Source organism: Solanum stenotomum, chromosome 6, assembly GCF_019186545.1.
Source record: "Solanum stenotomum isolate F172 chromosome 6, ASM1918654v1, whole genome shotgun sequence".
Classification (NCBI taxonomy): Eukaryota; Viridiplantae; Streptophyta; class Magnoliopsida; order Solanales; family Solanaceae; genus Solanum; species Solanum stenotomum.
This window is the reverse complement of record NC_064287.1, coordinates 39,001,092-39,142,517: the sequence shown is the minus strand read 5'-3', so window position 1 is coordinate 39,142,517 and position 141,426 is coordinate 39,001,092. Positions and strand designations below refer to the sequence as shown.

At 35.2% G+C, this 141,426-nt stretch overlaps 5 protein-coding genes and 2 pseudogenes across 5 annotated transcripts; 6 read left to right on the top strand and 1 right to left on the bottom strand.

Moving 5' to 3' along the window:
• The first annotated feature begins 12,590 nt into the window (after nucleotides 1-12,590).
• Nucleotides 12,591-13,781, top strand: LOC125868721 (F-box/kelch-repeat protein At3g23880-like). The gene has a single exon (XM_049549307.1). The coding sequence runs from the start codon at nucleotides 12,591-12,593 to the stop codon at nucleotides 13,779-13,781; it is 1,191 nt and encodes a 396-aa protein (XP_049405264.1).
• Nucleotides 13,782-60,632: 46,851 nt separating this feature from the next.
• On the top strand, nucleotides 60,633-61,662 carry LOC125866842 (L10-interacting MYB domain-containing protein-like; annotated as a pseudogene).
• Nucleotides 61,663-75,868: 14,206 nt separating this feature from the next.
• On the top strand, nucleotides 75,869-89,496 carry LOC125866838 (probable pre-mRNA-splicing factor ATP-dependent RNA helicase DEAH4). Its single transcript, XM_049547204.1, has 16 exons — nucleotides 75,869-76,155; nucleotides 77,996-78,088; nucleotides 78,205-78,309; nucleotides 78,470-78,687; nucleotides 78,851-78,903; nucleotides 79,036-79,152; nucleotides 80,337-80,428; nucleotides 82,614-82,700; nucleotides 83,202-83,416; nucleotides 83,531-83,623; nucleotides 83,897-84,020; nucleotides 87,166-87,313; nucleotides 87,445-87,514; nucleotides 87,788-87,948; nucleotides 88,409-88,584; nucleotides 88,668-89,496. Exons 1-16 carry the CDS (start codon nucleotides 75,956-75,958, stop codon nucleotides 88,816-88,818), a joined length of 2,103 nt encoding a protein of 700 aa, XP_049403161.1. The 5' UTR covers nucleotides 75,869-75,955; the 3' UTR covers nucleotides 88,819-89,496.
• Nucleotides 89,030-89,158, top strand: LOC125869475 (U2 spliceosomal RNA; annotated as a pseudogene).
• A 9,487-nt stretch (nucleotides 89,497-98,983) lies between the features above and the next one.
• Nucleotides 98,984-105,650, top strand: LOC125866831 (uncharacterized). The gene is made up of 8 exons (XM_049547194.1): nucleotides 98,984-100,095; nucleotides 100,698-101,854; nucleotides 102,576-102,861; nucleotides 102,974-103,198; nucleotides 103,553-103,726; nucleotides 104,393-104,569; nucleotides 104,649-104,762; nucleotides 105,144-105,650. Exons 1-8 carry the CDS (start codon nucleotides 99,439-99,441, stop codon nucleotides 105,477-105,479), a joined length of 3,126 nt encoding a protein of 1,041 aa, XP_049403151.1. The 5' UTR covers nucleotides 98,984-99,438; the 3' UTR covers nucleotides 105,480-105,650.
• A 3,691-nt stretch (nucleotides 105,651-109,341) lies between these two features.
• LOC125866840 (AAA-ATPase At3g50940-like) lies at nucleotides 109,342-111,306 on the top strand. The gene is made up of 2 exons (XM_049547206.1): nucleotides 109,342-110,353; nucleotides 110,433-111,306. Exons 1-2 carry the CDS (start codon nucleotides 109,364-109,366, stop codon nucleotides 110,922-110,924), a joined length of 1,482 nt encoding a protein of 493 aa, XP_049403163.1. The 5' UTR covers nucleotides 109,342-109,363; the 3' UTR covers nucleotides 110,925-111,306.
• On the bottom strand, nucleotides 111,170-116,354 carry LOC125866836 (U-box domain-containing protein 45-like). Its single transcript, XM_049547202.1, has 6 exons — nucleotides 116,135-116,354; nucleotides 115,124-115,212; nucleotides 114,608-114,793; nucleotides 114,024-114,131; nucleotides 112,600-113,777; nucleotides 111,170-112,166 (listed from the first exon to the last, which is right to left on the bottom strand). Exons 2-6 carry the CDS (start codon nucleotides 115,181-115,183, stop codon nucleotides 111,380-111,382), a joined length of 2,319 nt encoding a protein of 772 aa, XP_049403159.1. The 5' UTR covers nucleotides 115,184-115,212; nucleotides 116,135-116,354; the 3' UTR covers nucleotides 111,170-111,379.
• Nucleotides 116,355-141,426: the final 25,072 nt, after the last annotated feature.

Sequence of the window (141,426 nt, the reverse complement as noted above, 5' to 3'; positions counted from 1 at the left end):
TTCGAGACAGTCCAGTCTCTGTTGTCCAGTTTTGGGACTTGTACTCATTTAGTAGTAGCTCTGTACTAGTGACTTCCAGGTTCTGGGAGGGATCTTTATTTGTAGATATGTTTTTGGTTTGCGTCTGCCTATTTATATTGTTATTTGCCTACTCTTGTTTAATTTCTACCCTCAGACCCATTACTTGTTGTTCCGGGTTACGGGTTGGCTTACCTGCTGGCGGGTTATAGTAGGTGCCATCATGACTTGATAAATCGGGTCGTGACACCTAGGGAGTCTATGAAGTTGTGTCTGTAGAGTCCTAGTTATTAGTGTGAAGCACGCCACATCTATAATTAGGAAGCTGCAACATTTAGGAAAATTTCTCACTTCTTTCACACTGATTTCGTGCATTAGAGTTTGATCTCTAAAAGGTTTTCCTCTAATTCGTGCATGCGCGTGTTTTAGATAATCATGCCTCCACGAAGTGCAATCAGTGGTCGTCCACCTAGGAGAAATGTTGAGGAGCAGGAGTTACCTAATGCACCTGAAGTACAACCTCAAGGGGAAGTTTACCATGCTGAATTCCGTGAGACTATCCGGATGTTAAGCCAAGTTGCGACTCATCAAGCTGGATAGAGAAGTAATTGACAGGAAGTGGCTGATACTTCAAGAATCCTTGAGTTTTTAGGGATGAATCCACCAAGCTTCACAAGTTCAAGTGTCACAGAGGATCCAAAGAACTTTGTTGAAGTACTTCAGAATTTTTTTGATATATTGCATGTTGTTGATGCTGAGAGGGTGGAACTAGTTGCATACTAACTAAAGGGTATCGCTAGGGTCTGGTTCGACCAATGGAAAAAGAATAGGGCTGAGGATGTGCGAATAATGAGTTGAGTTGTGTTTGAGAGTGCTCTCATAGGACGTTTCTTTCCCCGTGAGTTACGAGAGGCAAAGATAAGAGAGTTTCTCACCCTAAATCCGGAGTCTATGAGTGCTCATGAGTACAGTCTAAAGTTCACACAACTTTCCTGCTATGCTCCGGATATGGTTGCTGACATGAGGAGCAAGATATGTTTATTTGTTGTTGGGTTGTCTCGTTAGTCAAGCAAGGAAGGCAAGGCAAGTATGTTGATAGGGGATATGGACCTAGCAAGGCTTATGATCCATGTGCAACAAGTTCAGAAGGATAAGCTGAAAGATAGAGAAGAGTTTAAGAATAAGAGGGCTAAGTCATCAGGGAGCGAATTTGGGCAGCAAAAGAGTAATGTGAATTGGTCTTCTTTCGAACATACACAGAAGGGACCTGCCCTATCATCTGCACCTAAGAACAAAAGTGATACAATAGTCAGAATTCCCAGAGTTTCAGGGTAAAACATGTCTATTCTCAAGGCAATATAGCACAAAGGGATAGTAAGCCTCTTGCATGTGCTAAGTGTGGCAGAAACCACTTAGGTATTTTTCGTGAAGGCTCTACTGGTTGTTTCAAGTGTGGTCAGAACGGTCATTTTATGAAGGAGTGTCCTGAGAACATGCAAGGAAATGGTAATAGGGGCAATAGGGGCAATAGGGCCCACCTTTCTTCAGTTGCTCCACCAGAAAGAGCTGCACCTCGAGGAGCTACTTCAGGTACTGGCAGGGAAACAAACCGTTTGTAAGCTATCAATAGTCGTCAAAAGCAAGAGAACTCTCCAGATGTTGTCACTGGTATGATCAAAGTCTTTACTTTTGATGTTTATGCTTTGCTAGACCCAGGAGCAAGTTTATCTTTTGTAACCCTTTATGTTGCAAATAAGTGTGATGTTATTCCTGAGAAACTTTGTGAACCCTTCTGTGTTTCTGCACCTGTTGGGGATTCTATTCTAGCTGAGCAAGTTTATCGTGATTGTGTCATTTCCATCAATCACAAAGACACCATGGTTGATTTAGTTGAGTTAGACATGGTAGATTTTGATGTCATTCTTGGTATGGACTAGCTTCATGCCTGTTATGCCTCAGTTGATTGTAGAACTCGAGTAGTCAAGTTTCAGTTTCCAAATGAGACAGTCTTAGAGTGGAAAAGTAGTTCTGTAGTGCCTAAGGGTCATTTCATTTCGTACCTTAAGGCAAGGAAATCAGTTTCTAAGGGGTGTGTCTATCACTTAGTCCAAATTAATGACTCTAGTGTTAAGATACCTCATATTTAGTCAGTTTCAGTAGTATGAGAGTTTCCAGAAGTCTTTCCAGATGATCTTCCCGGAGTCCCTCCTGAGTGAGAGATAGACTTCAGTACAGATATTCTTCCAGATACTCGTCTGATATCTTTTCCGCCATACAGAATGGCACCAGCAGAGTTGAAAGACTTGAAAGAGCAGTTAAATAATCTATTAAAAAAAGGATAAGGGCTTCATTCGACCAAGTCTCTCACCTTGGGGAGCTTCGGTCTTGTTTGCGAGAAATAAAGATGGTTCCCTTAGGATGTGTATAGATTACCGTCAGTTGAACAAGGTTACCATCAAGAATAAGTATCCTCTTCCTAGAATTAATGATCTTTTCGATCAGCTTCAGGGTGCTTTCTATTTCTCGAAAATTGACCTCAGATCAGGATATCATCAGTTAAGAGTAAGGGGATGTGACATTCCAAAGAAATCTTTCAGAACCAGATATGGTCATTATGAGTTTTTGGCCATGTCCTTTGGTTTGACTAATGCACCCGCAGCGTTCATGAACCTTATGAATAGAGTTTTTAAACCTTATTTAGATATGTTTGTTATCTTCCTCATTAATGACATACTAATCATTTCAATAAATGAAGAAGATCATGCTAGTCATCTCAGAGTAGTTCTCCAAACTTTAAAGGATAGACAGTTGTATGCCAAGTTCTCTAAGTGTAAGTTTTGGCTTGAATCTGTGGCATTACTAGGCCACATTGTGTCTGGAGAGGGAATTAGAGTTGATACTCAGAAAATAGAGGCAGTGCAAAATTGGGCCTCCAACTGATATTAGGAGTTTCTATGGGTTGGTTGACTATTATAGAAGGTTCATTGAAAAGTTCTCGTCTATTTGTCTCCTTTGACCAAGTTGACTCAGAAGACAGTGAAGTTTCAATGGTCTGAAGCTTGAGAGAAAAGCTTTCAGGAATCGAGAAAGAGGTTGGCTACTGCCCCAAATTTAACCTTACCAGAAGGTACTCAAGGTTTTGTGGTGTACTGTAATGAATCTAGAGTTGGTTTGAGTTGTGTTTTAATGCAGAATGGCAAAGTTATAGCTTATGCCTCCAGACAATTGAAAGTTCATGAGAAGAACTACTCAACCCATGATTTAGAGTTGGTTGTTGTTGTATTTGCTTTGAAAATATAGAGCCATTATCTTTATGATGTTCATGTGGATGTGTTCACCGATCACAAGAGTCTTCAGTATGTGTTCACTCAGAAAGAGCTTAATCTCGGGCAAAGAAGGTTGTCTATGGGTAGTACCGCCCATTTCTGAGGAAGGTAAGAAGGAGTTAGCACAAGAGGTGCACAAACTTGCATGATTAGGAGTTCGATTAATAGGTTCCACAGAAGGAGGAGTAGTGGTCATGAAAGGGTCTGAATCATCATTAATGCTAGAAATAAAAGGCGAGAAAGACCAAGACCCTATCTTGCTTGAATTAAAGGCAAATGTTCATAAGAAAAAAGTAATGGCTTTTGAACAAGGGGGAGATGGTGTATTGAGATATCAATGTAGGTTGTGTGTACCAATGGTAGATGATTGAGTTACTTGAAAGTTTCACCCATGAAAAGGTGTTATGAGATTTGGTAAGAATGGGAAGCTCAGTCCCCGGTATATTGGTCCTTGTAGAATACCCAAGAGGATTGGCAATGTAGCGTATGAGTTAGAGCTACCACCACAGTTAGCAGCAGCCCATTCGGTGTTCCACATCTCCATGTTGAAAAAGTGCATGAGAGATACTTCACTTATCATATCAACTGAGGATATTGGTATCAAGGATAAATTATCTTATGAGGAGGTTCCAGTTCAGATTCTAAATCGCCAAGTTCGCAAGTTGAGGACTAAGGAAGTAGCATCAAGTCAAAGTTCTGTGGAGGAATCAGTTTGTAGAGAAGCTACTTGAGAAGCTAAAGAGGATAGGAAGAAGAGATACACACCTCTCTTCGAAGTCGGAGAAGTTCCAAATTAAGGTACTAACCCTTTTCTTGGCATTGATATTAAGTTGGCATGTCGAAATTGCATGGTGCTTGTTGGGTGTTTAAACTGTATGTTTGATGTGACACCATTAGCCTAGTAAGAGTAATCTCTTTCGAGGACGAATGTTCCCAAGAGGGAGATATTGTAACATCTCGCAACTAGAAAGAACTAGAAGGAAGTTTAAAATCTGGAAATAGTTATTTTTGAAAAGTATAAGGAATTCTGGAAAATTTTAAGTAAGTTAAAGTGAGTTTTTAGTCAACTTCAAACAAACATAACTCCCAGATCAGGATGAGTTAGATGTATATTCAGGTATGATTGGAAATCTTTTGGAACGATCTTTCCAACGCCGCCAAGATTGCGCGAATCTGAGTTCGTATAAGTGAGATACGCCCTTTGGAAATTGGGCTATTCGAATAAAGAAATGCCCAATCCGGATTTTTTTTAAGGGTATTTCAGTCTTTTCCTTATCCAATTAATTAAATTCATTTGAGTGAATTAATTAAAGATCTAAAATGAACCTTGTCAGTTTTACGCTTTTGGAAAAGATTTAGGGTTTTAGAGAAGAGGAAATAAGAGGAGAAACGAGAAGGAGAAGCAAGGAAATCGTCAAGTTCGTCGAGTTTAGCTTGTGGATTTCGTCGGGGGTGATACCTACAAGGTATGTGAGTCTCTCATAACGTTGGGTTCATACACCCACGCGCCAAACATGTTTAGTTCAGTAATTCGTCCTAAAAGAGTTTGAAAGTCGATGCTCTTGACATGAATTCTTGAATTTGAATGTTGTTCTTGAATTGGGATGGATTGAGAAGTTTCTAAGTTTGTTACGTCGCATTATAGAGTCATTTTGAGTTAGGTTCTTAAGTACTTTTTCTGGGTATCTGTATCTAAAAGTAATTTGAGAAAAAGAACCGAGTTTGGGTGAATTGGGGCTGGAAAACGAAGAAGAGATTTCGTCGGACGAAATCAGAGGATGGTCGCACGTCGCGCGCCTAGTGCCCAGATTTGAAGTTTCAGCTTCATATCGCGGAGCTAACACGAGGTGTTCTGACTCAAAAGACGTTTTCAGAACCAAAATTTAATTATGCCTCCGCATCGCGGACCCACTTTTAAATCTTGATTTTTGGTTTTTTCTCATGTTTAGCTATTTAAAATCATTCCTAAATAACATGAGATCTTTCCAATCACAAATCTTAATCCTTGAATCCATAATTCAATTCAAAGATTAGTTAAGAGTCAAGTCAAGAACAGTTAAGATCAAAGTCAAGAGAAGTCAAGAGTCAAGTAAGAGAAGTTCATTTCAACTTTTCATAAGTCTTTTACAAACGTTTTAACTTTGTTTTAAGACTTACGTTTTGAGTTCAGTAAAGAGTAAAGATTGAAGTTCATTTCTTCAAAAGTATATGGGGACTATGTATTCCCAAAGAGTTTAAAATGTTTTCACATTTAAAAAAGAAAGTAAACCTTGATTTTCAAAGAGCCTTCGGGCTAGTTTTCAGAAAAGAGTAAATGCTTTCATAATTAAGCAAAAGGGGAAACTTTAATTTCAAAGATAGCCTTTGAGCTAAGTTTTTGAGCGCTAATCTCAAATCATAAAAGAAGTATTTATTTAAACATAAGAGCTAATATTATATTTTTGGGAGTAGTATTGAGCACCGATATGGGGATACGAGTTCATATTAACTCAAGTCTCCATAAACCATGTAGGCATCATGGGTAGAAAAGGGTCATACTTTTTAGATGAGTCATTTTCGCATAGACTAGTGGATCCACTTAGTAGTTCAGGTCCTATACCACGACAAAGTATAGGATGGCCCGGGCAGTGTGGGGCTAATAACGTTGTATTATCACTATAGTTCTTAAGTGTTGGTTTTAGGTTAGAAAAACTCCCACAACAGTAATTGCATGGTTCCTCAAGGGGTTCTGGTTAGTATGGACGGGGGTATAGGACTTCATTCATGCATTGCACAAGTAGACTTTGAGAGGGATCATGATATGTTTTTTTATGATTTTATGATTATGAGTTGACAACATGTTTTAAACAGTTTTATTTTTCTTTATATTGCACTTGTTTTAAATTGCTTTATAATGAAATGAGTTCAGTTAAGTATTCATGAGTTGAGAAAAGCCAAGGTAAGTGTTTCTTTCAGAATCTCTTTCTAGCCTATGCTGTTTTAGCATTCCAACTCTCATACTCGTACATTCAATGTACTGATGCCAGTTGGTCTGCATCGTTTTATGATGCAGACACATGTTACTAGGATCGGCATTTTGGCACTTTGTTGATCCAGCGAGCAGTTCAGAGTCTGTTGGTGATCCTCCTTGCATTCTAGAAGATCCATTTCATTGTTTTCTAGTTTAGTTCATTAGAATGTTATGGGGTTTGTCCCAACATCCATCTCAGTTGTTATTAGAGGCTTCATAGACAGTCAGATGTTAGTTCTTTAGTCTTTTCATTGTCATTATTCCATGTTGAGACTTGAGTTTGCCTTAATGGCCAGTTGAATGTTCTTTTATAACATTCCAGTTTATTATATGAACTTATCTTTGTTGAGTTTAAGTCTTCCGCTGAGTTAAGTAAGCCAGGCCAAGGGTTCACTTGGTGCCAGCAATGATCTTTGAGTGCCGGCTACGTCTAGGGTATAGGCTCGGGGCGTGACACAATGCCTTACATAATTATCATATATACCTAATTCTTAAGGTAACCTAACCACATATTTCATTCTTGATCAATTTTAGTCATATAGGAAACATATAACTCAATCTCAACACTACACAACCATGATCCATCATATAGGTCATAATCAAGTCAATTCATATTTAGAAGCTTTACCATAAATCAATTCATGTCTAGGTGATCTAATCTAAGGCATTACATAAAGAAGTTCATCATTCTTAGAGGATCACATTTAAACCCTCAATTTGCCTCTTCCATGACGCAACCCTAGACTATATCAATTTCATCATAGTATCTTAGGATAATCAATTATATATATAGAATCATACTTAGATAATGCAATTACATCATAATTAACTCACATCCAATCAATTTGACCAACTTGCAAAATCATCACATAATGTAAAGAAAAGCCATAGCTAGGGTTGGGGGTCTCATGAATTCTTGAAGGAGATGAGTTAAAATCTTATAAAATCAGTCATACATTCATAAACAAACATCATTCAACCTTTAAAAGAAACTTTAAAAGGAATTCATGGAGTTGAGTTGAAACCCTAGCTAATTGAGTTTTCTAGAATTGAGTTAGAAGCTTTTGAAATGGCTCCTTGGTGATAGCTTCCCAAGGATGAAGAACTCTCATACCTTAGGTGTAGAATCCTATCAAATTCATATTGAAAAGCTCCTTCCTTCAAGCTTTCCTTGATCTCCTTCTTTGTTCTTCAATGGGGGTTTTAGAGAGAAATATTTGAGAGGGAGAAGAACTTTTGATTTGATTTGGGTTTTGGAGAATAGAGGAATAAAATGAAGTGTTTCAAGGCTTAAAACTATTTATATATATGATAGAAACTAATTAAAAATGACCCCACACCATAATTAATTAAAAGTAAATTACCTAATAACCCTTAATTTGGGCAGCCCCCGTCAGGGACCACGCCCACCTAGATGATCCGTCAAGTGGACCACGTCCCGTAGTGGTGCCCGTGGTCCCTTGACCAGTAGCACCCTCAACCTGTCAAGGCTCCCAAGTGGTGAAGGAAATCCCATGAGCCGTGAAGTCGCTCGTGAAGGAGAGCCTTCCTTGGGCAGCTTTGTGAGCACATTGTCTTGCCAACCACGGGTGGCACCACAACTTGTGGTAGCCACCACAGGTCGTGAAGACCCTCGTGGTGATTCTAGGCAGTGGCTAGATGGAGTTTTATGCAACCTTGGCCCCCAAAATGCCAAGGCAAGACCATGAGACCTCCCACAATTTGTGGTCAAGACCACGAGTTGTGGTGGAGGTCGTGGTTCGTAGGCAGTGGCTAGGCCTCAATGCCAAGTCTCACACATGCCTAAGGGACCTTCATGAGCCCTTTCACGGACCATGGTCAAGACCACTGGTCGTTGTCTTTGGGCAGTGTTTGGCCAAGCTTGGGGCAGTTTTGGCCTTTGGCTTAGGCATGCCCTTTTTAGCTTGGCTCTTGACCTTGCAACCCCAACCAAACCTTAGAAGGTCTTCTAAACTACGGGGTCTAGTACGTACTTGGACGTTTAACTAATAAACACATTAACCTTTGATGTTAACCCCCACATTTAGGCTCTAGTTTAACTTATCATTTTCTGAGTCGTTACATCACTTTAGCAGTCAGGGCTTCACGTTAGCGAGCCTAGCCAGCTCAGGCCATGTTTCTTAAGTGGCCTTGACATTGTTTAAGCTACTTCTATTTATGAAGCCAGTGGCTCACTTAAGAGAGGCCCTCCTTTCTTGCCCAATCATTTTAGCGGCATTAGTGGCTGATTTTACGACACATGCATTAGTCTTAAGAGTGGACTTAGCCAGCTCACACTCCAAGTTTGTAAATTCAATTGTGAGAGTAGTGGGACTCTGATTCTGGTGATTCAAAGATTGGTCTGATTAGGCAGCCTGGGCTACGCGTTAGAGTGTTTAGGAAGCCTTCGTTTGTGATTATTTTAATCCTAAAGGGGTTGTCCAACCCTTGCCTTAAGATTTTATGGTGTTCTTTTTGCATGTTGTTTGCTTCATTTTTTAGCCTCATATTATGTTCCATTTTGGGACACAAGTTTGGGGAGGATATTAGGACCTTTTGACGGTATCAATTTCAGAATTTCTAGTGCGGATCCCATATTTCTTATTTTTACTCCAATTTTGGTCCATCTTTATTTTATGTTATTTTAGTGCCTTAAGGATTATATTAACAAAATAATTATGTAATTTATAGTGTGGCAGCATTCGGAGGTTGTTTGGAGGGGAAAAGCTCTAGAGACGTGATTTGGAGCACGCGCATTCAACCTAAAGGTAGAGGCTAAGGTTTTCCATTCCTTAGATTGAATTTGATTATGTGAAAGCATGTTGGTTTGTGTGAATTTGGGGCGGGTACCTATTTTATCATTCTATATTACTTTGAAACCATGCTTTAGACTTTATCAGGCATTTCGGGACTAGAAACATGTTGATGGATAATTGTAATTATACTTACCTTGTGGTGTGCCTTAGTTGTTGTTATTATTGATTGATTTGAGAATGTTTGGCCTTAGTCTAGCTTTAGAATAGTTATTGTCATAGACTTGTGATATTGGAGTCGTTTGGCCTTAATTTTGCTCAGATGTTATTTCGGATGGCTTAGCTCCATGTAGACTAGTGTAGTTGACTTGGGTCTGATAGAATGAGCTTTAGATTAGGCGTTAACTCATCCTTGTCAAACTTCTATCCATTCTCCCTCTTCCTATGTCCCCATGATTATGATTGTGATATCGGGCTTTGCTTGGTCTCTTAGGATTGGAGTTGGTTCAAGCTTGAAGTATTGTACTGATCATTTGGGACTGGACGTCTTTCCATAGAGGTTTTTTTATGACGAGTTGATATTGGATCCTTCGGAAGACATTATAGTCGCAGAATTAAAGATTTGGTCATACTGCTCTTTATCCTCTACTGAGTTGATTTATACTTAATCGCAGATTAAATGTATGGATATTTGATCTTCAACCACAGTCCATGATTTGGGCTCATTATCCTCTACGGAGTTGATATCTATCTATTTGTTCTTGGTTACTTGGAGGATATACATGATTACAGGTCCGAGCTATGTCCTCTATGGTCGTTTTTCGGAGATCTATTCGCAGATCGAGCTCTAGGCTACGCATCATTTGGTTCTAGACTCACCATGACTTGTTCTTAGTAGTTATAGCTATTATGTGTAACCATTGGGCTTATAAAGGCCCATTCAAGTTTTTACTTAAATTTGTGCACGAGTATACCTTCTGGTTTTATGGGTCCCAGTTAGATTTAACTAGATCTACTTACTTCATTTCTGTTATTAGTACACTCGTGTGCTTTCTTTTAGCTTTCCATTCTTTTGACCTCTATTTGTGTTTTATTCTCGCATTTCATATTTCTTTTATCCTCTTGCTTAATCAGTCTATGATGCCTACTGAGTACATGTTCTTTTGGTACTCATGCGACACTATGCATTTGTTCTATGATGTAGGTTCGAGCACCTGCTACCAGCATTGATATTCGATTATGTTGTAGCTTCAGTTCAGAGATGAGGGTTAGCACATGGCGTCCTGGACTTACTTATCTCTATCTATACTTTGTTGGCTCGTCTTTTCTATTTTTAGACAAGCCTTATAGATTGGGTCCACTTTTGGGGCTTGCACTTTTTTTAATATTAGAAGCTCTTACTTGTGGCTTCCAGGTTACAAGAGGGATCTTATTGTATTTATGTTTTGGTTTGCTTCTGCCCGTTCTTCTATTTTTGTTGTTATATTATCGTTTCCACTTTGTTTCTACCCTATTATCCATTACTTGATTTTCTGGGTTATGAATTGACTTAACTACTGGTGTGGTTATAGTAGGTGTCATCATTACTTATGAAATCCGATCATGACACTTCAATTAAAACTACTGATTGTAAGCTTACCATAGTTGGGAAGTTCATAAAGGGGAGACCAACTATCAAAGAGTTAAGAAAGTTATTTATTAGCCAATTTCAGCTACAGGGATCGGTTTAAATATCTTATTTGATTAGACAACAGAATCATCACTATGCAACTACTTGTGAAAGTAGAATCGCAACAATCAAAATTCATCTCCCTCTACAACTGCTATTTTTCTCTTAACTTCAACACTAAGAAGCTCTCTTTCACCGTAAATGCCATGTTTTCCCTTTCCATGGTTATTGACTAACTCGTCATCACATAAATATTACCAGTCTTTGTTCTATGTCAATAAGTTAGTGAATTAGACGCATACCACAAATCTCTTCCATCTGTTTAAAGATTGATTCAATGTGCCCCTATTAATGTAATCAATACAGTCTTGTTCTAGATTTTACGATTATGGCAGGTTGTTGGGATGTTGTGGTCGAATAGAAAGGAATAGTTGGAAAAGATTCATATAACTGTCCTCAACTTTATTGTTGATTGATATGTCTACCATATTGCGAATAAGTAAAGGGTTGTGCTCCATAGCTAATATTAATAATAGTCTAGGAGTGACATAGTAAATGATTTGTAAGAAGTGTGTCAAGTCAAACATGGACAAATAAATAGAGATGAAGATTCAGTAGAACTAATTAAAGAATTTCATTGAAAGTTTTTACCTACCACCCCTTTTAACACCTATTAAGGGGAGGATTCTATATATATAAAGTAATCCATTGAGGACGTGAATGTAGATAGTAGGGTATGAAGGTCATGAATAAAGATGGACGATTAGTATTTAGTAGGTAGGCAAGCATTGTCGTTGGGATAGACTTGGCAGTAGTTTAAAGCATCGCATATCATAATACTTCCTATGTCCCTAATTACTTGTCCACTTTTCATTTTTTTACTTGTCCATTTTGACAAATCAAAGAAAGGACAATTATACATCCATATAATTCATCTTCGCATTGAGCCAACAATAATAACAAACTCAGTGTAGTACCACAACGAGGTATGAGGAGGATAGAGTGTACTTAGATCTTACTCCTACCTCGTGGAGGTAGAAAGACCATTTTTGAAAGATCTTCGACTCAAGTAATGCACATCAAAGTTGCTAAAAAGAAAACACAAAAGTAAAGAGGACATAGCAAAGAACAGGGAATGCATAACATAGAATATCGGAAACATAAAAAAGCATTCCGAAAATAGGAACGATAACAATAACTAAATAATGTGATGTTTAGTAGGAGTAACAATAATTGTACGGCATGCAACTATGAGAAAAATGCTACTACTATTGGCATATCTAAAACTATGTTTGGAAACAAGTGAATAGAAGTATATAATTGGATATATGTCTACTTTATACAAGTTTAAGTGTCTACTTGTGCATAGCTAAAGTTGGAGGGCATAAATGTGAAATGAGGCCAAGTTAAAAGTTATATTTATGTATTATGCTAATTTGAATTGATTCATAAATAGTAAATTAATAAAATTGTCCTATTTATGATTTTTTAGGAAAAACAATTAATGTACTCCCTCTATTTCATACTCATATATATCATACATTCAAATATAGAAATACATTAAAGCTATTGGTGGAATTATCCAAAGAGGATGAACCCCTTTAATAGAAAAATACTAATACAATTTATACATGATTAAAATTATTCTAAATATATATATAATACATATTGGATCATGTTGAATCTCTTTAAATTCTTCCTTTTCTTATTTTTTGCATAAATACATGAGTCAGACAAAGTCATTTTAAGAGAACACAATTTTAGTGAAAAACTTCATAGAAGAAATTCCTCACTTCAGTGAAAAACATTCGACCATGTTTTTGTTTCTTGCTTTTCGGGATTGGATTCATCAGACTTTTCTATTTAAATTTCTTCTCTCGTGGTATCATTTCATTTTCACTATAAATCATGATTCGATACTTCCAAATGAAATCATAACAAACATTCTCTTAAGGCTTCCCACAAAGTCTCTATTGAAATGTATGTCTGTTTCGAAATCATGGCATCAACTAATATCTAGCCCTTATTTTGTCAACACTCATCTCAAATTAAACGGAAATCATAGAGTTGTATTTCCAGGCAGTGAAAAATACAAATTTTGTTCACTCCCTCACCTCTTTAACGAAGAACAACTCACTCAGGAGCTACTTCACATAGATCCACCCATTTTATCATCTTTTTTTGTGGGTTCTGCCAATGGGCTGATTTTTATTTGCAATCACGAAAGGGAGATGTGTATATGGAATCCCACCATTAGCAAGTCAATGAAATTACTTAATTCTCCTTGGGGTACCTCTTTCAATACTAAATATGGTTTTGGATACGATGACTCATGTGACGATTATAAAGCTTTATTTATTGATCATTATCATGATTTTAACAATGGTGAGGTGTACAGTGTGAGGATTGTCGTCACTATTTATAGTTTGAGGAGTGATTCTTGGAAAACACTCCATGACCAGCTTCAGGGGATATTTCTAATAAATCATTCGGGTAAATTTGTCAATGGGATGATTTATTGGATTGCATCCACGGGTATTGATGATGATGATGCACGCAACATCATTTCTTTTGATGTAGCAAATGAGACATGGGGAAGCTTGGAGATTCCCATTCGTGGAGAAGACCATTCTAATATCAAACTGGGAGTAGTGGGAAGTGACCTTGCTGTGCTTTATACTTGTCATATATGTGCTACTACTTCTGATGTTTGGATTTTGAAAGACTGTAGAGGTAATATGTCATGGACGAAACGGTTCACCATCGAATACCCTCAATATGTTGTGCTATATATGTTTTCTTCACCAAATTTCACATTTTCTATACACCTTCGCCAGTCAAATAAGGGGGACATTATACTTTCGATTCGAGGATTCATCATATTATTTGATGGTTCAACTAAAAAACTAGAACACATTGCTGCTGTTGGGGGATACAATCCTGCAGAAACCAATGCAGAAAGCATAGTTAATCCCCTAACGATATCCGGTAAGAATTCTACTTAGTTTTGTTGGTATGCTCCTTTGCACTTCTTTTTCTGTCAAATAGAGGATGAGACATTGAATATGTTTTTCTTGTAAGCATTTCTCCTTATTATTATATTAGTTTACAGTTATGTGTGTTGCGCGTAGTCCTCTATCGTCAATTATTATAGTACTGTTTGTATTCTAAAGCAATAAATCATTAACAATATACATGTTTCCAAAGCATTTTTTTTTGAATTATTGATGGATAAAAAATGTACAAAGATAATTTTTCATCAGAGATAAATCTCGACTTAAAAATAAGTTGATGTGGTCTGCTACATCTTTCACCAATTTAGTGTGAGTGTGAGTATATATCCTTCAATCCTCGTGTAGGGAGAAGGATTGTTCCGAATGATACTCGACTCAAGGAATGCACATTAAAGAAGTTAAAAGGAAAACATAGAAGTAAAGAAGACATCAAATAACAAGGAAAGCATAACATAGAAGCAAGAAAACAAGAGCAATAACAAATATTTTCTTTATTTTCTCTTGAATTTCGGCCTCATCTCACTACAAATATGCTTATTGTGAATCCACACATGGAGACACAATAACAAGAATATAGTATGCTAAAATTACTGAATTCTGATGAACTCGTAGGTGAAGTATAGTTCCACCCTTACCTCTACAACTACATCATGTTATATATGATAAGAAGATCCACTTCTTGTTGATTATAATAAATGAGATTATTTTCTCAGTTTGCAATTTAATTTAATAAATGATATTTACACAACAATGTCAAATATGGGTCAGTTCAAGTTCTTTTCTTTTGTGCATATGCATACACTGCAGTTTTGTTTCTACTCGCGTTCTCATTCAAATTGTTAGTACTTTCATCACAATGTTTGTCAGAGTAAAAAAAGATTCGACAATTAATTCACCAAAGAAGTAAAAACAAAGAAAAATATTGTTTCAAAAAGAAATTATCAGTTTAAGACAACAATTTACATCATCTAGCTTGACCTTTGAAAAAATAATATAAAACTCCATGACTTTTGTTACATGTAAAAAGTGACAACATAAAAGGAGGAATGCTTATAAGGCTACACACAATACAAGAAAATATGATTAGAGATTCATAGATATTCGCCGGTTACTTCAATGGTTGTTGTGGCATCATTATAAACGACGTTAGTTAATGCTCCAGACAACTGAAATAAAGTAGGAACCAATACCAATTTGTGTACAAAAGTAGAAAATAATTATCGTTTGACAATATATAGATCATGCACTTCACTTACAAAAATGGCACGTGACTTCAAAAAAAATGAAACAAGGTCAAATATACCTATGTATTATTAGAAATAGTTCCAATATGTTCTTTGTTATAACTTCATCCAAATATATCTCTCTCATTATACTTTGACATAAATTTGTCCTTAATTTTGATGGAAGGACACATATCAAGTTTAAAATCAATTGATACGTCCCCAATTATAAATACCTGGTTTTTTAAAATACTCACCCATTTAACCCGGTCTGATAATAATATTTTCATCCCCTTTTCTTTTCAATAGACAAAGCTTTAAAGCTTGTTCTTCCACATTAATTTTTGCTTTGTCTATGTCAATTTCAATCCAATAATTCCAAAACATAATAGTCCACGGAAAAACATAGGAGGAATATATTGACCCCATTTTTTAAGAAATACAAGATGCTCATTGAATGACCTGGATCGAACTAATCCATTGATCCCGATAGCATAAATCCTTCCCTTCGTTCACTACAGAAAAACAGGGGTTATTACGACGGGTTTTTATGCATATTACGGCGGTTTTCAACCGTCACAATGCAATATAAAGACGTTTCCTGAAAATGTTGTAATCCCGTCTGTCACAAACATATTATGACGGTTTTTCGAAAACTGTCGTAATTTATATATACAACCGTCATAATAAATTTATAAAACCTCCGTAGTATTCCTTTGTTAATGCGATATTTTTTGTTGTATAGAGCAACATTTTACAACCGTCGTAATTGTAGAAAAATAAATCATTTATCTATTACAGTGGTTTAAAAACGCCGTAATATTTAGTTCATGACACCGTAAATTATTACATTTTCTAATTTTGTCAATCCATATTTACAGCCTCTTTATTTCACCCTATATATTTAAATTTCTATAATTAATAGCTTTAACAAAACATTAAAATCATATGAGCAAAAGATTCATCACATTAAACAAAAAGCACTCCAAAATTACATAAAAAATACTAATGTTTTGAACTGTTATTCAAAGATCCAACTTATATCAAAATACTAAAGCTTTGAAGTGTTTTCCAAAACTCCAAAATTACATCATCAAAATAGTAATTTCAAGTGTCATTCAACAAAAATATTCAAAACAAGATCCGAAAAATGATTTCCTTAGTCCATCATCATTGTTACTTTCATATGAAGATTTCTAATCGATAGTTGCTCTGATTGATGATTGACGAGCGCCACTTTCTATATCTGATGCCTGAAAAAAAATAATTAACAGGCAAGTTGATGATCATACTCCAAGAAAGAAATACCTATTTGCTAGAGAAATTGGTATGTAACAGTTAATGCTAACATCCTTGATACAATTCAAGGTGACTTTGGAATTGGTATGTAGCAGTTAATGCTAACAGCCTTACTCATCTTATATTTATTCTCAAGAAGACCAGTAACAACTCACATGAGGTGTTATGACCATATACATATATAATGATTATCTTCTCAATTGCAAGTACCACATCAAAGTAATTTATGATAGATATTTACGATGGTCATACCTGTGGAGGAGGTGGAAATAAGTGAGCAAACTCTTTAGGGACATTCCCTATGTACTTTTGATATAAGCTAAGTAGTGCATTCAATTGTGATTTCATACTCGTCATCTCTTGCTGCCAATTTGGAGGTGGAGCTCTAGCGCTAGATGAACTCACATCAACATGCCAGGGGCGGCTCAACGTTATCGGAGGCCTAAAGCGAAATCTTAATTAGAGGCCTAAAATATAAATAAACTTCACATGCATTTATTTAAAATTTATTTTTCTAACATTTTTAAATACAAATTATTACTTAATATATTTTTATATATAAATGATTTATTTGATTTCTTTTTCAATTATTAGTTTTAAATAAGATTTTATCAATTCAACGTTGAAAAATATTATTTTACTCGGACAATCATTATATGAATTGTTAACATAGTTCTACAAGTAATAAGTTGACAAATTTCAAATAAATATAAGAGTTAGAACCATAGCTTTGATGAAGTTGATAATTTGTTTACCCCACATTTTACTATGGTTGTTGTAATGCTTGAAAATCTAAGAAGAAATGGAAAAATAATTTACAATTCACTTTGTTCAACACTTTTCAACTATTAATTGATATTTTTGATAGAATATTACTCTAACTTATCAACAATTTAAAGAAGAGAGTGTAAAAGGAGTTAAAAAGAATAAAATAATGTGAGTATTAGTGGAGAGTGTAAGAAAATAAAACAATATTTTCTTGATTTCTTCTATTGAATGGGGTTTAAGAGAATAATTTTAAATATATACTTTTTATCATAAATAATTAATGTTTTTGTATACAAAATTAACACATAATTTATTCTTGGTAAAAAATTGAGGCCCCCTAAAATTGGGAGCCTAAGGCCAATGCCTTATTTAAGTATGCATAGAGCCGGCCCTGCAACATGCTTAAATCTCCTAGATGTCTGTTTGAATGCTATAGTTGGAACAACACCCAAGCCTAACCCTTGAACACGGCCCGGGTGTTCGGGAACGAGTACTATACCAAGTGCATCATTTGGTGAAACTTCGACAATACTTTCTGGCCTTTGACGATGAATATCTTCAATTTTCTCCTGTGCAAAAGAAAAACAAGCATAATACTGTTGTCATATACCAGTTGATGACTCTATATTTAAATATGTAGATCTAACCAACTTCTTCCCTCTCAGATTACAAACTTTAGACTTAAATGTGTGAAGTTTGAAGACTGAACTGCTTTCACTGTACGTTAAATCTTACTACATTGCATTTCATCTCTTAGGATCACTCATCCAGCCCCAGGGATACCTAACGAGCTAATTCAACATATTCCATTACAGTCAGAACATATCAAGGGAATGTCTTGGCCTATACATCAGTAGAAGCTTGTTAAAATCATGGCTCTTCATAGCTTACCTAGGCTTATGCAATGAAGCATTTCCTATGCTGATATCTTTGTTCCATCAGCAGAGGAACACTCATTCATAAAATATCCATACAACAACATCAACTAAGCCTCAACCCCAAGCAGATGGTATCAGCTACTATCTATTTAGACTCATCACAATGATGAACCAAAACATATACAGAAAATGCAAACGATAACATTAAGACTCTGTCACCATAACCAGAAACCTAATTAAATAGCTACTAGAGAATACTTACCCCAATCTCTCTAGCCGCCTCACTTACATAACTTCCATCTTTTCTCTTATGAGTCTCGGTCCACATTTTTCCTCGATCAACATCTTTCCCCTTGGCCATCTGAAATTTTCAAATAGATACTAGAGTAATCGTATATAAGAAGAAGCAAACATTTGCTTCTTCTTTTCAAGAGTGGTAGAGATACATCATTAAAAGACTAAACATCCGAGCTTGTAATTCGATAACAAAACTATTATGTTGATGATTAGAAAAGAGAAATATATATGCAATATGAAAATTTTATATGAGTACTCAAAGAACAGACAAAATAAGAATATATACATTATAACTTTTAAGTTGGTCCAAATTCAGTAAGAAAAAAATTTAGATTCTTGAATACCTTTAAATTACTAAATGAATATTGAAAAGCAAAGGGCATGAAGAATGCAGTACAATTGCATTACCTTTTCATATTGTGAAGAAGACTTTATAAGTTACGAGTGATTTTTTTGTTCTATACACGTCTAGATAGGGAAGAAGAAAACAATAATGTGTAAAAAAAAAAATACATTTAAATAAATTAATGAATTCCTTCAATGGTATTACTTTTAATGTGCACTGATAATGTATACTAGTTAATTTCTTTTATACATATAAATAAATTAATGAATTCCTTCACATGACAGAACGTTTTAGTGTTGCATGCAATAAAGTGAATCAAGAATTAATTTAAATTGGAGGTTTGAATTACAATTGTGATATTCTTGAATTTCGTTGTTAGAAATCATATATATCTCTGAATGAACTCATCTCCCCACAAATATGCTTACTGCAAATTGATAGAAAAATAACAAGAAGAACGATGAAGAAAGCAGATTGAAATATGCAAAAGAAGAAAAATTATTACTGCACAACTCTCTTATCTTCAATAGCAATCAGAATAAGTCAATATATAGACTTTTATAGAAAGTTTTTTGCTACGCATAAGACCCACAAACCCACGACTACGAGGACTCCTAAGAGTCTCTACTAACTCACTAAAAATCTGCCCACTTCCTAATAATTAGGAGTTGAACATTTCAACAAAATAAAAAGGCCAACAAACATTAAATAAATGATTCCTAAACAAAATAACACTTCCAACACAAATCACCGTATAAAGAAAAAATAATAAATATAGGGTTTCCTCGTATGAGTGAATAGCCAAATTACAATTGAAATGAAATCTTAAAGAAAAATTAATGCAATTACGAAGGAATCACAAAAAGTTGGAAAATAGTACATCAGGTTCACTTTTGTTGATAAAGTATATATATATACACACAAAAGAGCCTTTTTATTAAAGGCAAGGAGTGAGGGAGACAATTACAAATTTTCAAGTACAACACATTAGTTTCAAGTATAAAGGCGATGAGGGGCTGCTAACTCAACAATTCAACCGTATACATCATACATTAAAAGAGCTTTAAGTTTTATGTTCTAAAACTACAGAAAATAACTATAAAAAATATTTACTCAAGGTAGGTTACTTAGTAGGTCATCATAGGTATTTATGATAGGTACTAATTGGTAATCTAGTGCAAATGTTAACTAACATTTCACCATAGATTAAATTACGTTAACAGTGTAAGAAATGTGTTTACATTGTTGATATATATAAATTAAAACAGTTTCAAAATCACCAAGACAACGAAGTGCGGTACGACCACTATTGAATCTCGAGCAGAGGGATTGGGTGGCTACATGTATTTTAACCATTTAAATAAAGAAAAGGATTAAGGTTTATAGAAAATCGTTTAAACTATAATAAAATTGTAACACTTCGGTCTTAGAAAGAGCTAATTTTAGAAAGAACTAAATTAGAAAGAGACAATTTGAGATTTGTTCAAGTTAGTCTTAAATTGTGAGTTTTGGGTCAACTTCAAACGACCATAACTTTCAGCACGGATGAGTTAGGTGGCCCATAGGTATCAAATGAAAGCTCTCTGAGTCCTCTTTCCAACGCCACTGAGTTTGCTAAATTTCGAGTTCGGATGAGGGAGATATGCCCGATTGAGTTCAGCCTGTCCGATTAAGGAAATTCATCCGTTTTAAGGAGTGGTATTTTGGTCTTTTCCTTACCCCTACTAGCCTAGCTCATTTTTGTTTATCTTTTAAGGGTCTAAATTGATTGGAATCAGTTTTAGTCATTCCTAAACGCGCTTAGGGTTTTAGAGAGAGGTTCAAGAGGAGAGAAAGGAGAAGTTCAAGCGTTCGTTCAAGATTCTTGCGATCTTCGAGGAATTTCGCCAAGGATTTGATCCTTACAAGGTATGTAAGCTTTCAGAGTTATGGATTCGTTCATCCTCACACCAATCATGAGTTCCTTGATTTAATTTCGTCCATGAAATTTGTGTATTGAAGTTCTTGATGAGTTTTCTTGAAAGTTCCATTCTTCAATCTTTATTATTGGAGTTTGATGAGTTCTTGAGGCGAGGGTTTGAGTTTGAGAGTTGTTCTTGAGGAGATTTGAGTAAGTTTTTATTTACTCATGTTGAGTAAATCTTCCGCTCATGGGTATTGAGTCAGGCCAAGGGTTCACTTGGGGACCAACAATGGTTCTCGAGTGTCAGTTACGTCCAGAGTATAGGCTCGGAGCATGACAAAAATAGAAGAACAACATTTAGTCAATGATTAATATCATTTTGATACTAAATATAACATATACAATAAGCAAAACAATGCATTGTTCATTCTAGTAAACATGAAACAAGAAATGACAACTGTAATTAGCATCGGTGGAGACATCCAGTCATACTTATACATAGATAAAAATAGGATACAAAGGTCATTCAATAAATATCAAAATCAGAGATGTCAATGCTTCATTGTTTCGATCCATTGAATCTGAGCTCAGATTAGTCATACACATTAGCTTTGACTTACTAAAAGTTCAAGAATACCCAATAAGTTAATAAACCACACCAATTATTTTTCACGACTATTAATTACTTTTTCTTTTGCGCAGATGCATACATAGTAAAGAACATAAGTTTGCAGATCTACTTCTTGTTGATTGTAATAAATATGAGATTATTTACTCATTTTGTAATTTAATTTAATAGAGCCCCAATCAAACATGGGTTAGTCCAAGTCCTTTTCTTTAATTTTGTGCATATGCATACATTGCAATTTTGTTTTTCCTTAATCTCATGTTCTCGTTCAAGTTGCTAGTGTTTCATCACAATGTTTGTTAGAGTGAATCAAAATTCGATAATTAATTCACAAAAGAAGTAAAAAAATAAAGAAAAAGATTGTGACAAAGAGAAATTAGCAATCTAAGACAAAATTTTACAACATCTAGCTTGAACTTCTAAAAAATAATATACTACAACATAGTATTCCATAACTTTTGTTACATGTAAATAGTGACAACATAAAAAGGAGGAATGCTTATAAGGATACATACAATACAAGAAAATGTGATTAGAGATTCATAGATATTCATCGTTTACTTCAATGGTTGTTGTGGCATCCTATGTAGACAGTTGCAGGAACACCAACGCTTCAACAACAACAACATACCATTGTAGTCCCAAAAACAGAGTCTAAAAAGTGTTAACATTCTGTTTTTTGAAGACCCCTCCGAAGAAGAGTATATCAACATAAAATTTCACTCTCTAGAGACTTACCGGCATTGAATTTGAGGTGGATATTGTAGTTTGGCATGATGTTGGTTGTGGCTTCTTTAGGGTTTTATATTTGAAACAATTGCATATAAGGGTCACTTTTTGAGAGTTTTTAACCAAAATTGTCCCTTATTTATTGTAATTGGTTTATTATTACATTTTACATATTACTTTACGCATCTTTAGTCCATAGTGGAACATTTCTTTTCAATCTAATAGAATTAACCTAATAACTTCAAAACATAATATTTAAAACAAGCTAAAACCAACTGACTCGGCCGATTTGATCCAAAAAAAAAGAAACTAAAGATGCTCAAGATAATATTTAAAGGACAAGATATTGTGCATTTTTTCTTCACCTGCTCACCATAAAAAAAATTACCATCAGAAAGAAAGAAAATTTAGTATTAGAAAAATTAGTGTAATGACATTAATTTTGACGTTATTAGGTGCATACATCAATTTGCTTGTTTATAATTCAATACTTCCTTATAAACAACTTTATTTATGTTCCACTATAAAATAAAGTAGGAACCAATACCAATTTATGTAAAAAGGTTAAAATAATTAGCGTTTGACAATATATAGATCATGCACTTCACTTCCAAAAATGACACATGGCTTGAAAAAACTATGCCACTTCCACCATGTTATCTATTGGATCGGTGGACAAAGTATGCGGCCAAAGAAAAAGCTGATGACCTTTCAAATACAAGATCACATGCTAATGATTTGAACTCTTCCACCGTATGGCTCAATAACATTATGATACACTCTCTTGGGCTCTCCAAATGAGTTACTTGGTCTGAGAATCATTATAAATTTGTGTATCAAAGATTGTTGCAACTATGTGAAGATTTTGATGAACTTTATACGAGGTTGATAATGATAATATATGTGACCGTCAAGTTAATGAGTCAAATTTACATTTGAACTTAAGAGAATAAAATATTACTTTACTTGACCCTCCATGTATGGCTACTAAAGGACGTAGCTAGTTCTTTAAGAATGAAAGGTGGTCTAGAAAGTTATCGGAAGGTTAATAGAAGCTCTTCTTAGAAACAAAAAAAGGAAAATCAAAATTACAAAAAAGAGCAAAAGAGTAAGGTAATTTTATACTTGGTCTTTAATTATCAATTGGATTCAGTAATAGAAGCTCTTCTTAGAAACAAAAAAAACGAAAATCAAAATTACAAAAAAGAGCAAAGGAGTAAGGTAATTTTGTACTTGGTCTTTAATTATCAATTGGATTCAGTAAATTTAGAATTTTGAGGCATATTCATTGACTCATTCACCTATTTCGACTATTTGATTGATGTGCAGTTTAAGCACTAATGTTGAAGCGAAATCTAAAAGCATAGAAACATCCATGAATATGCTTTTCCAGGATTTGATGAGAGAAGCTTCTTATTGCAGTTTAAGCACTAATGTTGAAGCGAAATCTAAAAGCATAGAAACATCCATGAATATGCTTTTCCAGGATTTGATGAGAGAAGCTTCTTATCAATTCCAACGAGGTTTCTAATTAACGAGTTGGCTTGAAGTTTTAGAGTTTTAAATTATAAAAGATGCATGGAGACAGAATTATGAGTGTAGCTTTTTTTTTTGGAAGAAAATAATTCAATCCATAGTTTTATAGCATAATCTTTTGTTCAAAGATATTTGGTTTTCTTTTAGTTCTACTTGCAATCTTTATCACAGTTTAAACTCGAAATTTTAGATTTATATTGTTGGTTGTGTTTATTTTCGCCATTAGTTAGTTACTCTTCATGAATTGTCTTAGAATGGAGAGTGGTGCAATAAGTCCCATATAATATTTATTGAATGCATAGATATAATTTCTGATGGAGGTGTATAATCATGGTATAAATGGAAGTTTTGTTTCATTAATCTCATGTTCTAGTTCAAATAGTTAGTGATTTCATCAAAATGTTTGTTAGAGTGAAAAAAAAATCGACAATTAATTCACCAAAGAAGTAAAAAGAAAGAAAAAAAATTGTCACAAAGAGAAATTAACAGTTTAAGATAACAATTTACGTCATCTAGCTTGAACTTTGAAAAACAATATACTGCAATATAGTACTCCATAACTTTTATTACATGTAAATAGTGACAACATAAAAGGAGGAATAACTTTTATTACATGTAAATAGTGACAACATAAAAAGGAGGAATGCTTATAAGATTACATATAATACAAGCAAATATGATTAGAGATTCATATAGATATTCATCGTTTACTTTAATGGTTGTTGTGGCATCCTGTGTAGATGGTTGCACGACCGCCAACACTTCAACAATAACAACATATCCAGTATAGTTCCAAAAGCAGGGGTCTGAGAAGTGTAGAATGTACACAGACCTTATCTGAGATTTTGTTATTGATATACCCCTCAGTAGAAATGCATGTCGACATAATATTTCATCCTCTAGAGACTTATATCAACTAAATTAGACTGCTGAGTACTCATACAACTTCTCACTATTAGAGTAAACTATAACTGCTACATTCACATCGCCTAAAATAGCTCAATATTGAACTTGAGCTACAATACTTGTACAACTTTCCACTATGGCAGTTGTATTCTTTGTTATTACGTGATAAATTGAAATTATTATTTACGAATTTTCAGAATTTGTGATTTAAAGAGAGCCGTGATTTTTGAAACAAACATGAATTGCGCGCAACCATGAATTCACATGAGTATCTCCATTATGATTTCTTCGAAAGGTTGTTTTCTCATTTTTTTAAAGCTCTAGGTTCCACCATGGTGGTGGATTTTGCAGTTTGGGATAATGATGTTGGTTGCGACTTCTTTAGGGTTTATATTTGAATCAATTGCATATGAGGGTCACTTTTCAAGAGTTTTTAACTAGTTAAAGTTGTCCCTTATTTATTGGAATAAGTTTATTTTTGTCTTTTAAATATTAATTTAAGGGTTTTTAGTTAATAGTAAAACATATTTGAAGATGGGATTAAAATCAGTAGTTGCTGATCAATAAAAGTTCATGGCTGTCAACAGAGCATAAAACTTCACGAAAGGAAAGTTACGGATATATAATCTTCGGCCAATAAGTTTACCAACATGGCCGAATATTTCGATCTCTTTAAAGTGATTCAGGCTCGATTCTTCATAATTTGCATCAATTCAATAGTGTAACTCTTGAATTGTCCCCACCATGATAAAACAGTCCAACAACGTCAAATAACTCAAAAAATTCCGAATAAGTTGAAGAGCCCAAAGCTCTACCAAAAGAACAACTTCATTCAATATAAAATTACTCTCTTTTATAGTGAATTAGTTGAAAATTTAGAATATTTTTCTATCTCAACACTCTCTTTCACTACCCAACCCATGGACTCAAAGAAGACAAGAACGTCTTCTTAAGGGTCGTGATATATAGACAATTTGCTTGTATGATAAAAGAATAAGATCATCAAACAAATTGTAGCTCTGGGGTGTTGGCTTCAAGAGAGATATCACAACAGTACCATTCAAGATTTACACAAATAGAGATCTCATCACACAACTTACAAGATATGTATGTTGAGGTCGAATACATAGTTAGTCCGTCAAATTTATCATAATTTATTTTTACATTTAGACACCTTGATTGTGACCACGGCCTTTTGGCCAGATATTCTCTATAAAAAAATGTAGAAAAACCTTCGCATAAAAAATAACAAATTTTTAGGCAAATTATAAAAGGAAATTACGATGCATAAATTGAGATCTACTATTCCCTCCATCTCAATTTATGCATCTTACTTTCCTTTTATAACCGGTCTAAAAAGGAATGCTACACAAAAGTTGTATTTAATATTTTGTTGTTGTTGATATCTCTATTAAAATATTAAGAGTGTAAAGTAAATTACTTCTACTAGTTAATAGATGTGGTTACCATTATTTTTCCCCTCTTTTACACCTAATTTCAGGAGGGATTCCAATTGAATTTCTTTTGTGAAAAATCATGTTGTACAAATAAGGTAAGACTTATTTTTCTACACATGTAAATAAACTAATGAATCCATTCATATGAGTGAAGTTTTTAGTGCACATGAGTGATAAAGGGTGCTAACCCAACCATCCAAACTAGTACGTTAAATACCTAAGAAAGTTTTAAGTTTTATATACTAAAACTGTTTTAAAAATTGTTGAATAAGTAGGTCGTCACTTATAAGGACTAGTTCTGGGAACGTGCATTGCATGTTTATCCCAAGATACTTCATATAAATTTTGATTGCAAATAACATATTTTATGTCCTTCAAATCAACTGATATTTACTAAAATAAATCCATAATTTTTACAATAGAAAAGTGTATCTTTTCCTAATAAAAAGGATACATCCTTCATCATAAAATTGACTAAAAGTACATAAATTAAAATGACTCACTACTATATAAATACAATATTCAAATATAAATTCCCAATAATAGCAATGACAAAACAATAGAGAATTGTACATAACAGCAAACAAGAAACATAAACATTAAACAAAACTAATAAAAAGAGATAAGAGAAGAGACATAGAATTTTTCTCATTTTTTAAAATTATTTTAAGTGTATATAATATTGTGTCAAATGTCACTATTTATAGGATAGGATTGAGGAACACAAAGAGTTGTCATGAATATGACCAGTATTTTAAAATGCAGGGGCGTGAGGCGGGGCATTTTACTTAGCATAAGGCGAGACGTAAGCCTCGAGACATGGGGTGTAAGCCCTATGGATCTTTTAAGGTTTTAATTTTACAATATAGTATAATAATATAATAACACAAAATTATAAAAATACATTAATAGTTTGAAATAATTACAAACATGATTAAGGAAACTGATAGAAAATAAAACCTCTAACATTATTATACAAGTATAAATAATTTAATATCTTAATTTTCTACTAATAAAAGAATAATTATTTCTAAAAATGTATTTTATCATACTATACAATTTACCCCAGCCCCCCCCCCCCCCCAAAAAAAAAAAATTAATAATATTTACTAGTATTATATCAAAAACAATAAAAATATGATAATTTTGAGACATATGACAAAAACATGAAGACCAATGATAAGTGAAAAAGTAAAATTCCGCTATGTATTTTTAAAGGAAATGTTACGTAGTATATAATCATTCTCACAGTGTTATCAACTAGTAAAGATGTGATACTACAACTTGTTATTTGAATTACTCTCAATATTCTTATCTCTATAGATTTAAAAACTATTAAGTATCATTCATTTATTCAAGATTTATGAGGGTCAACAATGTTAACTAAAAAAATTATCACATAATTTGTGTAAGATCTGTTAGGCGAGCACTGAGTGTTGGGCGTGCTTAAGGCGTATAGTCGGGCGCTTAGAGCGTAAGTCTTACAAAACTATGCCCCATACTTGAGTCTTGAGGCGATATGTTGGAGCCCACCCCAGGGCGAGTCCCAATAGTCTTTTAAAATACTGAATATGACGTTAATCCATTTAATATTATGGATGAGGGGTGGGAGTAGAAAACCATAATGAATATAATTAGTGGGAGTTACATATATTTACATCATAGAGAGTTAGTGGTTATAAAATTTATGTAAATGTAATTCTCATTGACACATATATTTATATATATATATAAAAGAATATGATATAGATCTGTATGATTTTTTATTTATGAAGGGCAAATTTAACCATTCATATTCCCAATTGAAAGAAGAACAAAACAAAAAATTCATAATTCTACTCCAGTATGAAATTAATACAGAGAATACATATTCAAGAGACTTTATGATGGTTGATTCATGTACTAATATGATGATTTACTATTTAATATTTAATTTATTAAATAACTTATAAGATTTAACTAAACTAACATATCATCATTGATTAACCTGCCTTAATAGTGTAAACAGTATTTATACTACTAGTATATATATGTTAAATCAGTTTCAAAATCACTAATAGAGCAAAATGTGAAAGGATTCATGTTTGTAGAAAATCAGTTAAAATGTGATAAAGCAATATAGCAAAATCTCAACATTTAGTCTAGTTTTATCACTCTTATACTAAAATATGACATACAATGAGAAAAACACAACATTGTTTATTTTCGGTTAACAACAAAAAAGAAATGACAACTGCCATTAGCACCGGTGGAGACGTCTGAGACATGCTTCTGCATGTTATACAAATTTTATCCAATAAACATCCAAAACAGATGTCAAGATTCATCTTCGATCCATGCATTCCGAGTTCAGAAAGTTGAAGAATAGCAAACAAGTTAAGAAAGCATACCAATGATATTTCACATGATTATTAAATATTTGTAAACAATGCATAAAGGAAAATCAACCAATAGATATAATACAGTGATGATTTCACAGAATATTTGAGAGTATCGTCATTATGATTTTATCGGGAAGCTGGGATGGAAATTGGGCATCAAGTTTTGAAGCTTTAGTTTCTGTCATTGTTGCTCTGCAGATTTTGCAAATGGAAGGATGACGGCCGCTAATGGTTATTTAGGGTTTTATATTTTGAGAGGTTTTACCCAAAATTATCCCTGTAGGAGGTATTTTTTCTTTTAGTCCCTAGTAAAACACCTTTAATCCAATTACTAACGGTGGCTATTAAAAAATGTAAGAATCGATCATTTTTGGATTGATCGATTCAATCAATTTGATCTAAGCTTAAAATGCTTAGGATAATATATGTTAGTGAAAACTTACAAGATAACAAAAATACAAGATTACAATTGAAAATAAATATGAAGAAAATAAATCTCTTCAGGCTGAGGCACGGATATCTCGCTCTCTTTAAGGAGATTCAAGCTCACTGCAACAAATGTTTTCACCGGTCCAACAGAAGTCCTTCTTGACTTGTCCCCTCCAAGATACAATAACTTAATCACAAAATATAACTCAACAACTCTGGACAAGAGTTGAGTCCAAAGCTCCACAAAAAGAACACCTCCTTTCAACTAATAAGAACTCTCTTTTTGACAAACTTTATGCACTCTATATTTTTTTCTTGTATGTTGTATTATGTGTATCAAACCAAATGAAGACCACCACTGTTTATACTAGAAGAAGTCTTCCTAGCAATGAATAGGAAGATAATGGTATAGTAAATAGTGAAGATAAATGACCTAGAGGTTACATATGTTACATAGGTTACAAAGAATAATGGAGGAATAAAGAGTGAGATAATGGAGAAGTAATGGTCATAGTTGACCAGTACTCATTCTGCCTAGAAACCCAACGGACAAGTACCATTACACATTCACTATACGTTTGACACATGATAATAAAGATGACATCAAATGTCATCAACTGCCAAACGGTAGTAACGCAACTAATGTGTTATTAGGCAGAAAGCAAATGGCATTTGCAAAGTATAATAATATTAAAAGATATAATACTATTAAAATGCCACAACAATATGTAAAGGAAAAAATAGGTCTTTGGAACAATTTGTCCACATATGGCAAGGAACTTCCCAAAACGGGCAAAGTTTGTCACTAGGTGACACAGAGGAGGCACAACAACAGGAAGACAAGTGGTTATCTTAATCAACTATGTGTTTTGAACAAACAACAAGTTGATGCACTTCAAATTGATTCGTGGAGGGCGACGTCTCAAACTAGTGGGGGTGGTCTCAAACGAGCTTTGTTTTACCTGGAAAATAATTGAGTCACATAAGTATGAACGGCGTGACTTTAGTTTCAAGAACTTCTCACATACTATCATGGCCTTTCCAAAATCTAAACACATTTGGATTTAATTCATCTCGCTGATTAAAAGCGATGTTATCATAAATACTAAGTCAATGCTTGAATGACTTGATGATATTATAAACAACACCTGGCAACCCTCTTATAGTGCTAATTTCATAATTTCTAACATTTCTATATATTATATGGCATATATGTAAAGAATGAAGTAGAAATTCAATTGAGGGAAAATGCTTACTTTTAAATCTTATATCTTAACACATTAGAAATAATGCTAACAAGATTGATAAGTATATTCTAGGCAAATCTCTAACTTCAAAGAATCCAAACTAATAACTTGGTGTTCTCCTTGGGTACGAAAGCATAAATTGAATACGATGTAATGTCAAGACTCAAACTGGTGATGCTGCTTTTGGAGGAATCTTTATAGATGATCAAGACAAGTGGTTCTTGGGATACTCAAGTAATATCAAACCTACTTCAAATCTCACAACAAATTTATGGATTCTCAAACAAGGGTTGAAATTAGTAAAATAAATAGAATATAAAGATCTAGAAATGGAGAAAGATTCTCTACTTGTTGTCAAACTTATCTACGAGGAGGACATACAATCTCATCCTCTTGAGGTTTTTTTAGGATTATAAATATCTATTGAAGATCAATAAAGCACCATTTCTCATATTTGGAGGGAGGTAATCTAATGTACAGATCTTTTTTTTAGAAAATGAAGACACAAGCATGAGGAAGATATGATAGTTTGGGAAACACGGCTAAAAAAATGGAATTCTTTCTCCTTTCTGATTTCAATCATGTAGAATTTGAAAGATTTTAAATAGTTTTTAGTTTTTCCACTGTACCCAAAAAAGAAGGAAACATCGACCAATTCTTTTTTTTTGCTTATATCACACAGTTTTCGGGGTGATGTTATGTACTTATAAAAGGTTTCTGTTTATGTAAATAAATTAATGATTCCCTTTACATGAGAGAAATTTTTTAGTGCAGCAACAAAATTGGATAAAAAAATAATTTAAGTTGAAACTTCAAAATTTCAAGTGTGATATTCTTGAATTTGATTGTTAGAATTCATATCATGACCACCATAAATATGGTTATGATGCTAAGTGCAAATCAACATATGGACACACATGTGAAGTATCCTCGTATGGTTCAATATCCATATTGCAATTGAAATGAAATTTTTAAGATAAATTAATATAATTTAAAAGGAATCACAAAAAGTTGGTAATATCAGTTAGGTTCACTACCGATAACAAAATATATACACATGAGAAAATATTATAAGTCAGGGAGTCTTCTTAAAGTCAAGGAGCAAGGATGACAAAGTTAGGTGCCGGGTAGCACAACACATCTGCTTCGAGTACATAGGCGAGTAGGGGTTCTAACCTGGCCACCCAACGATGTACATTACACATAAAAAAAAGGAACTATAAAATAGGTTTATACAAGTAAGTTACTCATAAGGTAATTATAGATATTTATGAAGAGTATCTATTCTTTTTAAGATCTCCTTTCTTGCTTGGAGGCTATACAAAGGAAAACTACCTTTTGATGAAATCATTAAAATGTTTAATGTTATTGTTGCAGTGACCTAATAGATTCCATTCAACACACATTTACACAAGGGAAGGCTGCAACTCATATGTGGAATTACATTGGTACCTCCTTCGACATTATTCATCGGCCTGGTCCTATCAGAAGAATTTTCAATAATTGATGGAGTGTTAGGACCAAAGGCAATGTTCATGATCTGATCATTCAAAATGCTCCCATATTTATTAGTTGGGATATCTTGAAATAGTGGACAGGTTCAGTCCTAGTTGATGTGTGGAGAAGGAAATCAACAGTTTCATGATTGAAATGAATTCCTTGGTACTAACATGTTGAAAAACATGAACACTACTAATATAAAGCTGAAAAAAATCATATATGATACTAACAGAAGTGTTAGCAATGTCAAGGTCAACTTCACTCATTGTTATCGAGAAGCTAATATGGTGGTTGATTACTTTGTCAATATGTCCTCTACTAATGAAAATGAAACCTATTTCTCCTCTTGGCACTCTCTTCCTGAAGAGGTCAAATGTTTAATTTGACTAAATAAGTGGCAAGTACCTTCCATGAGGAAAATATATGAAAATGTAATATTTGTTTTGTAGACTAAGAATTGATTTGATTTTTTTAATAGAGAAGGAGATTGTATAGGCTACTCCTTCCCCACTCTTTTTCTGAAACTTTTTATGATGTAATCTGTTGGTTAGAGGTATGGTCCATGTCCCCCTAACAACTATAACTATTTGGATTAATCGACATGGTTGGGGTCAAGACTAACTCCCCCACACCAAAGGAATCACAACCTGAGATCATGGCTTAAAAATAATAATATGTTACAAATATTATCTAACATGTCATCATAGACATTAATAGCATAAACAACCTAAAAGGAGGATTCAGATTTATATAAGATCTTTTAAAATGTAATAAAACAAATCAATATTTATTCACGCTTAATATCACTCTTATACTAAAATACAACAAATACAATGAGAATAATACAACATTGTATGTCTCCTATAAACACCAAAAATGAATGGCAACTACAATTAGCACCTATATATGGAGACATCTCAGATATGCTCCTGCATTTTATAACAAATTCATTCAATATATATCCATAACCGATATATCAAGCTTCATCGTCGATCTATGTAGTACGAGTTTAGATTACTCATATATACATAAGCTTCGACTTTCTAAAAGCTTACGAATACCAAACAAGTTAATGAAGTACATCAATGATTTTTCACATGACTAGTTAAATTTATAACACTAAAATGTGTCACTTGCTCTGGCCTCCATTAGCATGTAACAAACATCAAATCTAATTGAATGAAAATTATTTTCTTGGGCATATGCATATATAGTGAAGTAAAAAAGTTTGTTGACATTGCAAGCTTCAACAAACTTTAATAATTAGTAAAGTAGATCTGCGTCTCAGTAAAAATAATAAATATCATACTAATTGAGCATTCTTCAATTAAAATTAATAATAAATATCATATTCTTTACACATTGTCCATTCAAATTAATAGAGTCCTATCTAACAGGATTCAGTCCAAGTCCTTTTCTCCCCATCAGACATGGTAATTCTCTTCATCATAATGACTATTGCAGTTTTGTTTCTCAATCTTGTGTGTCATTCAAACTTTTGTGCTTGTATCATAATATTTGTCAGAGTGAAACAAGAATTGACCATTAATTCACCAAAGAAGTGAAAGAAAGAAATGATTGTCAAAAAGAGAATTAGCATATACAAACACATTGAAAATAATGATAATTGTATATTCATCATGTAACTCATCAAACTCATTGAAAGTAATGATGATTTTATATTCATCGTGTAACGCATTGAGTGCATTGAAAATAACGACAATTTTATTACTATTCATCATGTAACTCATCAAACACATTGAAAACAGTGACAATTTTATATTTATCATGTAACTCATCCAGCACATTGAAAATAACGATAATTTTGTATAATATTCATCATGTAATCCATCAACCACATTGATAATAACAATACTTTTATATTCATCATGTAATTCATCAAGCATATTGAAAATAATGACAATTTTATATATATCATGTAACTCATCAAGCACATAAAAAATAACGATTATTGTATATTCATCAGGCAACTTATCAAATACAGTGAAAATAAAGATAATTTTGCATTCATCATGCAATTCATTGTACACATTGAAAATAATGGAATTTCATATTCATCATGTAACTCATCAAGCACATTGAAAATAACAAAATTTTATATTCATCATGTAACTCATCAAGCACATTGAAAATAACGATAATTTTATATTTATCATGTAATCATCAAGCACATTGAAATTAATGATAATTATATATTCATTATTAACTGACTAAGCACATTAAAAATAACGACAATTTTATATTCATCATGAAACTCAGCAAACCCATAAAAAATAATGATATTTTTTTATAGCAAATCAGACTCCAAGTAATTTATGTCAATATTTAACATTTTCTAATCCAAATACATAATGAACTCCAATCTACGGCAAAAGAACATTTGACTACTATAATGAAATATTTTTACAAAAAACATATCAAATAATACAATAGAAATAATTTTCTCCATAGAACATTTGGTCGTCATAGAGAAATGCTGATATAGAAGAGGCAGAACGAGCCCGAACTTTCAGCCTTATTACTTGTCGTATCTTCAGCCAGTTGCATCAAATCCATGGATCCCGAAATAGAAGCTTTAGCACCTCAAAAGAAAAGCTTGGTCTCCTAAATCCTTGATTGGTGTATTTGCAACTAGCTAAAATGATCTGGAAAACTAGAAAAGTTTTTGTGCGAGATATGCACATCTTCTCTTCATCATCATCTTCCACTCGCTTGTGGAATCCAATCATCCTCATGGTAGCCATGTATCCCTAGGGAAGTTACTGTTTAAACTTTCCCTAGTGACCACAAAGGGCCAGAATTTGAAAACGGGATTGAAATTAAGATAGACTTAAATCAGATCTATGCGTCTAACTAGTAGAACCAATAGATCATGTTGAAGCTCCGATCAATCAGCCCTTTTTTTCAATATCAAGCCCTAGCTAACAGAAGGATTAAATCGAATCTTCGTTTTGAAACATACCTGAATTGCAAATGAGCAACTTCAATAGTATCAAGGTGACAAGACCAGTCACTAATTGAACTCCTTGGTAGGCCCCTAATAAGCTAGAGAAAAGAGGTCCTACTTGTTTTTCAAATAAATCAAGGGATTCATTAGCAAACTGGCTTATTTGGGAAGGGAGATTTTCCTTTTCTTCCATGGAAGATGTGCAAATGGCACAGATAAATGAGGCAGATGAATGGTTCCTTAGGGTTTTATAATTGAAACAATTACTAGGATGGTCCCTTTTCAAGATTTTTAGTCAAAATTAACCTGTATTTAAAGGATATGTTCATTTTAATCTTTTAAATATAATCATATGCATATTTGCTCCCCCATCTTTGATAAACGAATATAAAGGACCTAAAACCAATAATGACTACAAAAAAACAAGACAAAACCAACCAACTCAGTCGATTTGATCCAAAACTGGGAACTAAAGATGCTCAAGATATTTTTTGAAGGTCAAGTAGATTAATGAGACATTTTTGGCTTAATACTCTAACTTTTGACATAGCAATCAAAGTTTAGTCACAAAAATATATATAATTACAAAATAGCCAATCCTATTGTAAAACTTAAAAGGAATATCTCGCTTACACTTAAATCTACTGAGGTAAATTATTGTACAAGTAGAGAAATTCCACACCCTGATATAAAAAGTTATTAAAGAAAACTAAACAAATGAAAAATGACTTTTAACGGACGGATTAAGTTATTAAATTAGAGAGAGTATATTACATGTATTTTGTTGTGTAGGATATGATTTCGATAAAAAGAGCAGTTTTGGTGCTAAAATAAATAGTTTGATGTCTGAGAAGAAATCTAAGAAATTTAATCTAGATTGTGTTTAGAGGTTGAGGACCAAGTATGTATTGAAAAATTGATGCTGAGAAAAATAATTTGGAGCCTACAGCGACAAGAAAAAATGAGGTAGTATGGTTTCTTGTAAAATCAGTCTACCGCTATGTGAAGCCCGTAGCAATAGGTTTATTTCGAATCCATTCCCTACCTCACCTTATTAAGAGTAGCTTGGTCCAAAAATACTTTTAAATAGTATAAACATCACAAATATTATTTTGAGGGGACTTTGGATGCTTAGAAGATTGAGAGGGCGGCTAAAAGATGAGGACACTAGAGATTCATTACTTTCCATCATCAAGAATCAATTCAATGCACGAGTTTGTATCGATAGTTGGTCACAGTAATTTCCTGTTTCCAATTTTTCTTTACATGTGTTTTCATTCAATTATAAATTAGTTTTTCCTTAGGGTTTTTACATATATGATGTTTTTAGTTTTACCCTTCTGGAGCAACTTCAAAAAATAATAGTTAAGAAAATCTCTCAACTGAGAGCAACATTAATTATATTATTTTTTCTTTAAAAAGAGTTAATCAAATTGTTCAATTTGGAGTGACTGATAACACTCAAATTACTCAAAAAACAATTAAATGAATAAGTGATCGCTAGAAATATAAATACTCAATAATAGAGTCGGGGTCGAATCTCAGAGGGAGTGATCTAAATTGAATAATTCAATGAGGAAATTAAAGATGCAAACCAATTCATTCTAGCAATTATGACAAATGGGTGGATCATTCCACCAAATTTAAGAAAAGAATTTTGGAATTAATTATCACAATTCAACTAAAAACAACAGGGTTTAAGCAAGTAAAAGACAGTCTAGGGGTGTGGGAGTTGGTATCAACATCAAATAGGGGTACAAGTGCTTGCTCAATAATCCTAGATAAACATGGATAAGTTGGGTAATCGTCAATGACACAAATCGTCTTTCGATCTCAATGCATCATATCATAGAATCTCCTTTCAGGTTCATTCACGTAAAATACAAACCAACTCAATACATTACTAAAATCTCTCTTTCGGGTAGAATTTGCAATTAGAATCAAAACTACAACTTCTCTTTTGAGAAAACTACAACAATCAAATCCAATTGCAAGTACTAAGTTATTACCTACTTCAATTAATCCTTTTTGAGCATCAATCGAAGATCTAAGCTAGGATTAAGTTTGCAATCTTAACCCATAAATTCACCACATGTTAAATAGCTTAAATCCATGAATAAATAATTGAAAAATAGAGCAAGACAATAGATGTACTAAATTAAATTAACACCCAACTCCATAATCACAACCCTAGAATTGGGGTTTTAACGAAACATCATAAAAGGGAAAGAAATTATAGCAATTATATTTTCAGCCATCAAAGTGTTAATAATTAGCAATGATCTTCAACACTCACTTTGAATTGAACCTTCAATTGTCAACTACAAAAAATTTCAAAACCCCAAAACTCTAGAGAGTAAAGTTTCTAAGCTAATATTCAAAAGCAATGTTTTAAAAGACTCTGTTGGGACTCGCCTTGGGGCTCACCCTGGTGCAGGGATCTAGCAAAATGTCTTGACACTCAAGTGTGGGGATTAGTTTTGTAAGACTTACGCCCTAATCTATTACGACCCAAGTCTACACCCTGGATGTGGTCAACACTCGAGAACCATTGTTGGTCCCCAAGAGAAGCCTCATCCTGACTGACTACAAGCGAAAGACCAACTCAATCATAAAAGAGCTCAAAAACTAGATTAAATTCAAATACTCAATTTTAAAATAATCTGAACAATACTCAATAAATAAACTCAGAGTTTTTAAAACAACTCAAAGAAGATACATACTGAAAACTACTCAACTTTGTCTATCTATGAAGCCTATACTATTACAGAGATGGAAGTCAGGACAACATGCATGACATCCTAACAAATCTGAAAAGTAAATGGAATCCTCCAGAAGCAAGGAGGCTCACCAAAGCTAACTCGAATTGCAAGTGGTATCAATGAAGCACCTGTTTATGACCCTAACTACCTGTATTTGCATCATTGTCACGCCCCGAGCCTACACCCTGGATGTGGCCGGCACTCGAGAACAATTGCTTGGCCCAAGTGAACTGTTGGTCTGGCTTACTTACTTAGCGAAAGACTTTAAGCATTAAGAAAAGAACTCAAATGCAAGATAACTCAACTGTCTCAAACTTAACTCATAATGTTTTAAAAATAAACATTTAACTTAGCCAAAATGGCAACTCAAATCTGAACATAAGCCAATAACAAAATGACGACGAATGAACTAACATCTGGCTGACTATCTATGAAGCCTTTAAAACAACTGAGATGTCAGGACAGGCCCACGACATCCTAATGAACTAAAACGATAAAGTAATGAAAAAAGGGGATCCTCCGGAATGCAAGGAGGCTCACAAACAACTCTGAAGCTCAACTGGATCAACGATGCACTGTATATTGATCCTGGTTACCTGCGTCTGCATCATAAGACGATGCAAGCCAACTGGCATCAGTACATTGAATGTACGAGTATGCGAGTTGGAATGCTAAACACAACTTAAGATTGAAAAGAATCCGAAAGGAACTGAAGAACTTACCTGGTTCAACTCAACTCAACATAATTGAACTCATTTCAATATAAAGCATTTTAAAAACAAGTGCAATATAAGGAAAAGTTGTTTAAAACATTATGTCAACTCTGTGTATTTAGAAAAACAATAATAACTATGTATGTATGCAAAGATACAATATGAACTATGTTTGTATATAAAAATACAAAATATTGCTATGGGAGTTTCTCTAACCGACAACCATCACTTAAGAGCTATAGTGATGATACAACGTTTTACCTCACGCTGCCAAGGACCGTCCTATACCTTGCCAGGGGTATATAACCTAACTCACTAAGTGGATCCACTAGTCTATGTTAAAAAAACACTAAATGAATCATCTAAAAAGTATGACCCTTTTCTACCCATGGTGGCTACATGCACTACAAGAAAAATGATTTTCTGTGATGACTTTTTGTGGTGACGTAGTGAGTTGCAAAAAAATATAAGGTTTTTGTGGGGACTTATAAAAATTGCCACAAGAGATGAAAGTTTTAGTGGCGACCTTTGTTGTAGCCACTGTAAACAATATATATTGTGGCGACATGGCTATGATCGCTACAATATGTACTATTTTTTTCTAATTAACAGTAGCAGAAAATGTATTTGTGGCGACTTATTAGTAGTCGCTACAAAAGACATATTTTGTGGCGACATAGTCGCCATTTAAAGGGTATTTTTGCAACAACTTTTTTGGTCGCCACTAATTTTTTTTCCTTGATATTCATTTTAATTTAATATTTAAATTAAAATTCTTATTAATAGTTTTAAAGATGTAAATTGTGCTATTTAAATATTTACACTTGCCTCGGCACTATTGTCGCCACTAAAAAACTTTTAGTTATGGAAGTACTTGCCACGACGTTGTTGTCGCCACTAAATATATTCAGTTGCGACTTATTGGGATATTGTGGCTAGATTTGTCGTCGCTAAAAGATTGGTTTCTTGTAGTGATGGTTTATGGGGGTTGTGAGTTGTCTGAACTCTCTCCCATATCGGTGCTCAACACTACTCCCAAAAATGTAATATTAGCTCTTATGCTTAAAAACATACTTCTTTCTGTGATTTGAGATTAGTGCTCAAAAACTTAGCTCAAAGGCTATCTTGAAAATCAAAGTTTCCTCTCTTGCTTCATTTAGAAAGCGATTACTCTTTTCTGAAAACTAGCCCGAAGGCTCCTTGGAAATCAAGGTTTCCTTTCTTGCTTAAATGCGAAAACATTTTAAACCCTTTGGGAATACATAGGCCCCATATACTTTTGAAGAAATGAACTTCAACTTTACTCTTTACTGAACTCAAAACTTAAGTCTTAAAACAAAGTTAAAACATTTGCAAAAGACTTTTGGAAAACTTTATGAACTTCTCTTAACTTCTCTTGACTTGACTCTTAACTTTTCTTCAATTGAATTTATGGATTCAAGGATCGTGATTTGTGATAGGAAAGATTTCATGACGTTTAGGGATGAAATTAGATAGTTAAACATGAGAAAAGACAAAAAATCAATATATGAGGGTGGGTCCGCGATGCGGAGAAGCATTTAAATTTTGGTTTCGAAAATAACTTTTGAGGCAGAATGGTCTGTGACCGCTCCGCGACGCAAAACTACTTTTCCCAAATCCAGGGACTAGCTCCACGATGCGGAGGCACTATCAAATTTCTACCACCGAAATTTCTTCTTTGTTTTCCGACTCTAAACCCTCTAAACTCTATTGGTTCTTTTCCCAAACACTTAGAATCGTCTATACCCTCAATATACATCAAATTCTACTCGAAAACACAACTTAAAACGTGAATCAATCCCAAGCAACTTCAACAACTCAACCCACAAGGATTCAAACGAACTTTATCAAGAATTCCAGGGATTTACTTTAAAATCAATATACTTTGCTGAAATTGAATCAAGTTTGGCGCGTAGGTGAACTAACCCAATGCTAGGTTATCTCACATACCTTGTAGGGATCACCCTCGACGAAATCCACAAGCTAATCTCGACGAATCTTGAATGAATCTTCTCCTTTCTCCTCTTTTCTCCTTTCTCCAAGCCCGAGCGTGAAATTCACTTTTCTAAAACTGTCTAAAATCAGACTTTACCTCAATTAAACTCCTAAAATGAATTAGAATAATTATGTAGGGAAAAGACTAAATTACCCTTCTAAAATCCGCATTTGGACTTTCTTAATTCCAACAGCCCAACTTTCAAAGGGCATAACTCACTCATATGAACTCGGAATCACGCAAATTCAGTGGCGTTGGAAAGATCATTCCAAGATCTTTCCTACCATATTTGGAAGTATCTCTAACTCATCTTGAGATAGAAGTTATGGCCGTTTGGAGTTAGCCAAAACTCAACCTTTCCTAACTTAAACAAATTTCCAGATTTTCATTATTTCCAAAAATGACTATTTCCAGTTCTTAGCTTCTTCCTAGCTATTTCAAATTGTGAGATGTTACAATCATCTTATGATGCAGGCCAAATGGTGTTTATACATGGAATGTATGAGAATGTAAGGGGAATTCTAAAGCATAACATAAGCTTGAACTTGTAACACCTCATAACTTAGCTTAGGCAAAACAACAGAAAATTGGTAAACCACGGAGGGGTTCACGAACTGTGAAAGAAACCACAGTCCATCGACCTAATCGTGGTTCATATCTCCCCATAAGTGGATGGAGCCCTTCATAGGCCGTGGAGCACCACACTGGCCATAAGAAGCCTCGTGAAAGCGAGGTAGAACCACCCAAGGCTCAGGCATCCGACCACAAAGCCCTCCACGGGTTGTGGTCTTAATGACGGACTGTGGTGAGGCTCGTAAAGCTGAACCAGTAGACGCCTGCCTCAAGTGAAGAACCACGGTGGCCTGCATGGTTCGTGTCCTTTATATGATCCATGAAGTGGACTGTAGAGGGGAATGCCAAAAACCAGTAGACCCTGGCCAGCAAAAACGACCCACTTGACGGTATGTGGTCCCTTTGACAGTCCGTCAGTGGCTCCGTGGTAGGCCTCCATTGGCTTTTAAGTCTGGGTCGTTTTGGTCTTCCCATATGGTTCAAACATTTAAACTACATAGTTTTACTCAGTTTAGGCCTAATATTCTAGTCAGAACCTACCCTAAATGATTAATCACCAAAACTTAGAGCAAAAAAAAAAAAAAAAGAGGCGCTAGTTTTCCCAAGAATAATCACTAGGTTTGCTTCAAGTTTCGAACCCGAAATCGAAGGATTTCTCCGAGAATTGTCACCAGGTATGTGGGATTTCACTAGTGGGTTCCTTTCACCCATTAGGTCCCTAGAATTCAGTCAAATTCTTGATTCTCCATGTCTTGCTTAGACCAGAGTTCCTAAAACCTTAGATATTGGTTGTGATTTAGCTATTATTGTAACACCCCAGAAATTTTTTGAACTAAGACTCGAACCATCCTTCGTTGTGAGTAGTATTTTACCGATGAATTTAAAATTTCTTGAGTGTTAAGATCAGGTCTCTAGATGTTGCACCTTGAGTTCCAAAAAGAACTAAATTGGAAATAGGAAAATCTGAAAGTTTGCAAGTTATGCTTAAGTTATGAGTTTTTGGTAAACTTCAAATGACAATAACTCTTTGTACAGGATGAGTTAGGTGGACTACAAGATATCTAATGAAATTTTCTTGAATTATCTTTCCAACGCCACTAAGTTTACTAAGTTTCAAGGTCGGATAAGTGAGATATGCCCTTTTGAAGTCAAGCTGTCCAGTTAAGGAAAGTTACCCGAAAATAGTAAGGGGTATTTTGGTCTTTTCCTTACCCAATAATGATTTAATTCATTTTTAGTATGGTTTTAGGGGTCTAATCTGATTAGGTTCAGTTTTATAATCCTAATATACGCCTAGGGATTTAGTTGAGATTTCAAGAAGAGAAAAGAAGAGAAAAGAGGAGAAAAGAGGAAAGTATCAAGGCGTTCATCGAAGTTCTTGAGTTTTGTTGCGGATTTTCACCATGAGTTTTATCCCTAAGAGGTATGTAAGTTTACATAGTATTGGGTTCGTTCACCCACACGCCAAACATAATTTTCATAATCGAATTCGTCCATAAAGATTGAAAGATTTAAGTTCTTGTTAAGTGTTCTTGAAGTTCATTCTAAATCTTATTTTGTTGGTGTTTTGATGATTTATTGAGATGAAATTTAGTGATTTGATTGTTGTTTTGAGTAGATTAGAGTGTACTTATGTTAAGTAATCGAATCCAAAAGATTGGGGAAGAATCTGTTCTATTCTAGGCGAGTTAGGGTGAGAAAACGAGCAAAGAAAGTGGTCGGGGTTTTCTGGGTTGGGGACTGGCACCCCATGCCAGCCGGAGTGCCCCAACCACTCCTCTGTAGGTAGAGGGCTGGCACCCTGCGCCACTCAGTGCGCTCGGGTCATCTACCCCCACCCCTTCTCCGTCGTTTCGCCTGTTTGAGTCCTTTAAAAGGGTACCTTCAAGCCCTATCAATTCTAAACACTCTAAACTACTTCTAAACACCAAGAAATCATTACTAACATGATCATAACCTTGAATTCATAATTCAAATTCAAGGGAGAGTTAAGAGTTAAGTCTTGAGAGTTCTTTTGAACATTTCAAGAAAGTCCATTTGAGTCTTTTTGAGGAGTCTTCTACAATTTCTAATAACTTGTTTCAAGACTCGAGCAAGTGAGTGTGAGGATGAGGAGAATGTATTCATGAACCATAACTCTTGAATTCATAATTCACATTTCAAGAGAGAGTTAAGAGTAGAGTTCAAGAAAGCTTTTGAGTTCAATTGTGAATCCTTTGAGATCAACTATCGATTTGAACTAAGTTTTGAGAAACTAAGTATGAGAATGGGAAGAGTTGTATACATGATTTCCATGTTGTTATGTAGACTCTCGAGTCGAGTCATTCATGTCCATAAATTCTGCATGAACTCCATAAATTGAGTATCTTTGAGAGGAGAAGTATCTTCAAGTTCTATGTATTGAGTATTGAGTTCATAATCCTTTCGAGATATATTCCTAATCATTGGACTATTACATGTTACCCATGAGGTCCTTGATTTGAGTAGTTCATACCCATTACTCCACATGAACCCTATAAGAAGAGCAGTCTAAAGATGAGAACTATCTTTGAGTCCTTGAGTTCAGTGGTTCATGCTCATAATTCCGCATGAACCCTCTGAGTTTAACGTTCTTGAAATGAGTAGTATCATTGAAGCTCTTGAGTGTTGCGTCCAAAAGCATACGCAAGTGCACGTGGTCACTCAAGTAGTACAGCGACTCTTTCGAGCCGAATTATCGAACCCAAGGGACTTCAAATAACCAAATAACAATTTTGCTATGTCTAAAATAAATTTACTTATGTGACAAACAATTTTAGAAATTTTTTTGTATCTACTAAGTTGAACAATCTCAAAAATTAATTACTACAATCAAACAGTTTCAAACAAGAGAATTTCACAATATGGGAAAGTAATCTAGGGTTGTAGCATAACCTGATTTCCTGCATAATATTAATTTATCCTAGCATTCGACAGGCTAACCTCATTATTGATTTGCAAGGTTCATTTTACTATCATAATCTTTCGACCTCTAATCGCCTACCACCATCAACAGCCTAACTGCATCGTTGAGCGGGGATAGGCATGAACCAATGGCGGAGCATTAAGCTATCATCTTGCATATTAATCAAGCGTGGTATATAGGTATAAGACTATCATATATACAAAACACTCTAACTTTACTCTAGAATGAACACGCTTCTCACATTCTTTGGTCTATCCCTCTAATCATCTTCCAAATTCAAGAGTGGACAATGAGTTTATTTTAATGTAGATCAGTCATTAAAATAGTTAAACAAGCATGTAATCATAAATCACAAGAAAATTCATCTCATGCTAGAAACAAATACTAATATGCCATTAATCGTAGCTACAACCCTAGAATAAGGGAATTTTAGCTACACATAGAACAAAAGATCATCAAACAACGTTTATGGATCATAAAAGGGTTTACCAAAATGAAGGAGTAGAAGAAAAACCCTAGAAAGTGTCAACCAAATCGCCCAAATCAATGTTGTCTCGTCTTTTAAAAACTGGATAGTAATAACAATAACACACTTAAACTATTTATAGTCTAAAATAAAACACGTGGCCAATTTCTAGTGTTCAGGTCGGCAACACGGACCTGTTCCCTCTCCTATAGTTCCACACAGGTGAAACCTCTCTGCGACGCGCTCCCATCGTGCACTCCACTCTTTTCTGCAACAGAAATCAACTCCGCGACACGGAGATGCTCCCTCGTAGTGCATTCTCCAGCTTCTCGGCCCTTTTTCTCCGTAACTTCGTCTTCTATTTTCCGACCTCTGACCAGGTGCCCTATTTTGGCTCGTTTTTCTTTGCTTTTCACCCTGAATTATCTAATCATATTGGTTAGAAGAAGTGACATCAAAAGACTCTCAAAACTTAATTCCGACAACGAAAAATGATCTCAACTTAGCTATATATATGGGATAAATTGGTTATTAGGCGCATAAATACGTCCAAGATCACCAACCCACACTTACAACTTTATTCGTCCTCGAACACTTCCACACTTTTGAACATACGACGACTCCACTACACTTCCCCTAATGGCATTTCTGCTTTGGTCACAACAACTATCATAGTTTCACACAACATGACAAATATTATGTATTCATTAGGACGACTCAAGCAAGACAATCTAGCCTCAAGAATAGACTTTTATAATGCAACAAACTCATGCACAACTTTTGGATCCACAGATATATCAGTTGTCAGACCTCATTAAACATGTGCCCTCACCACAAATGAACACCCTGATTTACTCACACATAACATTTTCATACAAAAAAAGGTGCGGGAACCAATTTCGCTCACACTCTCGAAAGAATTCACATGCCACAACCAATGAACCATAGGCTTGCCCTTAGTGTACTACCTCACTACTTTTGAGAATACGGAAGTTCAAGATCAATTAGGTCTTTTAAGGGTTGTAATGCAGGCTAGGGGATCGGTAGGAACCATTTTTCAGATATAAATAGTGGTTGCCTTCCCAAGCGCTATAATGCACAACAAACTTCATTTTTGGACCTTCTTTCAACAACCTCCTCCTTAAGCTCCTTTTGTTGAAACCATAGGCCCCTTATTGCAAAGCATTTACATTCACCTCTTCCCACCATTTTCATTCTAACTTCATTCATCAATGTTTATTTATTTATTGAATTTATCTTTTTTTAAAAGCCTTTTTTTTTACGAGCCAAACTTATTCATGGGGCTTGCCACTGAACTTCTGCTTCCTTCATTCTTGTTCACACAAAGCGCTTAGGGTCTTTTGGATCAAATTTATAGGCCAGAGAAGGAATGGATATTAGCTTCAAAATAGGCTACCAAAGAATAAGTTCAAGGCTCGAAGGGGAAAACTAGGGATATACATCAAGGTGAGTACAAGAAGGCACACTCAGGGCTATCAAAGAATTGCCTATATCACTTCCCAAATTCCTTATCCTCTTTTTTCGCTATGCAGACACAGCAGGAAAGTTCTGGACCTCAATTAATAGCAAGGAATGCACGAATCTTATACACTTGGCACACATTCAACTCAGAACTGGTTACTATATACTATTTCCCAGTCACTGACACAAATCACACGCTAATTAGAGTCACATAAAAGAGCCTAGATGTCTCAGCACAAAGTCATCCAATGTTTTCAACTTTCAATATAATTCAGAGCAATTGTGCAACCTTAGCCAAAAGCCAACCCTACAGACCCAAAAGTCGAAAACTGCCCTTAAGTCGGTCGCCATCTATCTATCATAGGGCAGCTTGACTCAACTATGATACTGACTCAACACTAAGAAACAAAATCCTTTTTTTATACGGTTCAACGGGACTGTCCTTGGCCAAAGAATCGAAAACAACTTCCAAGGAACCCAAAAAAGAAAATAGCAACAACAAAACAAAACTATTTACATCAATATAGTACTCCCACCCCACACTTAAAAAGTCAACACTGTCCCGAGTGTGACACAACCCAAAATGACAACAAAGTAGGGTGGGTGTACTTCCCTGATCATTCATCTATGTCGGCATCACCACCGGTGCCCTCAAGAGCCAAAAGGTCACCCTCATCTGCATCAGAATCGGATTCACTATCCGACATGGTTCGCCGCTTGTCCTCATCAGTTGGAACATCATCCCATACGGGCTCCAGCAATGTAGGTTCGAGTCCTAGCAATGCCTCAGCATGTTCATTTAGGGGGTACTTTGTTGCAATTTCGTCCAGCTACTGCTGACTCGAAGCTCGGCATCCATTTCTATGACGCAATATTTTCAGTCCAAACATTCATGTCGTGATCATATCATCCCTCCTATTTCGCTCAGCGGTAGTGAGGGTGGGTTCATGCATGTTCTCCGGCCCCTTTATCTTTGTGGCATCTAGGGGCATGGTGAACAAAGGTGCCATGCAGTCCACGCTCTCCTCTGGAACTCCAGCTCGCCTGCACAAATTAGTGATTAATCTCCCAAAATCATACCTTTGACCTCGATGTACCCTAGCCTTGCGCATGGACGATTTTAGCACCGCTCCTACACTGATGGGTAGGTCCTTCATTAGAGCATAGACCAAGCATACTCAATCTCTCGTCACCTCGGTAAAATGCATCCCTGGTATCAGACAATTCATGACAATTTTTAACCACACCCAAGCTTCCTGATTAATATGAGCATAAGGATATGGCTGGTGATAACCACGGTGCCCATGCTGAATCCATTTCGCAGTGGACTGCACCCCACACAAGGCATGTCGGATCTGCTGATATTGATCCCCGTGAGGACATCAGAAGGGGCATCTGCAGTCCCCAGTATTTGATTTATGGCTGAAGGTGTCAGAGAGACCTCCACGCCTCGCACTATTACAAAGTGAGAACGGGCATCGGGCTTCCAATTTGCGTAGAATTCCTGCACCACACTAACATTGCACTCTGATTGATCTTGAAAGATGAAACCCATGTGCAGCTCTTGCAGACGACGCATAATGTGTGGGAACTCCCTCTCTAAGTGGACATCATCAAGTATCACATCCAAGAAGTACTTAGCTTCCGTGTGTGATTTGTACCACTTCTTGCCCTCTGATGTGACAACCTTGGCCCCATAGAGCTGAGTTTGTCCTCTTAGGACTGCGAGTGCCGGGGAAATGGTGGTACCTGTTCTTATACTCTTACGGCTGCTAGATGCCACCGCTTTGCCCGACCTTTGTGTGCTAGACATGGTAACCTGCAATCAGACAAAACTCATATCAGTTAGTGAGACTTAAATGGAGGGCCACCCCACACCTACTCTCGAGCACAACTTCACAAACAACATGGTACTCAGACTTCCCAATGTCATTTTCAGCATATGATTCACACAATTCACCTTAGCCTAAACATACAAACCCAAACATCTCATATTCTACTCCAGAATTTGAACCAACACATATTCTTCTATTTCAATCACTTCCTCCATTACCAAGTTGCTACTCAAGAATTCACAACCCCCCAATTATTAATTTCCCCATAAAAATTTTCCTCATTATAATCATCCCAATGAACTCCAACAGATTTTTGCATCAACCGTAGCCATTAAGAAGCAGAAAACCACAAATAGGCAACAATTTGAATATATCACAATAACTCATCTATCACTCGCATAAATACTAGCCCTAACTTTCGTGAATCATCCCAAAGAAAGAAATAAAAGAGTAGGGCACAAACCTTGCGTGCTTAGACCCACCAAAAAGTGATGAACTTGGGAAGAAACTTCCACTTCGCGACACGGATTTGTTCTTGGAAGCAGTTAGGGTTGAAAGGGAAAGGAGGAGAAAGCAATTTAAAAATGGAAAATGGGGTTAAAGAGATGGATTTGGGGAATAAAAGGGAATGGGGGTCGGGTTTTTACCCAATTAGCCGGGTAAAACCCAACTTTTTAATAGAAAATACCCAAATAAATTACCAGGTCCGCGACACGGAGTTGTCGCGGACATGCCTTGCATTTTTTCGCAGATTTGCCTAGGTATCCATCACATGGAGGAAACAAGTCCGCGACACGCTCCTGTCGCGGACTCCACTGGTTTACACACCCCATTTTCACTTGAGGCTCTCCTCTTGCAAAAATAAGTCCGCGACGCGGTGAGGTCACGGACTCCACTGTTAAACTCATGAACCCTCTGAGTTTAATGTTCTTGAAATGAGTAGTATCATTGAAGTTCTTGAGTGTTGCGTCCAAAAGCACACGCAAGTGCACATGGTCACTCAAGTAGTACAGCGACTCTTTCGAGCCGGATTATCGAACCCAAGGGACTTCAAATCAACAAATAAAAATTTTGCTATGTTTAAAATAAATTTACTTATGTGACAAACAATTTTAGAAATTTTTTTGTATCTACTAAGTTGAAAAATCTCAAAAATTAATTACTATAATCAAACAGTTTCAAACAAGAGAATATCACAATATGGGAAAGTAATCCAGGGTTGTAGCATAACCCGATTTCCGGTATAATATTAATTAATCCTAGCATTCGACAGGCTAACCTCATTATGGACTTGCAAGGTTCATTTTACGATCATGATCTCCCGACCTCTAATCGCCTACCACCATCAACAGCCTAACTACATCGTTGAGCGGGGATAGGCATAAACCAATGGTGGAGCATTTAGCTATCATCTTGCATATTAATCAAGCGTGGTATATAGTATCTTATATACGAAACACTCTAACTTCACTCTAGAATGAACACGCTTCTCAAATTCTTTGGTCTATCCCTCTATTCATCTTCCAAATTTAAGAGTGGAAAATGAGTTTATTTTAATATAGATCAGTCATTAAAATATTTAAACAAGCATGTAAGCATAAATCACAAGAAAACTCATCTCGTGCTAGAAACAAATACTAATATGCCATTAATCCTAGCTACAACCCTAGAATAAGAGAATTTTAGCTACTCATAGAACAAAAGATCATCAAACAACGTTTATGGATCATAAAAGGGTTTACCAAAATGAAGGAGTAGAAGAAAAGCCCTAGAAAGTGTCAGCCAAATCGCCCAAATCGATGATCTCTCATCTTTTAAAAACTGGATAATAATAACAATAACACACTTAAACTATTTATAGTCTAATATAAAATACGTGGCCAATTTTAGGTATCCAGGTCAGCGACACGGACCTATTCCCTCTCCTATTGTTGCACACAGGTGAAACTTCTCCGCGACGCGTTCCCATCGCACACTCCACTGTTAAGTGGAGTTCCTTTTCTGCAATACGTATCAGCTCCACGATGCGGAGATTCCTCGTAGTGCATTCTCCAGCTTCTCGGCCCTTTTTCTCAGTAACTTCATCTTCTATTTTCCGACCTCTGACCAGGTGCCATATTTTGGCTCGTTCTTCTATGCTTTTCACCCTAAAACATCTAATCATATTGGTTAGAAGAAGCGACATCAAACGACTCTCAAAACTTAATTCCGACAACGAAAAATGCTCTCAACTTAGCTATATATATGGGATAAATTTGATATTAGGCACATAAATATGTCCAAGATCATTGAGTTCCAAGTATTGAGTTCTATCTATGGTTATTGAAAACTTTGAATTGAGTCATTCTGGTCCATAATTTGGCATGAACTTTTTCAAGAAGTCTTTTACAAATGCTTTACTTATTTTAAGGCTTGAGTTTTGAGTTAAGTAAATAGTAAAGAGTGAAGTTCATTTCTTCAAAAAAGTATATGAGGACTATGTATTCCCAAAGAGTAAATGTTTTCACATTTAAACATGAAAGGAAACACCAATTTCCAACAGAGCCTTTGAGCTAGTTTTTCAGTAAAGAGTAAATGCTTTCACATCTAAGCAAGAGAGGAAACACTAATTTCTAGAGAGCCCTTGGTCTAGTTTTTGAGTAATTATCTCAAACCACAGAAAGAGTTATATTTTTAAACATATAAGCTAGTTATATTTTTGGAGTACTATTGAGCACCGATATGGAGGAGAGTTCAAACAACTCACAGCCCCCATAAACCATGTAGCCAACATGGGTAGAAAGGGTCATACTTTTTAGATGATTCCTTAATGTTTTTTAGCATACACTAGTATATCCACTTAGTAGTTAGGTTCTATACCCCGAGCAAGGTATAGGACGGCTCTGGTAGCGTGAGGCAAAATGTTGTATCATCACATAGCTCATAAATGATGGTTGTCAGTTAGAGAAACTCCCACAAAGATATTTGTATATTTATATACACAGAATTTACTTGTATTTTCATATACAAACAGAGTTTAAATTGTATCCTGGCATACAAACTGAGTATATTATATTCTTAAAATATTGAGTTGTTTTCTACTATTTTAAAAGTTTTCCATATATTGCATCTCTTATTGTTGCTTTATATTGAGTAGAGTATCCAGATTTGAGTATCCAGAGTTGAGTATCTGGAGTTTGAGTAACAACAGTCGAGTGTCTTATTATTGAGTTGAATATCTTATTATTGAGTTGAGCCATATTTCAATAAATTTCATTCAGTTTTAAGCTTTGTATGCTTGAGTTAGTCTTTCACTTATAGTCAGCCAGGATGAGGGTTCGCTTGGGGACCAGCAATGGTTCTCGAGTGCCAATCATGTCCAGGGTGTAGGCTCGGGTCATGACAGTTATAGTATTCTTAATCGAATTATCATGTTTTCGTGGGAACATTACTCAGTTCCTTGCATGAAACTTAGAACCCTAGTTGTGTAGATTATCTTAATTGATGAATTCCACTTGCTAGGCCAGTTAAACAGATAAACAGCCTCAGATTTTGAATGTTACATTGTTAGTACTTATATGTTGCATTCTCAAATTTGCATGTCAGAATATTGAGTTATTCAGTATTTCAATTATGTTGTGTCATATACATTTCTAGTTGGGAGTAGACTTAACACTGAGTTGGACTAGGGTTTAGCGTACCCTCTGATCTTAGGCATATTTATATGCCTAGAAATCTAATAATGCCTATATTTAAGCTAAGTTTGAATTCAAAATGTGTATGTTTATAGTATTATTGAGTCTTTTGGTCGTATATGAGCTAACCAACATGATTAGTTGTGTAGGTGAGCTTAATTGGAGAAACGAGCACGAAAATGGGCAATGGGGAACACAAGAGAGCCAAGTCACAAGGAAGTAAGGAGGAAGAGTGAAAAAATATCATTTGCGGCATCTATGTATCCTCTCTGTGTTGCGGAGAGGAATGTTAATTTGGTTCGTGAAAAGTTGATTTGAGGTAGAACACTCCATGGAATGCCCACGTCGCGGAGAAGAGAAAACTATCGCAGAGTAAAATTAGAGAGGACCTCTGCGTCGCACTCCTGGTGTCCAGTTTTGGCCGTTTCAACTTTTAGTATAAATACATCATTATTTTATTTTATTAATTATTTTTTTTCTGGGTTTTGAAGAACGACGACTTGGGAGAACGTTTTCACCATTTTTAGGGTTCTTTCCTAAACTCTTTTCTTTTCGATCTCTTTATGTTCATTAAACATTGTTTGATCGATTCTTGATTATAAGTAGCTAAATACCCTAGTTCTAGGGTTGTGGCAACATGAAGATTGTAATCTATTAAATTTTCATTGGGTTAATGTAAATTATCATATGAATCTTTCTTATGTTCTTGCATTCCGTATTTTGTGACTGATCACCATTGAAATAAATCTATTATCTGAATCGAACTCGGGAGAGGAATAAGAGGATAGAACGTGGGACATACGGAGTATGATTAATTCTAAATAACTAGAGTTAATTTGTATCTAGGAATAGGGATATACCTAGAAACCATGATTGGGTCACCATACAGGAAGAAATCGTAATGCTAGGTATTTAATCCATCATATCTCTGCTCAACGATGTAGTTAGGGTGTTATTTATCTTAGGCGATTAGAGGTCGGGAGACCATGATTATACATTTAACCCTGTGATTCATTGGTTCGATAGTTGATAAATACCCATATAAATGATATTGATTGTATGAATCCTGATAAAAGTTGTAGCCCTAGACTTTACCCAATCATTGTTTAAACCCATGAAATTGAATCACTTTTATTGCATTTTGGTATAACTCTAGAATTAGAAACTAAATCACTTATGAAATCTGGATAACATTTGTGATTAACTGAAAGTTAGAGAAATTGTGTGATTCTAAGCATAAGTCCATGTGGGTACAATACCCGGCTCTTAAAAAGAGCCACTTTAATACTTGAACGACCACGTGCACTTCCATGTGCAATTGGAAGCAACAAGTTTTTGGTGCCGCTATTGGGGACTTTAGATATAGGAATTATTTGATTTTTCTGATTTCTAAAGTAAAAAAGCAAGTGTTGACAACTTGATCTTAGCATTTCATTATTGCAGGTTGTATTAGAACTTCAAACTGGACGACGGTATCGCCTCTAGCTGAACCGAAAAGATTCATTCACTACCGGAGAAGGCAAAGACGACTTACTTATCCGGTCCCTCTTGTTGCTAGTGAACCAACATCTCCAGTAGCAAGAGTTGAGGAACAGGAACCTGAAATAATGGCTGAGTTGAAAGTAAGAGACGTGGCAATCCCACGTCCCACCAATGTGACATCATGTATTAAGAAACTTGAAGCTGGTGGAAGGTTTGAATTGAAGCAGAGTATGGTGCAATTATTGCACACTAATGGGCAGTTCACTGGTCTGTCGCACAAGGATCCAACAGTTCACATTCAGAATTTCCTCAAGATCAATGATATGTACACTCCAACTGGAGTTAATGTGGATTCTGTGAGGCTCACTTTATTCCCCTTTTCTCTACTTGGGGAAGAAAAAAATGGGTAAACTCAGAGCCTACCACTTGGAATGATCTAGCAGAAAAGTTCCTCATCCGATTTTTTCCATCTAGAAAAACAGCTAAGTTGAGGAGTGACATTTTGAGCTTTAGGCAGAAAGTGGGCGCAAAACTTGTACTAAGCTTGGGATAGGTTTGAATTGATGTTAATGAGCTGCCCATGTCACCATCAGTCTCATGAGGTGTTAGTCCATACCTTCATTGAAGGATTTGAGCCTAACACCAAAATTCTACTTGATTCAGCTGCAGCTGGTCAGGCTTTGGAAAAGACATATGCTGAACTATTCACCTTGCTGAACAGGATCTCGCAGGGAAACGCCGAATGGAATGGAGGAGGGGTGCAACCTGTGATTCAAAAAACTACAAGTATACTAGAGGTAGATGTTGTGACCCGTCTTAACTGCACAAATTGCTGCTATGCAGAATATGATGAACACCCACTTCAGCAATCTAGCATTGGGACAACAGCCCACACAGGTAAATGGAGTTCAACAACCACTATCTTAGTGTGAGATCTGCAGAGGTGGTGACCATAGCGCAGAGGTATGTGGTGTAAACCCAGATTCTGTTGATTTTGTAGGAAATGCACAACAAGGAGGAGTCCAGCAGAATTATAGGAACTCTTATAACCCAAGTTGGCACAACCACCCAAACTTTTATTAGGGTGGAAATCAAAATCAGGGTCAAGTCCAGAATCAATATAGACCCCAAGGAAATGCACAGTGGAACCACAGGCCCAATGAGAGCAGCCGAATAAGCAATCTGGTAACATGAGCATGGAAGACATGCTGAAAAAGATCATGGTTGATCAAGCCCAGTTAGTTGCTGATGTAAGGAATAACTAGTTGGCTACACAAAATCTGGAGAAGCAATTCAGGCAGTTTGCTAGTGACCAAAACTCACTACCATAAGGAGGTTTGCTGGGAAATACTGATCCAAATCCTAAACAGGTAAATGCGGTAGGTACACGCAGTGGTTTACAATTAGAGGAGTTAGCTCCTAAGAAAAGAAACACTGACGCTGTGAGTAAAGAGAGTGAACCCAAGGAGAGCGAAGTTGTTGTACAAGAAGAAAGAATACAACCAATTGTGAAACCACCTCCTCCATTCCTCAAAAGTTCAAGAAACAAAAGGAGGATGAATGTTTTGGTAAGTTTCTCTCTCTTTTGAAACAAGTTCACATTAACTTTCCATTGGTAGATATTTTGCAGGGTATACCCAGATATGCGAAATATGTGAAGGAGATTGTGGCAAATAAAAGGAGGATGACAAAATATGAAACTGTTGCACTTACTGAAAAGTGCATCTCCAGAATCTAAAAAAAGTTCCCCACTAAACTAAAAGATACAGGTAGCTTTACGGTTTAGATCACTATAGGGCAGAGCATTTATGCGTGAGGTGTGATCTAAGAGCTAGCATAAATCTGATGCCAACTTCTTTGTACAAAAAGTTGGGGTTGGGTAGTCCTAAACCGACTACCATTATCTTACAGTTGGCTGATAGATCAGTAGTTATGCATGAGGGTGTTGTGGAGGATGTTTTAGTGCAAGTGGGGCCGTTGATATTCCTTATGGTGCTGAATTTTGAGCCAGATCCTGAGGTCCCATTCATTTTAGGAAGATCTTTCTTCGCTACTGGTAGGGCCATGATAGATGTAGCAGCTAGGCAACTTACTATGAGAGCACATGATAAAGTGGAGGTGTTTGACGTCTATAAAGCATTAAAGCTGCCAGATGTGTATGAGGAGTTGTCTGGCAAAACTATGATAGATCTTGAGGCAGAGGCTCGCTACATTACATCTAAGGACCCTTTAGAGCGAGTGTTAGTAGGGGATGATATTTATGGGGATGTTGAGGCATAGGAAATTGTGCAATTTCTTGATGTGGCACTTGCAGGTACATCTAGAGATCGATGAGAGCCATTAAATAAGGAGTTGGGTCCTCCACCCAAGCCTTCCATTGAAGAAGCACCTCAGTTGGAATTAAAAGCATTGCCAGCCAACCTTAGGTATGCATTTTTGGGTGAAGATAAAATTTTACCAGTTATTTTGTCTGCAACATTAATCATCCTGAAAAAGAGGAAAGCAGCTCTGGGTTGGCAAATGTCCGACATCCATGGAATTAGTCCCGCGTTGTGCATGCATAAAATCTATATGAAGGAAGGGCATAAGTCGAGTGCATAACATTAGCGAAGACTAAACCCATTGATGAAGGATGTGGTGAGAAAAAAGGTAATCAAGTGGTTGGATGCAGGGATTGTATACCCAATATCAGACAACAAATGGGTAAGTCCAGTACAGTGTGTACCCAAGAAGGGCGGAATGACGGTGGTGACTAATGAGAAGAATGAGTTAATCCCCACAAGGACACTGACTGGGTGGCGGATCTGCATTGATTACAGGAAGTTGAATGACGCCACCAGAAAGAACCATTATCCGATACATTTCATTGATTAAACATTGGATAGATTAGTTGTCCAAGAATACTACTATGCCTGTCAACCACTTCTATATGCGAGATGGAGGGCAGCTTTGGTTTGGAGCTATTCCCATTAGGCTACTTACTCATCGCCTTATTGATATAGCGTATCTTACAGGGCGCCTTTCATCAAGTAAAGGCTCGTGATAACGCTCTTGTGGAACTACTATTTTCTTGATGGCTACTCAAGGTACAATCAGATTGTCATCGCTCCAGAGGATCAGGAGAAGACTACATTCACTTGCTCGTATGACACTTATGCCTTCAAGCGTATGCCATTCAGCTTGTGCAATGCCCCAGCCACATTTCAGAGATGTATGATAGCAATCTTCCATGATATGGTGGAAGAATTTGTTGAAGTGTTCATGGACGACTTCTCGGTGTTTAGTAAGTCTTTTGAACTTTGTTTAACTAATCTTGACAAAGTTTTTGCCACGTGTGAAGAAACAAATCTGGTGCTTAACTGGGAGAAGTGTCACTTTCTGGTTCGAGAGGGGATTGTGTTGGGGCACAAGATCTCCAAAAATGGGCTGGAAGTTGACAAAGCCAAAGTGGAGGTTATTGAGAAGTTGCCACCCCCATCACAGTGAAAGGAGTAAAAAGCTTCCTGGGACATGTTGGTTTCTATAGAAGGTTCATCAAGGACTTCTCTAAGACTGCAAAACCTATGTGCAGCCTGTTAGAGAAAGAGATGAAGGTTGTTTTTGATGAAAAGTGTTTGCAGGAATTTGAGCTGCTGAAGAAGAAGTTGATTGAAGCTCATATTTTAATTGCTCTTAATTGGGAGCTTCATTTGAGCTTATGTGTGATGCCAGTGACATAGCGGTTGGGGTGGTGCTTGGGTTGAGAAAAGAGAAGATGTTCCATTCCATCTACTATGCGAGCAAGACACTTGATGCAACTCAATCAAATTACATTGTGACTGAAAAAGAGATACTAGCATTGGTGTTCGCATTTGATAAGTTCATATCATATTTGGTGGGAACTAAGGTTATAGTCTATACGGATCATGTTGCAATCAAGTATTTGTTCAATAAGAAGGATGCTAAGCCGAGGCTGATTAGGTGGATTCTTCTACTTCAAGAGTTTGATATAGAGATAAGGGACATGAAGGGAACTGAGAACCAGATAGTTGATCATCTGTCTAGACTGGAGGATTCATCTCATGTGAAGAATGAGGGGTAGATTCGTGAAGAGTTTCTTGATGAGCAATTGCTTGCTTTGGACATTGCTCAAGTTCCTTGGTATGTTGATATTGTGAATTTTCTGGTGAGTGGTTTATTTCCACCTAGGGCCCTCAACACATCAAAAGCAGAGGCTGAAGTATGATGCATGCTTCTATATATGGGATGAGCCCTTCTTATTCAAGCAGGGACCTGGTCAAATGATGAGAAGGTGTATAGCTGAGCAGGAGGTGACACAAGTGTTGGAGAGTTGTCACTCGTCACTATATGGTGGACACCACGGAGGTGAACGAACTGCGCATAAGGTATTGCAATCTGGTTTCTTTTGACCTACTCTGTTAAAAGATGTTGTTTTGTTTGTGAAAGGTTGTGATCACTATCAGGGGATGGGCACCATTTCTAGGAGGCATGAGATGCCATTGAGCAATATACTGGAGGTTGAGATCTTTGATGTCTGGGGGATAGACTTCATGGGACCATTCCCATCATCTCGTGGTAATCAATATATCTTAGTCGCAGTGGACTATGTGTCTAAGTGGGTGGAGGCAGTTGCACTACCATCCAATGATGCAAAAGTGGTTGCGAAGTTCATCTGGAAACACATCTTCACCAGGTTCGAAACTCCAAAGGCTATGATCAGTGATGGAGGTACGCACTTTATAAATAATTCAGAGCATAATTTGTTAGCCAAATATGGAGTGAGACATAAGGTGACTACAGCATATCACCCCTAAACTAGTGGGCAGGTGGAAGTGTCGACTAGGGAGGTCAAACAGATCCTCCAAAAGACTGTGAATGCCCAAAGAAAAGATTGGGCTGACAAGTTAGATGATGCCTTGCGGGCATACTAGACTGCATACAAAACATCGATAGGGACTTCTCCTTATCGAATGGTGTTTGGAAAAGCTTGTCACCTACCAACTGAGTTGGAGCATAAGGGATATTGGGCGATCAAGAAGCTAAATATAGATGTTGAGTTAGCAGGTAGGAAGAGAATAACATAGTTGCACGAGTTGAAGAATTTAGGCTCCACGCCTATGAAAATGTTAAGTTGTATAAAGAGAAGACCAAGAGGTGGCATGACAAGCATATTGTGTCGCGCACCTTTGAGCCTGGTCAACTAGTGCTGCTATTCAATTCAACGTTGAAGTTGTTCCTCGAAAAGCTTCTATCTAAGTAGAGTGGTCCTTTTGAAATGGTGAGTATAACCCAACATGGTGTTGTGGAGTTAAGAAACAATGATAAGAGCTCTACTTTCCTTGTGAATGGTCAAAGGGTCAAGCACTATTTCAAAAATTATGTGGATCGTGAGCTTGATGTGCTCACATTGAATGACGAATGAGTCATGAGATGGGTCGTGTCGTGACGAAAAATCAGGCGCTACACGGGAGGCAACCCGTGAACCATTGTAATAGTTAGGATTTATTTGTTTTTATTTGGTTATTTTAGTTCTTAGGAATTAGTAAGAAAAAAATCCATATATTCATAAAAGTACAAAAATAGGCGTCGTGCCACGACCAAAACTAAGGCGCTGGATGGGAGGCAACCCCTCGTGTTTTCACTAATGGGTATTGAGCTGAAAATGTGCAGGAAGCATTAATTTCGCCAAAGGCAGGTATATGTTGCTGGCGCATCCCGGAGGTGAGGCGAACTTTTGCCTTGCCTAGTCCAATTTTAGGCAGAGAAGTTTGTGTTGCTTGCACATTGCGGAAAGAGGTCCAAATTTTGATTTCGATGGGACTTTATGGTTACGTCAAGCAAAATAACTACACCATGCCAGCCCCGCGTCACGAAGCGAGGCATAAATATTTGCCTCGCTTGGATTTAAATTTCCAGAACACTCCGTGTAGGCTCTGCTCACGCCTCTAGGTAAGGTTTCTTGACCTTCATTAAATGAAACCGGTTTTATCCATTTTAAATTGAAATAAACCAACCCAGTTTCCCTTTTAACCCAAAATTCCCCGAAAAACTCCATTATTCCCAAATTTTACCTGCGATTTCTCCCCCTATTCTCTCCCTTGCTCGATTTTCAAGCATCAATCCATAACGCGGAGGCATTTTTTCCTCATCATCTCTCAATTTCGCTCGTCTTCATCGTTCCAGGTATACAATTTTTGCTTTATTTGGCGTTTGATGAAGTGTTATAACTGTAAATGATGTGGTATTAATCGATGGGGGTTATGCGCGATTAGTGGGTGCCTGAATTTGTGTGTTCTCATAATGGCTTAGAGGTGTTTCAAAATCTGAGTAGACACACTTCTTGTTACTCGTATTTGGGTTGTAAGTTAACTTGGTAAATTTGCTAGGTTGATATTGTGGGGGGGGCTCGATTTATAGTGCGTGAATGAGGGTGTAGGGACATTTGGGGATTACATACACATGCTTGTTTGGAGGAATGTGCAGTCTTGTGGGTCCAAATTGTGGACATTGTATAAGCGTATTTGGTAGGTCGAAGTCTGAGTAGAAGTTCTTCTATGTACTCTTGCTTGAGTTCTGTTACTATTGCTGATGGTTGTTTGAATGTGTTGGTGAAACATCAATTGGGAATTTTTGGCTAATTGTTATTGTGTGAATTCTTGAGTAGCACTAATAATTATATGCCACATTTGGATTAGGTTGCATTAGCAAATTAGGTGAAAATAGTGTCAAATTCTTGATTAGCCATTATGTTGATGCTTAATTTGTAAATTGTGAGATCGGTGGTGTTTACTGTGGTTTACTTGTGTACGCCTGAGGGAAGTCTAAGTACCTAGGCTTGTGACTGCTTCAAGATACACCACCCATATTTTTATAATTATTCTGTAGTCATTAGGCCTGAACTTTATCGATGTTTGTAGGTAATCATGTCAAGTTCACGAAGACCCGGAAAAGAAGTGGCCACGCTAAGCCAGAAGAAGAGTTACCGAAATAGGAATGTCCCACTCGCACCTGCAGTCCCCAAAGGCCAAACTAGGCGATTTGGAGCAAAGGCTGTCACAAAAGAAGGGAAAGCATGGTACAAAAAGCACACCAAGGCCTCTTATTTCTCAGATGTATGTATCGACAGGGATAGCATGGCACGTGAGTTCCCACAGATTCTGAGGTGGATTAGGGAGCTAGGAATGAAGTTCATTTTCACTGAACCGGCAGAGTGCAACTTGCACATGGTCTAGGAGTTTTACGCCAACTGGGTGCCTGAAGCGAGATCTCACTATGTAACAATGAGAGGTAGGAATACGCCCATCACACCCACATGTACAAATGATATATTGGGTACACCGTAGGATGCAGACCCATTAGTGCTGACAGGTTTGATCATACGCCCTCCATATCAGGCCATCTGACACACATTGTGCGGTTCACAGTCCATGGTACAATGGACTAAGAGCCTGTTTGGATGGGCTTTTAAGCTGGTCAAACTGGCTTAAAAGCCAGTTTTTGACTTATTAGAGTATTTGGGAATTATCAAAGTGACTTATTTTAAGTCAAAAATGACTTATTTTAAGCCAAAAGCTAAAAGCTAGGGGGGGAGCTTTTTTTTTTTTAACTTAAAAGCACTTTTAAGTTGACCAAGTATATTACCTTTTTGCCCTTAAATTTTTATACAATTTCCAAATTGCCCATCTTTAATTAACCCTAACATCGATCTCTTTCCCCAATTCTTTTATACAATATCCACTCGGCTGCTGAGCTTCTTCTTCCTTTTCTCCCAATTTGAAGGTGAAGATCTAAAGTTTGAAGTAAGTTTCTTTCGATTATCTTTTTATTAGTTTTCTTCCTTTTCTCTTGATTGATAGCAATAATATCATATGTAGGAAAAACGAAATCAGCTTGAAACTTTAAGTTTTCTTGATTATCTTTCAATTTTTGTTTTTTTTATTATGTATTTTTTTTGTGTGTCTTCTGTAGCTGATTTCGTTTTGTGTATTTTCTGTTTTGTGTACTTTCTGTTTTGTGTTTTTTTTTGGATTATGTATATATAATTTGATTGTGTGTAGTATATATTTGTCATCTATATAAAATTACGGAAGTAGTTATTTTCAATTTGTTTTGTGTATTTTCAGTTTTGTGTACTTTCTGTTTTGTGTTTTTTTTGGATTATGTATATATAATTTGATTGTGTGTAGTATATATTTGTCATCTATATAAAATTATGGAAGTAGTTATTTTCAATTTGTTTTGTGTATTTTCTGTTTTTTGTACTTTCTGTTTTGTGTTTTTTTTTTGCTTATGTATATATAATTTGATTCTGTGTAGTATATATTTGTCATCTATATAAAATTATGGAAGTAGTTATTTTCAATTTTCTTATCAATTCTAATCTTCAAATCAGTTATACCATGTCGGAAACAAAAACTAATGCTAAGTGGGATGATGATGCTCATCTCAAATTTATAGAGTTATGTGAATTAGAGATTAGGAAAGGAAATAGACCAAACACTCATTTATCTAGAGATGGATGGAAAAATACGATTAAAGCATTCTATGAAAAAACGGGAAGACGCTATAAAAAAAACAAATGAAAAATCATTGGGATGGCATGAAAGCCGAGTGGACTCTTTTTAAGCAATTGATGAGAGGAGATACAGGTATAGGATGGGATGCCACCAAAAATACAATTATGGCAGATGATGATTGGTGGAAGCGAAAAATTAAGGTACATTTCTCACATTGTTTTATATGTCTTTTTATTTCTTTTATTGTTACATTTTTACTTACTTAAATTTGTTGTTTCATCTTTTGTTACAGGAGGATGTTCGATATAGAAAATTTAGGAATAAGGATCTTTCACTCATATGGTTTCGCTATGATGCGTTATTTTCTGATATTGTTGCTACGGGGGAAAGAGCACGTGCCTCAAATCAATCCCAATTTTTTGAAACTGAGGTAGATTCTGACGAGGAAAGACCAAATGGTATTGATAATGATGATATGGAGCACTTCATTAATTCTAATAATGAAGGGGGTGATGAAAGTGATGATCCACAAGACATGGATTCTACTATGTTTCCTATACCATCATTAAAAAGACCAAATCCAACTGATGGTATTGGAACTAGTAATCAAGTGAAAAAAAGTAAGACAAAATCTACAGTTGCATCAATGAAAGAAGATATGCACTCTTTAGTAGAGTTAATGTCTAACAAAAGTACTGCTACATCTCATGCGGTAGATGATCCCACCATTGATAAGTGTATGGATTTTTTGGCAAACATTCCTGGTATTTTTGAAAGGGGTGAAATGTACAACTATTTTGTGAACATGTTTCTTAAAAAAGACATTCGACAAGTGTTTCTTAAGATGCCTACGGATGAAGCTCGATAGTCTTGGATGGAGTATAACTATCAGTTATACCTTAAGAAAGTGTGAAGAATGTGTTGTTATAGAAAAAGTAATTTTATTATTTTATGTTTGACATTATGCTTGTACGCATGAACGTTATTTATTATCTTTAATTTTGTTTAGACATTATGATTGTATGGTTAATTTTTTTTTAGTAAAGTCCTAATTTATATAAATGTGTTTGTTGTGTTGAATTTATGTAAATGTATTTGTTGTGTTGAATTTATATATAGGTATTCATTTTGTTGAATTTATACATATGCGTTTGTTGAGTTGAATTTATATATAGGTGCTTGTTATGTTGAATTTATGTAAATGTATATGTTGTGTTGAATTTATATATAGGTGTTTGTTATATTGAATTTATATATATATATGTGTTTGTTGTGTAAATTTATATATAGGTGTTTATTGTGTAGGATTTATATAAAAATGTATGTTGTGATTGAATTTATATAAATGTATTTACTAATATAAAGTAGTGATTAGTAGTTAAATGGAGGATTTGGACTTTACCATATCACCCCATTTAACTGATTTGTTAGATGAAGAAGATGAAGAACTAGAACAAAGTAGGAGAGAGCAAAACAAGAAAGAATGGATGGCTCTATGCCAGATAGCAGGTAAATACATTTTAATGTATTATGAAAACTATTTATTCAAAGAACCTTGTCGTACATCAAGGCGTTCCGGGTATATATTTATTCAAGAGATATTACAAGGAAATGAAACTCGTTGTTATGAAAATTTTCGATTAAAGAAGGTGGTGTTTGTTGATTTATCCACAGATTTAAATGAAAAATATGGACTTAAGCCCACGCGTGGAATGTCTATACATGAAATGTTAGGCATGTTCTTAATGACTTGTGCACATGGAGTGGGAAACCGAATGATACAAGATATCTTTCAACATTCGGGGGAGACGGTTCATAGACACTTTCACAGTGTTTTAAAAGCAGTTTCTAAGCTTGCAAGAGACATTATTAAACCACATTTAAATTATAATGATGGTGTTGGAGCTCACAAGTCATGTAATGAACGATATTTTCCTTTCTTTAAGGTAAGTAACAACCTTAAAGGTCACTCAACTTCATTGATTTGAGTTCTAATTTGATATAGAAGTCATCATGCTGCCATTTCCAGAGCTATCTTTTGCTCTTTGCCCACTCTTGTTGTTGGATTAATAACTGCTCCTATTCTCCATATTATCATGTTATAATCATCATGTATTGAACCATTGACACCGTTCTTGTTATAAGCCAATGAAAATGCTATATGATGATAAATCAATAAGAAATAGAACTTTATTTGATATAAAATAAAGTTCAATGACTTTGTTAAATAAATTGTGAAAGTTGAGTGACCTTTTAAGATATTAACTCCTATATTTTTTTAGTATTACTTGTTATATTTCTTTAGCTTACATGCCTATATTTTTAGGATTGTATTGGAACACTTGATGGCACACATGTCAAAGCTAGATTGCCACAAGGTCAACAAATACCTTATATTGGACGTAAAGGTTATCCGACTCAAAATATCCTTGTTGTTGTGGATTTTAATATGTGTTTTACATTTGCATGGGCTGGGTGGGAAGGAGCGGCTCATGATAATCGTATATTTGGTGACGCTCTTCGTAGAAGTGAACTTAACTTTCCACATCCTTTAGGAAACAAATATTATTTAGTGGATGCAGGATATGCACATATGAAGGGATATATGGCTCCATACAAAGGAGACAATGTGAGATATCATCTTCCTGACTTTCGTCGTGGTGCAACAAGACAATTGCGTGAGCCAAGAGGACACATTGAAAAATTTAATTATATGCATTCTTCATGTAGAAATATAGTAGAGCGCACATTTGGTGTTTGGAAAGCAAGGTGGTCTATTTTGCGAGATATGCCTTATTATAACATTGACACTCAAAGGGACATCGTACTTGCTACTATGGCCATTCACAATTATATTAAACAAAAATGCAATGTGGATGATGCCTTTCAAACAGCTGAGGATGAGAGATATATTCCATCGGTTGACTCCGAATTTGGCACAAGTTCAAGCACTAACAATATAGAAGAAAATATGGAAGAACAAAGTGATACTTATTGGATGGGGCTTCGTGACATGATTGCTAATGAAATTGGTAACGTTTGATGTTTGTATTATTTTAGTATTTCCACTTTTATATTAGTGAAGTGTTCTCTGTCATTTTGATATTTGTATTTGAATCAAACAACTTATTTTTGAAATATGAATTTATATTCCTCTTATAAATAATTTGTGGTGATAAAGAAGTATGTGAATGATAGACAATTATTATTACTTTATGAATGAAACTAAAATAAATCTTAAATCTGTCAAGTGATCTATTCAAATTATATATTTTTAAAATCTAAAATAAATTGAACATATAAAATTAACTTAAATAATAAACTTATATTCCTCTTATAAATAATTTATGATGATAAAGAAATATGTGAATGATAGACAATTATTATTACTTATGAATGTAACTAAAATAAATCTTAAATCTTTCCTTTGATCTATTCAAATTATATATTTTTAAAATCTACAATAAGTTGCGCATTTAATTAACTTAAATAATAAATTTATATTTCTCTTATAAATAATTTGTGATGATAAAGAAATATGTGAATGTTAGAAAATATTATTACTTATGGATGTAAAATATAAATTAATTTTGTTTTAATTTATTTGTAAGTATAAAAACCTTAAATTAATCAACTTTTTATCATGTTAACAACTTAAAGGGTATTTCAGACATTTTGATTAAAAAAAGTGTTTACCAGCACTTATTTGCCAAACACATCAACAACTTTTTTTTCAACTGCAGCACTTTTATCCAAACACATAACTACTTATTTTTAAAATAAGTTTCTGCACTTTAAAAAGTTACTTTTTAAAAGTTACTTTTTTTAAGTCAATCCAAATGGGCTCTAAGCATAGCGGGAAGAGATATCACCAATCTCTTCCCTACGCGTATATGTTTCGAGAGACGCGCATTTGGTTGAAAGTGGTAATGAATTATTTGATACCGGGGCTCCATTACACCAACATTATCCATGACAGGGTGTGCGTTGTGCTTGGTATATGCCTTGATGACCGGCATGGAGCTGAACATTGGAGCTATTGTGAAGTCTACTATGCGAAAGGCCCAGGTTCACAAAGGGCACACGTATGCTTTTGGTGGTTTGATTACATAGATGTGTCGTGCTGCAGGTGTCCATGAGGAAAATGTAGACTACATGGCACCCCTTTATCTAGCACCCGCGGACATTAGAAGGGGCCTGACACTGAGTTTGGGCCAACTATCACCACTACTGAGCGCCATAGGAGGGATGAGTTTATTACAGCCAGGATGTATGGCTTAGAGATGTTGTGCCATCAAAATGGCTGATATGCTTCTACTGATATGCAGTTGGGCGAGGTCGAAAGGTGCTACCCTCTGAATGGCCATGCCAAGGCACTACTTGGCATTGGTCATGCGTTTCGTGAGCCGATCGATAATGATATTTCGACTGATGAGGAGCACGCGCGTACTAGCTTAGATGTGGATTCCGACTCGAAGGTGGAGATAGACCCCGCTCAGGCCGGTGATGAGGTCGAAGGGGGTGATGCAATAGAAGACTGATCAGGGAGTGTTTTCACCTTACCTTGTAAACTATTCTGATTTTTTGTTAACCACTCAGACAGTGCTATTGTATAAGTGTGGGGTGAGGGTGAGAAACATATATGGTCTGTACATATATTTCTATTGTTGAACATTGCTAGAGTCTGTTTTTGTCTATGTTTGTTTTATTTTGGGTTCCTTGGAGGTTGTTTTCGGTTCTTTGGCCAAGGATAGTCCCTTTGAACCATACAAAATACAAAAAGATTTTGTCTTTATAGGATTGAGTATGTAGTCGTAGTTGAGTCAAGCTTCCCAATGATAGATGGATGACGAACGTCGTAAGGGAAATTTCGTCAATTGAGTCTTAAGTTAGTTTGTGCTGAAGCTGAAAGTCTAAAATGAATGTATAATAAGCATGTGCAAAGTTGATATATGAATGCAGTTGATTTTTTTTGTATATGACTTGAATGTTACAACTTAAGCTTAATTTGAACCTTGTGCATGATCTGATTGTGTTGATGTGATTGATCCATTCTGAGTATAACTTGTGCCATGAGCGGTGAGTCTTTACGATATCCATGAATGCATCTGAGTCTAGAACTTGCCCATGTTGTTATTGAAGCGAAATACAAGTGTTATTGTGTTTAAAAGACGATAAGAGGCTTTCTTTGAATTATCTTGAATTGTAGCCTATTCCAGAAGAATATCCCTAGTACAGCCCAATTGAGCCTTTTAGCCTTGATTTTGTTCTAACCCACATAATTAAGCCGAATCCCTTTTATTGATACCATGAGCTTTGATCCCAATCCCTAATGCACTATGTTAGGAGGAAAGGTAAAAAACAGCAGAAAGAATAAATAGGGTGGAAATGTTTAGTTATTGGGGAAGAGTGAGAAAAGGTGGCGAATTATACCCCATGAGTTTGAATCTGAGATTGGGCCTGGTCCTTAGGACATTGTGCACTCTAACTAAGGTTAAAAATCCGAGTTGAAGGTGGCTAACTTAGTAAATACCTTAATGATTGCCCTGGCCCCTTACAAAGGCATTGTGCACCTTAACTCGAGAGAAATCTCTAAATCAAGGGTGGCCATTATTGAGTGTCAAAAAAAAAGGAAATAAAGGGACAAGTAAGAAATAAAGGCAAGGTTGGTAACACTAGTGGAAACCTATGAAGAAGGAGGGGGTTAACAAAAAGAAAAAGTTGTGAATGTAAGAGGAAAGTTGAATATAGTGCATTAAGGAGAATAAGTCACTAATTTCATCTAAACTAATCCTCCCTTACCTTAAGCCTACATTACAACCAGAACAAGTCCTGTTTGATTTTGAGCATAACACACATTACTAGTACAGATGTACATAATGGGCAAGCTTATGGTTCTCAATGCATACATGTTTGATATTATTGTTGAGTGAGAGTGTACATTGTTTGCAAAGTCCTTAAATTATATTTAATTTGCTGAGTTGAGTGTGTGGACTATTCTTTAGAGTGAGGGGCACTTGTTGTATGAAAGATAGGTGATATGTATTCGTGCACATGTTGTTGAATGCGTTGATTGCTAAAAGTTGTCAAATCATTTACAGGAGTCATGCATATTCTAAATGAAACATACCTGTGTTGACTGGTTACAAATCCTGGGAAGAAAGTAACGGATGCACAAATATCATAGTAGTGAGTCTTGGTCTAGGAGTAGTTAGTAAGTTGTTCGAGGACGAACAAAGCTCTAAGTGTGGGGTAGTGATCATAGGCATATTTATATGCCTAGAAATCTAATAATGCCCATATTTAAGCTAAGTTTGAATTCAAAATGTGTATGTTTATAGTCTTATTGAGCCTTTTGGTCGTATATGAGCTAACCAACATGATTAGTTGTGTAGATGAGCTTAATTGGAGAAACGAGCATGAAAATGGGCAATGGGGAACACAAGAGAGCCAAATCAAAAGGAAGCAAGGAGGAAGAATGAAGAAATATCATTTAAGGCATCTACGCATCCTCTCCGCGTCACGGAGAGGAATGTTAATTTGGTTCGTGAAAAGTCGATTTGAGGCAGAACACTCCGTGGAGTGCCTGCATCGCGGAGAAGAGAAAACTATCGCAGAGTAAAATTAGAGAGGACGTCCGCATCGCGCTCCTGGTGCCCAGTTTTGGCCATTTTGACTTTTAGTATAAATAGGTCATTATTTTATTTTATTAATTATTCTTTTTCTGGGTTTCGAAGAACGACGACTTAGGAGAACGTTTTCACCATTTTTAGGGTTCTTTCCTAAACTCTTTTCTTTTCGAACTCTTTATGTTCATTAAACATTGTTTGATCGATTCTTGATTATGAGTAGCTAAATACCCTAGTTCTAGGGTTGTGGTTATAGGATGATTGTAATCTATTAAGTTTTCATTGGGTTAATGTCAATTATCATATGAATCTTTCTTATGTTCTTGCATTTTGTATTTCGTGACTGATCACCATTGAAATAAATCTATTGTCCGAATTGAACTCGGGAGAGGAATAAGAGAATAGAACGTGGGACATAAGGAGCATGATTAATTCTAAATAATTGGGTCACCATACAAGAAAAAATCGTAATGCTCGATATTTAATCCATCTTATCCCCGCTCAACGATGTAGTTAGGGTGTTATTTATCTTAGGTGGTTAGAGGTCGGGAGACCATGATCATACATTTAACCCTGTGATTCATTGGTTCGATAGGTGATAAATACCCATATAAATGATATTGATTGCATGAATCCTGATAAAAGATGCAGCCGTGGACTTTACCCAATCATTGTTTTTAATCCCTTGAAATTAAATCGCTTTTATTGCATTTTGATATAACTCTAGAATTAGAAACTAAATCACTTTTGAAATATGGATAACACTTGTTATTAACTGAAAGTTAGAGAAATTGTGTGATTTTAAGTGTAAGTCCATGTGGGTACGATGCCCGGCTCTTAAAAAAAGCCACTTTAATACTTGAACGACCACGTGCACTTACGTGTGCAATTGGAAGCAACACCCTCATCGTCCCAAAACTATGTTCCCCCGTAGGTTCATAAGTCCCTTCTATTGGGCATCAGATTTAGTGATCACACTAGTCATGCCCTTATACCCTTACCAAGGTATATTGGGTCCTCTCGATGGGGTGTATACATCGGACTCTGCGTTTAGCTCACGTGGTTTTTGTCGGTTAATAGTAGCTCCCACAGTTAGACTCTAGTGCATTTGACCAGGTTTTCAGTTTATACTTCAATATAGTCTCAGCATGTTATGTTCATAATCAATACTTGGTCATCGCATTCAGTTCAATTTTTGTCAGTTATAATTCAGTATTTATATTCTATTCAAATTGTATCATTGCTCAGTTATGTTTTGTTCAGCCTATATATTTGTTCAGTTATTATCTATATCGTTCATGCTCAGTACATTCCAAGTACTGACGCATACTTTGCGCTACATCCTTTCATGATGTAGGTTCAATCATTCAACATCCAGATCACGCATAGATCAGTTCCCGATCCTTATTCAGCAGCTTCAGTGGTAAGTCCTCATACTTCGAGGACAATAGACATATTTTTCATATTCAGACTTTTATCACAGTTTAGTTTTGCTAGAGTTAGCTAGGGGCATGTCCCAGCAACTCTAGTCAGTAGAGGCTCTTCAGACATAGTATTAGATTCAGCTTTAACCTTGAGTGAATGTTCAGTATCATTAAACTCTTAGAAAGTTTTAATAAATTCAGTTTAATTGGGTATTCACCACTTTCAGTTATCTACTATTTTAGCTTATGCATAGTATATCTCTTATTTAGTTGTTTCTTAGTATGCTTGATATATGCCAGAAACAGGGTTAGCTTGGGGTTACTCGTGATCCTAGGTCCCGTGTTATGCCAAGGGAGTAGCATCAGGGCATGACAAACTTGGTATCAGAGCATTAGGTTCAAGAGTCCTAGGATGTTTGGAAGCCACATTAAGTAGAGTCTCTTTCATGGGTGTGAAGTGCACCACTTCTATGACAGGGAGGCTACGAAGTGTTTTAAGAAAAATTTCACTTTCTTTGTTATTCTTATCGTGCGTGGGTATGATCCAACTTCTCTTTTCTAATCCGTCTTATGCATTTTAGATTATGCCTCATCGTAGAGCATACGCATGGAATGCTAATGCACGCAATGCTAATGCAATTCCTCCAGCCTTGAACCATGAGGTCGAATGTAGAATTTCAGAATGCGATTCATCTCTTGTCTCAGAGTGTGACTAACCAGAATAATCAGCAGGCTCCAAATTCTGCTGACACTAATAGTGGATCAGCTGCAACTAGGGTTCAAGATTTTGTTCGGATGAATCTGCCTGAGTTTATAGGGTCGCAGGTTGGTGAGCATCCACATAACTTCATTGATGAGGTCAAGAAGATCTTTGAGATGATGCAAGTGACTGGTAATGATAGGGTGGAGTTGGCATCCTACCAGCTTAAGGATGTGGCTCACATATGGTTCACGCAGTGGAGGGACAACATGGGTGCAGATGCAGCTCCTATGACTTGAGAGTGTTTTACCAGAGCTTTTCTGGACAGGTTGATTTGATGTCTTCCACCGTATTATTAAATTAATATTATAATGCATTCTCCTGGGCACTTCGAATGAGCTACTCAGTTTGAGAAGCATTATAAATTTGTGTAACAAAGATTATTGCAACTATGTGAAGAACTTGATAAACTACATAGGAGGATAATAATGATAATGTATGTGACGATCAAGCTAACGAGTCAAATTTTGAATTTTAAGTCAAGCAAACAAAGACAAGATATTACTTTACTTAACCTTCCATGTGTGGCTACTAAGGACGTCCTAGTTCTTTAAGAATGAAGGTGGTCTAGAAATTTATAGGAAGGTTAATAGAAGCTTTTCTCATAAACAAAAAAAAAGGAAAATCAAAATTATATATAAAAAAAATGGTAAAGGAGTAAGGTAATTTTTAGTTTGTCATTAAATATCACTTTGATTCTGTAACTTTAGAATTTTGAGGCATAGTCATTGACAAATTCACACGTTTCGATTATTTGATTAATATGCAGTTAAAGCACTAATCTTAAAGTGGAATCTAAAAGCACAAAAGCATTCATGTATATACTTTTCAAGATTTGATGTGTAATGATCTGGGGTGTCATTTTTGAAAATTTTCATAAAATCACCATTTTACACCTCCTGATAGTTGTCCCGAGTCATTTCCGATCAGTGTGTAGAGTTGATTTTGAAATTTGATTTGAAAGTTTTGATTTTTAGAAGTTTTAAGTTTTGGAAGGTCTAAAGGTTTAAAAAGTAGATTTTGGTATCAATCAAAGTTTCAAGTCTCATAATAGAACTTTGTCAATTTTATCTGTACTGGAATGTAAAATTTGGTCTAAGAGAGTCATTAGTTTCAGGTTTGGGTTGTTTTGTGGATTTGAGCTCTTGAGCAAGAAGTGTTGTTAACTTTATAATAACGGTTCAGTTTGGTCAATGTTCGCAGTTTGGATACTCGAATTGGACTTGTGATGGTTTCGTTAGATTCAGGGGATGATTTTAGGCCTAGTGAGGTCTTGGTTGACTTTTCGGAGGTCCCGAGCTCGGTTTGGTCCTTTTGAGTGTAAGTTATTTTATTGTGATTTTCACAAGTCTGGTCAAGGAGACATTGAATTGGTATTTTGATGATTCCATTGAGTCTACAACGTTGAGCTTAGTTGGTTAGCATATCTGGTTTGTCTACTCAGGGTTTCGAAAAAATCCAGATGATCAATTCAGAAAGTTTGTACCTTGTGTAATATTTATGGTTTCTGTTTTTAATGCTTTATTATTTCTAACTCCCTAACTCCTTTACCCATTAATTAGTTCATGATTTTAATGATTAAACTTGAGTTTTGATCTGAACTTGTAAAGTTTTTAAAAAGGTTTGAGGTTTTTGATAAATTGAATCCAACTTCATTCAACTCCATTGTCGAAATGGTTTTCACCGTTGGTTTCCAAATTCTTTGGGTAACACATTTTCATATTAATTTCCAGATTTACTCTTCATTTTTGGAATCGGGTTTTTAGGTTGATTTGACCCCACTTTTCAAAATGCTTAATATGGTTGTTGTCAATTGCAAAATCTTATTGTGATTAATTTTTCTATTAGATTGTGTTGAATTGGAGACTCGACGAAAAAGGAAAGCTCAAATTTCAAATTTCAGTGGACTTCTTGACTTGTCGTTGAGTTTATTGAACCTTGTATGTCATTGTATGATTGAGAGTAATGGGAATTGGTGATGGGATTCATATAAGATTAGTGTATTGTAAATTGATAATGTGAATTTGCTAAATAACTAGGGTCAAAAAAAGAATCTCATTGATTTATGTGACTTGATTATGTTGTGGAAAATTGGTCGTATGAGATGATTCACTTCATGATATGTTTTGATTAATTATTGTTGGATATTAGTGTTGAATTATCATACTCATATTTGATCGTTGCACTGTTACGCTTGCATTGATGTTGTACCACTGTTGTGATGATATTGGTGAGGATGAGAGAAAATAGGAAACGGGCCACACATTTGTGACAGATTCAGTGAGTGGAAATAGGGAACAGGCCACACGTCCATGGCGGATTCATTGAAATGAAATTGGGATCGGGTCATATGCCCATGGTATATGCATGGACTAAGAAGTTCCCTATGGATCCCGGACTCAGGACAATGGGTGTATATCGTTAGGACAAACATGCATCACTCTATATGACATTGCACATCATTGCATCACACTTCATTTAATTGTGACTATTTATTTATATGTTGTTGAGAATATTGATTGTGGAATACTATGATGATGGATTATTCGTGTTGAGGTGCAACTTGAGTTATTCCTTATGTACTTTGTTATGTGGATTGAGAGTTTTTTAGGTTGGATTGTTTGATTATTGCAGGTTATAGTTATGGAGGTTCAGATGGAATGGTTGGAGTACTTGTGTTCAATAATGTTTTACTTTAAGTCAGTTATGTACTTGATGAGTACTATGTTGTTTAGTACTCACCCCTTGCTTCTATACTTGTGTAGGTTACGAGCCCGGATCCTCGTGATTATCCTTCCTCTATATCTTGTATGAGGCTTTACTATGGAGACTAGAGAGGTAGTTGCATACCATTCCAGCAGGCCCTCTTGTTCCTTTATTATGTTCTTGTTCTACTCGAGAATAATGACATTGAGACTTGTATTTTCTACATTCTATTGTAATACATTAGAGGCTTGTACACGTGACAATCAAGTTTTGTGAGTTTGTTTAAGTTGAATACGATTTCTGCATTATATTATAGTGTTAGACTTATAGCCTTGTTTTATTTTCGCATATATTGTTATGTTTTCGGTTTTAGGCTGACTCGTTTTGATGGGATAAGATGGGTGATATCACACCCATTTTTGAGTTGTGACATGATGAGAACAACTTTGTATTCATTCCAACAAAGTTTCTACCCCTCCATTTATGTAATTGTTTTTCATTAAAAGAAAAAAATACTCTTATAAAACTAAAAAAAAAAGGGACATTAGACGCTTAGAAGATTGAGAGAGCGATAAGGGATGAGGACGCTAGAGATTCATTATTTTCCATAATCAAAAATAGATTCAATACACAAAATTATATCGATAGTTGAATATTGCAATGATCTCTAATTTGCATTTTTTTCTTGACATGTGTTTTTATTCGATTATGAATTAATTTTTCCTTAGGGTATTTATAGATATAATGTATTCAGATTTATTTATGGATTTGAGTTTACTCGATTGCTCGAATTTGTTAATGGGGTTTCAATTATGTTTTATGAAAAATTGAAACAGTGAAATTTGAAAATATTTAATGAAAACTCACATTTAGAGGTATAATTTTTACCAGTTTATGTTATTTTGGTCTATTTTAGAGTTTACTGTAACTTTTTGAGGTATAAATTTTGTTATTTTATTGAACTTTTTGTTGTGTTTGCTGCAATTCTTCATGGTGCGAATTTGAGATTTTGACAAAAAATTCTTGTGTCTGTGGTTAATTCTTTTTAGTGACAATTTAGATTAAATTTCACAATAAGAGTTTGATGAATATTTGACAGAGTTCAAAAGTGTTATTTTTTACAAACTTAAATAATCAAACCTGCTCAAGTAATACTTAAGGGGACAATAAGATATTGAGAAATGTGTAAAAATCAAATAAAATAAGTGTTCATTTTTAATTAGATGGATGGGTCTTTTAATTATGGGTAAAAATCAAATAAATTTTGAGTAGACCTTTAAGATAGAGACATGTTTATTTACATTATTTAAAGGGTATATACACCCCAAAAATTAGACAGTAAGAACATTCGTATCTGATATTTAGATACCATTTATAATAGTTTAATAATATTTATGTAATTTTTTAAACATTATAAGAGCCAAGTGTGATGTATAAAGTGTTTTTTTTTTTTTGTAATAGTATAAAGTGTTTTCAAACATGCTTGTCCCCTGAGTTTTACTTACATATATTGCTGGACATTCGATAGGTTGGGTTCGATTTTTTTATTTTTGATTTGGTGAAAATCTTAACCGAAATTGAACTTAAATAAATTTGATTCAGTTTGATTTTTGTAATTTCGATTCGATCTATTTAGGTTGAGTTTTTTATTTGAAAACATGGATTTCCTAATCTATTATTTTTTTTAATAGCACTGCGAGTGTAGATTTTATGAGATCAAACATTATTTTTCAATGTAAGTACCTTACTTTGAGACTTGTTCATCATCTACCAAATAGAAAATAAAAATTTAAAGATTATAAGTTTACCCTCAAGTCAAGTATAAACTCTACTCAAAGACAAAATAGCCAAATGAGCGTGTATTGATGTGAGGTTGGGCATATAAATTTGGACTATGGTTGTGGTGGGCTGGTGGGCTGGTGGCCTAGTATATAAAATTGATAAAATTATAATGTACTAAAAAATTTAATTTTTCGTTTAATCAAAATATATAATTTAAAAATTAAAAAATCGAACCGAATAACTGAAATTTTAAAATTCAAAACTGAAACCAAACAAAGCAAAAAAATAAAATAAAATAGTTTGGTCAGTATTTTTCGGTTTGAACCGAAATATGTCATTAGAGGATAATTTTTTAGTAAAACTATTCTCAATCTACATCTTGTTTTCTTACATTACTAAACATGTATTTTATACTTGGAGAGATTGTTGGTCTTTCTTTGGCTACTAAAAATTGCTTATTTTAAGAAGTATTTTTTCAAAAATAGATTTTTAGAAAAATGCTTTTTAAAAAAAGCAATTTATGTTTGGCAAATTCATTTAAAAAATGTTTTTGATAAGCAATTTGTATTTGATTATTTTTTTTTTAAAAAAAAAAATGCTTTTGATAGTCAAATTAGGAAAAATGGATAAAATGAGGAAAATGAATGAAATTAGGGTTTTTAGAAATGTTGGGTCTTCTAATGGGTGTGGCAATATAATACACACATGGTATGCCACATTTCATTCCGTTAAATAAAAGGGTACACGTGATCCAATAATAAGATTAAAAGGGTATTTTTGAGCCAAAATATAGTTTAATCTAGAGAAAAGACATAAAGTAATCATTAAAGTGGTCCCGAATTTTCAAAAAGACACTTTAACTTTGCGGTATCCTATTACCCCATTGAACAACTTCAAAATAATATGTATACCCCATTTTTCACCCAATACCACTTATACAAAAATATTTGTATGTCACGCACTAATAGTCACTTGACACGTGTTAAAAGTAATTTTTAATTATTTTTATTTGATTTCTTTGCTTTTCTTTTTCTTTTTCTCTTTCTCTTTCTTCTTCGCCTCAACTTGTGTTCCTCAAGTAGCCATTCATTCATCATCGTTGCAAACCTGCAACAATCATCAATCCCGCTGTGGCGGACTGATTTCGCAGTAACACTATCAATTATTTGTTAAACTACCACCAATTAATTTATTTATGAAAATAAACACCGTCAAATAATCAAAATCCAAATACTCAAAATATCACCAAGTCAAAATCTAAAATTTAAACCACCACCTTCTCCAACTCCGTACTCCCAAATCAAGTTTTCAATAATTTCATTGCTCCAAAATCCCAATCTTGATTTGTAGGAGGAAAAAATTACTAAACTAATTTGTTATTAAAAAAAAGGAATGAACACAACAACATTAGTTTTTTTTTATAAAAAAAACAATGACCATAAAACGAAAAAGAAAAAAAGAAAAAAAAATGAAGGAAGACATGGATGCCCCAAGAAATATGTATAAGCTAATGATGGTAGGAAAGCTGAGAAAAAAGATTTGAAAAAATAAAAACTATTCCTAATAAAGGTAAAAAAATTAATACATGGATTTTTATGGGTTTTTTTCAAAATAAATCAAATTGGGAGTGTCACATGGTAATTTTACATTAGTTTGAAGCTGTATTAAGAGCCACCCATATTTCGTGACAATATGAGTGGTGTTAAAATTAATCAAAATGGTATATTGAGGATTTAGATGATTTCGTGAGGTAATAAGAAACCCACAAAGTTAAGTTGTCTTTCTCGATAGAAAAGATTAAAAAAGTAGTAACAACCTTCCCAACAAAGTGTAAGTTTGGTAGGAACAAAGTTTGGGTATCCAAAGAATAGAGAAGTGGTGTAAAGTGAGGGTTTGAATCAATCAATGGGGGATTTACCTATAGTACGATTTGAGGAGAAAATCGTAGAAACAGTGAAGGAAAACCCAGTAGTAGTTGTTATTGGTGAGACTGGTTCCGGTAAAAGTACACAACTTCCACAAATACTTTACCGAAGGGGTTATGCTAAATCTGGAATCATCGCTGTTACTCAGCCTCGCCGTGTTGCTGCTGTTTCTGTTTCTAGGTAATCCTCCACATTATACTACTTTTTTCTGCTCAATTATATCTCACAACTATACCAATTGCCGTTTATTTATCCATTTATTTGTTTGAGTTCAAAATTTTCATTGTATGTACTATAACGAAAAAGTAAAAATTGATGGTTGCTTGCTCTGGTCGGGACATTGAAATTTGAGTCCAGAAGTGAATGAACCACGGTTTCGTTCTCCTCTATAACCAAAAAAGTTAGTTTTTTTTCCCTATTTGCTTATGCATATCTATGCAAAACTCAGTTCAAAGTTGCAGAAGTAGTTAGTACAGTTGGGCAAGTTGTGGAAGCTATACCGATGTCTTAGGGTTAGTTAGAGTAGTTAAAGGAGCTAGTTATTGTTGGAGAAAAAGTACAAAGAAATCTGGAAATAATAAAAAAGAGAAGGAAAACTGCGACTGCATTTAATTTCAGATTAATTGGAAGTACTGAAATAACAAAATATCCCCACATGATATATAGGCTAAGAGATAAACAACTAATCCTAAAATATAGGTCCTGTAACCCACTATGACACTTAATCAGCAACACTAATGAAACTTGAGTAAATATAGGAAACTACTTAACAAAGACCCAAAGACTAGTTCTACTAAACTACCCATGTCCCAATTCAGTCAATCGTTTTGAATCACTCTAACAGCTATAGCTGGCCCCAACACCACGGTCATCCAAGAAAAAAAGAGAGTTAGTTACAAGCACCTGTTAGCAGAGGCGGAGCTAGGTGGGGTTCATGGGTTCGGACGAACCCACTAGCTTTTTTGTAGACCCTATATTTGTATTAGAAAATTTAAATATATATATATATATTAACTTGTGAACCTCCCAAAAAATTGATTTAGAACCCCCAAACTCCTAATCTTGGCTCTGCCTCTGCCTGTTAGTTAGTCCAGGAATGAGCTATAACCTGCATATTTCTATGCTTGTTCCTGGTAATGTAATTTCATATCATTGAATACATAAATATCACATTGTTGTTCCTGAACTTCTGTTTAGAATTATTGTCATCATCTTAGACCTCTTGGAAGTGAACTCCCTGAACATGGCTGGACTTTTTTGAACTCATTGTGCTTCATAATTTTTCTGGAAATAAGATTGCATCATTCACTAGTTTCGTCCATGCTTGGATTTGACAGTTGATTTCCAAATTATGGATCAAGAATTTCATTAATTTATTTTTCTTTTATGGAATGGGATGTGACATTGTTTGGCTTGTCTTTATGCGGGGGATAAGATGAGTTGGGTAACGAATCTCAGAATGATGAGACTGACTTGGTTATCATTTGCTGAAGGAAATGGCTAACCAGAAGACATTTCAATGGAGATGGGAGAAGGGGAAACAGGGTCATATAATAGTAAAAACTAAGCTAATCTGAGATTTTTGGTTCCTCTGAACAAGAGAGTTATTGAGGATTATGATAGCAAGTGTTTAATATGTATTAGTAGACTAGAGACTTTATTTCCATTAGATGAGGACAGTTTGAGACCCTTTACATGATTTCAGAAGTCTTGTTGTTTGAGAATGCTTAATTGGGGAAAGGGTAAATGAGGAAAAACACTTAGTAGTATAAGTACAATTTTTTGTAGTGTTTGGAAAACCAGTCAAGGAAATTGCCACATTAGCCTTGACCGGAATCCTCTCTTGTTGATAGGTAATAGAAGCTTGAAAAAGTGATATTCAACACCTGTTTTATATGTTTGCTTTGTGCTGTAGTTAGACCAACATTTTGGTGTTCTCCTATTTTGCTTCATACTTCGAATTTTTAATTTTTTTTTCCGGTTCGTTTTTTGATAAATTCCTTCAACTTTTCATGGACAGACGAGTTGCACAGGAGCAAAATGTTCGAATTGGAGAGGAAGTTGGTTATGCCATAAGATTTGAAGATAGAACTTCGGAAAAAACACGTATCAAGTATTTTTGTGGTTCTGATTTATCATTTATACCTATTCCTACCATTGACACTTCCTATTGATTTTGTTCCTTGATTGTTTTTCAGACATTTAACTGGAAGATTATTCAAATTGCAGGTATCTTACGGATGGAGTGCTCCTTCGTGAGAGTCTTTTCAATCCGGAGCTGAATCAGTATTCCGTCATCATATTGGATGAAGCACATGAGAGGAGTTTGAACACGTTAGATCCACTTTCCATGCCCTTCTATGTGTCAATCTCATTTTGACATCGTAGAGATATATCCAACTGTTATATTGTCGTAGTCTTTCTTCTATTATTTATGCTTAGGTGGTGTTGCCCATCTCTGTTGATGACTTTTTTCATTATGGAATAATCACAGGGATATATTGCTAGGTCTAATGAAAAGATTAATCAAATGGCGTCACTCAAACTTGAAAGTCTTGATCACATCAGCAACTCTTGATGGTGGAAAGGTATCTAGGTTCTTCTCTGACTGCCCCGTCCTTACTGTACCAGGAGAGTTATTTCCCGTGGAAATAGTACACATCTCAGAGCTTCCTAAAAGCTATGTCGAGGCTTCTTTAAAAAAAGCTATTGGTATGAAAACTATGACATCTTCGGCTTGTTTAAGTTTGAATCTTGATTTTGACCTTTCATATCTTTCTTCTTCTTACTTAAATCTGATATGTTTACCTTTCCTTATCTGTGTAAAATTTCTTGCCTTTCTGAATTTGGTCTGATAATTCATTTGGGTGCACAGATATTCATGTACGGGAGCCAGAAGGGGACATTTTAATATTTTTGACAGGGCAGGTGAGTTTTTATAGGTGTATTTCCTGTCTGATACTTTTTCTGTATATTGTTGTCCTTCTGTATCTCCCACTAAAAAGTAAATGGTTGAAGATGTACTATTTCCTGGAAAGTGAAATTCAGAATCTTATATAGGATGACATAGAGAAGTTGGTATTGAAGTTGGAGGAGAGAGTTCAAAGTTTAGAAGAAGGTTCTTGTATGGATGCCCTAATCCTTCCTCTTCATGGATCCTTGCCACCTGAGATGCAGGCAAGTTGTTTTCCTTCTTAAAATCCTTGCCCTGACAGCCTGAATTTTCTTGATCTAGTTAGGTCAGATGATCTACTGTTGTGTCTGACTTGACCCTTCTGAGTGCCCAGAGTTTCATATTTAGACTTAGGGGTCGTTTGGTAGAGTGTATTAGGAAAAATAACGCATGCATTAGCACTGTGTATTACTAGTACCTTGTTTGATACTCTTTTCCAACCTATGTATAACTAATGCTTGCATTAGTTATACACTCTATTGTGTATTAAAGTGTGTATTGCTAATACCATGGATTTCTAGGTATTAGCAATGCAATGGTTTTAATGCATGCATTAGATTAACTAATGACAAAACTACCCTCTAATAATAATAATAATATTATTATTATTATTATTATTATTATTATTATTATTATTATAATAATAATAATAATTATTATTATTATTATTATTTTTGTAAAAAAATGTGGGGGTATTTTTGTAAACAAATATTTTTTTAATAGTCTTTATACAAGGCTTGCTATTTCCAATACATCAAACCAAACAATGTATAAGAAATAATGCAAGCATAACTAATGCAAGCATTACTAATGCTTGCATTACTAATGCATGCATTACTAATACATCATATTCAACATTATTCTTATACACTCTACCAAACGACCCCTTAATGTTTTACTGAAGGTGAACTTGCGTGTCATAGTCCTTGCTGGCTTCCAGAATGGATAGTGGCAGTTGTCTGTGCTGGAATGTTTCATGTTTGTTTCATTTTTAGTTGTGATTGAGTCACTCCATTTGTTCAGCAGTTAACAGCAAATAATTTTTTTGTAAGGGAAAAGGATAAATGCAATTGACTACAAAAAGTTTTTTGTTGTTGAAATATGTGATGAGTAATTTGGTTTTCATAGTTGTTGTGGCATAGTTTATATAGCGACTACACAACATAAGTGGAATATGTGGTTGAGTTAAACTTGCTTAGAGAACATATTTGTATTTGATTGATCATCTTCTTGATAAAACTTCAGATGAGTGTTCCTCTCCTTCTTTTTCTTCAGCCACAAGTGGTTTACCAAGCTGAATACTGGTAGCTGCATTGTTATTGCTCTTGTAAATTCTATATGCATTTGTTCTCTCATCACAATTATATATTGAGCAGTTCTCCTTTTGCTATTTTCTGTTGATGGGCAGGTGCGTGTTTTCAGTCCTCCACCTCCAAATTGTAGGCGGTTTATTGTTTCTACAAATATTGCTGAAACTTCCTTGACTGTTGACGGTGTTGTGTAAGTAGATTTGACACCATTATGCACAATTGTTGGAGGTTATTCAAGTGTTGGCATATTTTCCGACTGATTGTTTCTTATCTTTTTGTAACTTTGTGATGCTTAGAATGCTCAAGTTTCCATTTTTCAGATAGGATTTGCAATGATTGATCATGCAATAGTTTGGTGGTTTAAAAGAAGACTCAGGACCCCTTTGGCCATAAAATTATTCAATATTTTCCAGAACAATTTTTCACTTTATTTGAAAATCAGTTTCTGACCATGAAAATTCCAAATTCTACAATTGTATTTCAAATTTGAAAAACAACTTATAACCTATTTTCTTACTCATTTTCACTATTGAAGTTGTATTTAAGTATTACTCCAAATATTCTTTGCAAAAAGGTATAACCAAGCGCAACTCCATCTTCAACTCCAACTCTATAAATTCCAAAAAAAGTGAAAAATATTTGGAATCTATGGACAAATGCTGCCTACTCAGTTCCTTGCTAACTAATGGTTATCTAGAAAACCAATAAAGGTTAATGGGTGAAATCAATGGGATTTTAATGCCCCCTGATGTTTTGACTTGCTGTCTGAGCATGAATATGTAGTGTATGTTTTCCTGTTAAAAGTTTGGGGAGGCGACTAATACTTGCAGTTGGAGTGCTAGACTTTGTACAACAAGTTATCCATGTATTAATTTCCGGATAACTTATACGACATTTGATAGGTAAATAGGAAATAAGTTATTCATGTATAAAATTAATACGACATTTGGTTGACAATTTAGAAACCTATTTACTAATACATGTATAAGTTATGAGGGAATCTATGTATTATTTTATGTAGGATAGAAGGTGGAATAACTAATAGATGAATAACTATTTCCTACATAACTAATACATGAATAGCTAATACCTGCATAAAATAATACATAGATTCACTCATAACTAATCCCGACATTACTAATACCTACATAACTCTAACTAGCTACCAAATGACCCCTTATAGTATAAACACTTCAAAATTTAAGTTTACTTTCCCAAAAGTGCTATTATATATGTGTTTCGAGTTAGCATCTTCTCAAGGGAATAATAATAATAATTAGGCCAAACATCTTTCAAACAAAGACCCCAGCAATTGCAGTATAGGTTCTTGATGAAAGAGTAATTGTAAAGAAATTATCATGTACTTTACTAGCATTTGTCTTCATGTGTACTTCGGTATGTGTTTTTTTTTTGTTTGGGGTGGGGGGGTGGGGTGGGGGGGGTCATAAATTGCAGTGTTTGGGCAAGCTTGCACGGACCTCAATTCTTCCACCATATACTTGCCTCCTCCCCCCAAAGGAGTTCACTCGATAACTCTGCTCAACAAGGCTTAAGCTGGTGGGAAGAAATTATCTAACTTTTCTTTTTTTCCCTCTGTTGGGATTTGAACCCCATCTCTTATGATTCTCATTCAAACCTTATTGACCTCTATGGCACACCCTTGGTTGCAACTTGGGAGTGTACTTGAGTGGATCTCTCTAGTCTTTTCCTGCTCTTGCAAGAATGTCATCCCCTCTAAGGAAGGCCTCAGCCAGTAGTTTTGATTACTTCTTTCTTTTACTCATTTGAAGATTGCTGTTGTCAGAATGCCAATGTAATTTATTGATGTAATCAACTTAGTTTTAGGATAAGAAAGTGTTGTATTTAAGAGTCGTAGAAATTTTCAGGATAGGGAAGTCCCTTTTTTATTCGAGAGGGGAGGAGGACTAGGAAAAGAGAAATATAAAAAAAACCTTGCTTATGCATGTTTGAATTTGTCCATGTTTCTTTTAGACAGGGATGATGGAATAATTGAACTCAAAAGATCCTGTGATGTCTCTTTTGCAATATTTGACTGTCAGAAACTGAGTAATTAGTACTATAATGAACTCATAATCATTCTCTTCTTTCCACTTTTAAAAATCAATGGGAGAGGAATGTTGCTTCCTCGTACTTCTGTGAAAGCATAACAAAAGAGAATATATCCTTCCTCTAGTTGCAGATTCCACTTATCTTCCCTCCCTTCTTTCCCGTAGTGATAGCCTACTAACTGCAAACTAAGGTGTGGGATTTTTATTGCATTTCCATTTATGCTTTCTATGTAATGGATATTAAATTCACGTTTTCTGCTTTTGGACATCACTAAACTGCTTTTTCATGCAAAAAACTGATGACAGGTATGTTATTGACTCTGGGTATGTGAAGCAGCGACAGTATAACCCATCCACTGGCATGTACTCATTAGAGGTTGTTCAGATTAGCAAGTAAGTTAACATGTTTCCTTTTTTTTCTCTTTATTTTCTTTCAGTTGACCTGGTTTTGGGTGCTTAAGAAAGGACTCGTTGTTTGAGGTGTAAAATTGCATTAACAGTTGGAAAATCTAGCTTTTTGAGAATCAAAAGGTATTTCGGGGAAAATATTGTTCCCCTTAGTATGTTGGTCCCGTAGTTTAAAGGTTGCTTTGATGATTTTGCAGTTAATACCATCTTTACCCCGTATGGGTTTAGTCACCAGACAGTTTTTGGATACCTTATTGACTACTTTGTTCTTTCGGCAGTTGCAAAGTACAAAAATTTAGTATACAATCTTTGCTTAGTGTCCCATTTTTTATCTGTCGAATATTTGTTGATACTAATATAGGAGTACTTCTACTTCAGTAAAAGTATATGGCTTTTTATTCCGTTTAACATATGTTGATATAACATACAGGGTTATTCTATTGGAGTAAGAATATGTTTGAGCTTTCCATCTATGAATATCTGCAGGGTGCAGGCAAAGCAGCGTGCAGGACGTGCTGGTAGAACACGTCCTGGAAAGTGTTATCGTTTATATCCCTCTACGGTTTACCATGATGACTTTTTGGATGCAACGATTCCTGAAATACAAAGGTCTTCACTGGCTGGAACTGTACTTTATTTGAAGTCCTTAGATCTTGCTGATATGGATATTCTCAAATTTGATTTTCTCGACTCTCCTTCCGGTAAGCATCACTTTCTCTTACCTTATTCTGATTGGACTTATTCTCCTAATCTCCTCTACCTTTGTAAAATATCTACCTGTTCAATTATTCATTGTTTTGTTACTTTTGTTGCAGTCGAGTCTTTAGAGGATGCCTTGAAGCAGTTATATTTAGTCGATGCAATTGATGAAAATGGTTCAATCACAAGTCTTGGACGAAAGATGGCTGGTAATAGTTCATCTCTATTGATTTATATTCTATTTTAGATCAGAGGTCGCCTGTAATCCAGACCCTCCCACCTCAGAAGAAAAAAAAGCCAAAGCTTGCTTGGAAAGGATGACACATGAATTTTCCTTTAAATTTGGCTTCCTCCCCTTGAGAACTATGGATGGAGTTCATAAAGTACACTACAGTTCTCCTGCAATCCATAATTTTGGAGATTATAAAGTGATCCATTCAGTAACAAAACTAAAGGAGATCTAACTTTTCAATTTTGTCCAGAGCTTCCACTGGAACCTTCTCTTTCGAGGACCTTATTAGAGGCAAATGAGTTGGATTGCTTGTCCCAAGCACTGACTGTTGTTTCCATGTTGTCTGCTGAGACCACATTGCTTCCTGCCCCAAGGTATAGAATTGTCCAGAATTCATGCATGTACTGATTTGTGGTAGAATTGATGTCTATAAATCCCATTGTTTTCCGTACAAGTCAACTTGATATTTTATTTTGAAACTGGTAACTTATATATATATATAATCTGAATCTTGCATGAGTTGTAGTACCCCATATTTACAAAGTACTACCTACATCTATGATCCTATTCCTATGTCTATAATGAGTCTAAAACATCAATGATAGAGACAGGATCATTAGAAAGTAACTGATTACACCAAAACACAGTAGCAAGATGCAATTGCGCTTAATCTGTTGCATACTGTTGTCTAAGCTCGCAAAACACCTAGAATTCCTCTCCTTCCCTAATATTCACTCTGGGACTATCCTCCACCTGCCTCTATTCTTGGCCAACAACCCAGCCTGTTCCCAGCTTGTTTAGTCTTCTGTAATCTTCCCAGGCATGCTCCCTGCTATTCATTCCTCTGAGGTTCAAAAACAATCTCCATAGTTGTCCTGTGATTCTACAATGTAAGAATAGATGATCACGATCCCTGGCCCCCCCACACAAGAAGCACCTGGGGCTTAAAATTATCCCCTTTACATTAGGTTCTCTTGGGTAAGCACTGCCTCCTCTGCCAGAACCCACACAAAGCATGACACTTAATATGGTATTTTACTTTTCCAAATGTTCTTCCATGACCAACTGCTTGGCTGCTGGTTGTGGTTCATTTTCCTGTACTCTTTACTCACTTTGTATGTGCCTTTCTCTTCTCCCTGCCACCATAGTTCATCTTCATCTGCTCCCAATCCACTGAATTGCTCAATCTTGTTGATGAAATCTACCATTCTTGGTATTTACCAATCATTGAGTTGCTTCTGAAGTTGAATCTCCATCCCTCTGTTGTCCATAATTCTGCTATGGTGAACTGTTGGTGTAGTACTAAGGAGTAGATATCTGGGAATAGCCTTTCTAAGTTGCCTTCTTCATGTCATTCATCTAGCCAAACTCTGGTTTTAGCCTTTCTAGTTCTGGGAATAGCCTTTCTAATCCTTTTCTACACTACCAACCAAGCATCTAGCCAATAGTCCTTCTCCTTCATGGTCTGAAATTTCAGCTATTCCTTTTCCTTCATTGTCCGAAATTTCATCTATTTCTATTCTACCCTTCTTACTTCTCAACTCTGCTTCATGAATGGTCTTACCAGGCCAATTTACTTTCCTGTATGGATTTAGCATAGGGGTAGTTGATTTCTGTCAATCTTGGAGGGTGATCTTTTGCCTTTTGGGGGCATTAATGAAGTTCTCTATCTCAAATGCAATGTCACACCAACCTGCATTTAAGGCAGTTTCCGGTTTAATCAAGACTGACCTTCCTCTATTTATTGACAGAATGCTTATAAATCTTCCATACTCATTCTGTTTTCTTGTACTGAACTGTTCAGCATTTTTCTCTGTAATTTTCCATCTCCTCACTACCTTCTTCTGGTCCTTAGAAGCTTCTTTGAGTGTGAAGCAAATCCACTCCATGATCTTGCAGCTTATCGAGGTTCTCTTCATCAGTCTGCTACTCCTTTCTACCCATTCATACCAAGTTGAGTTTCCAGAGTTCCATTTCGTAATGTCAAAAGATTTAAAACCAGCATTGAAATAAATCCTATTCTTGAACATTGGTAGAATAGTGATTTACCACTGAACTGGTTTAGAAGAGAAGAAAAGTGGGGGAACAGCTAAGGAGAGAAAGAAAGCTAGCTGATTCTGGCAAGCTGCCACTGGAACGTGGTAAAAAAAGAGGGGTCTCTCTCTCCTAAGAAGTAGGAGAGAGAGAGTGTTCTTCAGGACTGTGCCTGATAGCATTCCTCCTCCTTATAGATCTATTTGCTTAAGCCTTAACATTAAGTCAACTTGATATTTATACCAAGGAAAATCTAATACTCCCTCCATTTCAAAATAAGTGATGTTTTACTGTTTTGTTTAAAATTTAGTGGTGTTTCACATTATCAAGAAGACATTAATGATGTTCTTCCAATTTTACCCTTATTTAAATATAGTTAATTTTACTTAACGAAGAAACTACTATAGAGCTATATCTTGTTCAAAATATTTATTAAGGGGAAGTTAGTAATACATTTTACTTTCTAGGAATGAGTAGTTTCTAATTTTACTTCACCAAGAAACTACTAAAGAGCTATATCTTTTACAAAATATTTATTATGGGGAAGTTAGTAAAATGCATTTTACTTTCTAGGAATGAGTAGTTTTCTGAAGGGGTGTGCCCTAGCAAAAAACACCACTTATTTTGAAATGGGGGGACTATATTCTTCTGTAGCAAATAAATGGAGTTTCTCCACAGCATTAAAGCATTGGACATCTGGTGGTGGTTTCTATGAAAAATTATTGCATATCTGTGTCAAATGCAAGTATCATGTGTGAAGTTTCTTGATAAAGAAGTGTAATACTTATTTTGAAAGGGAGGGAGAATATTCTTCTGTAGCAAAGAAATTGAGTTTCTCCGCAGCATTAAAGCATCGGAACATCCGGTCGTGGTTTCAATGAAAAATTATTGCATATCTTTGTGTCAAATACAAGTATCATGTGTGATGTTTCTTGATAAAGAAGTATAATGAATTAGCGCTGCAATTAGCCTGAGATCTAGAATGGTTGCTTTGTTCCAGATTTAGTGTTTTTATGGTGCAAAACCTCTTGTGATTTTTGAACATGAAGCTTGTGAACTGAAAATGAAGGGAAGGATTAAGCTGACGGTGAGAAGAGCAGCTTGATTCTTCAAAGATAAATAGATTGTCAATTGTATCAGCATCTTCTCCTGCTAAGCACTGTCTGAAAGATTATATTGCTACAGTATCTATGTATCAAAAGAATGACAAAGTCATATAAGAATATGTGACTGTTAATTAGGATTATGTCGTTTCTCATTATTAGGTAACCAAATTGGTTTGTTATCAATTTCCCTTACAGATAAAAAACATTCCACAGGTCAATGCCTTACATTGACTTGACAAAGAAGACAAGATGTTATGGTCTTGTTGTTTTTTCATCTTGAAGCGTTGCAATCTTATGTTCTTCTTTTGCATTCTTTCGTCCTTCAGTACTTAAGCAGGCAATACTTCAAAAATTATAAACTAATTCATTGAACTTGCAGTAAGAGCTCTGAGAAGAAGAGGAGGCACACTCTTTCGAACCTTCCTGATGGTTTTGGCTTGGGTGATCACATCCAGCTACTCCAAATTTATGAGCAATGGTACCAGACCGACTACAACATTGACTGGTGTAAAGAAAACAACTTACAGGTATTTTACTCTGGTTTTGTTATTTGATTATTTGATTTTTTTAATTTGATTTTTTTTACTTTTTATGCCATTTTGAAATAAATGGAATGACATAAGGAGATTCTATTCATTCCAGATCTTGTCAATTGTAGGTGCGCGGGATGGTGTTTGTGAGAGATGTCAGGAAACAGTTATCTCAAATAATGCAAAAAATCACCAAAGGTAATGGTTTCCTGTTGCTAGAGTTTGCAAAATACAAGACAATGATAAATTAAGGCCTTCCAGATTGTCCTGTTTGGGAGTTTTAGAATTTTAACTTGTCCCTTTCATTTTTAACATCATAATATGGCATCTGTAGTCTACTATGCAATTAACTTTGCGCCTCCCTTGAGTTAGGGTTTAGTTTCTGGTAGTTGTACTGCATGGGTGCCTGCATAATATTTCTGGAAAAATAAAGCTTCTAAATGTTTCTTTATGTTGTCTGCTTAAAATTAGGCTCATTAGATGTCCAAACAAGCAATAGACGGAGAGGCGGCCAACAGGAGTACAAAAGTTTGAGGAAAGCACTGTGCATTGGTTACGCAAATCAGCTTGCTGAACGAATGATTCGACATAACGGGTATCGGCCTCTTGGTTTCAAGTCTGAACTCGTACAGGTAATTACTGTTTCACAGTGCTACTCCGTTGTGTTTGTCCATTTTTGTGGAGGCTGATAACGCTCAATCGTACCCTCATAAAAGAGTAAGCGATTGTCATAGTAATTACGGGAAGTATTTCGTAGTTGAATTCAACAGAGACCAATTATATGGGGTTGTTAAGACTTAGTTTGTTGATTTATTTGTAATAAAGTGCCAATTATCTTTTTAAGGTGATTTTAATTATTAATACCAAAAACTACGGATTATAATCTAACAATTAAGAAAGTGCAGTAAAGATAGATTGTAATCATTATGAGAGAAACCTAGGGTTCCACCGCCTCTATGAATTCGTTCAACTTCGTTAATTCATGTGGAATAGTAATTAGCGACAATTTATTAGGCTATCTTTGTTCATGTGCCACTGTCTTCCAACTTAGACGTATTTTTACTTTAACTCATATTCCTATTCATTGTGCAGGTCCATCCATCTTCTGTGCTAAAATCAGATGAGGATGGGATGCTTCCAAACTATGTCGTCTATCATGAATTAATAGTTACTTCACGCCCATTTATGCGGAATGTATGTGCAGTTGAGATGCGATGGGTTGCGCCAATCTTAGCGAAGCTTCATAAACTAAATGTGTTTAAACTGAGGTAAGTAACATATGCTTGAGATTTGAGGCGACTTACTTATATTATCCTATCCATTTGTTTGAACTTTCTTGTGCATGAAACAGTGGGGGATCTAGCCTGCCTGATAACCAAATTCAAGAAGTAACTTCGACTGTGGAAAAGAAAGAAATTGCTGCAGTTCAGCCACCCGAAGACCGTGCCAGCATGATACAAGCTGCTCGGGAACGATTTCTAGCTCGGAAAGGTCAGAAGTAGCAATTACAATGGTTGTTCGACAGACTAATCGGTTATGCGCATGGACTGTCCTTGCCACAAAATTGGCTGCTGCTCAGCTGGAAGTAGAGCGTAACCCTTTCTTAAGATTCATGATGGGAGGGTGTAATTCTCCCACTTGATGCAGAAATCTGGCCCATCTGATTCATGAGTGGCACCAAAAGGTTTTTAAGAATGGTCAGATGAATTATATATTCCTTTCTCGGGCTTTGAGTAAGATCAAGTGTAGTGTCTGTTCTATCAGTTTGATATCTGATACGTGGGTCATCGGTCCACAAGATATTAACAAGAATGGTCAGATGTATGTTTGATCTCAACTTCTAAGGGAAGAGGGAACAACAGTTAAATGTTTCAAAGTGGAAGGGCTCTCTAAGAAACAAGCAAGTTATAATTACATGTGTTGTGGTTGAGTGTGTAATTGATGAACACATACATGATGAAAGACTCCTCATCAACCATCAAGAATGGCAAAGTTCACTATGCCCATGACAGTTGGGCATTTTCAAAATTTTCATTTGACCGATAAATTTAGAAACACGTTCTATTTCTTATGACTGAGGAATTTTCAAGGGTCATTTGGCGCACGGTTTGAGATGGTGTATAATGGGATTGTCTTTTTATCGTTCTCCACTTAAATACTACTAGTACTAGGGTTTAATATGTGGTTGTGTTTGATCCCCTAATGTGTGTTTAACCTTACATCACATGCCACGGTTTTATGATTCAACTAAATCCCCAAGAACTAGAATCTCAGTACCTACTCCTAATCATCCAAAATGCACATATGCATTTAACTAAGATTCATGTGTGGACTATGGTCCATTTTTTAAAAAAGAAATCATTGGTTGTGGGTTGTTTATGGAAGTAAAATAAAAAGGAGCAACAAAAAAGACAACTGAGTAAGAAGGAAAATGATTAGGATACAAGACTCGCTCATCTTACTATAGAAGAATAAAGCAATACTGTGTTCTAGTTCTACCGCAAAAAAAAAAAGATAAAAGAGAGGAGAATAACTAGATACTCCGTCCATTCACTTTTATTTGTCAGTTGTCATATTTTGACTTGACACAATTATTAAGAAAATAATAATTGAATATGGTTTTACTATATTATTGTTGGCAACAAATTTTTGTAATGCTGAAAATTAACTACAATTAAAATAAATATAAGAAAAAGGAATTTATAGATGAATCTTTACGAGTATGATTCCGTTGTTCTCTTGATTCTTCTCACCAAATAATTTTTTTGTAGTGTTTCGATGGCTGACAGTAGAGGATGGCTTCAAGTCTAAAAAATGTATTTCTCGAATGTGTCGAATGTAGGGTGATGTAGACCTCTGAGAAGCACTTACCTACGTTGACCACTCTTTCGAAGAACTATGTAGTTGATGTTGTAGATTTTTCCAATACTCGTAGAATTTCCTCAAAAAAATTATGTAATCCTCCTATTTATAGTTGTAGGAGGTAGGCAATCCAAGTGTAAATGAACTATCTTGCCTCTTTTTGATTGTTTAATGTAAGTCTTCAAGTTTATCACAAATGTTATGTGATAAGGCTGCTTTTGATTGGTTGTTGAACTTTGGTCGGAATTGCCATATCAATTGATTGGTTGTTGAACTTTGATCAGAATGGCCACATCCTTTGAACATGTGGCATTCTCTTGTTGGTCTTGAACTTCACTGGGATGCCAAGTCACCTTGACATGTGGCATGAATTTGAATTTCAAGGTGAAATGGTTCTTTGGACTTAATTCAATAAACTGGACTTATTTATTTGCACAATCCAAATTAATTATTCAACTCGAATAAATATGAATAATTGAATCCAACAAAATTAATATGTCTGTAGATGTCCTCTAATTCAAGATTCGTCAAGGGTAGATTTATTGAAATGAGACGAGGCTTGAAGTACCCCAAAACGAAGAACCGGCACATATCTTTTTCTCCTTTTTTTTTTGTATGTGCGTTCACACTTTGTTGTGAAGTGTAGCTAGTGATTTTGATTTCAAAATAGCTTAGATCACTTCCTTTGCAAAGAATTCCATTTTCAAACGTAAAGCAACCATAATTTGTTGTGTATTCAACATAAATAGGACAATGCGACTTAATTCTTTACACTTACACATGGACATTCAAGCAAAACTTTCATTTGCATCCTTCTTTGATAAGTATTGTCAATTGAAAACACAATAAACTTGTTGTAATTGCTTTCCATGGTTTAACAATTGCAATATCCAAACTTGTGCTTTATCTTAGGTTTCAAAAAGTAGGTGAAGTATTTTTCACCAAATTGATTTACTTCATGAATTCACACCAACCATGTTTTACTTGGACACAACTTCTTCACTTGTAGTAATTTAAAACTTCTTGATTAGCAAAGCTCCCTCTAGATTGATCAGAAATAATTTCTGAAGTCAATTTCTAAATCTGATGTCTGTTTCACATCTTTATGCGTCTATGGTAGACGATTCAAAGAACTACAACATGTGTAAAAATGAAGGTCAAAGGCTTTATGGATTGGTAGAAATATTGCTTCGAAGTCAGCTCACAATTTTATCTTGCTCAGCCCATTCATAACTCAGAGTAGGAGCGTTGGAATCATGGGCTTCTTGTTCTGTTTGAAAGACAACTTGAAGAACTACTAAATGTTTAAAAACCAAGGCCAGAGTATTTATGAATTGGTTCCCGTTTTGCTTGGCTTTTCAATTTTGCGCATCTGTGGTAAAAAATTCATAATTCAAAGTTTTTACTTCATTGAAAAGAGGACACCAAGAACTACTCTATTTACAAAAATTACGCACAATGACTTTCTGTATTTGCACATATATTTCATTAAAGTTAACTCAGACGTTTGTCCAACTTTGTGCAATCTCGCCAAAACGTCTGTATCTTGAGCCTGAAGCATCCAAATCATGAGTTGTTTAATCTTATAAAACAATATCAGAATTCAAGGAGTACATCTCTGCCAAATATGAAAGATTAAATCGAAGAATATACAAGATGTAGATGTGTTGAGCCACAACCAATCAATAAAATTTTATTATCATGGATCATTGCGCGAGGTTGTCCACCCTCTTATGGTAATTGGGCCCTTTTACGAGATCTTATAAGTTAAGCGATCATAACATCCAAACAAAATCTTTGAAGTTAATAATTTACATGACTTTAGGCTCTTTGTATAGGATTTCAATTAATTCTTGTTTTAATCATAGATGCAATAAACTCTTGCAATGTTAAAGAAATAAATATTTTTATATTTCAATGCAAATTGTTTTCCTTTCTTTAGTTTATGTTTGTTTTCACATTTGAATGAAGTATTGTGATTATCAAGTAACGACGCATCCTTTTTTTTTATTATTTTTTTCAAACTTGATGAGCTTGATGACATGTAGTTTAGACTCATAAGTCCAACAACATTTCAACTTGCAGTTTAGGCTCATACATCAAAAAGCTTTTCAACTTACAATTTAGGCTTGTGCGTCTAAGAGCGTTTTAACTTGTAATTTAGGCTTGTATGTTGAGAATCATTTCAACTTATAATTTAGGCTCATACATTGAGAAGTATTTTGGGGGAGATTCCATCAATGTAACTATCCCTCTAACCCTTTTTGATGAAGCATTAATGTAGTTGAAGCTGATTAGCACTTGATCTTGTGTTGACTTTTGAAAGTCGCAATTTAGAAGTCTCTTGATGCTTTTGCCTTTTGTGGGCGATCAAAGTCCAAGTGTCACCATTCTTGTCATTGGAGAAGTTGTGTACCTTGGATGTGTTTGTAGATTTTTTAAAGACAAAAACTTCATTTGGTTCAAAGCTCTCAAACTGTAACATGATGATTCCTTCTTCAATGTTTGATGATGACACATAGAGCAGAGGTCGTAGAAATCTGAAATTGAACCTTTTTTTATAATCAAGTTCAACACGGACATGGTTTGCATCAGCTGTCTCACCATCATCAATGATGATCTTTCCTTCTCACATCACGGTCATGATCTTTTCCTTTAGGATGAAATAATTTGTGGTATAATGACCAACAATGTAGTGAAATTTATAATACTTCGACTTTGTTGGATTCTTTGGACCTCTTTGACTTAGGGAGTGAAATGATTTCATTGGTTAGCAACTCATCAAGAATCATAGAAACGCGATACACCTTTTGCTTGTAACTTCTTATAGATTGATTTTTCACTTCTCGCGTTTGTTGATATGAAACTTTCTCTTTCAATTTTTGTCTTATGGATGCCTTTGTTGAAGTCACGGTTACCGCCATGAAATTCATTGTATGGAATCTAATGACTCCTTGAGTTTAGAAGCTTCTTTCTTTGCCTCAAAGACAAGTGATGTTTTTTCATGCTTAAATTTATGTTATAAGCGTGCATAGCTAATTCTTCAAAAGTTTGAGGTTTAATCCCTTGGAAGATATACACAAAGCCCCAATGTATTTCTTGGATAAAAATTTCAACAAGTTTCAGAAAGTTCATCCTTACAATCTAAGCCCAACATTTGTTGGCGATTGATGTAATTCACTATAGACTCATTCTTATTTTGTTTTGTGTTTATCAACTCCATCATGCTTACTGTACGATGGTGCTGTAAAACTGATTAGGAAATGTTGGTGTAATATACCACAAATACAATAAATTACAGTTGAAATAAAATGACAAAATTGCATAAACAAATCTTTAGGATGATGCACGGATATCTCGCTCTCTTTAAGGAGATTCAAGCCCACTGCAACATAATCTACACCGATCCAACAGTATATCTCTTGACTTGTCCCCTCCAGGATACAACAACCCAACAACGTGTACAACTCAAGCAACTCCGGATTAGTTGAAGAGTCCAAAGGTTCACAAAAAGAACACATTCTTCAACATATAAATACTCTCTTTTGTATAGTGAATATAGTTGAAGACTTAAAATATTTTCTATGTCTCAACTCTCTCTTTCACTACACTAACCTCGATATAATACTATTCATCTTTTTCATTCTATCTTTTCTTGTACATCTCTTGTTAGACGAGAGGGAGTTGCTCGGATGGTAAGCACCCCTCACTTCCAACCCGAAGGTTGCGAGTTCGAGTCACCAAGGGAGAAAAAGGGGTGGGAGCTCCTAGGGAGGGATAAAAAAAAATCTTTTGTTACTTCTTCTTGTACCCAACACAAAGGAAGACCACACTATTTATAGGTGATGAATTCTTCCTTGCAATGAATATGAAGATAGTGGATAGTAAATTTGGGTAATGAATAGCCAAAAAGTTACATAAGTTACAACCATAATAAGTTAAAATAACGGGTGAATAATGAGTTGGAGGTTACAAAGTTAGGGAGAAATTATGGCCACATTATGACATTAACTCATGTGAGTAATGGGGCATATAATGCCATCAAGGACAACTCAAATGTTGCACATCATATGCTACACACGTGTAGGAGACATTTGACATTTCTCATTGTTGAATTATACACTTTAATAAAGGGGAATAAAGTATGGTCTCAGACTTGAACTATGATTGCTTAAGGAAAATAAAGTATTTCAGTTTACACACAATAATCAAGATGTTGACATAAGTTTTTTTAGCCAGCACATTACGGCTTTGTGATATCCCGATTTTCATGAGTGTTTTTTTAGAACAAGCTCATTCTCATAGAAAACGGCCTATTTTCACACTCACATAAGTGACATCTGTCAAGAGTGCTCTTATAATTTGACACCCCACTCATACGAGATACAAACTTTCATTAAGAGTTCAAAGACTCAACCTCCACAAATCATTATAGGACAAATGCACTCACATTATAGGGATTGAATAAAATTAAATACATAGTGCATTTCACAACAAGTCATCATATGATTTGTTCTTCCCATTGAACCTAGTTATAGGATATCTAGTCCCCAGGTTGGGTTTCCTCATATATAACTTAGAATATATTTTTTAGCTTCAATTTCATCCCCTTCGATGTGATTCAGACTTTTTTTCTTGCAAAGGCCTTAGTTCATGAATCTGCAAGATTATCACAAATAATTTAAACACAATTAATATTGATGGTATACGAGTGATCAATATGATCTCACAATATTGTGTTTTCTTCTCATGAGTCTGAACGTTTATAATAACGATTTTTACTCTACCATTATATTGGTGCTATCACAATTAATCAAAATAAGAAAAAATAATTTCTAAAAATAAAGTGTTTGATATAGTAAAATCAATTTCACTTTTTCACTAGTTGAAGCTTAATTTTTTACTTCAACCTCCATAGTAGAGTTTGCATGCTTTTCTCATCTCCAACAAATAGCACCAAGTTTTTTCATCTGCACCAACAAAATTTTTAAGTATAGCATAATATTTTTTTTTTCATAAAACAAGTCACCAAATTTGTACCAAGTAAATTTACTTGATTTGCTTGTACATGCTATACTTTATACACAATATCATATAAAATGCAATTAGTCACATGTCTAGCTCATATCTTTTATTAGGATAGCAAACTCCTTCTTTCTTTGTTTCACCATTTTCACAATTGAATCAAAAGGAGTTGCAAGACTCACACAACTTATTGGTTGTGAAATACAGTATAGCATGAACAAGCAAATCAAGTAAATTTACTTGGTACAAAATTTGGTGGCTTGTTTCATGAATAAGAGTATTATGCTATAATTAAAAGTCTTGTTGAAACAATCTGAGAAAATTGGTGCTATTTGTTGGAAGTGAGAAAAGCAAATTATATTGCTTGCTTATCTACTATGGAGGTTGAAATAAAAAAAAATAAGCTTCAACAAGTGAAAAAATGAATTGATTTTACTATGTCAAACACTTTATTTTGAAAAATTAATTTTTCTAATTTTGATTAATTGTGATAGCACCAGTATAATGGTTGAATACAAAATCGTTATTATAACGGTAAATTCAGACTCATGAGAAGAAAACACAATATTGTGAGATCATATTGATCGCTGGTATACCATCAATATTAATTGTGTTAAAATTTGTGATAATCTTACAGATTTATAAACTAAGGCCTTAGCAAGATAAAGATTCTGAAGCACATCGAGGGGGATGAAAATGAAGCTAAAAAAAAATCTAAGTTATATTTGAGAAAACTCAACATGTGACTAGAGATCATATAACCAGGTTAATAGGAAGAACGAATCATATGATGACTTGTTGTGAAATGCATTATTCTTAATTCTATTCAATCCCTATGATGTGAGTGCATTTATCCTATAATGATTTGTGGAGGTTGAGTCTTCGAACTCTTAATGAAGTTATGTATCTCGTATGAGTGGGGTGTCAAATTACAAGAGCACCCTTGACAGATTTCACCTATATGAGTGTGAAAGTAAGCCGCTTTCTATGAGAATGGGCATGTTCTCAAAAAATACTCATGAAATCGGGATATCACAAGATCGTAATGTGCTGGCTAGAAAAGCTTATGTCAACATCTTGATTATTGTGTGTAAGCAGTAATACTTTATTTCCCTTAAGCAGTCATAGTTCAAGTGTAAGACCACTACTGACTCTGGAGTAAAGATTATTGTTTTACTAAGTAAAGGTTCAATGCAGAGCACACATTTATTATGCATAATAGTCTACCTTCAACTAAGTTGTGAAACTCTCTTATCATAATATTAAAATGAGTGGCGGATTGTTAGATTTTGAGCATTTTAATCTTATTTTAAAGTGTATAATTCAACAACGAGAAATGTCAAATTTCTGCTACACGTATGTAGCATATGATGTGCAACATTTGAGTTGTCCTTGATGGCATATATGCCTCATTACTCACATGAGTTAATGGTATAATGTGGCCATAATTTCCCCTGATTATTCACCCATTATTCTACCTTAATATGGTTGTAACTTATGTAATTTTTGGGCTATTCATTTACTCAAATTTACTATTCACTATCTTCATATTCATTACAAGGAAGAATTCATCACCTATAAATAGTCTGGTTTTCCTTTGTGTTGGGTACAAGAAGAAGTAACAAGAGATGTACTAGAAAAGATAGAATGAAAAAGATGAGTAGTATTATATTGAGTTTATATTGAGGTTAGTGTAGTGAAAGAGAGAGTTGAGACATAGAAAATATTCTCTAAGTCTTCAACTATATTCACTATACAAAAGAGAGTATTTATATGTTGAAGAAGGTGTTCTTTTTGTGGAGCTTTGGACTCTTCAACTAATCCAGAGTTGCTTGAGTTGTACACGTTGTTGGGTTGTTGTATCCTGGAGGGGACAAGTCAAGAGATATACTGCTGGATCAATGTAGATTATGTCGCAATGGGCTTGAATCGCCTTAAATAGAGCGAGATATCTGTGTCTCAGCCTAAAGATTTGTTTATGCATTTTTGTCATTTTATTTCAACTGTAATTTTTAGTATTTGTGGTATATTACACCAATAATTGGACTCATGTTTCAAATAGATATAACAGTTGAATGCATTTAATAACCCTTCAGAAAAGTCACAATTTTTTGAAAAGATCACAATCTTTTGAAAAAGTCACTATCCTTCAATGTGTATGTTTTTAATATAAATAAAATAAATATAAATATAAAATATAGAAGATATATTAAATTGAATGTTTTAGTTGGAGTTACAATAATAATCTAACGTTCAAGTTAGGGAGTATTTTTAGTTGGGGGTACTATAGTAATTTAATTAGGTTTAGAAGTCATGTTTTTATTCTTATAAAGTAGTATAAAAGATATAAATTAATCAAGTTAAAAAGTTCATGCTTTTAAGATAGTATAAAAAATATAGATGGATAGATAAATAGGTCATACAAACATAACTATTCAAGAATATATTAGATTCAAAATATTTTATTTGTTATTATCGAATAACTAAATTGAGAAAATCTTATTAAATAAAAGAGAAATCAAACCAAAGTAAATTTATTTCAATTGGAATTGAGTTTTTTTTTCCTCTAGTTTTGTGAGATAAGGATTTAAAGTCATTACACACCAAAAAAATAAAAAAAGGACACGTGTAACTTCATCTGCATAGTAGACAATTTTTTGAATAAATGTGGCGGTGAATGAAACAAATACACCCCTAAATTCTCGTTTAAGTTTGGTATATTTTTAACATTTTTCTCGACTTTTTATTAAGAGTCTCATATTTTTATAAAATTTTGAGATCACTTGTTATTTCATGTGACAAATCGAAGGTATATCTAAGTTTAGTTAGTTAAATAGAGAAGTGCGTTTAAGACTGAAATAGTTTAGAGACGAAATTAACAATTTACATAAAATTTAAGAGTATTTTCAATAATTGTTACTTTAAATTAATATAGAAAAATATATTTTACCTTTTCTTTTGTTGAAAAACAACTTTGCACCTAATTTAATTCTATCTTCTTCTTTTACTCAAAATTAAAATTTTGTTCTTTAAATTGCCACAAACATGGTTAGGTCTGCCTTTATATCATCAATGACATTGCACCTTATTATTTTTGTGCATTTAAAAGAGGATTACAAGTCAAAACTTTGTAATAATAAATAATAAGAGTAGCTTTTAAAATAGTACTTACTACTATTATTATTAAATATATAACCGTCTAAATAGACAGTAAAAGTCTTTGTCCTAATACTTCATTGTTTTTTCCGCATTTGAAATTCAAATAACTATATTCATATCAACATCTTAAATACATTTTATGAGCGGAGCTAGAAGATGAATACAAAAAATATTTGTTATGAAAAAATTAGTGTACAATGCAATGTGGTAAATAAAAAAAAAGTGACAAGAAGTCAAGAACATTTTTTAATTTAACTCAAATTATTAGTTTCGTTTTTAAATTATTGACAGTCTTAATAAAACATAACAAGATATGACAAGTGATCAGAAACTCTAAAAAGGGGCATGAAAATCTTAATAAAAAGGCGAGAGAAGGGTTGAAACTTGAAAACATCAATAAATTCGATGAGAATTTAAAAATGTATTTCAATCATGTTATAAAATTGTAAATATATTTAAATTCTTAATCAAGTAAAATATTTTGTAAGATTCTGAATAATTTGAGAATAAAACTAATAATAAATCCAGTTTTGGATGGCGTGGTATAAAAAAAGGTTGCATGTGAGAAGAATATAAAAATGTTTTGATTGAAAGTGAGTGAAGTAGACTTGTAAACTTTCATCCCAAGCCTGGCATCTTCAAGTTTTTCACAGATCTTTAGGCTTTGGGGCTTCCTTTTTCCATTAAAGTTTTCATCTTTACTCTCACTACAAACATACCCACAAAGCTTAAAGTAGCTAACAAGATCTAAAGATTTCATTTGAGCTGTCTACTGGTAACACACTTTATCCTTTTCCCTTCTGATTTTGTTCTTTAGATTGTTACTATCCAATTGAATTTGCTTGTGCTTTTTGGGGTTTTTTATGTTGATTGAAAGGTTAGCTGAATGAGTGAATAGGAAGTACTCAAATTGCATTTTTATTTGTTGTGTGGTTTTGGGGGAAGTAGCTGATTTGGGAGTTCTGAAACAGATTGTGTTATATTTCTTGACTTTAAAGTAAGTTTTTTTGGTGTTACTTCACTTTTGAATTGATTAAATCTATCCACCAACACCCTTTTGGATTTAAATTAAAGCAATGGTTCTTGGTCTGAGGTCAAAGCACAGAAAGGGTACTTCTGTTCAGGTGGAGTATGTTATTCAGGTAGATGAGATTAAGCCTTGGCCTCCATCACAGTCCCTTAAGTCTGTTCAATCTGTATTGCTTCAATGGGAAAATGATGGTCAGAACTCTGGTTCTGTTGCGTCTACTGTTGGCGATGGTACCATTGAATTCAAGGACTCTTTTACCCTTTCGTTAACATTGTGTCGCGAAAAGAAGGCACATGACAAGTTTCAGAAGAATTTCTTAGACTTCTATTTGTATGAGCTACGTAAGGATAAGACGACGAGGGGACAACTTTTGGGGACATCAGTAATAAATCTTGCAGATTTTGGACTGATTGAGGAGGTTGTGTCTATTTACACTCCAGTCAGCTGCAAGAAGAGTTCTAAGAACTCTGAGCAACCAGCTCTGTTTGTTAGCATACATCCTACTGAGAGGGGTAGCTCAAGTTCATCCCAAGTTGGTGTAACCAGAGAAGGGGATGGACAAGAATCCGTTGCCGATTCAGTGAATGGAAGAAATGAGGATGATGATGATGATATTGCATCTTTCACTGATGATGATGAATCGTCACTTTCATCGCAAAATGTTGCTGAGGCTGCAAGGTTTTCACCATCTCAAAAAGGAAAGGTATTTGTAACATTTATATTCTGTTTGATATTCCAAATTCGAGAGTTTGCTTAATTAGTCATTGTCAAGAAATGCTTTGGGTTATCTCTTCTAATTTAATTGTCTTCTTTTGTTTAATCAGTTCCAATAATTACTATTCGCGCTCAGTCATTGGAAATGAGAATCAAATCTTAGGCCATTATGTCAAACTGTTAAAGTAGTCCAAACTAGACAGACCTTATACTTATCCATTTTGGCTAAATTCTTGTTGTTTAAAATACTCCTTTCAATTCGAGTTTGAAACAGGTGGCTAATTCACTTATGGTGGCGGTTAGGAGATAATAGTTCGTTCTTGTATTTCCTTGACTGCCCGATGACTGATTTAGCAGGATCTTGAATTTCACCTTTCATACTGACAAAGAAGTGTTTTGCTATATGCAGAAGTCTGTAGGGAAGTTGCTTGTCTACTAGTTACTCCCCTTTGATGATAGACTGTATGGTAACCTATGCTGGCGTTCTATGTTACGATCAAATGTTTTGTAGGTTGTATGGTGTGTTTCCCTACATCTGCCTATCTGTCATGGAAAGTTGTTTACTAATTTTATACCATGATTATATTTTAGGTTGCACATGAATTCATACCTGATAACGTGCTGAGGGACAATCCAGAACGTGATATACTTTTGGGAATGGACTCTGCAGCAATGCTCGTGGATTTTACTAGTAGAAGTTCTAGAAATGTGGCTCCAGGGTTGTCAAGTAGCATATCTTTAAACAGAGAAAATTATGTGAGCAACACCACTTCTTTGTCTAAATATTCTGAAAGAAGTATGACATCAATACAGAAGAAGTCTGCTTCCCAAGTAACAGGATCCTCTTCCTCATTACAAAGTTATGGAAATAAAAATGGGAAGGCAAGTACCTCTGTGACAGCCCTCGAGCAGCAAATTCTGATGTATGATGTTCAAGAAGATAATGCTGACAAGAAAGGTCTCCCCAAAGACGGTATCAAACTCTCTGCAGAAAGTGGACGTGTTCATAGATTTGCATCCAACATAAGCTATCTCGATGAATCTAATGAGGATAACTCTGACCCTGCCGATTCCTATAGTGATCGCTGTCAAGACTCCCGAGATAAACCAAAGGGCCACACTGGAAGTACAGTACTCAAAGATTTACATGTTGGTGTAGTGAACGGAAAAGGGATGGAGCTTCTAGAGATTGACCAGGATGAAGTGAGCTTGAAAGAGATTCCTCATTTTTCAGAAGTCAAATCAGGCAGGAAACACAGCTTTTTGAAGGGTGATACTTTTAATTCGAATAAGGTACTTGGATTGCAGGGATCTAGCATCACCAATGGTAAATCAAAGCATGCAAAGTCTCACCAATTGAATGACTTAGCTAACAGAAGTGGACTTCCTGGTAACAGCCAGAATCCAGAGAAGTCTGCAAAACAGCATGTTTCGGAAGATGCTCGGTCTAATGGTAAAGGTAATAAACCAATGAATGGATCTCCTGACAGAAAAAATGAAGGGAAGTCTAGAATAGAGACACTTGAGGAAGAACTAAGGGAAGCGGCAGTTGTCGAGGTTAGCCTTTATTCTGTAGTGGCTGAGCATGGCAGTTCTGCACACAAAGTCCATGCTCCTGCTCGACGCCTTTCTCGATTTTACGTTCATGCTTGCAGAGCAAAATCTCGAGCTAAACAGGCAGGTGCTGCAAGAGCTTCTGTCTCAGGTTTAGTTTTGGTTTCAAAAGCTTGTGGAAATGATGTTCCAAGGTAAGTCATCTTTAAATATGTTAAGGAACTTGGTAGCCTACATTTTGGCTTTGTGAATCATATTCTTAATTCTTTTGTATTAGCGTGACGACTACTTGTATCATCAATAGTAGTTTCCCATCCATAGGATAAAGGGGTGGGGTCATTTTTAATCGAGTTTCGAACTATGTACCAATCGCCCTTGGGAAAAGATTCTAGTTTTCCATTGAAGTAGTGGCTTAGAAGAAGCTAGCAGTAACATAAGTCAATGAAATGGAGAATCTTTTGATTGCTCAACCAAAAAATCCATGGTATGGGTGCTCATATGTTTTTCTTTCTTATATGAGAAGCTTCTGATGAGGCTAATTCCATATTTGGCTCATAGGACCTGACCACTGTTTCTTTTGGAATTTTGGAGAGAATAATTCTAGAGGCCAAGACCTGATAGTCAAAAGCTGTCTCATCATCCACAGATACAATGTATCAGTATTAGATATCAATTTCCTGCCTCTTAGAAGTTAAGATAGTAACATTAGTGAAGGATTGGTCTTTCCTGCAATCATGTGGGTCGAAATTCAGGTGTCTCATCATCCTATTACACTGTTTATAATTAAAAATATTAGTTATTTTGTTATGGAAATAAAGATAGTATCATTAATGAGTTCCAATGGGCATAGATGAATTAAACTGATTACCCTTTCTGTACCACAGAAGATTTCAGCTGTCTGTTCTTGATTTACAGGTTGACTTTTTGGTTGTCGAATTCAGTCATGTTGAGAGCAATTGTTAGCCAGGCTGCTGGAGGAAGGAGAGAAGATGATAGACCATATGCGGAGAGTAATATGGGCAAAACTAGTTTAAATGGAAGATCCTTGAAAAAAAGGAATGAGGTTTCTTTCAATAAAGCTGTCAACGATAGTCTAACAGAAGAACTTGGTGACTGGGAGGATATTGAAACCTTTATGCTTGCACTGGAACAAGTTGAAGCTTGGATTTTCTCCCGCATTGTGGAATCTGTGTGGTGGCAGGTTGATCTTAAAAATCTGATTGTGCTGCTCTCTCTCTTGTTCCTTGACTCAAATGAAACATATTTCATTTTTACATCACTGCTGTGACTTATTTTGTTTTCATGGCATGCAGACTTTGACTCCACACATGCAAAATACAGCTGCAAACTCTGGTGGCAGATCAATGAGCTCAAGTGTTAAGAAAACTTATGGACGCAGGTGTAGTTTAGGGGATCAAGAGCAAGGTAATTTCTCCATTGATCTCTGGAAGAAGGCTTTCAAGGATGCCTGTGAAAGGCTTTGCCCAGTTAGGGCAGGAGGACATGAGTGTGGCTGCTTGCCATTGCCAGCTAGATTGGTAAGTTGACTGCACATTCATATCCCTGTTCAACAGAATCAATTGTGTACCTCCTGGAAGAGCTTATTTGAACATATACTAGAAACTGGCATGAGTTAGCATTCCACTGCATTGTTTCCTGTAGAAATATCATTTTTCCTGTGTTTGAAATCATGCACTCTGGTGTTATTAATGTTAATACAGAATTTCTGTTTCTGCGGCTAAATGAGAAGTTATACTTTCTGTTACCAGGACTACTTAGTCTCTACATGTGCATCATGACACCTGTACAACCTTGCATAACTGCTTTCTCAATTTTACTGATTGAATTTAGTGGATTTGGGTATCTAGTTCTTTGTTTATGGCTTATCACAGGTAATGGAACAGTTGGTGAGTAGATTGGATGTGGCTATGTTCAATGCAATCCTTCGTGAATCAGCTGAAGAAATGCCAACAGATCCAGTATCAGATCCCATTTGTGATGCTAAGGTCCTCCCAATCCCTGCAGGGAAATCAAGCTTTGGCGCCGGTGCACAACTAAAAAATGCTGTGAGTAGTCAAGCTCCAGTGGTTTATAGCTTAGTCGGTGATGCATTACTGATATAATCGCCATATCATTCTTTTTACCCAATATGGGAGTTCTTCATAGTTCGAAAGAAGAATCTGCCTGTACTTCAAAATTAGTGGAATGTCTACCGTAGATTAATACTCCTTCTAGATGCCCATCTTCCAAGATGATATAACTCTTAAAGTCATTCTTCTTACCCAATATAGGAGTTCTTCAGAGTTGGAAAAATCTGCCTGCACGTAAAATGAACCGATTTCTATAAATCTATGTTAGACTCTTAGTTCAGCTAGACATGTTAAACAAGATTCTTAGAGATCTTAATGATAGGGAAAGAAGGTTCTCTGAAGATCTTATTACATTTCTTGGCTACACTGAAAGGCGAAGTAAATCAGTTGAGCATCCCCTAATATGCATCAGCTTCAGATAAAGGATGGGTTAAAATAAGTATGTCTTTCCATTCCATAAATTAAATGTTGTGGACTTGCAAAAAATAAATTAATTAAATAGCGGTGGAAGCATTATACACCTTCTCTTGTATACTGCCAGGATTGTTATTGTTAATAAAAGCTGGTAGATATAAATTATCAGCCTAATGTACTAATGATTTCGTATAGTATATTAGAATGTGACTTATTTGTTGTTGGCAGATTGGGGACTGGTCTAGATGGCTATCTACTCTCTTTGGAATTGAGGAAAATGATTCCTCAGGTGATAATGAAGACAAGGCACCAGGTCCCGCCAAGCCTTTCCGTCTGCTCAATGCTCTAAGTGATCTAATGATGCTTCCCTTTGAAATGCTCGCCGATCCTCAAACTAGGAAAGAGGTGAGTCTGTTGGCATTACGTCGTTTGATGCATTTCATCATGCTGTATGCTAAATTTCTTCTTATTATGCTATTTCAAGGTTTGTCCTATACTTGGTCCAACTTTGATCAGCAGGGTGCTCAATGGTTTTGTTCCAGATGAATTCTGTCCAATCCCAGTTCCCCCAGAGGTCCTCAGGGCACTGGATTCTGAGGTTGGTAGTCTGTTTAAATTTGTTTAGTTGCTGTTTGTTTGAAATTTTGGAGTTTATGAGCTTGCAAACTTAGTTTCTGAGTTTGCAAATAGTGTTTTTTTGAACTTAATCTTGAAAAACATTAGATTTCCAAATCTTGAAAGTGTTGCTGTTCTGTAACATTTGAAAGACTTGAGTTGGAAATTTTCAAAAAATCTACTTTTTCTTTCAAGATTTAGCTCAAACAAATACTTCAAGCTATGCAAACTCAAAAACATCAAACAAACGGCACCTTGACCGTATGCTTCATGCAATTTCATTGATGCTTGTGGTTGAAACTTTTCAAACTTCCATTTCATTAAAAGATCAGTTTTGTCATGAACGCGTCATTTCTCAATCTAGGATGCTGAGGATACTCCTGAAGAATCTATCTCCACTGTCCCGTTCACTGCATCGCCTACTACATATTTACCTCCTTCAGTAAGGTCCATTAAAACCTTTCTGGGAGAGACTGGAAACCAATCTTTACAAAGAAGCAGTTCATCAGTACTGAAGAAATCATACACCAGTGACGATGAGCTTGATGAATTGGACTCGCCCTTGAGTTCAATTGTAGCTGATAGGCTCCGTGGTTCTCCTAATCTAGCAAAGATCAACTTGATCGCCAAGGGGAAGGGTGATCGGAAAGTCATTAGATATCAGCTGCTCCGACAAGTCTGGAGAGCTGAAGAACAGTAAAGAACGAACCACGGTGCTGTAAATATGTAAAGCCAGATCTAAAGTTTTTTGTTTATTTTCTTTCTTCAGTTGCTAAATGCCCATATACATATATAGATGAACTCCAAGACTATTTCGACATGAAATTCGATGGTCGGGGTCTCATATTTCCAATAAAATATACTTGTTGAAGCTCTCCGAGTCTAGTAAAAACCTTGATTTGAGTTGTTGGTTTCACAAGATTAGGGGGCAAGCCCTGAGCCTATTGATTCAATTCCTAGCATGTTCTGTTTCGCCAAACTATGATCAAGAGTTTTGCCTTTTGAATAGTCAATTGTGTAGGGTGACAGGGCTAGTGATTTAAGAGATTGTTATTCCCTCTGTTCTGTTCTGTTTCAAAAAAAAAATGACATATTTTTACATTAAGTAACAATTTAACTATAAAATATCTATTTTACCCTTAATGAAATGATTTACAGCCACATAAATTTCTATCATTTATTTTGAACCACAAGTTTTAAAAGTCCTTTCTTTTTTAAACTCTGTGTCGAGTCAAACTACCTCACATAAAATGAAACGGAGGGAGTATCATTTATCAAGCCAAGCAGATGAAGTTTTTAAATTATTTTCGGGTATTGGATTAGTAAGAAGAAAATGTATTGCCCAACAAATTTAGATATTATTGGGAAAATACTAGAACACCAGATTTGAAAAATACTATAATAGGGAGTAGGGTCTCAAGTTGAGGTATTGGGTCGAGATTTTGGTCGTATTGGGAGTGGGGTCTCGAGTCAGAGTCGGAACTTGGATTGGGAGTCAAGTAGTTGAGTCTCGGCTTGGGGGTTAGGAGTTGGGGTTGAAAGTCAGGTCTTGGGTTTGGATCGGGTTCAAGAGTCAGGTCCTAACTTCAACCCTGACCTCTAACCCAAATTGAGACCCCAACCCATGACCCTGACCCTGACCCTGACCCTTAATTTGGTTTGAGATCTGACCTCACCCCAACAGTATCGGGAGTTGGGGTTGGGTGGTGAGGTTGAAAGATAGTTTTGGAAAAATTTCTTTTTATCTTATGTAGGAAAGTCATTTTTATTAAGAGTGTTTAGAAATCCACTAAATAATTAGAATTGGTGTATTTATTAGTAATTACGACGTCATGTTTGTATGTTATAATGTAATTATTATGCATTCACAAACGTACTGTTTGGTTGCACATATGTAATTACACAGTAATATTAACAACAACATATCAAGTGTAATCCTACAAGTGAGGTTTGAGAATGGTAGAGTATGCACAGACCTTACCATTGCTCCATGGAGGTAAAAAGATTGTTTTTGAAACTCCTAGCTCAAATGTAGCAAATTCAAGTACAAAGAAGAAAAAAACAGTTAAGCAATTAAATGGGAGCAGTGGAACACCTACAAGAAAGGAAACAAGAACAACAACAAAATAATGTGATAATCAAAATTAAAAAAATAACATATGATAATAGATAGGGGTGTAAAATCGAACCAAAAATTGAACCCAACCGCAAATCAAGTCAAATCAGGAAAAAAAATCAACTAATAGTTTGGTTTGACTTGGTTTGGTATTGGAAAAAAAAATCTGACAATACTTGGCTTGGTTTGGTTTTAACTAAAATGAGTCAACCCGATACCAAACCAACCCAACAATATATATATATATATATATATATATATAATTTTTAAAATTTATTTTATACATAAAGTATTTACTTTGATATAATTTCTAAATATTTCTTATACTTTTTCATATTTTTTATCTTTTAACATATTATTTCAAGTTTATGAGACTTAGGGCACGTTGGACCATGCGATATGAAATCATGAGATGAAGTTGAAATTTTGTTTGGACATGCGATATCAACTTTTTATGTTGTATGTTTTCTCATAAACATAACAAAAAAACATAAGTTGTAAAATTATTAAAATTGCGTCTCAATTCTTTATACAATCTTATCAAATAAGCACAAGTTTATAAAGTCACATAATACAATATCACAAAGATATTCTTAAAGGATACAAGATTTATTGATCGAACTTTAATTCAATAAAAATAAAATTAAATATTATTTGTGGTGTACTAGTCTTAATATAATCCTTCCACATAGTACAGATAATTTTTTCACATTGAACTTGTATTTCTCGTTGATATGCCTAAGAAGACAAATCAATATTGATACTATGAGTTATTTATCGGTTAATTTGGTTGATAAATATATTTGATAAAAAATAATGAATTTGGTGAATATAAATGGTAAAATAGAAATTGATTTGAAGTAATAATAAATTCTAAGTTGGTGAGAATAATCATTGTATGAGATATAAATGTTTTAAAAAGTAATGATATGAATTATAAATTTTATTTACATATGAAATAAATTGTTAGTAGATATAAATGTGGGGATATTTTTATAAAATATAAACTTGTGGATCAATTTTTGTATGTGAAAAGTCTCAAATCATGATTTGAAATCCCCAAATCATAATTTTTAGAGAATTTGTGTCGAACTTTGGGTTTTTTAAATACTAAGTCAAACCATGTGTGTCAGATTTTTAAATAATAAACCAAACCAAACTAATAAAATTCGGGTTTATCAACCTCGAGTTCTTTTTTTTTGGTTTTTCAGGGGTTTTCCGATAAAGTAAGCACACAAAAATATAATTAATTTGTGCTCCAAGTATTTCTTTAGTCCTACCAAATACAACTCTCTAAGGTGTTTCTTTCCAAAATAACACAAAATATGAGATGAGTGATAAGACAAAAATATTTAACAAAAAATAATAATAAAATCACAAAAAATAAATATTACAAATTTATAAGTCACAATGAAAATGATCATAATTTAAAAGTACTAAATCATGCTAAAATAAGTCTAATAAGTATTAATTACATGATTAAACAATAAAGAAAAATTAAAATTAGGTTGTGTATTTTAAATATCTAAACCAATGTAAAACTAAAGAGCAAATATTCAATATTATTGTCATTCTTCGTACTGAATTAATTATTTTTTTGTTAGCATTAGTATTGATTTTGATTTTGATTTGAGTTTTACTAGAGTTACTACTATCCATGGACTATAACATTTATTGGATCATTCAAAATTCTTGAAATAATATGTTAAAAGATAAAAAGTATGAAAAAGTATAAGAAATATTTTAAAATTATATCAAAGTAAATATTTTTATGTATAAAATTAATTTTAAACATTATATATATATATATATATATAATATTAGGTTGTTTTGGTCTCGGTTGACTTTTTTAAGTTAAAACCAAATCAAGTTATATTAGACTTAACTTATTTTAGACCACAAGTTTCAAATGACTCTTTTTTTTCTTAAATTTTATATCAAATTAAATTACATCACATAAATTAAAATTGAGTGACTAACTAAGGGGTAAAATATTTTTTGCTTTTCATTTGGGTCACTTGGACCAGTGGACTTGTATCTAATTTTGTTTTTATTAAATTAGGCCCAATGGCCAATTTGGTTAAAAAAAAAGGGGGGGGGGCGGGGGGGGGGAAAATATGTATACCATTATCCTTGATTAAAATACAATATCATGACAGAATAAGTCAGCAAATATAGGTCCATGAAATTTTATTTATAAAAGTTCCCACTTTTTCCCCTCCACATATTTAACAAGACCCTTTCCAAGAATTGCTTCACAGCCTTTGTCCATTTACAACTCTAACCTTATCATTCTCTAATTGTAAACAAGCTTTTGGACCAAGTCACTCACTTGCCTCAATCAACAATATTTCCAAAAGCTTCACATGAAAGTTTTCATTTTTTTTAACTACTATAAATGCCACTTCTTGGCAAATAACTTCAACCAATTCAAATACAAATTACTTTGCCTAAAACTCAAAAAAAAAATGTTTTCCCTTTCAAAAATGCCTTCAACAACATCAGTTCTATCAACATATACAACTTTAACTGCTTCAGCAATTCTAGTTAAAACTTTAGTCGCTGAAGTTCAAAACATGACAAACCAACTTATACCCAAAAATCTCCAAGACAAAATATTGTCTAAAGTTGGAATCTTTATAGGAAATATTTCTTCCCAAATTACTCTCATCATTGAAGAAAACAATGGGATCACTCCAAATGAAATATTTGAAGCTTCTAAACTATACTTAGGAACTATAGTGTCCTCTTCAGCACAAAGAGTCAAAATCTCCAAAGCAGAGAAAGAAAAGAAATTTGCAACCAACATTAGCAAAGATGAGAAAATCATTGATATATTTGAAGGAGTTGAACTCATTTGGGAGTTGAAAGTTGTGGAGAGTCAGAAGACAAATTGTGATGATGGCTATTTTTGTTTAGATAAAGTCGAAAAGATATGGTATGAACTCAGTTTTATTAAGAGTTACAAGGAAATGGTGATGAAAACTTATTTGCCATTTGTTCTTGAAAGATCAAAAGCTATAAAAGAGGAAAACAAGGTGATAAAACTTTCTCCACTTGGGAGTTATGGTGGAGAATGTGTGAATCTTGATCATCCATCGACTTTTGATACACTAGCAATGGATCCTGAAGAGAAGAAGAAAGTTATAGATGATTTACAAAGATTTATTAGTAGAAGAGATTACTATAGAAGAGTTGGCAAGGCATGGAAAAGGGGATATTTGTTGTATGGACCACCAGGAACAGGCAAGTCTAGCTTGATTGCAGCTATGGCTAATTATTTGAAGTTTGATATATATGATTTGGAACTTTCTAGCATGCGTGGTAACGCTGATTTCAGAAGAATGTTAGTCTCTAGCAACAACAAATCAATTATCGTTATTGAAGACATTGATTGCACCATTCAACTACACAACCGTGATGATGGTGCACACAATTACAATGATAGTGAAAGTCAGGTAACCTACGAATATTATACATTCTTTGCTTTGTTTCTTAGTCGTGTATAAAAAAGAATGACATAGTTTTCATGGACAGGTTACACTTTCTGGATTGCTAAACTTCATTGATGGACTATGGTCAAGTTGTGGAGATGAAAGAATAATTGTGTTCACTACCAACTTTAAAGAGAGACTAGACCCTGCATTAATAAGGCCAGGAAGAATGGACATGCACATTCACATGTCCTACTGCACTCCAAGCGGATTCAAGATCCTTGCCTCAAACTACCTTGGCCTTGAAAAACACTACAAATTCCGCGAAATAGAAGAACTTATAACTGAAGTGAATGTGACACCAGCAGAGATTGCAGAAGAGCTAATGAAAAGTGATGAAGCAGACATTGCACTTGATGGACTAATTAAGTTACTCAACAAGAAGAAAGCAGATTGCAAAGAGAAAATCATTGTAGAAAATGAAGTTGATGAGAAAATAGATGAAACGAACAAGGAAGAAATAGACACCAAAGAGACGAGAAAACGTAAGGGGAATTCAAGGAGGGGAGGAAGAAGCAAGCGTAAAATTTACTAAGTTACTACAAATTTACTAGTGCTATGTACTTTTTGCATTCTCATTCCATGTGTTCGTTAATGTTTTATAACAATGGTTGCCAAACCAACATACAATGTGTTCCACTGAGTGTCTGTTACTTCCCACCAGCAAAGGTACATGATAACGATGTGACATAAGAACGTTATATGGTATCCTGGTCTCCTCCATTTTGGATTCGATAAAGAACCATCCGGGAAATAATAGCTAGTATTGCTGCATACATCTCAGGAAATAACAGCTTATATTCACATTCAATGGCTGTTCTTTTTTTTCCCTGTGAAAGATGGAGCTATAGCATTAACTCATGGATAAGCCCTAAAGTGTCCAGACCTGTACATCTCTTCCACAAAAAAAAACTAAACTCACCCATTGGGATAGGACAGAAGATGAGATAAATTAGAGATTTACATACTAGTGGTAGGAATGACAAATATTTAACACTGGTATACAGAAAAACTCTTGGTCTTCCACAAGAAATTCCATGCCTTGCCCAATTTTTTCCGCGAGGTTGACTTGCACAATGGCTTTGAATCTTCAGAAGGCACGTCCAATGTCTCGGTGTTTTCAGTCCGTGGTTGAGTTTGAACTGGTGAGGGTTCTCTCTGTCTCTGCTCACGAAACAACATCAAAAGCTTCTGAGCTTTCTGCTTTCCTCTCATAGTCCCATTTACTGATACCGACACCAATGATGGTATCACTCCTTCTTGAAGAACCATTTGGCTGCATTTCTCATTTCCATTGCATAATATCAACATACAAGCTGCAGCTTGTTCCTGTTCTAAAGGCTCCCCAACGTCCAAAACCGTTGCAAGACTACTGATAAGACCAGGAGATGACACAATTTCATCCCTTGCAGATTTACTTAAAGATAGGTTTATAAGAACAGCTATGCATTTTTCTATCGTATGGTCATCCGTATATGACATAAGAGTTTTCAGTCCATCCAGAATGCCAGCCGACAGGAGGTGTGGAGTATTTGTTGGATTACTGGAGATATTAAATAGTGCATGAAGGGCATCCAGCTTACATTGAGTATCGGTCTCACGCTGTAGGACTCCGATCAAGAATGGAATGGCTTCACCGGAACCAATGATGGGCTTGGCTTCCTCGAGACATGAAAGATTCAGGTAAAGGGCTGTTGCTGCACTGATGGCACTAGAAGTAGCAACCATTCTTCCTAGCAAAGGAAGAACACCCGCCGCCAGCATCAACTCCTTGTTCCTGAAGTGCAAGTTGGAAAGATGTCAAGTGTCTATATTTCTCATCGAAGCAAAAAAGAAATTGAAAGCACATGGAAAAATTTTGAACACCAAGCTAAACATCATATACCAAGATTATTTTAGGCATTAAAAAGTCAGAAAGTACTTCACCTAGGCCAATAAATACTTTGATAATTATTATAATGGACATACATAACCAATTTTAATGCTTAAAGAGGGAAATTGCTAAAAGGATATGAAATAAATCATGCTAAGCAGAGCCCATCAAAGTTGTTTGAACTTTGAATTGTGCGATGCCAAGGCAAGAAGTTCATCACAGAAGGCATAGATTATTTTGACAGCTGGACAAAATAAGTACTTTATTTCCAGAGCCAAAGGTCCTTAGGAAAGACTGATCTGCAAATCTACAACCATAACAAAACACGAGAACACACCTGTTATTATTCACACCAAGGTTGAAGAGGGCCATGGTTCCGATTTCTTGAGCAATCTCATTCCTGGTTTGTACAGCACACTCTAAAAACCCTAGTAGTGCTTCAATAAAGCCATTTGCTCCCATATAAATCCTGATTTCTTCATCATCCTTTAGCAGATGCCTGATCTGTTCTACTACTTTGCACTTTTTCCTGAAATCTTCCCCTTCATTTAAGATGGCTAAGAAGTCATCATATCTTTCAAGAGAATTGACTTGAAGCTCATCTTCCTGCACAGATTCCTCTGCTTCAGTCCCTTCGGCCTCCTCAATAATACCACTATCTTCCAAAGGAACCACCTTGACACCTTTGAACTTGCAAGAAACAATACTTCCTGTAGATTTGGAATTCACGGACTCACTTTCAGACAAAGCCAGTCTCCAGTAGTTGAGATCAAGGGACTCAGGTGGACCATCTGGAATTGGAACCCCATACTGTTCGCACCAACTAGCAACCAGACCCTTCACACAATAATTAGGAGTTAAACCAAGATGAGGGAGCTCCTGCTGAGTCTTTGGGCATGTGTTATGCCCATCGCTGAACCACTTCTCAATGCAAATCTTTTCATATGATTGCCCAGAAGCAATTATCACAGGGTTATACATTAACTGTAACGAGATTGGACACCTCAGCTCTTCAGGAGGAACAGGCGTCTGGTCTGTCACTGTTCTCCTAAAGTTGGGTTTAAAATTAAAAGAACTAAGCTTCGAGAGTTGCCGGTCAAAAGCATGAATATTTCCTCCAGCTCCAATACCATACTCAAAGGATCCCTGAACTGTGGGTGAACAAGGTGTCGAACCCTGTGAATCGTTGTCATCTGACAATTCAGATCTAAACAACTTTGAGTATTTTCTAATGAGATGCAAAAGAAAAGCAACAATTGACTCTTTCCGTTTATCCTCTTCTGCTCTGGCTCGTTCAACGAGCTTTTTCAGAGCCCTTCTTTCTCTAAGAGCAGCTCTTGAAGAAGTTATACCGAGTCTTGAGGCAGCTTGGTGAAAAGACTCAAGTTCATTGTTGTCACTACCATTGAATTTTCTTCCCTGCTGAAGCAATGTAATTATTTCATCACCAATTTGCTTCTCCGCCAGATCAAGTGAGAACTCAATCCCTTGAAGTTCATTTAGAACATCAGAGATCTGAAAAAATATAGAGATTACCATCAGAACCAAAATGTGAAACAGCCAAAGAGGTAATGGCCCTTAAGAAATGATTTATGTGCAAAACTCCATTTAGTCAAATTGACCGACTTCACTAACAAAGCCCCCTCCCCAAAACAAAATGGGAAAAAAAAAAATCCACTATCCCATTTGCACAAGAGCATAAATTTTACTACAAAAAGAAACAAATTGACTTGGCATACTAAAGAAATAAGAGAATATTACCTGACAGCCAATACTTTGTGGTACTATATCTTCAACACGCTTTAGACTATCTTCAAGAGCACATCTTGCTCTCTCAAACTTTAGAACTATAGAGTCCCCTGTTATAGCCTGAAAACAAAAACATTTCAATAAATATAAATTGTCAGAAAAGGAAACTTTAGTGGACGGGGAATGGAACCGTCAAGAACATTGTAACCATTAAGCGAAATTCGGGAGTGGCTCTTCTTACTACTTCTGTTTGGTAATAAACATACTGCATGAGCAGATAAATTATAGTTATATCTTACGAAATAGCACTTTACATTTAAAAATTTTCAGGTTAATCAAGTATTCCATTTGGAAACTATTGTAAGATATTAACAACAACTACGACACCTCAACCCCAAGCAAGTTGGAAGGTGGTTAGAAAACATAATAAATAGGAAACCTTGTTATGTAGGATCCCGACCCAAGGTAAATCACCAGAGGAATAAGAAGACACGATCATATCCCTCTTAAGGAATTAATACTGCAGTACGGTCAAAGATTGCCAAAAAACATTCTCTCAATATTGACAATCAGAACTAAAAAAGTACCATCATTACCAGGTAAAGTTTACTGCATTCGGCGCAATGTTGAAGAACATTCTTTGTTTTCTCAAGGGCTATGTGCAAAGCACATAATGCTTGAATACCAGATGTGCTTCTTGGTCTTGCAGCTTCCAGTTCAGGAAATATTCCCAGCACTTTTGCGTATACGGCCGATAAGCTCTTGCACATTCCTCCATGTAACTAAATTAACACAAAACTTCATTACTTACAGAACAATGATAAATGAACATTGAGAAACCCATATAAACATCAAACTAATATAAACTTAGATGATATAGAAGAACAACTGAAACCATCATATGCCCCCAAGTCCCGACAGGTTGTAAAAAGTCAACTGGATGAGAAAAGGTTATTGAAAAGCTAATCAGCATTGAGTCTACAAGGTGTTTTTATTTCAAAAACCAACTTTAAGGATTTGCCTAGTTGTAGGTCTACATTGATCCAATAAAATGGAAAATGAAAGCAACAATTAACCAGCCATTTGTACGTTGAAGTGTTTCATAAGCATACCTTAGGCTCACCGATAGATAACAAGTTCTCCTCAACCTCAGTATTCTCCATCATCAACATCGAATAGAATATTCAACTTCCTCAATCACCTGTATTTGAAATCAACCCCAAAAAAATTAAACATATGTAATTGCGAAACAATATGGAATAGTCACCAATGCTTTTAATAACATCAAGAAGCACCAAATGGATTATTACACAGAACAATTAATAATTATAAACAACAAATAAACAAAACGAATAGCACACATTTTTATTTCATCCAAAAGGGGAAGTGCAAGACCAGATTTAACCAAGGGTATAGCATATTGATCAATAAAGCTATTTAGAACCAACTATGAGGTCTCGGGTTCAAATCCCACCCGAGACAAAGACACCAGGTGATTCCTATCCATCTGTCCTAACCTTGATGGACAGAGTTACTGGTACCAATTGTTGGTAAGAGATGGCACATATCCCAATGAACAGAGCTACCTGTACCAATTGTTGGTGAGAGATGACACATATCCCATAAAATTAGTCGAGGTGATGCTTATCCAGAAAAAAAAAAGAGTACAAGTCCAGATTTGCAAGGAGGGCATTATGACTAATAATTCAAACACATACAAACCATAATATCAAAGAAAACTTAAATCATTTGGGGGTTCAAACATTTCATTAATCCTACTAATCAAATTAAAGAGAATTAAATAAATTTGCAAATGAAGAAACAAAGCATTTAAAAGCAAAGCTAGGATCCATAAACATTCCCATCCACAATCTCTAACAACACAATAAAGCTATTCAATCAAAATTCCTTTACAACTTCATCAATATACAACCCAAGAATCAAAAAAATATATATATTTCTCATATGCAACAACAACAATAACATAAAACATACAAGTTTATTCATCAAAAATGGAAAATGACCCAGAAAAGAAAACCCCCAAAAGGGTTTGTTTGTTTTACATACAACTTCATATTTGCAACAAATCAAGAAAGAAACATATGAAAGTATTTTATACGTACAAAAAAAAGAACCAAGGAGGCTTCATGAAAAACTGCTGAAATTAATCCTAACAATACATTTGATAATTTTGTTAATCATCAAATCAACAAGGCTTTATTGTTGCAGATCCAAAAACTTGAGTTTTTTTTTTTTTTTTGAGGATGAAGAAAATCTTTGATATTTTTTGTTACTTAGATGGAGAAAGGGAGAAAGAGAGAAAGAGGGAAGAGGTAATAACAAAAAAATTATAGGCAAGAATGAGTAGATAGAAATGAATGAATCCATGTGACCAAGGACTACTTTATTTATTTTAAGTAATCATAATAATATCATTTCTTTTTTTTATTTTTAATATAACTTTTATTTTTTTAAAATGAAGAATTAGCGAAAATAGTTTGACCATCAATTTTTTTCACTTTTATCGAGTCGAACTCCTATATATTTGGCCATAATAAAAATTTTAATATTTAACTTCAAGTTGAAATTTTAAAATTTTAAGAATTTGAAAAAATAATAAAGTTCACTTTTTACATTTCAAATTACTCATAAAAATTAAAATTAATTTTCATGGACAAACACAATCATGTAAATAAAATTCCTTTTTTCAATTTTGTGAATAGGCCGGATTTTTCTGGTATTGGAAAGAAGTAAAAAAAATTCTGCTTCTTACCAAAAAAAAATCAATAGCAAAATATCCTTCCTTTTTCAAGACACATTATCATTCTTTTCTTACTTATTACTGCTATTATTACTATTAAAAAAAAACATGACGTGTAATTAATAGTGAAAAAGATGGTCAAGGAATATTTGAAATAATATTAAATTCTAAGGTGGTGCCATAATTTATTTACACCCACTTGCAAAGTGGAACTTATTAATAACTTAATTGTTAGCCCTTAATTGTTTGATCATTAATGAGTTTAGTGGAGTACTATTTATTTAACCAAAAATAAGAAAAAAAATTGTTTTTTTATAAATTAAATGACGATGTTGTCTCCCCGGTTCACCGGGCCGACAATTGCCGACCTCCGAGTTTGTCGGTAATTACACCTGTCAATATAATTGTTTATTGATTTTCCAATTTTACCCCTGCTTCATAATTTAAAAAAGAAATATCTTCATAATTTTAATTGGGTTAAAAGCTATTAATGGAAACTAAAATCTTTTTTTCCCATTTATAGAAAAAGAAAATCAGTTGGTAATATTAGCCACGCATTTTGAAATTATTAGCATAAATGAATGAATGATTAGACGTTTTAGTTCTAGAATACTTGTCCACATTTTCTTTTTTAGTTGTTCCTAATTACTTGTCTAATTTGACAAATTAAGAAAGGACAATTTTTTTTACATGTTATACCCTCAATTAATTACTTTGAAAAAGGTAAAACTTCTTGAAAATATGACATTTTTAATTCATCAACTTTATAATTAATAGGGGTAAATTGGTAAACTCACTATGTCAATTATTGATTTCTTAATAGGTGTGTCAATTCAAAAATGGACAAGTAATTAGAGACAGAGAGAGGGAAAAATGATTTTTTTTTATTTTACTTTTTATTGTTTTTAAATTTACTTTCTAATTGTATTTAAACTGGAGTATTTCTAAAATTGTCTCCTTATTTCAACAAGATAATAATAATATTTATGTATAATTTATCCTCTTTAAACTCTATTTAGTGAAATTTCACGAAATATATTGTTATTGTTGTTGCTTTCTATCATAAATTTTGATAACAGTAGAAATATGAGTTTCTTCATGATGTGCAAATTAACTACTTAATAACGATTGTTTATCAATAATGATATAAACTACAGTTGATTGTATTGTTTTTCACTTACTAATCTTTATCGGCAAAATCTATTGTATAACACACAAAAAATTACAAGTGCAATTAAACAAGATTAGATAAATATTTTTCATAGATCGCATAGTTTGAAATAATGTTTAATTAATAATTATTTTGTCATTTATATTATTATTATTATTATTTATAATATTGGCATATCCCATACCTCAAACTCGATCCTCCCTTGACTTTATCATTCCTTAAGAAGACAAATAATTATATAGTAATATGATATATATTTTTATAGAACAAGTTGTCAAACTGTTTTGCCTATTTTCATACTTAAATAAATTCAAACAAAGACTAGTGCTATTTTCCTTTCATATTATATATTTTATTTATAATATAGACATAAACAATAAAAGTATGTGGACGATGAGTCAAATTTCAAACAAGGCAAAAGAGACAAACAAGTGTGATGTAAGGTACTTCCTCTAAACAAACAAAAATTTAAGAAATGTTTCAAATTTATTTTCAAAAATAAAATAGAAAAACATATTTTATACACTTTTTATTAAATAAATCGGACTTAATATGAGTAAATTTTTATAATATTATGAATTATTTGTTAAATAAGAAATATGTCTCTTTTTTTTTATTTGCAACTAATTAAAAAGGAAGTTGTGTATATAAAATTGGACAAAGGGATATTTTGCAAAGGTGAGGGTATTATCGTCATTAGAGTACCTAACTTGAAGCTGCATCACTAGTTCCAAATGAGGTGTACGGAATGAATCTACTAAATTTAAATTGCCAGGTTACAGCTGGTCATGTTTTTAAATTTTTATTTTTAACCATAGGTTAAATTTCACTAAATAACTTTGATCCGTAATTTGCGGACTCTTCAATTAGTTTGATCATAATTACGGTTTTCTCATATTTCTAAGGATATATTTGGTACTACATTTTTTTATCACATCAATAATAATTTCATCAATATAAGCATATCGACGATTGCTAACTCTACACATCGATCTTGAATCTTGTTATTATTCGCTATATTTAAATGAGTTTAAGGTTGAACGATTTTTTAAATTTATTTTTTGAATGCAAAAGGTGAAGAAAAAATGGAATCCAAAAAAAATATGTGGCTTTGTTTTATAGTACCGAATCTCCAAGCCTTAAACAATGCACTGCTTCTCAAACAATAAATATCCAGTCGCATGCCCTATCAGCTTCAAGAAAGGCGTCAAAACATCGACACAATCTAGCTATGAGATAGTCGTTTAGTTTTAGCATGTCGTTGTTTCACATTGAGGCAACAATTGAGTTTTTGTTACTTATAAAAGGAAGTTTTGCAAAGAATATAAGACATAATAAAATCTTAGGTAACTTTACATTATTATCTTGTTCTTCCCCATTTAGTGTCTTCTATGAAAGAGGCATTAAAACCTCCCCCTCTCTTGTACTATCCATTTTGGGAAGATTATTTTACTTGTAATAAATCACGATCTTGGCGATTTAGCACAAAGGGATCAAACTTGATCGGCCTTGACACACTTGCTTTTAACTCTTTTTTTTGTACACATTCTAACCAAAATGATGATTTTTTCGGTAAACACCTTTTTGGGGCCTTAATTGGCTGGTGATCAGATTGTTTCCCTCTCAATAATGAACCTTATCCCCCATCGTCTTTTTACCCAATTTTAAATCCTATTATTTTGAGGTCATAAATGATATTTAGAGTTTGTCTCGATTTAATACCACTTTCGCAGCCCAAATCAAAATAATATGTTGGTGTTTATGCATTTAATATTAAAATTAAAATATTAAGTAGGTATTTGGTCATGCGATACCATATCACGATATGAAATCAACGTTTGGAGATGCGATTTCACACTGATTCCATCTCATGATTTCATATAATGAGATGGTATACCATATTCTCCAGAAATCATGATTTGGGAATTTCATATCATGATTTGAGATTTTTTAAATACAAAAGTTGACCCACAAGTTTATATTTTGTAAAACAATCCTACATTTATATCTATTAACCATTTATTTCATATGTAAATAAAATTAATAATCACATCATTACTTTTTAAAATTTATTATTCTCACCAACATAAAATTTATTATTGCTTTAAATTTGGTGAATATAAATAAGAACGGAGGGAGTAATACTCTTTTGATTTTTCATAATTAAAAAACTTTTCTTTAGGCTACATATGAAAATGTTTAAAGTAATTTAATATGAAAAAAAAAATTAGTGATGTTTGTTTGATAATCACTACTTTCAATATGTTTGATTTTAGCACGAAATTAACGCACTAAAAATGTGTAATTGCACACAAGTGAAACCAGGCATGAACCATATGATATTGACAGACAAGTGAAAATTGTCATAACTTGTACAGTGTTACATAATTATTTTCGAGAATACCAAAGGAGTAATGAAATGCAAGTTCAACGTGAGAAGATTGTATGTACTGTGTGGGAGGATTATATTAAAGACTATTACACTACAATTTATGTTTAATTTTTTTATTGAATTAAAGATTGATCAATTAAAGTTAGATGAAACAGTTAACTAAGTGGAGAACAAATAACTTAGTAATAATTTATTATGCGATTTTATAAATTTTTATTTATTTGATAAGATTGAATAAACAATTGAGGCTATTTTAATAGTTTTACAACTTATGAGATTCTTATGTTTATGAGAAAATATACAACACAAAAATTTCATATTGCATGTCCAAACAAAACTTCAACTTCATCTCATAATTTCATATTATGATATCATATCATGATTTCATATCGCATGGTCAAACGGTCCCTAAGTGTATATGTTAATTAGTGGGTATAAATTGACAAGAATGTGGTCATTATTTTGGTGTAACTTTTGTAACCACTATTGACATGATCTACCACTAATTTCATCCATTATTCTACCTCATTATGCCTTGTGACTCTTGTAACCTCCAAGGCATGATTTCTCCATTCATTCGCCTACATTATTATCCACATTATTCCTATTCAATACAAGGAAGAATCCATCATCTATAAATAGTGATGTTTCTTCCTTTGTGAAGGAAGGTAAAAGAAAGATGTCAAGTGTGAAAAAATATTGTAGTGTGTAGTAGTGAAAGAGAGAGTTGAGACAAAGAAAATATTCTAAGTCTTCAATTATATTCACTATATAAAAGATAGTATTTATATGTTGAAGGAAGGTGTTCTTATGTTGAATTTTGGACTCTTCAACTAATCCAGAGTTGCTCGAGTTGTATGATGTTGGTGTGTTACGTTGTTGTATCTTGGAGGGGACACGCCAAAAGTGATACTGCTAAATCAGTGTAGATTATGCCGCAGTGGGCTTGAATCTCCTTAAAGAAAGTGAGATATCCACGCCTCATATTTTTTATTTATTTTATTTTCAATTGTAATTTATTATATTTGTGATATATTACACAACATAATGATTTACCCAAACCTCTTTACAATGACATTATTATTTCAAATATTTTTTATTGCTATAGCAAAATCCTATTAGAAACAAATAATATAACATAATATAAAATTCAATTCTGAAATAAAATTATTATTTTGTATTAAAATACACTATTAGATAGATTCCACCATGTTCAAATTTAAAAAAGGCAAAAAATGAATTACAGTATTCGAGTTTGAATTTTAATCCAATCACTGAATGCATAATAATTTAAATGAAATGTGAAACTTAATAGATGTGTGCACCCATGTGAAGATGTCTCCTGGTGGTACCTATATATCACTAGGTTATTGATTTATCAGCTTAAAACAAGGTCACTTCTTAATTCTAAGTGTGTATAATTTGTATAACGGAAAAGGGTCATATATACTCATATATTATTGGAAATAGTTTATATGTACCTTTGGTTATATTTTCGGGTCATATATACCCCTTCCATCATACTTTGGTACATATATATCCCTAATTTTAACATAATGACACATGTCAACTTAAAAATCAAATAACACATCCCAATTTTAATTACCAAATTCCTTTGAAATCCACCCATTTAAAACCCATTTTTCGAGTGACCCACCTTCAACCAAATCCAATTTCACAAGTAATCTTCTTTATCTAAAACCTTCATTAAAATCAGCCACAAAAGCTCACTGAAAAACTAAAGGAGGAAGTGAAACCTCCATTAAAATCAGCCACAAAAGCTCACTGTGAAACTAGAGGAGGAAGTGAGAAGCATTGCTTCCATTTTTTTAAAACTAGGATAAAGTAATTTTATTAATAGTAGCAGTACCAAGGGAGTACTGCATAAGTAACAAATAATAGAAGTTCAACACACCAGATGCTAAATCTCCACACCATCTCTTTCAACGGTAATTTCCCACTATAAGCTTCAATATCAACTTTCCTTAAAAGGTATTTGCATCATTTGTGTTACGAAAAGTTATTCATTTTATATTGTGGGATGCTCTTGCTGGTTTTGGTTGCCAAAAGTTGAGGATTCAATCCAGATGGTATTGGCTTTTCACTTCTTCCTTGAGTTTTACGGTGATTGAGACTTGATTTTAATGGAAATTTTACATAAAGAAGATGACTTAAGAAAATGGATTTCTTTGAAGGTGGGTCAATAGGAAATGGGTGGGTTTCAAAAGAATTGGGTAATTAAAATTGGGGAGGGTTATATGATTTTTAAGCTGACATGTGTCATTCTGTTAAAATTAGGGATATATAAGTACCAAAGTATAACGGGAGGAATATTTATGACCCGAAAGTATAACGAAGGATATATATAAACTATTTCCAATAGTACAAAGGTATATTTGACCCTTTTCCGATTGTACAATTGTATCAGTTGCCATTATAAATAATTCTTGTATAATTACATAACTTAAAAGATCTAACTACAATTAATGAATAAAAAAATAAATTAAAATAGGTAACTTGAGAAAAAGAAAGGCATAATAACTCACCGTCCATTGTGAATTTAACATCATTTATTTAATGCACACGTAATTTTTTTGGTCATAATTATTCCANAAGGGTATATATAAACTATTTTCAATAGTACAAGGGTATATTTGACCATTTTTTGTTTTATAATTGTATCAGTTGCCAATATAAATAATTCTTGTATAATTACATAACTTAAAAGAGCTAACTACAATTAATGAATAAAAAAATAAATTAAAATAGGTAACTTGAGAAAAAGAAAGGCATAATAACTCACCGTCCATTGTGAATTTAACATCATTTATTTAATGCACACGTAATTTTTTTGGTCATAATTATTCCAGAAATTTGACTATACAATAGTCTTTACTCTCGAGATGGTAGCATGACAAAAGCATGAGTTTACTCCCTTTTAGGCTTGTGAAACTTGAAAAAGATAGATTGAGAAAAACAACTTTTCAATGGGTGTTTATTTAATTATAATGACTTAATTGTTCCAACCACATTTTTTTTTATAGATTTTCTTAAAAGGGATTCAAAAGATAACTCAAATGAGCATGGAGGGGTGAAATTCGATCTCTGCATTACAAAATTAAGAGTGATGACATATTTTTACACTCCAACTTATCAAAATAAAAGGAAAGAAAAAGGAGGAGGGTTGCTCCTCATCAAATAAGGTGACAAAAAAATTCTAGAGTCTATAGAACTAGAAGCAACCAAACAATTTTAGCTAGGGTTGAAAATGAAGTTGTCCTTCTTCACTCGAATTCTAATATTGGACTTGTCAACTAGATAATTCTTCAAGGTGGATGTAATCTTAGAAGGAAGATTTACCACCATAGTGAAAAAAGTAGTTGTTTTGCAATGTTTCAATCATATTCGCGAGTAAATCAGTTATAGTGTTATCTTCTCTAAAGGTGTGAGGGAAGGAAAAATGACTAAGTGAACTCATGAATTCATTTGTTCAATATTATCTATGCTTGTCAAAAGGGATTGATCTTACATTTAACCGTCTAAATAATCAAGAGAGAGTCGAACTCAACAGTTCTTTAAATGTTATGATTATTTTATGCAACTGTGCATTCCTTTTTTTAAATTATTTTTAATCAAATAAAAAGTTATGCAATGAAAATTTATTCTAATAGTAAATATTTTTCTCTTTTAGAACAAAGAATTTGTTTGACATTGTTGTTGGAAGGCAAAAAATCCCTAATTTTGAGAAAAAAATATTTTTTTTGAAAAATTAAGTGTTTGACAAACTTGTAAAACTGCTTTTAAATGAAAGTAAACATAATTTTTCTGTTGTTAATAAGAAGTTATGAAATTTTGCATCTTAAAAAAACAGAAGCAAAAAAATATTTTTTTTCAAGAGTAAATCCCTTCCATATATACATATTTACCAATATATTCTTTATTAATTAATTAGCATATCTCATATGTTTGATTAAGTTTCATTTAAAAAATTTATTTTGTATTTTATGTTTACATATTATTATTATTTTATTTTAATATTTTATATATTATTTTACATATTATTTTTTAGAATTAGAAAAAAAGTAATAGTGATATTTTAGCAAGATTAAGAGAAAAAATAACAATTAAAGATTTCAGCACTCCAAAAAAATGGATATTATTAATTGAAAATTTGAATATATACATTTTAATTTAATAAAAATAAAATTTAATTAAAATTTTAATAATTGATATTTAAAATAGTTTCTCTCTACAAAATAATTTTAATATTAAAAGCACATTAATACTTGTCTGCTGCCGTAATTTGACTCTTAAAAACACTTTTTAGAAAAGATTAGTCAAACACAATTTGCTTATGAAAAACACTTTTCAAATGAATTAGTCAAATACAAAATATATTTTTTTCCAAAAGAAGTTTTTATCATCAACATGCTCAAAATTTATAAAATAAAATAAAAAATCTTGTCTAGAGATTTATTGTCTTTAGTTTGTTTTAGTCAAAACGATAGAATTCAGCTAGGGATGGCTATGAAGCGGTGAGGGGTGGGGCCAAGGTAGGTTGAGCTTAACCGTAAAAAAATTAATTTGTCACGCTTCGCCCCGCATAATAATTTTTTTCATTGTCAATCTGCCCTACCCCGCCTCGCATAGATCCACTCGGCATAATTTTTTTAAAATTTTCGTTTTCTAGATAAATTTGATACTAAATATAAAATTCATGAAAATAAATTTATGTTTTCATCAAGTTGTATTAATTTAATAGATAATGACTTAAAATTTTATATTTTAGAGGTCAATTAGGAAGCATGTAAGAACTATTTTCATTTACTAGCTTCAATAATTTAGTAACTTTAAAGAAACTATCTTAATATATAATGTTCTATCACTCTTATAAAATGTAAAAAGTAATTAAGTTTGAACCCACATAAAATTGCATAGACCCGCAACCTGCATTAGTTTTTTAAAAAACCACTTCAATCCGTCCCGCATACCTCCCTGCCCCTCACAACCTTAAGCTTGCTGTCACGACCCAAATCGAGTCGTGAGTGGCACCCACACTTAACCTCCTAGGTGGGCGAATCAATGAATTCAACTCCAACTTATATTTATCATTCAGCTTACAAAATACTAACCATAATGCAAAAGCTTATATCTTATTAGTGTAAGAAACATAAATCCATTATAGTCTACTATATGTCATTCCCAAAACCTGAAAGTCATCACATCAAGGACATCTAATCTCCAAATACTAATTCTAAGAGTATCAAAGACGTCAAAATAAATTAGATAAAGTAATTTGTGTCCGAAAACTAAGGACATCAGGTCATGACCGAGAGAATCCAACACAAGCTTGAATGAATAGCTCACCCTTGAACCTGATATGTTGAGACTGGCTAGAGCTGAGGGAGAGTCAAAGCTGTTGGTACACTTGCTGCACTCAATTAAAGAAAAACACAAGTAGGGCTCAATACGGGGCAATATGTATTGAGTAGATATCATCAGCCAACTCAAAATAGTAACTAATATGCAATGAATAATAGTATAAAATCAACAATAGCACTTAGCAGGTGATAATCAACAAACAACATGAACAAGTGGCAACTGAAGCAAGTACGTAATCAATCACAATATCAAGAACACACACGAGGACTCATGCCTCCACACCATGCTCATTTGGGAAATGGGTTCTTTGAGATTGAGTACATTCATATAATTCAATATGTTTTCCTCTTTAATGTTACCGTGTGGGAACGTGATACCCCGATCCATAATATCGTGTCGAAATGTGACACCTCGATCCATAATACCGTGTCGAAATGTAACACTCCAATCCATAATATCGTGTCGGAACGTGACACTCTGATCCATAATATTGTGTTGGAACGTGACACCTGTTGACACCCAATTTTGACCGACCTCTAACCCTTTCAGAAGTGTTATTCAGTTAAATGCGTATTTTTCAAAAAATATTTCGAGTTTAGAATTTTAATCGATTTTGTCTAAAAATTATATATTTTACTATGCATTCTTTATAAAGTTATCGTAAATATTATTAAAATATTTTTAAAATTATCAGTAAAACTCAAAATAATTATTTTTATTTCAAATGTTTTAAAGTTTAAGTGATTTTTATTATATAAAATGTTATAATATTTGTAGTATTTTAATTGGATAGCAATTCGTTAATTTTCCTCAAAATCATTTAAATTGTAGCCTATTTTATTCTAAATCATTCCAATTTTAGCCAATTCAATCCAAATTTTATTTCAATAGTAACCACCATTTCATTTCAATTCTAGCCATTTTTATTGCAATTATGGCCATTCCAAATTCAATAATATCTGATTTAAGACTCATTCTTTTAATCTCGTTCGTCCGTCACTTTGATCAAACCCATGATCTAATCGTGTCCATTCATTCTATTCAAATCAAAGGTCAAGATCTATTGACCTATTATTTCCTATTCTAAATTATCAAAAACTCCAAACCCTAACATTATTCACTCTGCATCTTCCTGTCTCCAAAGACCCGCCGCCCCTCTCTCTCATCTTTTCCTCGCTCCGGCGAGACGCAACAGCTAGATGAGGTGAGCAGCAGTAACTTCGACAAACGATGTTGGCCAGTAGTAAGCTCCGACGGAGGAAGTATCGACCGACAAGACACCATGGAAATCAGTAGATGCCTCCCTCTATTCTCCCCTCTCTTCTTTCCTTTTTTCCAGGCGAGCAGTCGCCGAGAAAAGCAACAACATCTCCTGTCAACAACAATCAGTGTAAGAGCCAGCTCAGAGCAACAGTCACCGGCACTGCTCCCTTCTTTCTCCAGTGATGGACCGGCGAAAACACTAGCAGCAATAGCGAAAGTTCGCTGCGCTCTCTCTCCCTCAACCGCTCCGTCCAGCGAGCTCCAAGCAATCAGCAGCAGCAGTCGGCGAGGAGAGCAGCAGCTGTTTTGGACATTAGCAACCAGCGTGAGAACCAGCTCAGACCAACAGCCAGTGATGTACCGTGAGTTTACAATATTTCTAATACATTTCACTTACAAGTTGTGTGTGTCTAGGGCCTTTTTATATTGGTTTTTATGTGTTTTTATCATGTTTTGCAGGAAAGGTGTTCAGGCGCGGAAGTTTAGAGACAACTGAAGGAAATGCAAAAAAAGGGCATCTACGGAGGTGATCTACGGACCGTAGGTCCATTCATGGTCCGTAGGTTATGACCGTAGATCAGCAGGCATGGTATTGAGGACAAATCAGGGAAATCTGACCAAGTGTGGAACCACTGTGCCCATTGACGGTTCGTAGATTGATCTATGGACCGTACTGTTGATCCGTAGAGTGAGATTGCGAGGGTTCCAGTACCTGATTTTTGAAGATTTTAAGTATGGGGCTACGGAGGGGATCGACGGACCGTAGGTCGATCTACGGTCCGTACTGCTGGTCCGTCGTTTGCTTCAGAGAAGCTGATTTTTGGAAGCTGAAATATTTTCTAAGTCCCGAGTGACGGAAGGGACTTACGGACCGTAGATCCATCAACGGTCCGTAAGTCGGTCTCGTGGATTGAAGACGCGTGCCTGAACAAAACTTTCCTTAATTTGTTTCCTTTTTTATTTAGGTTTTGTTTTCTATAAATAGGACATGTAAACCTCGTTTTTGGGGGTTAGACACTATTATTCTATTTTTGCTTTGTACGTTGGAGATCAATTTGCAACTCTAACAATTATTGATTTTCCAAGTTCGTTTTGAAGATTTTGGCTTTGCAATTCAAGTAAAATTTCTGGGTTTATTATTCTATCTACGTAAGTTCATTATTTCTTCATCTAAAATCATGAATTGTGTTCTTGCCAACATGAGTAACTAAATCCACAACTAGGGTTGTGGGAACCATGATCAATTAACAAAGTATGAATAGTAGATAAGCAATTTTTGACTAGTATTTTGCATGCATTGATAATTCTTTCGCTTAGAAGTCTTTTTAACGGTGGCCAACGTTAGAACTCGCATTGTTACTACTTGCCGGACCAAGGAGGTAATTAACAAGAAAAGAATTATCAACATAGATTTAGTGTGATACTATCTAATAGGCTAGTGTCGATTGGTGCGAAGTAATAACTAAGCCANTCAATTCTAGCCATTTTTATTGCAATTATGGCCATTCCAAATTCAATAATATCTAATTTAAGACTCACTCTTTTAATCTCGTCCGTCCGTCACTTTGATCAAACCCATGATCTAATCGTGTCTATTCATTCTATTCAAATCAAAGGTCAAGATCTATTGACCTATTATTTCCTATTCTAAATTATCAAAAGATCCAAACCCTAACATTATTCACTCTGCATCTTCCTGTCTCGAAAGACCCGCCGCCCCTTACTCTCATCTTTTCCTCGCTCCGGCGAGACGTAGCAGCTCGGTGAGGCGAGCAGCAGTAACTTCGACAAACGATGCTGGCCAGTAGTAAGCTCCGACGGAGGAAGTATCGACCGACAAGACACCATGGAAATCAGTAGATGCCTCATTCTATTCTCCCCTCTCTTCTCTACTCTTTTCCAGGCGAGCAGCCGGCGAGGAAAGCAACAACATCTCCGACCAACAACAACCAGCGCGAAAGCCAGCTCAGAGCAGCAGTCACCGGCACTGCTCCCTTCTTTTTCCAGCGATGGACCGGCGAAAACATCGGCAGCAACAACGAAAGTTCAATGCGCTATCTCTCTCCTCAACCGCTCCGTCCAGCGAGCTCCAGGCAATCAGCAGCAGCAGCAGTCGGCGAGGAGAGCAACAGTTGTTTTGACTAACAGCAACCAGCGCGAGAGCCAGCTCCGACCAGCAGCCAGCAGCTGCTTCATCTCCCTCCGTTTTGCATTTTTTTTCGAGCAACAGCAACCAGGCGAACTCCAACAACAAATCAGGCGACCAACTCCTCCGTTCCTCTCTTTCTATCTCTGCATGGCAACAATAACAAGCAACTGACTCATGTAAACCCCGTCAAAGCTCGAAGTTCTAGAGTTTTCGTACAAGACGAATCTCGACAGATCCGTCCAGGTTCATCTTTGTTTAATTATTTATATTCTAATCGGTCTCCTAAATTCAACTATAATTTCCTGATATTTTATGAATGAGTGTTCAAAAATCGATAATAGTTGTGAATCTTATTTAAGCATGAAATTTGTGTAAAGCATAAACTGTTGAGATTTTCGATCCATGTTCTTGGTAACATAATATCAGTGGTCCTTTGATTGTGCTCGTATGATTTTAAGATCGACTTGGAATATAGTTTGGCAATGACCGAATTGCTTGATTTATGAAATTCAATCATGGTATTTTTGAGTTATTTTATTAATTAACGTGAAATCATTTTACTTTTTCAGTTGGATAAATTTTTCTTGCATGTTTACGGTAATGCATAATTAACTGATTAAGTGATACCTCAATTTCTTATGATTATGCTAATATGTTATTGTTTCTCCCATCTAATTGATTATTTGAAATGCTCAATAACTCTCTTCGGTGCTTGAACCATGATTTATGGCTTGCTTTAAGGTAATGCAATTTGCTTAAATTGATTTGATTATTTGCTTGATCCAGTAAATTGATTTTATTTTCATAACTGTCTCTTGCCCATTTCTAATTTGTCTGTGAATATTAAATAATATTAGCGTTTGATTATAATAAGGAGATTCTTACTTGCTTTTTATATTTGGTAAAAAATAAATTACTAATAATCTGATTTGGCTCTCCTTTGAAATAAGGAAAATGTTATATTAATTGATTTCTTAAAATATTTATTTCCCTTATATGTGCCCCTTTTCTAATATATAAATAGGACCCCTCCATTCATTACTCACACACTCTCACATCTGAACATTGGCTTACATGCTGAAAAAAATACTAAAATAATATATTGCTCTCTATACTCTGAAAAAAAAATTAAGTTCTTTCGGTTAAAAACTTCAAAGTTCCTCTCTGTTTTGTTGTTTTGTTGTTTTGTTGTGTTCGGGTCTAGTATCAGATTAAGTTCGTCTGCATTGCTGATAACTATTCTGCATAATCGGTTAGCTCCCCTTCATTAGTTTAAATTTCGTATTGCATCATCTGTTATGAATATTGTGTGTTTGAAATGAATGAATAAATAAAGGAAGCATTCAGGTCAGTCCTCCTACCCTTTGTTCTATGCTTGACTTTATACTTCCGTGATTAGTTGGAATATGTTTGTGTGTCTGCTTCCTGCTCATAAGTATGAAATAATTAATGTCATGTGTGTTGGTTGATAACTAGTATTATTATCTTGTTGTCTTCCTATATTGTATTTGCGGGGTATCTCTTTTTTATTTTAGCAGGTTTTTTGAATTTAAAGGTTCAAGATGTTGAAGAGTTGCCATGGGAGGGAAGCGATAGACAGAATTGATTTTGTTTAACTTATGTATTATTTAATCTCTATTTTTATTTTGTAATAATTTGTAAACTCTAACTTTATATATGTGATAAATTTGGGGATCGCCTAAGGGGGAAGGGGATATACGTGATAATTGCTTATTTCCATTTTAGTTTAGCTTATTATATGTGATTGCTATATATATTAATTATGTCAGAATCCCTTAAATAATCTAACCTAAAATCAACTATTTATCTGTGATTGTATAGTTTTTTAAATCATGCAAATTTGTAAAGCATAATAACAATTGATATTAATTTAACTTGAATTAATAAGAGTTTGATAACTATAGTATATCAATTAATAATCTAAATATTTTTTTTATATGTGTACTTAATATTTTTGTTAGCATATTAATAAATGTAAAAGGAAGTAAAGTCTGAACCTTTTTTAAAAAGTGCTGACCTGTCATAATTGTTATTTGATAATACGAATTTTAATAAATTTTAGCATGTTCACTTAGAAATTGTGTCTGTAAGATCTAACTAATAAGATCAGTGTTAATAAGATTAAATAAAATTGCTTGTTAAAATCATACACCAATAATTTTCAGCATGTTAAAAATTGAAATAAATCTATTGCATATTTTTCTGTCAATCAAAATAAATATTAACTATTTCTAGCATGAATGAAATTAACTTACCTATTAATGCTTAAATATTTCCCGCATGTTATAATCTACCCTGTTGAATCTTGCGCACGACAATTAAACTTTGCATTTAATATAATTGCCCTGCCACTAAAAAATCGATTAGTCATGTTCTGCATGTTTTCCTAATTTCTGCTATCTGCTGTCCTGATAAAATCATGCCTGAGATAATTATTTTCTACATTTGAACATTGATTATCAGCTAAAATGATCTCTGCATTAGTAATATAATTCGCTACTGGCTTAAAAAAGAATATTTCTGCATCTATGAATATTTTCTGCCACTTTTTAGTAATTAATTAATAAACTACTTTCTACATTATGTTATATCTTTCTGCCCTTTTATTAATCAATATTATTCTATTGCTTGCTCAAATGTTTATGTGCACACACTTAAGCATGATGCCTTTTCACAATTATTTGTATTTACCAACATGTTTAATTAAAATCTAGAGGTCAATATAAGATTCTATGTGCTAAATGCTCATCCAAATTGTTTACTTGGTGTCTAGGGGGCCTATTTAGAAACATATATTTTATTTTGGTCTAAATCCATCCTAATAGTAGTGTAATGCCTCTTGGATCTTAAGCGGGGACGCAAGACACCTTTTAGAGACGAAAAGCATGCGGTGGTGGGGTAGGGGTAGTTTAGGCCCTACGGATATGATGACATCGACTCAGGCTTAAAGCGACAAACTTTGGTTTTGTCTGTCCCTACACGAAAGCCTATCGAAAAAAATAAAGAAAAGGCGAGTGTTGATCCGTAAAGTCCTTCAGAGTCTCCCTTTCCTTTTGTCCCTTTATTTGTTTATAATTATAAGTGTTTGGGGTAGCTTAAATAAAATATAATTATTGTTTGCTTATTTATCTGTGCAATTTCTATCTCCTTACTTATCTCTTTATTAACTGTTTAATATTTATTTGTTATTATGTTATCACTTAGTCTTGCATGCTTAACTAATTAATTAAAATAACTAAAGTGCCCTTAATTGTTTAGTATTGTGTTATCACTTAGTTCTGCATGCTTAATTGATTAAATAAATAAATGAAGTGATCTTAATTGTTTAAATATTAGTTATCACCTAGCAAACATGTTTAATAAATAACCAATAATGAAGTGACCTTAATTGCTATTTGTAACTCCTACATAAATTGCATGAGATATGGCCGGGACCCACATTTGTGGACCTCGAGGGATGTCTAACACTTTCCCTTCAAGGTAACTTGAACCCTTACCCTGATCTCTGGTTCGTTGACCTTAGTTAGATTTAGCTAGGTTAGATGGGTGTCCTAACGCGCCTTAATTCGTTAGGTGGCGACTNTCATTGTCTAGAACATCTGGCCGAGGTGCTCAAAAGATGTGAAGACTGCAACTTGTTGCTGAATTGTGAGAAATGTCATTTCATGGTAAAAGAAGGAATAGTGTTGGTTCATCGAATTTCAGAGAAAGGTATTGAGGTTGATAGAGCTAAAGTTGAGGTAATAGAAAAGCTTCCACCACCCATCTCTGTAAAAGGTGTTAGAAGTTTTCTTGGGCATGCGGGTTTTTATAGGAGATTCATCAAAGATTTCTCAAAAATTGCACATCCCTTGTGCAAACTGCTCGAGAAGGAGAATAAGTTCTATTTTGATGATGCTTGTCTTAGAGCATTTGGAGAGTTGAAGGAAAAGTTGGTTACAACACATATCATTATTTCACCGGATTGGGGACAACCGTTTGAGGTAGTGTGCGATGCGAGTGGAGTGGCGCTTGGTGTAGTATTGGGTCAAAGGCGTGAGAAAATTCTTCACCTATTTACTATGCTAGCAAAGCTCTAAATGTGGCCCAGAAGAATTATACAGTGACCGAACAAGAACTTCTTGCGGTGGTTTTTGCATTCGAAAAATTTCGTTCCTACTTGCTTGGTACTAAGGTCATCGTGCATATTGACCATTCTGCATTGAGGTATTTGATGGCGAAAAAGGATGCAAAATCACGATTGATTAGATGGGTATTGTTGCTGCAAGAGTTTGATTTTGTGGTAAAAGATAGAACGGGAACCGAAAATCAAGTTGCCGACCACTTGTCCAGATTAGAAGAAGAGGCCATGCTAAAGCTTGGAGATAGGGCTGAAATTAATGATGTTTTTCCAGATGAACAGGTATTGGCTGCTTCTAATGATTTGATTTCTTGGTTCGCCGACTTTGCTAATTATTTGGGAAGCAACATTGTGCCACTCGATTTGTCTTTTCACCAAAGAAAAAAGTTTATGCATGATGTGAAGAAATTCTTTTGGGATGAGCCTTATTTGTATCGTAGTTGTGCTGATGGGATTATTCGTCGTTGTGTGCCTGAGGTTGAAATGTTGAGTGTACTTGAAGCATGCCATTCATCGCCCGTTGGTGGGCATCATAGTGGTATTCGGACTGCACATAAGATTTTGCAATGTGGATACTATTGGTCTACCATCCACCAAGATGCTCATGATTTCGCCAAGTCTTGTGATCGTTGCCAAAGAAATGGAGGGATTTCAAAGAGGCAAGAGCTCCCTATGAATCCTATACTGGTGATCGAATTGTTTGATGTATGGGGCATTGATTTCATGGGTTCATTTGTGAGTTCATATGGGATGAAGTATATTCTTGTTGCAGTTGATTATGTATCGAAGTGGGTGGAAGCAGTAGGGCTCTCCAACAACGAAGGTAAAAGTGTCACCGCATTCTTGAAAAAGAATATCTTCTCCAAATTTAGTACACCGAGGGCTATTATTAGCGATGGAGGCTCTCACTTTTCTAATAAGTTGTTTAAGACGCTACTTGAGAAATATGGTGTCCGTCACAATGTAGCCACTCCTTATCATCCACAGACTAGCGGTCAAGTTGAAGTGTCCAACAGAGAAATAAAGCAGATATTGGCGAAGACTGTGAACGCCAATCGAACAGATTGGTCAAGGAAGCTTGATGATGCTCTATGGGCATATCGCACTGCATACAAAACCCCCATAGGTATGTCGCCTTACCAACTTGTATATGGGAAGTCTTGTCATTTACCAGTAGAGCTAGAGCATAAGGCTATGTGGGCAATGAAGAAGTTAAATTTGGATTGGGGCACTGCATCTAATCAAAGGATGAATGACTTGAACGTGCTTGATGAGTTTCGCCTAAAAGCTTATGAAAGTTCAGCCTAATACAAAGAGAAGATGAAAAGGTATCGTGATCAACGAATTGAAAAGCGGAAATTTGTGGTTGGTGATCGTGTGCTGCTATTCAACTCTAGGTTGCGCCTATTTCCAGGCAAACTAAAGTCCAAGTGGACCGGGCCATTTTTGCTCACAAAAGTGCTCTCGCATGGAGCGGTTGAGCTTGAAAATAAGGATGGAACAAAGTTTGTGGTGAACGGGCAAAGGATCAAGATCTATCTGGGAAAAGCTGAAACTGTGCAAGAAATGATTGAGGCCTGCAATCTTGATGAAGTCTGAGTAATCAAGATACCTGTGTCGTGCCGCGACGTTAAATCAAGCGCTGCTTGGGAGGCAACCCAAGATGTACAATCTAGCCAACGATAGGGTTCTGCTTTCCATTACGTAGTTTAGCTTTCTTTGATTACTTGCGTCTTTGTATCAATGTAGGTAGGGGTTTCAGTATTTTAGTTCTTAGTGTTTGCTAGAAGTAATATAGGGTCCGTGTCTAAAAAGTGTCCAGAAAATGTAAAAAAATAGCCTATTGGTTGCTATATGTGCAGGTACACCACACAAGAAATCTGCAGAAAATGGTCTGGTGCAGAGGTCTACGGACTCCATCGACGGTTCGTCGATTGATCCACGGACCGTCAATGGTATCCATAGATCCCAGGTAAGTCCCTAAAATTTGTCCAAGTATAATAGTGATCTACGGTCCCGATCTACTGACTGTAGATTGACTCACGGACCGTAGACGGGGTATCGTGGGTCCAAACCCTAAAGTTATCTGACCCGACCCGGACCCCCATTACTTAAAAGCCCCCATGTTTCAAATCATTTCCTTTCCCTCCATTAATCCCAAAACCGTTTCACCCACTCTTTAAACTCCTCAAATCACTCCATAACCACCACATAATATCCTCTCTTCCATAAATTCACAAAATTCCTTCCATACCAAACTCAACCCATCCCATAATCTACCAAAAAGGGTCCGGTGTTTGGTCAGTAACGAAAAGGTGACTCCTTGGTCTTGCTAAGCATAGTACCATCACGCAATCACCCCACTCCTTGTTGCTTGTAAGGTAATAGACTTTCTCTTCACTTTGAATTTCGATTCATAGATTGAATATAGAGGGTCGGGAGTTGGGTCTTGACCTTGGGTAATTGTTAGATGAAATTGCATGATAAATTTGAATATTACAATGCCCTTGGAACGATAGATAGTGATTGCATAGCATTGGTGTAATTTATGTGATCGTAAATACTATATGCTAGTTTCGACTTAGGGTTCCACATTTAGTCTAAATTGTTGGGTATAATAATCACTCGGAATCTTAACAATGACGAACTAGCATACTTTATGTTTGTAAATGCATGAGGAGGTTGTGTTAGTGTTGAAAACAAAAGCCAAAAATGTATGATACCTGGCACTGATGGCTTCCACGATACCCCGTCTACGGACCGTAGATGGGGTTCGTCATTGGATGCACCTGCAAATTTTCACCAAGTGTAAAACCACGGCGGTGGACTACGGTCCGTAGATCCATCTACGGACCGTTCTGCACTTCCGTGGTTTCTATCTGCAACCTATATGCCAGGCCCCCTGATCCACGAAAGAGATCCACGGACCGTAGGTCTCCTCCGTGGATGACCACTGTAGCATCTGTCAAAATTTTTTTTGTGGACTTAGTAGGGTCGTTACCAATTCTAAAAAGTTTCTTTTACTGCATATGGTTAGTTTTGACACTAATATCGTTCCCGCAGGTACGATGGCACCCAAGAAGATGGTCACCTACTCAAAACGGGGCAAGTCCAAATCGGTTGCCCCTAGTTTCCGGTTGATTGATGAGGACACCGATAACAACTCTGACCCAGCATATGTGCCTCTTAACCCTAGGTCTTCTCGCACTGCACCCAGAAGCATCCCCCGGAAGGTGATCCCCGACGTAGTCACTGTCTCCCAGTTTGATGAGGAGCACACACTGATCGGGTCACCAACTGGGGCTGCTTCCAGTTCAGAGGGACCTATGTCCGGATCCGAGTCTACCCATACCTCAGGCTCCCAGTCTGCCCACTCTTCACAATCAGAGTCTGTCTATGCTACAGGGTCCAATGCCAAATCATCCATAGGGTCTGGAGAGAATGACCAAGCAGCCTCGTCTGATGAGGCAACTAGTTCAGAGTCCATGCCTGCACCAAGGAATGATGAACCCACTCCTGTAGCAGGGGAGCTGAATAGGTGGTGTGTAGAGGGTCAATGACAAATCTATCGGGATGCAAAGATGGTCAATGACAAACAAAAGATGGCCCGATTAATTCAAGAGGAGCGCAGAGTCCTCACGGGGAGCTTGCATACTGTTCCAGATATTCACCGGCTGTTCAAACTTCACAAGTGTGACTGGATGGCTCGAGACCCAGGGACGTATAACGAGGAGATTGTTCGGGAGTTCTATGCTTCCTATGCTGCCACTCTCCGCGGGTCCATATCCAAGCGGTCAAAGCCACTAGCTCAGGCTCCGCTCACTTCCACCTTGGTTCGAGGGTGTCCGGTGGACATATCACCCGCCACCATTAGCCGTTTTCTCTATGGTCCTACCACGGGCCACTCTTGGTCTCCTAACACTTCAGAGTTTGATTACCGCGGGGACATCGTGCGGAGTGGCGCTTTCCAGAGGAATGCTGAGCAGCGAGAGGCTGTGATACTATGGCTGGCCAGGTACATTGCTGCAGATGGCGAGCGAGCGGAATGGGTCGCTGCTCCACGGTTGGGCATCCGGAAGGCCACATTGAACTTCGTAGCAAAATTCTTCTGGCTGTTGGTACGCAACAGAGTGTCGCCCACAAAAGCTGACAATCAGGTCACTTGGGACAGAGCGGTGATGGTTGCTGCATTGGTGGCGGGAGTAGAGATCGACTTTGCCCGAATGCTGCTGGCAGAGATCCACGAGAGAGCTTTCAGGACCTCCACTACTTACCCTTTCCCCTGTCTGATATTTCACTTGTGCAGGGACTCTGGAGTGCCGATCTGGCATTGTGACAGGCTAGTCCACCCTACAGGGGCATTGGACATCGGCCTTATTCGGGATGACGCGAATGTGGCAGCACCTCGCAGAGAGCCCCAGATTGAGGTACCCCCCTTGAGCTCCGATCTTGCAGACACTGTGGGGCAGGCACAGGGCGGTGACCCCATTATCCCAGACCACACCGACACTGTCCCAGGCTCCTCTTCTCAGGCAGCTAGTGTTGCTCCTAGTTCTTCCCGGTCCACACACAGTTAAGAGCGACAGTTGTCCCGATGGCCAGAGTACAAAAGTTAGAGGCGCAGATGGCCACACTGCTGCATCACATCCAGCTGTGGATGCAAAAGTCGATTGCCGAGTCCGAGGCTAGAATGGAGCGCAGGATGGAGGGGATGATGGACCGTAAGGTCTTGGCGGTTAATAAGCGGCTTGACGCCTTTGAGCTGTGAGTCCTCGAGCGATCAGCTCCGGCCACAGACTTATCTGCTTTGCAGGCTGACATAGCCAGCCTCCGGACTGCTGTTGATGCCATTCTTGCTGCACCTTCAGTTGAGACTTAGGCTGCCCCTACTGCGCTGGCTGATAATACAGTGCTAGATGCTCTATTCAGTGGCATCGCCGAGGAGGGGCCTGCACCGACACATTCCAAGGGCAAGCGGCACCGCTCTCATCGCACGGAGGAAGAGAAAGCTCAGAAAAGACAGCGTCGGCAAGAGAAGGAGGCTAGGAGGGCTTCGATTGCAGACGAAGAGTTGCGCCAACAGAGGGTGCGTGAGAGAGCTGTAGGGGCATCGAGCTCTGCCCCAGTTGCAGAGATTCAACCTATTTTGAGGGGCGGTGTGAGCACCACTGATGGTGCGGAGCGGTTGATAGAGAGCACTACTGAGGGTGCTGGGATTGTTGAGGTGGGCACTACTGAGGGTGCCCCCACTGATGTTCCAGAGGGTTCCGAGAAACCGGGCCCCCCTGCTTGTTGATGATTCGCCGGCGCTTGGCGCCACAGGTTTGCTTCACTCAAATCCATTCTCTTTTACTGTCTATGTATGCATTGTGGACAATTGCATCTATTTTTGTTTGGGGTGGGGTAAATGGATTGTGAGTGATAGGGTGAAGTCTGAGTAACCCAACTCATGAATCCTCTCTTGGGGTTTTCTTGCCTGTGTTCTTTTCCCCAAGAGACTGTTTAAATTTTGTTGAACCGGCATGTCTTAGGATTGTGTGTGTAGACGCATGATACTGAATGAAGCATGATGACTTATAAAAAATGATACCCGTCTGATTTTGGGTTATATGCTAGAAGTAGGTTACGATTAGTTGATTGTGTTGGTTCTGAGTATGACATAGTAACAATCGCCTTGATGACATGACTAGACCTGAAACTTGAACTGGGTAATCTGATAATCTGATAATGAAACTATGTGCCAAGAGTGGGTGAGAATCATTGACTGTTCAAACGGTTTTGTGAAAAACTAGAACTTGCCCGGTTAGTCCTGCTAAGACAATTCAATCTAGAGGATAGGAAGTTATCATAGGCCATTGTTCTGAAAAATCCACAAAATTGCCTAGAAGGATTCAACCAAATGAAATAACTGTCCCTTTTGATCCAATTTTGATCCTAAAAAAAATCATTTCTTTCTAAAACCCCGAACTCACTTTTCCATAATCTACTATGTTGGCCCCAGTCCCTCCTTGGACATGTGCACTTTGACTTAGGCCAAAAGCCTAAGTTGAGGGTGGGTAATGTAAAAAGTAACTTCAATCTTGGCCCTGACCTGATATCGGGTATTGTGCACCTCAACTAACGGAAAATCCATAAGTTGAGGGTGGCTATGAAAGAGGAAACTGAAAGAAAAATGGGTATGAAAAGAGTGAAAAATAAATAAATAGATAAATAAAAATAAAAAAATAAAAAGAAAGGGAAAACGTGAGGAAAGGATGTGACTTAGGAAAAGCAAAAGGAACAATAAGATAAAAGGAAAATGAGCTACAAAGTCTAAAGTCACATCCGTGGTTGAAGAAAATCAAGGGAAGAAGGTAATGCAATAATATGACTAAAATAGGGCAAAAAGAGGTTAAAATCCTAGTGTAATGACAATGAGGGCAAAAAGTCACAAACCACACTTGACCCTGAGCCTACGTTACAAGCCAATAAAGTCCTATAGTGATCCTAGAGTATAGTTTGGAGAGTCTAAGCAGTGAAAATAAGGGCAAGCTTATGGCAGTAAGCACTAACTGTATTTGAAATTAATTCTGAGCGTGAGTGTTGAATAAATCCTTGCACCATGAATGAAATTAAATTTGTTGCGAAAAGAGGATTTCGTTTAAAGTAAGGGCACTAGTTACATCGTTGGAAAGTTGGTACCTGGGTGACAGTGAGAAGGTGTGTTGTGTGTCAGTTGGTTGGTCTGTGTCATGATGTGATCCACATGAGTTGGCTTGTCGAGTCTAAGAGAACAAGTGTGCACCCGAACAATGAGGAGGTAGAGAGCCATGTGATTGCTTGAGTTTAGAAATGCTTGCTTCTATACAAGTGTCGTTTAGAGTCGTAGTGCATCGCTTGAGGACAAACAACGAATTTAAGTTGAGGGTGTTGATGTACCGTGAGTTTACGGTATTTCTAATACATTTCACTTACAAGTTTTGTGTGTCTAGGGCCTTTTTATATTGGTTTTTATGTGTTTTTATCATGTTTTGCAGGAAAGGTGTTCAGGCGCAGAAGTTTAGAGACAGCTGAAGGAAATGCAGAAAAAGGGCATCAACGAAGGTGATCTACGGACCGTAGGTCCATTCATGGTCCGTAGGTTATGACCGTAGATCAGCAGACATGGTATTGAGGACAAATCAGGGAAATCTGACCAAGTGTGGAACTACGGTGCCCATTGACGATTCGTAGATTGATTTACGGACCGTACCATTGATCCGTAGAGTGAAAATGCGAGGGTTCCAGTACCTGATTTTTGAAGATTCTAAGTATGGAGCTACGGAGGGGATCGACGGACCGTAGGTTGATCTACGGTCCGTACTGCTGGTCCGTCGTTTGCTTCAGAGAAGCTGATTTTTGGAAGCTGAAATATTTTCTAAGTCCCGAGTGACGGAAGGGACTTACAGACCGTAGATCCATCGACGGTCCGTAAGTCGGTCTCGTGGATTGAAGACGCGTGCCTGAACAAAACTTTCCTTAATTTGTTTCCTTTTTTATTTAGGTTTTGTTTTCTATAAATAGGACATGTAAACCTCGTTATTGGGGTTAGTAGGGGTGTGCAAAAACCGATTTAACCAATAAATCGAACCGAAAAAAACACTATTGGTTTATTGATATTGGGTTATTGGGCTAACGGTTTTTAAACGGTTTTGCAAATTTTTTTATTGGGTTATTGGTTCGGTTTCCGGTTTTATAATTTTTGTTAATGGTTAAACCGATAACCCAATAAGACTATACTAAATTTACTAGTCTTATTGTTAATGGTTAAACGATTGTTACTTTCACACTTTTTGTTAATGGTTAAACGATTGTTACTTTCACACTTTTTCCTTTGAATGTGTCTAGTGTCTAAACTTGCAAGAAAAATGATTGTTACTTTTATGATTATTACTTTCATGCCAAATGCTGGAAAAATCATATGGTTTATTTGAAAATTTTCTTATCGTGTATATAATATATATGAGTATTTTCTTATTGGTTAAACCGAAAACCGAACCGTTAAGTACCATAAACCGATTAACCAAAAACCGATAAGAAATATGTTATTGGTTTGGTTATCGGTTTGAAGTATTTACAAACCGAAAACCGATAAACCGAACCAATAACACCTAAAACCGAACCGAACCGACCGATGC

Coding starts and splice junctions, on each gene's coding strand:
- LOC125868721 (XM_049549307.1), top strand. CDS start 12,591: ATGTTTTTGTTTCTTGCTTTTCGGGATTGGATTCATCAGACTTTTCTA.
- LOC125866840 (XM_049547206.1), top strand. CDS start 109,364: ATGTTTTCCCTTTCAAAAATGCCTTCAACAACATCAGTTCTATCAACA. Junction 110,354..110,432: donor ACAATGATAGTGAAAGTCAG/GTAACCTACGAA, acceptor TTTCATGGACAG/GTTACACTTTCTGGATTGCT.
- LOC125866838 (XM_049547204.1), top strand. CDS start 75,956: ATGGGGGATTTACCTATAGTACGATTTGAGGAGAAAATCGTAGAAACA. Junction 83,417..83,530: donor TTTTCTCGACTCTCCTTCCG/GTAAGCATCACT, acceptor CTTTTGTTGCAG/TCGAGTCTTTAGAGGATGCC. Junction 84,021..87,165: donor ACATTGCTTCCTGCCCCAAG/GTATAGAATTGT, acceptor TTGAACTTGCAG/TAAGAGCTCTGAGAAGAAGA.
- LOC125866831 (XM_049547194.1), top strand. CDS start 99,439: ATGGTTCTTGGTCTGAGGTCAAAGCACAGAAAGGGTACTTCTGTTCAG. Junction 103,727..104,392: donor GTGCACAACTAAAAAATGCT/GTGAGTAGTCAA, acceptor TGTTGTTGGCAG/ATTGGGGACTGGTCTAGATG. Junction 104,570..104,648: donor ATCCTCAAACTAGGAAAGAG/GTGAGTCTGTTG, acceptor TGCTATTTCAAG/GTTTGTCCTATACTTGGTCC.
- LOC125866836 (XM_049547202.1), bottom strand. CDS start 115,183: ATGTTGATGATGGAGAATACTGAGGTTGAGGAGAACTTGTTATCTATC. Junction 114,132..114,607: donor AATGCAGTAAACTTTACCTG/GTAATGATGGTA, acceptor TTTTGTTTTCAG/GCTATAACAGGGGACTCTAT. Junction 112,167..112,599: donor CTTGGTGTGAATAATAACAG/GTGTGTTCTCGT, acceptor CTTGCACTTCAG/GAACAAGGAGTTGATGCTGG.